General features: G+C 46.4%; 1 protein-coding gene across 2 annotated transcripts; it reads left to right on the top strand.

Annotated features, from left to right (window-relative positions):
- The first annotated feature begins 51,496 nt into the window (after nt 1–51,496).
- On the top strand, nt 51,497–133,086 carry LOC147669874 (tumor protein p53-inducible nuclear protein 2-like). Of its 2 annotated transcripts, none has more exons than XM_086948185.1 (4): nt 51,497–51,731; nt 86,553–86,900; nt 102,267–102,414; nt 130,046–133,086. In XM_086948185.1, the coding sequence occupies exons 2-4, from the start codon at nt 86,780–86,782 to the stop codon at nt 130,293–130,295; spliced, it is 519 nt and encodes a 172-aa protein (XP_086804311.1). In that variant the 5' UTR covers nt 51,497–51,731; nt 86,553–86,779; the 3' UTR covers nt 130,296–133,086. The 2 variants fall into 2 exon arrangements, with proteins under 2 accessions (XP_086804311.1, XP_086804310.1); XM_086948184.1 differs by having other exon boundaries at nt 51,538–51,731; nt 102,057–102,414; nt 130,046–130,445.
- The last annotated feature ends 11,093 nt before the right edge of the window (nt 133,087–144,179 follow it).

Below are 144,179 nucleotides of genomic sequence, written 5' to 3'. Positions count from 1 at the left end.
GGAAGAGATGTATATAGCTATAATGAAAATTACCCACTACTTACCTTGAATAATGTTCTGATGGCCTTCTGAAATCCGCCTCAGGACAAGAATCACCACCCATTGTTTTTGTATTTTTTTCAATAGTATACAAATTCAGATTGTACTTGAGCCGGACTCCTCTCTGAATCACAAGATTTGCTTATGCAGCGGCTAGGAGTAATATATATTATGCTGCTGGTACAATTTATCTTTATTAATCATTTAGTGATAGTCACATATTTAACTGCATTCAAATCCCTCTTTGTTCTACATCTTTTCCAACATTCTGAACTTATTTTGCCGAGGGATCACACTGCATGAGAAATAATAACCGCAAGCATGTTTCACTTTGATATTGAAAGCAAATTCCTAAAATGATCTCTCCTCACAGTTGTGCTTTAAATTATCTTTTTGTTGTGACATTGACATGTGTTCTTTTCTCCCATTTTAAACAGCAATGCTCTGTTTATTTTCAGTTTTACCAGGACCTTCAGGAAATATATACTGGAGAACTCGGTACAGGTGGGATCTTTCAAGGCTATGAGCACTCAGACAAAACCAGTATACGAACAAGAACTTGACTAGTTTGTCTCCGATGAGATACCTCAAAAAATGGATTGAGTTTACTTGCCTTGCAAACTTTAGCTTTTTCCCCTATATTTTATATAGATTTGGAAAAATTTATATTTTTTGTGTTGCAAGACATTTCACTGGTCAGTGTTGTAAAGGAATGTTACTGCTGTCACTTGTGTTTGGGTGCCACCCAAACTAAGATATCTCCTCTGCCTCCTTTTGTAGTCTATTTGAGGATGGGTAAGGTTAACCAATGTCAAATGGCTGCTGAGTGCACAACTTGATGAAGACTCCTACTAAGAACAGTGATTTGAACCGAAATATCCACACAATGTATTATGTACCGGTCATCTCTAACAAGAATTAAGAAATAAAACCAGCTGTGTGAAGGTCACTATGCACATGATATGTGCCCATCTACCCATATGCGTGTGAAGCCGACTGAAATATGTTGCCCCTACCTCTGGAATTTTCATAGAGCCCACTGAGTCTGTCATTTCTCCTTTTGTTGGCCAACTCACTGGACTGATATCTGTCATCTGTGCAATGTATGTTGATCAAGTCTTTAAATCTATTTTCTGAGGAAATAATTGTGTCTAAATTGTACCTATACAAGTGTTTTTGATATCAAGACACATTCTTTCCAGACAACACTAGTGCGTATCACCCCTTCACTCTCTAGAACTTTTAGAGATATAATTTTCTGAGGTCTCAAATAAGTAGCACGTTGCCTTCTGTGTTTTCTGTCTTATACCATAGCATTTAATTTTTGTTTTGTGGTCACTGTGACCACTCCATCTATGTTTTTGACTTTGGAGACAGGGGCAATATTTATCTTTATTGTTTCATGTCAGTTACAGGTAGCCCTATTTTTATACACACCTGGCTTCATGTTTTGCATTCCTGTGCTTTCAGGTAACAAATTATGGTGCATTCGTCCAGCTGGGCCAGTAGTACCAAATGAAGACCACCATTCCTACAATTTTATGGGCTGACAAATTAAGGTGTGATCCCACAATACTGACTTTGAAATGTCGACCTGCAACAACATCGACAGCAAGATATCAACTTAAACAATATTGTCAATGTAAGCATATGTTGAGTGACAATAGAGGATTTACACTCCACTTTGTATGCTTACCTCAATGATGTTATGCAAGTGCAAATGTTGAAGTCTGTTGTGATTCAGGGCAATCATTTTGTATTGGATGTTTTGACACACAAACAAATATAAGTTCACAACTAGAAACATGGGGGCATAACTACAGGCCCCTATCGCCACCACAGCGTCACTTTTCAGGACATAGTGGTGGCGATAGGGGCTTCACTTATTTACAAGGAAGGGGTAAGCCACTTAACACAGCTTAACGCTGCCTTCTATATAAGGCCCCCTTTCACGCTATGGTTAGCGTGAAAGGGGAGGGCAATGGGTGTTGCTGCTGGCATTCCCCCGCAACACCCATTGATTTTGACTCTGCCTCATATTTACAAGTGTGGAGTAAATATGGGGCAGCGCCAAAATTAAGACCAGGGAAAACCTAGTCTTACCCTGGTGACATGAGGAGAAATGTTGATTTTTTCTTTGTTTTTGCTGTTTCCATTTTTGCTGTGTTGTGCAGCACACATGGAAACAGCAAAACGGCAATGATTGTTCATGTGCAGGAAGGTGTCCCTTCCTGCACATAAACAATAATTTTTTTTTTAAATGAAATTTTGCAACTTTTTTGTGTGCTGCATTAAGCATTGAGCAGCAAACATAGAAGTTACAAAACGCCCTTAAAGATTGTTTATGTGCAGGAAGGTGTCCCTTCCTGTACATAAACAATCATGTTCAACAAATGACATTTTGCAACTTTTATGTGTGCTGCATTGAGCAACAAACATAGGAGTTACAAAACGCCATTTAAAGATTGTTTATGTGCAGGAAGGGGGGCCTTCCTGCACATTAACAATCTATAGCTACCTGCTTTGGCACCAGGCAGCTACATTTTTTAAATGAGGCTACTATGATCACTACTTTGTAGCTCTGTATTTTTAACAGACCGTCAAGTTTTATAGTATGTCCATATCAGATGTAAGCATGTTTGGTCAAGTACAGCATCATTTGTGAATAATTTAGGTCTTATAGGGAAAAAGCTCTCCGTCAGCGATGAGGACAACCCCCATGTCACATTTAGGCAGCCTGCTAATTGATGTGACCTTGACAAGCAAGTGGAAACACGGTGAGTATGTCCCTCGCATCAAATGTCTTTCTACATAAAACCTCTCTTGAGAGCGGACATTTTAAATGGATGAAGGAACTAGCGCCCGAGGGCCCCTACACGTGTGCAGTACAGGTGAAAGAGAGGAATGAAGCTGATCTACTCATTCCCACCCCACTCCCAAAGTGGTTTTGAGGAGCATTCTCCATTGCAGAGTTACTGACTGAAGATGCTCATTTTGGGTTCTGGGGTAGGGTGCCACTCGCAGAAAAGTGCTTCAATGCCTCGTCAGGGGTAGTAAGTGCTATAAAAATACAATTACAATAACAATTCGATGCTGCAGGAGAACAAGTGCAGTGTCTGAAATCCTTGGATGGGCATAACGTGACAGAAAATTGCCCAGAGGGTGGCAACGGGCCTATCAGCGAGGGTCACTGTTATGCCTGCTGCTCAGCCAGTGTGACTGTGGTGTTGGAAGCACCCCTGGGCCCCCTCAGTGACCACAAGACAGATCAGCCCCAACCTGGACGTGCCAGTTCCTGCTGGATTTTCCCTCTTACTGCCTGCTGTAACTTTTGGAGTGGTGTCCGTTTCAAATTACCTTGGGAAACTGCCTCCATCAACATGGAGTTCCCGTGGAGCAACAAGGAGAGTGGTTAGAGTGCTGCCACTTGAAAACATGCGCTTATTATGCAACAGTTATCTTGAGGAGTTTCACAGAGGATCAACTTGTGCAGGCTTTTCCTCAGCGTGCCCCTAACAGCCTTGAGGAACAAGCATTTGCAATGCAATAGGTCTCGCATTAGGAAAGTTTGAGCTATTGGTATTGTAAATGACAAATATTTTATTTATGTGTTGGTTTTGAAAATAGCAAAATTAATAGCTTTGTCATTTACAATGCCAATAGTTTTAACTTTTGCAAATGTGACACCTATAGCATTTGTATACCTACAATGTAAGTCATGCCACTTCTCCACACCCAACCCCCGCTCCTTAAAGCATCTCTCAGGTGCATGCAATCTCACCCCTCTCACCATTCTACAACTCAATGTGAGATCATTACGCAAGCATCATCAAGAGATCAACACTCTTCTACTTGATGAGAACCCCAATATCCTTTTTATCTGTGAAACCTGGCTACATGATGATATGACCAGTGTCATTAACCTTGCGCTGCCAGATAGCTATCAGATGAAGTCGATTAATAGAGACTCCAGAGGAGGTGGCATCGCCGTCATTTATAGAAATCAATTCCTATGTTCCTTCATTAAAGAACCTATTTCAAACTGTGAAAGTGCTCGCTTTAAGATCACAGTGGGCCCGCATTTCTCGTTGTCTGGCCTGTACATTTATCGGCCCCCCGGTCCCTCATCTAAATTCATAGAAGACCTCCTTGAAGCTGCAAGCTCCTTGGTGGTGAACACGGCTAACTTTACGATACTGGGAGACTTGAATCTCCATTTTGATAGGATCCAGGATGCCACTATTAAAAACCTCCTAGCCGACCTATCAGCCTTACAACTCTGCCCCCTAATCCAGGACGCCACCCATTCGGCTGGTCACATCCTAGACCCGGTTTTCTCCAACCTCCCGGAAACTATATTAGAGACACCCAAACCTATGGATTGGACGGATCACTACTTAGTCAAATTCACGACACTGATTAAGGAAGTATTTAACAAAGCCGAACCTACCCGCCAACTCAAAAGAGCTTGACACAAACTCTCAGCCAATGACCTTCATAACACCTTAGGAGAATTCCGCCAGGAAGCACAAACTAATATAAACTCTGTATATGCTGCTTTCTGTGATTGGATTAATCAGGGACTAGACACCCTCATACCTCTTAAATGGGCTAAAGGACGCTGCTCTCCCTCTAACCCGTGGTATAACAACACCTTAAAAGACATGCGCAAGGAATGTAAGGCAGCTGAAAGAGCATGGAGACGTGAATACAATGTCAAAGACAAATATGCCTACCGACTCAAACAAAAGCTCTATCACAAAGCTATCAGCTCCGCTAGAGCCACCTTCTATGCGGAAGAAATTAATTCCAGTGTTAATCCCTCCAAAGTTGTTTTTAAACTTGTGGATGAGTTGCAGAAAAATAAATCTTCCTCCTCCAACGCTATGTCAGCACAGCAATGTGAAGATCTTGCTCTCTTCTTTGTGAACAAAGTACAAAACATTTACAAATCTTTTCCTAACCACTCTGTTGTAGCTCCCAGCTCCTCTCCTCCCATTAATAAACTCACCACAATGGAGTCTATACCAGAGATTTCTCATGAAGAATTAGCTGGACTATGCAGGAAGGTTAAATCTGGTTCCCCAGTAGACCCAATGAGACCAATTCATTTTTAGAATCCTTGGATCTCTTTCTACCTTACTTAGCATCCATATTAAATCTGTCTTTTTCTTCGGCCAATGTTCCGACTGCTTGGAAGCAAGCACGTGTCTCTCCCATCATCAAAAAACCGACCCTCGATCCCACCAAACCAGAAAATTATAGACCCATTTCGCTGCTCCCCTGGATCTCCAAACTTGCAGAGGCTCACGTCAACACCATCCTGTCCAAGCATATGGATCTAAACAACATCTTAGATCCATCCCAGAACGGGTTCAGACCAGGCCATAGCACCGAATCTGCCCTCCTAGCCACATCAGAACATCTTCGGACGATACTTGATGCCGGTCAAAGTGCTGCGCTGATCCTATTAGATCTCAGCGCGGCCTTTGACACGGTATCGCATAACATCCTACTTCACCGACTGAACATGGCAGGTATTTCGGACCGTGTATTGGACTGGTTCCGATCCTTTTTGGAGGACAGGTCTTTTCAGGTCTCAGCCCCTCCCTTCCTCTCCCAGTCCCATCACATCGGACAGGGAGTACCCCAGGGCTCCGCACTCAGCCCATCCCTTTTCAACCTATATGTTCAGCCGCTTGCAGCAGTAGCCAGAGAATGGGGCCTCTCGCTGGTGTCATACGCTGATGACACACAGCTAGCTATCACTCTTACCGAAGGCCCCTCCATCTCTGCAGCGAGGTTTAGGGATGGGCTGGCTGCCGTAGCCCAATGGATGACGGATAATTGCCTGCAGCTTAATGCAGGCAAAACCGAGGTACTGCTCCTTGGAAAGAACACCAACCACTGGAACCAACACTGGTCGCCTCTGTCGTTAGGCACCATCCCTCCTCCCAAATCTCTGGTCAAAAACCTAGGTGTCTGGATGGATTCATCACTCAATTTCCAAACCCACACAAAAAGAGTAGCGGCCACCTGTGTGGGCTTGATGAGGAGCCTTAATCCGATACTTGGCTTCTTTGATTCCAAGGTCCGTCAAACAATTATACAAGCCACTATTCTGTCCCGCCTAGACTACGCTAACGTGTTACTCCTGGGCGCCAACAAAGCTGAGATTGCGCGCCTGCAGCGCATACAGATTACCGCTGCCAGAACGTTGGTTGGACTTCCCCGTAGGTGTTCGGCTAGAGCCACTATACGAAAATTGCATTGGCTGCCGATTGAGTCCCGCATCCAGTTTAAAGCTCTTGTTATGATCTTCAAAATTCTCAAAACTGGACGCCCTGAACTTCTCTGCCCTCTCCTCTCCCCTTATGTGCCACAGCGCAATTTGCGCTCTTTTGGCCAACATTTCTTGACAGTTCCCCGCACACAGTTAGCTCGCACAGGCGGACGCTCCTTTAGAGTTCTAGGAGCCAAACTCTGGAACAATCTGCCAGCAAACATTCGCTCTATGGAAAACCTGTTGGCCTTCTGGCGAGCTGTCAAAACCTTTCTGTTTCCCCCCCTTTAGGTCCACGATTTCTGGCTCCCTCCCCCCTGGTGACGATTCTGTGGTTCTTTAGCGCCGGGACGCCCCTTTGCTGGGGCAGCTGTTGCGCTCTACCAAATTTTAACTTAACTTAATTTTAACTTAATGCAATATGTGTTGTATTTACGTGACTTAGATGTATTGAGATTACAAATAACAATGGCTTGTAATTTTTTTTTAATAATGAATACTTAAATAAAAGTTATTGCAATTTATACTGGCAATAGCTTTAACTTTTGTAAATAACTTTTGTGAAGATTATGTTCAGTGTATTTTATTGTGACGAAAATCCAAGAACAGAAGTGAAATATTAACATCCTTTTGTGACATTTATAATAAAGCTTGAAACATTGAGAGAACATATTTGAACCAGTTGTTGTTGAATGGTTGAACAGATTGATGATGTGGTGGTGCTGAGTGATGTGGTGGCGACGAGTGATGCTGTGGCTTTCAGTAAGGCTGTGGTAGCGCACAGTGATGTTGTGGTGCTCCTGAGTGATTCTGTAGTGGTGCTGAGTGATGCTGTGGTGATGCAATAGATAGATAGAGTGAGGGCGATAGATAGATAGAGTGAGGGCAATAGATAGAGTGAGGGCAATAGATAGATAGAGTGAGGGCGATAAATAGATAGAGTGAGGGCGATAGATAGAGTGAGGGCGATAGATAGAGTGAGGGCGATAGATTAAGTGAGGGCGATAGATAGAGTGAGGACGATAGATAGATAGATAGATAGATAGATAGATAGATAGATAGATAGTTGTGTTTTTGTTGTTGTGTGTCGTTGTGTGTGTGGGGGGTTGTGTGTGTGGGGCTGTGTGGTTGTGTGTGTGGGGTTGTGTGTGTGGTTGTGTGTTGTGTTTGGGGTTGTGTGTGTGGTTGTGTGTGTTGTGTTTGGGGTTGTGTGTGTGGTTGTGGGGTTGTGTGTGTGTGTGTGGTTCTGTGTGTGTGTGGTTGTGGGTGTGGTTGTATGTGTGTGGTTTGTGTGTGTGTGGTTGTGTGTGTTGTGTTTGTGGCTGTGTGTGTTGTGTTTGGGGTTGTGTGTGTGTGGTTTTGGGGTTGTGTGTGTGTGGTTGTGGGGTTGTGTGTGTGGTTAAGTGGGATCGTGTGTGTGTGTGGTTGTGTGTGTGTGTGGTTGTGGGTGTGGTTGTGTGTGTGTGGTTGTGTGTGTGGGGGTTGTATGTGTGTGGGGTTGTGTGTGCGGGGGTTGTGTGTGTGGGGGGTTGTGTGTGTGGGGGGATGTGTGTGTGTGAGGATGTGTGTGTGGGGGAGGGGTTGTGTGTGTCTTTGGTTGTGTGTGTGCGTTGGCTCAGCGAGACCTAAAAAAGTAGACACTACATGTAAATCGTTTTTTCCATTTTTCAATCTGAGATAAAAAAAGTCCAAACTCCAATTCGTGGGGTAATGCTTGCTGGGTGAAAATAGAGTACCCCTTACTCCCTGAAAAAAATGACGAATAGTAGGATTCCATCGTTAAATACAGTAAAATAATCAGAGGAACAGGAAGGATTTCTTCCATAATAAAGTGAGAAGGGCAGACGGATTCAGTGTTGACATGAAAAGAAGGCCCTTGGCAGATGGTCAACGCCTTTTAAAAAAATCCAGGTCAGAGAACGAGATAGGCACTCACAATACGCAACTGGGTTGTACCTGAAGGGAGGCTCTCTTGGAGGGGGAGGGTAGGAGTAGAGAAGATGTGAGCAGTAAATCTCCATAATTGATACGTTTTATTCTGGCACTGCAATAGTGTGCACATTCTTTCAGAAAGACATGCTTCAATATAAATCAAACTAAACTCAAGCATTATCTAAACAAGAGAGGGGCATACAGCAGACCTGCCTAGTGCCATATATCCACTGATGGCCCTATAAAAATACAACTAACATCTGTATTAGGCATGCTCGTAAATTGTATAATTGCTCACAAAACAAAGGAGTGCTATGTGACACCTTCAGACTCATTCTAGCACTTTGTTGTTTTGTATTTGCCGTTGTAGGAATAGGCCTTTAAACACATGTTCTATTGGGTTAAAGAAAACAGGACTGTCTGCATGTGTCTCACCTGTCAGAGAGCACTTGACATCAATGCAATAAGAGGCATAAAGCAGCAGAAAGCAGGACTGCAAAAGAAGCTTGGAGAGCGGGGAAGAAAGCAATGCAAGAAAGTGAGAACAACAAAAGAAAGGAGACAGGGAGAAAGGGAAGAGAGAGAAAGAGGAATAGTGAAAGATAGGCAAAAAGAGAACTGGAGAGTGAGAATAAGGATCTAGGGACAGGTGCAAAGGAGAGAAGTAAAGAGAGGTACACGAGAGAGTGAAGACAGTGCGGACACTAGTGAAAGAGAAAGGAAAATAAAAATGGAACATAATGGGAAAACACAGAGTCAAAAAAATAAATGGGGGCACGGAAAAGGAGAAAAAAGCAGAGAGAGGCTAATGAGAAAAAAGCGAGAAGTTTAGGAGTGAGAAATAAACTAGCGTAGGAGCAAAAACAAATTACAACACAGGGTGGAAGAGAAACAACATACATAGAAAGTAGGACAAGCATGGCAAGGTGGTGGAAGCAAAATAAAGCAATTAGGACAATTGGGGAAAGAAAGAGCAGGAAGGACAAACATGTCCATTGATCCAAGGGGAAGAAAAATGGGATGAGGGAGAAGAAAGAGACTGAAGATGGTCCATGAGATGGGAAAAAAGAGGATTTAAGGAAGAGCTGTGGTGCAATAGGTAGAGGGGGACGAGAGCAAAATACAAAGTGGAAGATGGTGGAAACTGAAAGAGAATAGAGAAAGACAGACTCAAAATTGAAGAGAGTACGATCTCCAGAAAAGAGAAGAAAGGTACTTTTCAACGTTTTTGACTGCCTGCGGTCTTCTGTGCTGTGCCCTGTTGAATCTCACCCTGCAAGAAGAGCCAAGAGGGGGACATTTCATTTTACTCTAAAAGTTTCGGTCTGTCTTTTGTCACAAGGGCAAAGCTTATGTATTTTATTTTTTTGTTTTTTTTGCCAGTTGGTAAGTGCTGCCTAGAATGCCATGAGTTTATTTTTCTACAGAGGTGACCCGCAACTTTATTGAGGTGTTTGTTGAGGCCACATCGTATCAGCCCAATAAGACTGGTTTATTCTTTTGATGATTTAGGATGTTGTTTGGTTTAATAGCAATAATGCTCAAAACTCTACAGGGGTCTGGGGTGAGATGTCGCTCACCGGCGTATTCCACATGTCCTCCCTCAGTCTTGCCATATCTGCTGATTTTCAATGTCTTTTTTTCCCCTTTTCTAGTGTGATTTAACAGTCTCACTTTCACGAATTTTAAGGGGAACGTTTCTAAGACTTTCTCTGTCACAGTCTTTGTGGTTATGGACAGTGTGTGCGGATTGATTTCTTTGGTGTGGTACTTATTTCTTTTTCTTGTCCCTGAGATTTTAGTGTTTGTGTACCAAACACTTTCTTCACTGGCACACCTGTGTTTGTGTTGGGCGAGTGCCATGTTGTACAGTTCAGAGAGGAAATTTGTTTTTTTATGGTTCCATCCTACCTATCGGGTATGGGTGTAGGGCAGAGCGTAAGCCAGAATTTTGACGTATTAGGATTTACTACATGATTGGGTGTCGAGTTGTGTTGTGGTTGATTGGTGTGGAGTGTTTTTTCCACACTTACCACCCTTACTACTGGTTAGGTTGAAGGGCAGTTAGTAAGCCAGTTTTTTTAAGTGTGAGTCTTTTTTTCTCTAGTGATTGCTGTTTGAACATTTCTACGTCATTGGGTGTTGTTACATGATTGGTGTGGAGTGATTTTCTACACTTACCACCCTTACTAGGGATTCGGCTGAAGGGCTGTGTTTATGCTGTATGGGTGGTGTGGAGTGACTTTTCACACTTCTCACCCATGCTTTGGGCTGGGGTGAAGGACAGCGTTGATGTTGCTTGTTTGTGTGGGGCAGCGTTCCACACCTTCTTACTGAGTCTTTTTTAGTTGCTGTTTTTTGGATGGTTCACCCCTGCACCTTGTGGCTTGTACCTAACATACTTCTCTCATGTTTGCCTATCCAGGCAGCATGTTTTTGGTATTAGGGTCTGGTTTGTGGTTTTGTGGTGTGGTAGTGGGTGTGTTGTGTGTGTGGTTAGAAAGGGAGATGGTGTATGTGAGTGTATTCTTCTTACATTTCACTGTGTTTTCTTTGCTTGTTTCATTTTATATTTCTTGTGTGTGAAATGGTTCCATTTGTAGTTTGATGCTTTCACATTAGTCCTTTGCTACATTGCTTAGGTGCTTACAATTGTTCTAATGCATTTCTTTTGCATGCAATGTTTCTATTGTCATTCTTTTGCTTCCATTGGTTTTATTGTCATCCTTCTTAGAGTTCCATTCTGTTTTGTGTAAAGAAAGGAGATGTGTTATACCTGCTCCTCAGCCATGACTGTGGTGATGGAATGTTGGTGCATGAGGTGCCAGTGGAATGTTGGTGAGTCAGAGAGTCAGTTGCTGGATGGGCTGAGCAGCGGGAAGGCTGCTCCTGGTGGGGCTCTACATTGGAACATCTGTCATGAATAAATCAACCTGCTTAATATATATGGACTACGAGGCATCATTCTACAACAATCCCATCCGGTTCAGACAGAAGAGGATTAGACGCAGGAACTACTCATATGATACATGCACACTCTGTAAATCTGAGTACAACGTGAATAACAACATTACAATATGCAGCTAACTGGTGCAAATGTGGCTCTGGTATCACAAAGTTTAACTCACTGGGGAAAATGTAAACCTAACACTGATATGTGTCCCTACTTTGACCAATCTGTTGTTGGAATGGAAAAGTGAACCCAATGGGTCTTTTATCACGCCGGCATCAAACTGTATAGTTTGGCTGTGTCTGCAAAGTGGACACTTTGCCCAGAATCTTTCAGTGTAAACAATTTGACATGGTAAAAAGGGACGCATTCAAGAAACAAATTCTGCCTTGATATGGACTCCACGAAAGCACTCTCACAATTTGCTCACAGGGGTAGATGTGCAGGCACTACTTTGCAGTTGACCATTTTAAATAATTTGGCCACTTCCATCTACCCAAAGTAGGTTGTGAATCTTTTTGAAGCTGGATGGAGAAGCTGGTGACATAGGGGGATGCTTTGTGGAGCTCCACCTGGTGGAGCCTGTCACTTACATAAAGCTTTGAGATCCACAATGAACAATTTATGTGTCACAATGTCAGGCAAAACAACTTTATTTCGGTTACACATGTAACCATAAAAGTATATCAAAATCACATCAATAATATACACATATCAATTCATTGTACAAAATACAGCATTTAAAAACGGGAAACATCACTTACAACGCATTTATTACAACGCACTACCATTACAACGCAACCATTACAACGCAAACCATTACAACGCATTGCGCTGGGGGGCGCTCTAGGATAGGGAATATATTTAATTTACTATCCAACACCTTCCCTACTATCCACGGGGACTGGAGTTGGAATAGTAAATTAAATAAATCACTATCCAGCGCTTAAAAGCACTATGCGTTGTAGTGGTATGCGATGTAAAAACCGCGTTGTAACAGCAGGCGTTGTAATAGCCTGCGTTGTAATGACACCAATCCTTTAAAAACATATACAAATACCAGCAGGCGAGGATTTAAGACATAAGCTTTGTAGAGGTGTAATTATATGAGACCTCATGAGTCCGAAAGCATAGCAAGACCAAGCCAGGCCTAGTCGCGGCCTTCCTTCTGTCTACTGCAAGATAAAATAAAAGCAAATGAAGTACCTATAAAGAGTAGCGAAAGTTAACACATGATTCATAAAACAATTATAAATATGCACAAAGCAAAAACATAACAATTCATAAATCCTACATACAAATATTTTATAAAGAAAAAAAGCTTTCACAAGATTTTCCAAAAATGTCTGAAGTGCCAGTAATTAAAATAGCATAGATTTTAGTTTTTGAATATAGCATTTTAAGAAAAAACAAATATTAACACAGATAAGAGGAGAGCTTAGTTGTTGCAAGTAAACTAGGGCAGCTCTACATCCTCTAATTCCCCGCTCCTTAATAATTTGGAAATAAGAATCTTTTATTGATAACAGAATGAAATTGACACAAAACATTCAAATGTAACAAGCTCATCATGTTGTCGAAGGCGCAGAACAGGCCCATGAAGGCCAGGCAGATGGATCCCTGCTTTGCAATTGTGTATTTGCTAATTAGAAGATGCAAATTCAAGCATTGCTCCACCGTGCCAAGCCCCTTGCGGAAACTGTACTGTACCTCGACAGCGAGTCTGAATCCTTAATTCAGGTTAGAAGGCGAACTAGAACAACTCTCCCTGCGAGCTTCACTGCAAAGTCCAGCAGGGATTTTGAGCAATGACAGCCTGGTGATTAGGGGTTGCTCTTTTTGAAAATAAGTACAATTATGGCAGTGTGCCAAGATGCCGAGAGTCCCGGTTTAACAAGGGCAATGAAACAATTGCACAACAAGGAAGCTCAAAATTCCGGCAGAAATACATACAAATTCAGGGCAGTTCATCCAGCCATGGTGCCTTAGTAGATGGGCTCTCAATTATAGCCTCCAAAATTTCTTTGAGAGTAAATTACAAGACTAAAGGTAAAACCTCGTCCTCCTCGCCGAACTGGGGAGAGATATCAGAAACAAATAGTACTTATGGTGTATTTAACCCAATCCTCTGGGCTAATGGTGCTAATAGGAGAATACATTTTTAAATTTGCCCAGAAGGCCCTTGAGTCTACAGGCCATGACCAACTTCCCTCAGGATACATTTTACATCTCTTTACACCTAATCTGTTGGACAGTCTTATACTGCGGTCTGCACTGTTGGACTTGAACTTAAGTGCGTCATGCAGATTCGCTGAGGCCTTCCTATATGACTGATCATACCATTTGACCTCACAATTCCACAGTCTAAAAAGTTTCATACGAAAGCTGCTCCCTACATATCCCACTTAGACAAAATGATTGGCCACAATCCCATAGTCATCGGAAGTGGTAAGACAGTTAAATGCCCTACTACCATGGTTAGTGCACAGGTTTAACATAAGGGCTTCTAAGTCAGCGTTTCTCCATGCCAGGCGGAGACCTTGGGGCATATTATCAAGGGGATTTATCTCCGCTTTTTTGGCTTTAAAAGCCAAGAAAGCGGAGATAAATTATCTCCCCATTACCTAGCTGTCGCTAACACCAGTTAGAGACAGCTAGTAGGAGATAGCGACCATCTTGGGCCCCACTTTGCATGTCAGTGATATTTATCACTAATGACATGCAAAGTGGGCGTGCCAAGATGTTAGCGACTGAAACAGTCCCTAACATCGCTATCTCCTATTACCAACTTTTGGAGATATTCGCGCTAAGCGCGAATATCTCCAAAAGCTAACACCTGCCCTGAGCAGTTCTTAGCCATGTTATCCAATCGGAGGTGGATAACATGGCTAAGAGCATTAGCTCGGTAATGCATGAATATCGCTGACTTTTCAGCGATATTCATGCATTGCGGCGATTTTTATCGCATTTGCGATAAACCTTGGTAATACCAAGGTTTATTTGCGGTAAACATCGCCGCAGCTCAGCGGTAAATTTTTCACGCTAACCAAGCAATAGCGATAATTATCGCTATTGCTTTGTAATATACCCCCTTGAGTTTTAACAACTAAGGACACCAAATCCACACCTTTGGCACCTCTTCCTCTGTTAAAGAAGCATGAGCTGACACATAAAGGTTTATGGTCCCGAAATTAACTTTCAACAATTCCCCCCACCAGAAGCTCAACCCAGCAAATCTTGGTATATTAACAAATTGTCAATAATTGAGCAATACTCCCCCTTTCAAAGGTAGCTTTAGTAAGATACAGAGGATCTAACAATTCGCTAACATTAGTGACCTCAAACGATTTAATAAGATGAAAGAAAGCTTGCCCCTCTGGTTCCTATGCTGGCTTACGCAATCAGAACCAGTGTTGTCAAACGGGGTATATTGTTTTTCCTTCAGTGTAAGCCCATGTTTTGAATTAAAGTCCCTACTCAGGATAATCTGATACCCTTTGTGCAAAGAAGCAAATTTAAATTCAATGCCTAAAATAAGGTTTGATAACATCTTAAAATTTACATTAAATTCAGGCTTGGTATATCCGTCCTAGAAAATGATAAAAACAATGTTCAAGCCATTGGGCCAAGTAAATAAAAAGGCTTGGGTTTAAACGTTGTTAGTGCAGACTGGGCTAATTGACACTCTAGGTTAACTTTAAACCAGGCCGTTAATCCCACCCTTGCCCTACCGGATGAAGATGGAATCCGGGGGACCATGTGAGAACTATAACCGTCCAGGCTAATGACTTCAGCAGCACCAGGGCTCTTTGGAAAAGATGATACCATATTGGTGTCTAAAAGCTGCCCAATTCTCACTGCCTACTTTGCTAGCAAGGCCAGCAATATATCAGAAAAGTATGTTCACCTCTTGAGAAGTGGCAGCTGGTTTAACTGAATTCCCTCTGCCTATCACTAAAGTACGGGCCTTGGGGTCATTCGTAATGAAGCAACCACTGTTGGCCATACCAGGGGATGGGCTGGATCAGTTGCCTGACAAACACTAAGTTAATCATTATCAGACAGGTCACCCAGGGACACAAAGCGGTTCTGAACAGGAATGTTATAAAGAAGTGACTGGGCTAGCTTAAAGCACTGAGGGGCTTCCCGTGTTTGAGGATGGTTAACAAGGTCTCCATAAAAATAGCTCTGAATTACCTAGGTAGAAGGCCCTATAAAGATCACCTGAAGTCCAAGGGTTTCGAAAGGTGACAATTACGCGATATCCCACAAATCCTTTATGCATATTACCATCCCATTCCACTCTCCTTCCCATGAGAACTTCATTGAATATCTTACACGGGCAGCTGGAGTTCCCATGAATCCTGTGGATGTTTTTAATAATTGCTTCCACTGTGGTCTCAGTTGCTGCCGGGCGTAGGGTTGGGACATTGCCCATAACAATGACATAAAGACTAGCTCCCTGTGGAAGGTCACCCTAGAAGAAAAACCTAAACCCAGTCCCACCTTCTTAATGGATGTTTGGGAGTTTCCCTGGCCCCTAGAGTCCCTAGCTTGTGGTCCGCGGACCTCAGGATCGCTGGGGGCGCTAGATGTGACTATACTGACCATGCCGGGCTCCATCTGACATACAAGCAAGCAGATGACTTCTCTCCATCTCTGGAGGCCGTAGCTCTTGAATGGAGCTCGATGATATCTTTCCTGTTGTCAAAATGTCTTATCCTGCGGTACATTGAGCCAGCCTTAAGTCCAGTTCAACTAATTTCTTCTCAATACTCCCCAGATGGTCATGTAGTCCCTGTAGTTTAGAGCCCAAAAAGGCCATTTACTAAACTGGACAAACATATCCCCAATGACTTCTTTATTTGGGCAAAGAGTGTCAAGCAATTAACGCCCTGCAGGACTGGATTTACTTAAATTGCTGTATGTTTACTATTAGCCCCGAGTTTCTGTTTGGTGCTAGGCGATGTAACTGATTTAACAGCCTGCTCATTAGGGGAAGAAGAGCAATTGGCAGCAGTAGGCCCACCCCCAAAAACCTGGGTTGGGGTATGATGACGCAGCGTTCCCTCACCCAGGTCAGGCTTGTCAGCTATCTGGCTTCTTGGTGCAGATTGCAAAATGTGGGGTGCCCACTATCAATGGCTAAAACGACATTCGACAACTGACTTTCAGCGATGAGAATTTGTCTGTTAATTGTGCCCACTGCCCTTTCAATATACCCCACAGTGGTCACTAGCGAGTCCCCCATTGCAGGCAAGAGTTTAGCTATTTAAGTTCCCAACTGGCACGAAACCAAGGTTCCCCCTCCTGGGCTCAGGGAAGCTGGTGCAGGATGGGGCTTGCAGTTCTACCCCACAGTGGTTGCTAGCGGGTTTCGGCAACCTGGGCAAGAGTTCTGCTATTCTAGCCCCTGATTGCGAGAGTACAAGGCCCTGTCTCCTGGCCTCATGGAACCGGTGCAGGATGGAGCTTGAAGTCCTGCCCCCACAGTGGTCACTAATGCATCCCGAACCGCAGGCAAGTGTTCTGCTATTTAAGCGACTGATTGGCAAGATACCAGGTCCCCTCCTCCTACTCTCTGGGAAGCTGGCACAGGATAGGGCTTGCTGTTCTGCCCCCACTGTAGTCAATGGCAAATCCTGTGGCGTTGGCAAGAGTTCTGCGATTTAAGAGCTCGACTGGCAGAGAATACAAGACTCTGCCTCCTGGACCCAGGAATGCTGGTGCAGGATAGGGCTTGCAGTCCTGCACCCACAGTGGTTACTAACGTGTAAAGTCATTGACCACTGCATGTGCTCGACTTGACTTGCGCAAATGGAGATGATTGGTGGTGAACATCAATACACCACAATATCATTAATTGTGGGGCTGATAAGCTTCCTCCTCTTGATGCCTCTACTGGAGGGTCACATGAAAAGACTAAGGGTCTGATGACAAGGACAGCGGTCCATAGGGCCACCGTACTCCCGGTGGCAGTCCAACAACCACCACACTGCGGCACCGTGCTCCACATTGTGAATGTGGAGGTCGGACCACCACAGTACTGCCACCTTACTGGATCCTAGGGCTTGTTGGTGGCAGTCTGAGGCAGGAATATGCTGGTGGTGCCTCAGTGGCACCACAAAGCATATTCCGAGTGTCCAAACACCCACCCATTCCATGGCGGTGAGCCCACCATGAAAAGGATGGTGGTGAAGCAACTAAGGGGGTCCTATTAGGGTCCCCTGCTGCCTCTGGGCTCAGGGGGTGCATGTGGGGGGCACATGTAGTGCCGCCCCTGGCTTTGCACCCTCAGTTTGCAACCTGTCTATGATGACTGCCCACACTAGCTTGTTCACATCATCCACTTCTAGCACATGTGTAATGTAATGGATTGACAGCAAAGTACTCATGGTTCTTAATATGTAGTTATGTGTGACTTTATCTTTTTATTTCACTGGCCCCACAGAATGAACAACAGCAAGTGGTACTCATCTGGAACATTTTTGCTTTTGAGGACTGACGGAGTGCAAATTGAATTCGTTGGAGGTGAAGTTCAACTGTGGTGCATCAGCTCAGCGGCACCCACTTCCAAGCCAAATATCTTTCATGCTATATATATACCATGCAAAACCGAGCAAAGAATTGAACTTATAAGGAAATTAGCATCAAACTATTAGCAGCATAAAGTGTTCCCTTGTTTCCAGGAGCATTAATTAGGGAAATCACTTCCAGGCTTCAGATCAGTGTTTTCTCTTGGGGTATGGATTTCTTGTATTCTCCTGCTTTTCCTCAATAAATGATGCACCTCTTCCTTCTCTTCGAATTTTACACTCTCAGATCCTGTCCATTTCTTGATCCCCTCAATGAAGCATTCCACAGCAAGCATGCCACTGCAGGAGTCGATTGGGTCTTACTGCACAGTATGCCTTTGCAAAGTAATTATTGCTAAGTAATTCCATTTTCTAATTTCTGCAGATAGAATATGCATGGCTTCTTTGTTGAGCACTTTTCTCCTGGTTCATCCTGCAAATGGAATAGCCACATAGGCATTTCCCCATTTGATTCCTTTGTTGTGTCTGGGGTGACCCTTGCTTCTGCTGGCGATCATGTCCTCTACTCTCTCCCATGACTCGTCCTTGATGTTGTCAATGGTAAACATGGAATCCACCTGAGCTGACCTAAACCTTTACAGTTCAAGGAAACCCCCAAGCTCAAGAACAAAGGCAAGTGACATACTTGATTTCCTTAGGATTTTCAAGTGGAACATGGAGAATCAAAGCAAATTTATTGGAAGGTTCCCCTGGTTGTTATCACAGGGAGGGGGAGAGTAATGCAAAAAAAGGAGACCCTGTGGATTACTATTAATAAATGGAGTCCTAGGCACTAGCTAAGGTCCAGCAGTGTGGGGGCAGTCAGGTCTTAGGACAATAATAGTTTGTGTATTTTATAATAGCAAATGAACAGAACACTTTTCATATTATATAACAAAAACAATTTTTCACGATAAACAAATCCACCAAAGATAAAAGGAATATGTATCAAAAAATACAGTTTATTATAATACCTCCTCTAAGGGTTACAATCTAAATCATTAAAATACGTTAAAATCAATTTTCCACATAGTGAAAGAATATGCTAAAAAAGTCAAACGAAAGAGTCGACGCGGCATTTCGGTGTTCGTGTTACAATATCACACCTTCATCAGGACATTTTGACTGACAATCTAAAGATTTAAACAACAATATTTTAGGAATCTTGTGGTTTAGGCAGAAAAACAGAAAAGCATACATTGTGTTTCTTTTCCTATAAGTGTTCATATTACCCTCTAAGATCCTGGGACTGTTCCTCTGTGGGGGCCACCCTCAGCGCCTTTTTAATTTTATCTTAACCACTACCCCTGATGATGATTGAAATGAATCAAGGGGGGTACTTGGATTGGAGACTATGACTTAAAACTTAAAACGGGATGGGTTTATATTGAACAAATACCTGAATTTTTTGAAGCTTCTGTTTAAATTTAGAAGGCTTCTAAAACAACTGGAAAACTTGTATAATTCTGTTGCTTAGGGGTACCTTAATAAAGGAAGAAGAATATGCCACAGTTATTTCTCTAATCATGTCTAATATTGAATAATTTGTGCTATATATTTCATTTATAGTTGTTTACCTTTTATTCCAAGTGGTAATCACACAGAAAATGAGAGACACCAGATCCCAAGGATAATAGAAGGTATGTTGCCTGATCAAAGAACCCCAGGGGGCCCACACACTAACCTTCATTTACCATCAGAAGTGACCCCCTATACCGTAATATTAGCTAATGTTCCCCTATTGGTGCTCAGTGCTCCGGAGCACTGATCGTCGTTGAGGAAAAAGTCACTACATTTTCTGGGTGATAGGACGGGGGTTGATGACTTGTTGTTTGCGGAATTCAAAATGGCATGCCGAATTGGGTGGTTGGGGAAGTGCACCAAGAAATTTTCATGTGACTGCATAGTATTCACTTTTAGATCCCCAGGCCTAGTTAAGACAATCCTAGAAAGGACAAACACTTGGTCCGTGTGTTCAAGGGGGGTTCCTATTCTACCGCTGGGCATCTTTTGCCAGCCTTCCAGACCCCCGTGATTTGGTGCAGAAAGGGAGAGATCGAGACAAGACAACCAGCATTCCATGTACCCTCCTTGGTATCACCCAAACCGTTACGAGGCATTACGTGGTCTCTGTGACATAGATTGACTGGCCCCAAATTTGAGAGGTTGAGGGAAAATGGATATCCCAAATAATGAATCAGAGATAGTCCCCAATCTATAAAACGGTACGGTGGACTTTTCTCACTCATCTGATCTAGAGGACAGCCTAAAACACCCACTATGCTTGCACTTAGAATGTGAAGGGAGGGCTAATAGGGATACAAACATTTCGCCAGTAGTGCAGCCACTGTTTGCACTGGCAGGGTAGGGGTTGCTGCACAACATCAAAATGCTCACTTACTGAGATTGATTTCATGGAACATTGCGTGCATTAGATCTAAAATATCAGATGAGGCCTGGCTACAATATGTTGAGACATTTGATATCATTTGCACCCAGGAAAAATGGAGCAGGGATGATGTTGTAATTGACGGTTTCTGTTCATTTAACGTTCCGGCAATGCCATCCACTGCAGGGAGGGAAAAAGCAGGTTTAGTGACCCTGATCTCTGTTAAATATGGATCAATAAAGATCGAGAACTTAGTGGATTCCCCCTGGTACCAGATCATTCTGATCTCTAACTTGATTGATGTCTCAATACTGCTGATTAACTAGTGCTACACTATTTTTGATCAAAATGTTTGTGGGGTCATTAATACTCTCAAAAAGGAAATTGATAAGGCTGCGGGTAAATGTTTTCCTGTGTGTATAATCTGGGTGGGTGATTTTAATTGTACTTTATGTCAGTATAGCATGCATATGGTATGTGGGGTTCTAGACACTGAAAACCAACCACTTTCTCACTGTAAACATACTCCGCAGGGTGAAGCGTTAAATAACATCATTGTAGTTAACGACCTATGCATTGTTGATACTTTGGTCTGTACCACACCCATACAGTATCCAACATTCCTGGGTGGTGGCAGGGCAAGTACCATCGACCTTATGCTGATATCCAGAAAATTCTCCCACCTGGTAGACAGCTTCGTGGTAGAACCTAACCCCACTACTGAACACTATCCTCTTGTTGCTAGCTTGCACATAAAGGCATTAAAGGGTAACGGTGATGAATACCCATTGAAATATAATCCCAACCAGGGGATGAGACTAAAATGGTGCAAAATAAATGCTGTACAATTTGAGGGGAACATTGTGACATTTAATTTTGGTCAAGATATGACATGCTTGGGGGAGGAGCCAAGCGGGCATCCGAAATGGCCGCATAGTCGCTCGGCTCCGTGAAGCCCTTCGCCCCACACGTATATCCTGGCGTTTATCCTGAGCTACGGAGGCATACTTTAGCAGGAGAAGACTAAGGACCACTTACCGTCTGCTCCTGAGGCTCCTGCGTGCGGTAGGCCCTGAGAACTGTCCCCGACTGCTCTGCGGCCCACGTGGTGAAGAGACCGGGGCGTTGACCTGGACGTGCATCCGGCCGCGAATGCAGCAACAACGGCCGCGGGTGGCGGTGAAGAGCCGGCCGGAGGGTGCCGTTGACTTGAAGGGCCGCTGAAAGCGACGAAGGTCCGGTCCACTTGACGGTGACCCTTGAGGGGCAATGTGGCGAAGCAGGGTCAGAGGGGGCGCATGACTCCTGCCCCCTCCCCAAACTCTTTGCCCGGGGCATAGCCAAGGATTGCCCCCGGTATAGGTGGGCGACTCCCGGGGCGCGGCAGGGATGTTAGCCTTTTGGTGACTCTCCTTTCGGGAGCCTGCCTCACTGTTTTGAGCCCCGGTGGTCTGTCCCACGACGCCCCGCACTGGTGTCTGGTCCCTGAGTGCGGTGAAGAGGGACGGGGCCAAATTGACTGACATGGCGGCTGGTGCCCCCCTCTGCGGTCCATGTCCGTGTCGGACAGTTGTCTCATGGAGGGGGCCGGGATGCTTGCAACGAGTGCATGAGCCCACATCCAAGGACGTATTGGCTGCCCTAGCGGTTTTGCACGAGTCCCTGATTTGGCATGCTCAGGACCTGGGTAGCAGAATGGCCGCCATCGCTGTCTCGCCGTCCCTAACAGATACAGTACGATCCCATGGGACTGCAAACGAACCCGCAGCTATGTCTATGGAGGGAGTCCCGGTTCTGCCCGGGTACCGGGAGCCACTGGAAGACCCGGCCCCCGTGCCCGCTCGGGCCGACATGGATCTACAAGTGGATGTCTCCTCGGGACACGTGTTCAACTGGCGGCTGGAGATAACATGCTATTCTCCTTCTTGGACTGTCCCAGCTATGTTGTGGTGATTGCCAGACTGTGTGACTCTCCTTTCCTGGATGGTACTACTGTTTGTGAACTTTCGGAAGTTCCTGGGGACGACGTCGATACTACCGGATCTTCGCTGCCGATACTTGGATGGGTTTGGGATGCTGTACTTTTCTATGGCTATGCTCCGACCTGACCCGCCCAGATCGTTTGGATTTTCCGGGCTGTTCTGTGAACCGATTGACGAGTGGACTTATGGCGGTACCATTGCCAGACAGGGTCAGGGATGATGTGGTTCATAATCTATTGGCTTTATTGTTGACTGACGGTGTAGTGGGTATGTTTGACCGGGATTTCATCACTGTCGTGGCTGGGACTTGATGTTCCTTGTTATTGTATTACTTTGTTTCCGGGCTTTTCCTGGGCGTAGGGGCGAGGGGCGGGGTCGGGCGGCAAGATTGAGGGCCCTCCTCCGTTTATCTATTCCTTTTTCTTTCCTTTCTCTCTCTTACTATATTTCGGGTCTCTATTAGGGCGACAGGCACGCTGTGGGGGGGGAGGACATGGCCTTCTGCGGGTGTGCAGGGTTGGGGGTGGTCGTTTGTTCGGTATTTGTTTCTATGACCCTTTAGTCTCTCTTCTCTTTTTAGTGTCGTTGTCGCTTATGGTCTCTGCAATCTGTTTAGTTTAGAGGGGTGGGGTTTAGCCTCGCTATGTGCCGGGATTGTGTCTGCATTTCTCATGTTCTGAATATCCTAACCCCGATATTTCCTTTGTATCTGTACTGTTTGTAGATATCCTGATTCGTGGGCAGTATTGTAGGACTGAGTACGACAGTGAGACACCCTTCTTAGTTCCTTATTTTGAAAATTAACCTTTCAAATCCTGATTCAAGTTTGTGTACCGGATTACAAGATCTGCCCTGGTATTTTTAGTACCCCGGATTTCGAACTGCTATAACTTTCATATTGTTTGCTTTATTCTTGCTCTGTTTAGCGGCCGGCCGGGTTGGTTGTAGGCCCATACTTATAAATGCTTGTACTACTAATAAAGGTTCACAAAAAAAAAAGATATGACATGCTTATCCGATGACTCTACCCCGGAGGCGGTCATACAGTGTTTTGAAGAAATCTGTAAAGATATGGCCAATAATTTGACAAGATCAGTAAGAAGAATTGAACCACAGGAAACAAGATGGTTTGATGCTGAATGCTCCAGGCCTCAAAAATATCTTTAAAAAGCCTTGCACATGGTCCCCCGTGATAAGGATTTAATTAGGATTGTGAGACAAACTTATAAACAAGCAATTGGGCACAGGAAGGACGAATTAAGAAGACTTGCCTGGGAAGATCTGGAGAAAGCTAAAGCTCTCAAGGATTCTAAGGGCTTCTGGGAAGTCATAAATCGTCCCCTTTTCACAAATGATGTAAAGAACATGGACTCGACAATAACAGGGGAAGCTTGGGTAGCTAAATTTTCGAATGTATTCAACCCAAAAGGTGTATCACCGCAAGATCAAAGAGATAAAACAGATATTAATTCGGAAACTGTGAACCAACTCAGTTTATCTATCTCCCTTGGTGAGGTTGAAGACGCATTGACAAGGGGTATTCCTGCAAAAGCCCCAGGGCCAGATGGGGTGCCGCTGGATATGTTCAAAGGCAACCCCCAATTATGGGCACCATTGATGGTAAATGTTTTAAAGCAATAATAGTGGGCCACATCACCAGTTCATGGAACGAGTCAGTGGTGGTCCAGATATATAAGAAAGGTAACAGGAATGATCCTGTATGCTACAGGCCTTTTTTCCTAATTGATGCTATGTGCAAACTCCTTGGGAGGGTAATTCTTGCTCGCCTGAAATCGTGGGCCAATGACTCTGGTCTTATATTCCACACACAATACGTTTTCAGGAGGGGAATGGGAACGAACATACGATGTCTTAATCTGTCCCTAGTCATGGGTAAGTACATGAAAGCCAAGGGTGGATTAATCCACCTGGCCTTCATGGACTTTTTCAGTGCTTTCGACACAGTAAACGGGGGGAAGCTGTGGACCCTTATGGAAAAAATGGGCTTTGTGGGAGCCCTTATTACCCTGTTACGTAGGTTGCATGCGTCAACTACTATCTCTATACGTTATGGATCAGGAGGAGAGAAGACCAGGCCTATTGCGTCTACAGAGGGCGTACGACAGGGATGTATTTCGGCCCCTTTTTTATTTTTTTTTATAAACAAATGGGATGGATACATTTTTACTAGAACAGCAGTTGGATTATCCGAACATAGGAGGTAAGCCGGTTCCCTTATTGTCATATGCTGATGACACGATTTTGATGGCTCTAATAGCCAATAGCCTTCAAAAAGCTTTGATAACTTTTACTGATTTTATGATGCCACTATACCTAAAAGTAAATTTTAGTAAGTCTTTTATCATGGTTTGTGGCCCAAAACAGACTGAAATTTGAAATGTTTTGGTAAAAGAAAAGATTATTGATAAGGTACCCAATTTCACATTTCTGGGGAATGTTTTTAACAACAAACTGAATTGGGACCATTTGATTGCAGCCAGGGTTCAACACACCAGTAAAATCATAGAGGGTCTGTTCCACTTTGCGTACAAGCTGGGACATAAGCCGGCGGCAGAAATGCTAACTCTATATAAATCAAAATGCCTGTTAGTAGCAACCTATGGGGCAGGAGAATGGGGCAATCAAAAAAGCAGCCAGATACAAATTCTGGAAAATAAATTCTTAAAAAGATTGCAGATGGTTCCCATTAGTTCTCCCACAAAATTCTGTCACTCTGAAGTGGTATTGGACTATGTTAAGGATAGAGTAAACTTTGCCCCACTGATTCTATGGGGGAAAGTGTGGACTTCGGAGGAGTTATCATTCACCAGGGTGATTATAAGAGACTGTATTACTCTGGAAAAGGCCCTGTCTATTCCCTGGCTCTGTTATGTCAAAGATACATTTAATAAGTTTGCGCTTGGGAAACGACTATAATAACCCTGATGGCATACAATCTAACATGAAATTAACTATAAAAAATGCATATTATAATGAATTAATAATGTCCAATCGGGCCGATGAGATACTAACTTACGAGCCGTCATGCTATCAGCAATTTTATTTGTCTTTTACTGTTCATACACATTCAAGTTTTCTCTTGACCAGGTTTCGTCTTTGCACATTGCACTTTCTTGTGGCTTTTCATAAACAGGCAAGTTGGTGTGAGAGACTGACTTCCTGTCCCTGCAATAATTCAGCCCAACAAAGCACAATGCATTTTATAGTGTTTTGCAGGCTATATAAAGACATAAGGGCACGCTTTATTAAGCCTATATTGAAGGAAATTCGCCCTTGTTCTTATCAAGAAGGTTTTAATTATTTACGATCTTTATCCACTGCTGCTATTTGCAGCACTGTGCTCAACTTCATTAGAACTGCTTTATTAATTAGGAAACAATATGAATTGTGATAGGGAAACTGGACCTCGAGTGATTTTAGGTTTTAAATTTGTTTTGTAAACCTGTGATAGATTGAGAAAATTTTGAATACTATAAAAATCTGTCTTAGCATTTTAAACTGCAAATTAATATATGTACTCATCCCAATTGCTGTACTGAAAGTTTTAAGTCTTGTTTAATTATTTTATGTATGAATGACTTACTTTTATGATTCACATGAATCGAATATAGTTATTTGAACTTGAACAGAGGGAGAGCTTTGGACGAAGGCCCACAGGATTTCATCTGTGCTGCTGCAGGTGCACCCTGTGCAATAACTGCCTGATAACTCTTTTTACCAATTCAGATGGGCCTGGTAACTCTCTTTACTAGGCCCTTCGGAAGTCCGAATTTTTATTTTTACATGAATGCTCAAAGTAGCTGCGATATCTGTGAAATACTGGTACAGAGCACTCAGAAATTGGTTCCCAGTAATCCCCCCCCCCCCCGAGATACTGCAAGCGACTGTTATAGTCATTTTTGGGTAGGCCCTGAAAGGGAAATAACAGGAATTATTCTGGGGAATTCGTAATTGAGGACTTAATAGAGAAAGTTTCTCTAGAGACTCCAATCTCTACATTGCCAGCTAGATGTGACAGCCCCACTGGTAAGGGTCTCTAGAGAAACTTTCTCAAATTTCTGAGTGTTCTATACTAGTTTTTCACATAGCGATCTCCAGGCTTGGCTCCTCCATTAGGGCGGAGGGGTGTGGCCCCACTGCTTTCTTGCAGTGCGAGAAACAGAAATATAAAATGTTAAAACTACCATTTTATGTTTTCGCTTCTCGCACTGCGAGAAAGCGCAAGTGCCTGCTTGGGGGCGGGCGAGTGAGCGGTCCTGCTCGAGGGCGGGGGTGAGTGGCTTGCCTACTGTTGTGGGCTCTGACTATTTGGTCGGCCCTCTGGAGCCGACCAAAGCAGCCATGTGCACTCTCCCTTTTTAGGTCTCGCCTGAGCCAATGCGCTTGCGCATTGCTCCGGCGAGACTTATGTAGGGGCTCCAGGAAATGCTGCTAGAGGGCTTTGGAATACGGATTATGGCCAGTGCATGTGCGCAGGGCGCGCGCTCACAATTTGCTCCCCCACCCCCGCTTCACACTTGAAAGGAATGCCATTTGTCTGAGCCTTGGAATCAGACTTCAAAGGCATGCGCTCCCGCCCCGCCCCCGCCACAGCAATGCCAAGAGCTTGGTTTTTTTGCATCCATTTCGCGGGGAAGCTGTGTTTTGTTCGGCGTTCTCTGCACCTTTCTCGTTTTTTTCTGGACGAAAATGAAAGCCTACCGTGCTTGTTTACAGTAACCTTGCTCCTCAAATGCTGTTGCTGTGTTGCCATCTCTCTAGGGACACAGCTTGAAAACACTCACCTTGTTAGCTGCAAATCTACATCCGCTATGCTTTGCCTCTAGACACGTTGATCCCTCGCAGACTGTGCTGACTCTGCCCCTCCTGATTCTGAAACTGACCAACGCAGTCACCACGCACTCTCTTCTCTGTCTTATGATGTCTGCCCTGCCACAATTTACTTTGGGCCCTCACCCTCACACCTCCTCACCCTCACACACCCTCACACCCTCTTACCCTCACACACCCTCACTCACCCTCTCACCCTCACCCACCCTCACCCTCATAACCCTTTCAACCTCACTCACCCCCACCCCCTAACACCCCCACACCCCCTCACCCTCACACCCCCTCACCCTCACCCCCGCACCCCCTCACCCTCACACACCTCCTCACCCTCACACACCCTCACTCTCACACCCCCTCACCATCCCAGCCCTTTATCCTCACCCTCACACACCATCTCACCCTCACACACCCTCACACCCTCGCCCTCCCTCACTCACCCTCATACCTCACCCTCACAACCCTCTCACCCTCACCCCCTCACACCCCCACACACCCTCACCCTCAAACACCCTCACCCTCACACCCTCACACACCTCCTCACCCTCACACCCCCTCAGTCTCACACATCCTCATCCTCACACACCCTCACTCACTCTCTCACCCTCACACACCCTCTCACCCTCACACACCCGCTCACCTTCACACACCCTATCACCCTCACACCCCCCTCACCCTCACATCCCCTCACCCTCCCTCACCCTCACACCCCCTCACCCTCACACAAACCCTCACCCTCACACACACCCTCTCACCCACCCTCACTCCCCTCTCACCCTCACACCCCCTCACCCTCACCCCCTCACACACCCTCACACCCCCACACCCTCACACCCCCCTCCCCCTCACACCCCCTCACCCTCACACCCCCTCATCCTCACCCTCACAACCCCTCACCCTCACACACCCACACCCTCACCCTCACTCACCCTCTCACCTCACTCACCCTCACACACCCTCTCACCCTCACACATCCTCTCACCCTCACACACCCTCTCACCTCACTCACCCTCACACACCCTCTCACCCTCACACACCCTCTCATCCTCACACCCTCACTCACCCTCTCACCCCCCTCACCCTCACACACCCTCACCCTCACACACCCTCACCCCATCACCCTCACCCTATGTCACCCTCACCCTCCCTCACCCTCACACCCCCTCACCCTCACACCCTCTCACCCTCACACCCTCACACTCTCTCACCCTCACCCTCACACCCCCTCACAACCCCACATCCTCACACACCCTCACACCCCCATACCCTCGCACCCATCACCCTCACACACACCCACACCCCCTCACCCTCACTCCCCCTCACCCTCACACCCCTCACCATCACACCCCTCACCCTCACACCCCCTCACCATCACACCCCCTCACACCCCCTCACCCTCACACCCTCACACAACCTCACACCCCCTCAACCTCACACCCCCTTGCCCTCACACACCCTCACTCACCCTCACACACCCTCACTCACCCTCACCCCCTTCACCCTCTCACCCCCTTCACCCTCTCACCCTCACACACCCTCACTCATCCTCCCACCCCCTCACCCTCACACCCCCTCACCCTGACAAACCCTCACACCCCTCTCACCCTCACTCACCTTCACACCATCACCCTCACACCCCCTCACCCTCACACCTCCTTACCCTCACACCCCCTCACCCTCACACCCTCACTCACACCCTCACCCTCCCACACCCTCACTCACACCCTCTCACCGTCACACACCCTCCCCCTCACACACCCTCACACACCCTCCCCCTCACTCTCACACCCCCTCACCCCCTCACTCACACACACTCACACACCCTCGCCAGCATAGCATAACAAAACACAGCATAGCTTAACAAAAAAAGCATAGGATAGCAAAACATAGCATAGCATAACAAAACAAAGCATAGGATAGCAAAACATAGCATACCAAAACAAAACATAGCATAGCATAACAAAACACAACAAAACATAGCATAGCACAACAAAACATAGCATAACAAAACAAAGCATAGCATAACATAACAAAGCATAGCAAAACAAAACATAGCATAGTATAACAAAACACAACAAAACATAGCAGAACAAAACAAAGCAGAACATAACAAAACGTAGCATAACTTAACATAAAACAAAGCCAAGCATGGGGGAGGAGCCTGGCCAGCGACCATGATGGCCGCCTGACTCCTCGGCTCCGCTTGCCTTTGAACTGCTCTCCCGGTTTCCGCGACATCCTGCACGCAATTCCTGGTATACTCGGCGCTGGCGGAACCGGGAGGGCAGCCTGATCCTGCCGCTGTGTCTTGAGGTCGGATCCCGGCAGTAGAAGCGCTGCAACGCCCTCACCTCCCCCGGCCTTGGCGAGGCAGGCTCGGGGTCTTTGTTCTTGAGGTGTGCCTGACCCGAGTGCGACGACCATCGCTGTGGGCTGCGGGACGGGGCTGGCTGCCGTGTCTCGCAGTGGCTTCGAGATTCGGGAGCCCTGCCTGCCGCTTTCTCCTACCTGCGCACGGACGCCCCAGGAGCAACATTGTAGCGTTCCTTGAGACCGGCATTGCTTCCGCCGCTACTTTGTTTCGCTGCAGGGCTGGGACGAGCGCCATCTTGCAGCCTGGTTTCATTCACCGGAGGTAAACACCCGGGTCTGGGTCTGTTTCAGCTTTGCTGCGGGGTGAATATTATTATTGCCCTGCGCCCCCCCCCCCGTCCGGGCTCCCTTTACCATGGACCTGCTGAAGCTACTAGGGAATGCTGGCAAGGAGAGTTACCGACCGATGGCGCGACAATGCGCGCATTTATACCGTCTGGAGGACAATGCTGTGCCCTTTCTACCCTCGGCGCCATTGCGGCTCTGCGATATCCTGAGCGCCCTGTCCGCCTTGAGGGCCGACCTATGCACCGTAGCTGGGGAACTGGGGGGTCGGATGGACGCGATATTGTCCGCGGCCCCCCTGCCTGTTTGTGCAGATTCGCAGCATCTGGCCGCTACGCCACACCCGGAGAAACATCCTTGTGGCCCCTCTGCCCCGGTCTCTGCTGACATGGAGACGGCGCGGAACTCTGATCCTGCTAGCGTGCTGGAGGAAGCACTCCGAAGTAGCCCTGGAATGTTTGCGGCTGTTTTCCGGATGGTGAGATGGTATCGGGCGCCATTTTCTGAAGATCCCTCAATGGTGGCTAGCGAAATGCAATTCTCTTCCCTGGACTGGTGGCGCATGTTGGGACTGGCTGTACGGGGTGACCCCGCACCCTGCAACGCTTCGTGTGACATTATCGTTTTCTCGGCAACGGGCTGGATGTTTGTTTGGGACCATTCCTCTATCCTGACAGGGCCCCTTCATCTCCTTCTTTCACCTGGGTCGTCTTCGATCCAGTTGGACTGCGTCGTTGCATCCTATCGTACGGGGCAAGGTTGAGGATATCCTCTCTCCCTTCGGAACTGTCTTCCTTGTGCTGCTGGGACACTGATGGACTGCTGGCGGATCTCATATGTTGGTACTGTATTGGTGGTGGAGTCGGGGCAGGGGTGGCCGGAATGATGTACTTTAACAGTTTTGGACATGTTCTTATGGCCCTCCCCCGAGCTTCACCGGGAGGTATAGATCAGGTTCTTCTGTTCTTTCTCCCTAAATCTTTTCCCTTATGTGGGTATTCTTGGGGCGACAGGCACGTTTTTGGGGGGGGGGGGGCGTAGCCTCTTCGACGTGCAGGGTGGGGGGGTTCGGGCTTAATCTCTTTTCCTTTTTTTTGTTTCTATGGCCTTTTCTTCTTGATCTTTCTCTTATTTCCCTTTCTTTCTCTTCTTCATATCTTGGGTCAGACGGGAGGTGGGGTTTGGGTTTTTTATTTTTTCCGGGATGTTCTCTGCGCTCTGTGCCTATGTCTTTACCACATGTTCTGTTGACAGTATGACCAAGACGACGATTTTAATACATAGCTACTGAATGATTGCATATCCTGCTTTTCCTTCCCTCTTCTGCTACCAATTGAGGGCGCATATCCTATCACGCATTTTCCTGTGTAATGAATGCCTCTCTCCATACGTCGTCGGATCCTCCTATTGGTTGTGTGTAGTGCTCCCTCTTATATCCTATTATATCGTAGTCGAGCTAGGTTGCAATTCCTGATGTGATATGTTGATTGGGCGGGCGCCAATTAGGGCGATATGTACCTTTGTGCTTAGTTATCCTTGTCGTAATGACCCACTTTTAACTTATGGTTATCCTTTTATAAAGTTCGCCCACTCTGCTACCCTGTCTGACTTTAGGACGATTCGTCAAAATTACAAAACGAAACCCTCTTTATCCTTTTCCGATGATTCCTTGCCAGTCTATTGTAATGCTGCTTATTTTTTGCCAACTGCTGTAGCAAGGTACTTTGGAAGATTGTATATTGTCATAGCGGCCGGCCAGCATTGGTTGTAGGCTGACGCTGTGTAATATGTTTGAGATAAATAAAGGTTTTCAAAAAAAAAAAAAAAAAAAAAAAAAAACAAAGCCAAGCATAACAAAACATAGTATAACAAAACATAGCAAAACATAACAAAACATAGCATAGCATAACAAAACACAACAAAACATAGCATACATAACAAAACATAGCATTGCAAAGCATAGCAAAACATAGCATAACAAAACACAACAAAACATAGCATAGCATAACAAACACAACATAGCATAGCATAAAAAAGCAAAGCTTAGCATAGCATAACAAAACATAGCATAACAAAGCATAGCATAGCATAACAAAACATAGCATAACAAAACATAGCATAACAAAACATAGCATAGCAAAACAAAGCATGGCATAATAAAACACAACAAGACATAGCATAGCATAACAAAACAAAGCATAACAAAACTAAGCATAGGATAGAAAAACTAAGCATAGCATAACAAAACATAGCATAACAAAACACAAAAACACATAGCATAATAAAACATAGCAAAGCTTAACAAAACACAACAAAACATAGCAAAACAAAACATATAATAGCATAGCAAAACATAGCATAGCAGATACAACAAAACATAGCATAGCATAACAAAACATAGCATAGCATAACAAAACATAGCATAGCAAAACAAAGCATAGCATAATAAAACACAACAAAACATAGTATAGCATAACAAACCATAGCATAACAAAGCATAGCATAACATAACAAAGCATAGCATAACAAAACATAGCATAGCATAGCATAACAAAATACAGCATAGCATAGCATAACAAATTAAAGCATAGGATAGCAAAACATAGCATAACAAAACAAAACAGGATAGCAAAACAAAACATAGCATAGCATACAGCATCACTCCGCACCACCAAGGCATCACTCAGGGGCACCACAACATCACTATGTGCTACCACAGCATCACTCGTTCGCCATCACAACATCACTAAGCGCCACCACAGCATCAATCTGTGCAACCATTCAACAACACCTGGTTCAAATATGTTCTCTCAATGTTTCAAGCTTTATTACAAATGTATCTAAAAGATGTTAATATTTCACTTCTGTTCTTGGATTTCGTCACAATAAAATACACTGAACATACTCTTCACAAAAGTTATTTGCAAAACTTTAAGCTATTGCCATTATAAATTACTTTTATTTAAGTATTTATTATTGAAAAAAAATAAAAGCCATTGTTATTTGTAATATCAATACATCTAAGTCACGTAAATACAACACATATTGCATTACAAACACTATAGGTGTCACATTTGCGAAAGTTATAACTACTGGCTTTGTAAATGACAAAGCTATTAATTTCGCTATTTTCAAAAACAAAACATAAATAAAAAAATTGTCATTTACAATACCAATAGCTCAAACTTTCCTAATGCGAGACCTATTGCATTGCAAATGCTTGTTCTCTATGAAGGCTGCATGCAGCCTTAATTGAGAAAATGCCTCCCTAAAGGCCCGTGGCTGGGAGCTGTCTGCACCAATCACAACGCTGCCATTCCAGCGTTGTGCTTGGCCTAGGGGAGGGGAGGGAGACTGCCTGTGGAAAACGCAGACCCGGCCTAGAGCTGAGGCGGCGAGGCATGACATAGGGTAAAGTACGTTTATTTTTTTATTGGAATTACCATCCCACTTCCCCTCGGAACAGGCACAACCCCACCCCCACCCGCCCGTCATACCGGCAGCAACTGGACATTGGTTCTGCAAACAAGAGGTTACTGGGACCCACACCTACAGGCGAGGATAGACTGAAAGAGCCACAAATGACTTTAAGTCACTTTACAGCTGTTAAGATTTTACAGCACAAACAACAAATGAATATTGACATTGGCCTCTCATTCTAAGCATGAAATCGAAACTTAGGGCTCAGTGTCTCCTGAGCCAGTTGCACATCTCAAAGCTCGGCATAAGTGACGTTCGCTTCTGGGGTGCCTCAGTCACAGGGCAAGCGAGGATTTGCTGATCTGACAGGAAGAGGAGTGTGTATACTTGGAGGGTTAGTCGTCGATGGCTTCCGCAGTCCCTCAGGCCTGTGCTCCGCAGGCGCAAGCACTGCTTCTGGAAACATACAGACGTACCTGAGTCCGCCCTCAATACTGGTTATTGCTGGCATGATGGCTTGTAATTCGATGCCGTAATGGGTCTGATATTCTCTTAGTGTCGGTCTCTCGGGCGTGTAGTTTCCTGCTAATAGGACAGTGTTTGGTTCAGACACTCTCCCTCAGTTGGTCCCCTGCGGGGATCTGTCAGACAGTTCCTGTTCTCTGCTGAGGGAGCAGCCAGACAGAGTGTGTAGGACCCTCCAGCCGTCTCATGGACATCAGGAAGCTCCCAGGGAAGAGGCGCCCTGACCCCTCCTGTCAACACCCGGACACCAACCTAGCTCACGGGGTTCAGAGTGAGTGTGACCCAACCAGTCATCACACCAACATCGGGGGGCCCCAGGGAACGGGTGGTGTGACTCCTCTTGTCAAACCCCAGCTTACGGGGTTCAGAGCAAGTGTGACCCCTTCAATCAATCAATCATCGCATTTATATAGCGCACTACTTACCCAGAGGGTCTCAAGGCGCTGGGGGAGGAGGATCTGCTACTGCTCAAACATCCAGGTCTTGAGTTGCTTCCTGAAGGCGAGGTGGTCCTGGGTCAGGCGGAGGTGGGTGGGGAGGGAGTTCCATTTCTTGGCGGCGAGGTAGGAGAAGGACCGTCCCCCTGTGGTGGCTCTTCGGATGCGGGGGACGGCGGCGAGGGCGTGGCTGGTCGATCGAAGCTGGCGTTTGGGAGCGTAGAAGTTGAGGCGGCTGTTGAGGTATCCTGGGCCTTGGCTGTGTAGGGCTTTGTGTGCGTGGGTGAGGAGACGGAAGGTGATTCTCTTGTTGACCGGGAGCCAGTGCAGGTCTCTCAGGTGTCCGGGGATGTGGCTGCGACGGGGGATGTCCAGGATGAGTCGTGCTGAGTCGTTCTGGATCCGCTGGAGTCTCTTCTGGAGTTTGGCGGTGGTTCCGGCGTAGAGGGTGTTGCCGTAGTCCATACGGCTGGTGACGAGGGCCTGGGTGACCGTCTTCCTGGTCTCGGTGGGGATCCACCGGAAGATCTTACGTAGCATGCGCAGGATGTCGAAGCACGACGAGGAGACGGTGTTGACTTGTCTGGTCATGGAGAGGGAGGAGTCCAGGATGAAGCCCAGGTTGCGTGCGTGGTCTGTTGGTTTGGGTGCGCTGCCTAGGGCGGGGGGCCACCAGGAGTCGTCCCAAGCGGCGGGTGAGGATCCCAGGATGAGGACTTCCGTCTTATCTGAGTTCAGTTTCAAGCGGCTGTTCTTCATCCATTCGGCTACCTCTTTCATCCCTTCGTGAAGGTTGGCTCTGGCGGTGGCGGGGTCGTTGGTAAGGGAGAGGATCAGCTGGGTGTCGTCGGCGTAGGACTTGATCTACCATTAGACCAGAACATCAGGAGTGCACAAGGAAGAGAGTGGCATGACCCCTCCAAGTAACACACGGACACCCAGCGACACACAGGGTGATGTGATAATGCTGTGCCCCCTCCAGCCACCACCCAACAGGCACAGTAGGGTGTCACCCCAATCAATCAATCATTGCATTTGTGAAGCGCACTACATACTCGTGAGGGTCTCAAGGTGCTGGGGGAGGGGAATGCTGCTACTGCTCGAATAGCCAGGTCTTGAGAAGTCTTCTGCAGGTCAGCAGGTCTTGGGTCTGCCGTATGTGGATGGGGAGGGAGTCCCAGGTCTTTGCGGCGAGGTGGAAGAACGCCCAGCCGCCGGAGCTTACTCTTTGGATACGGGGTATTGTGGCGAGGTCAGCAGAGCGTAGCTGGCGGGTGGGGGTGTGGAAGCTGAGTCGTCCGTTGAGGTACGCTGGTACGGTGTTGTGGTGTGCCCACTCCTCCCAGCACCCGGACATTAGACAGTTCACCAGATACAGGGACCCCAGCAGTCAGCAGAGTGTCATGTGGCCCTTTCCTGCTAACACCTGGACTCCCAGCACTGCCCAGTGCACGGGGTGGCGTGACCCCTCCAGGGACCACTTGGACACACAGCACCCTTCCGAGCTATCAGCTTTTGTGACCCATCCTCCTCTCATGGGGTGCACTTTTGTGTGACCCCCTCCAGCACCACCCGGAAAGCCTGAAGTTCACACTGTAGCACGTGGGTGGGTTACCTTCTGCCAGTACCGTAGCACGGGGCAGCTCACACTGTACCGGGTGCGCTCGCTCGCTCGCCCCTCTGGCCCTTCACTTTCACAGTACTATGAAGGTACACCGCCGCAGGGACAGATATGGTGCAGGCAAGACTGAACCTACAAGTCCGAGGTAAGCAAGATAGTAATGTGGCAATTTCTAATTAATGATGCGATTCATTCTGTACAAAGGAAGCTGATCGCACGTGACTGCTCTTGAACTTGTTGTAAGTTGTACAATGTAAGTTGTTGGCATCCTGGCTCCGAGTACAAGACACGCATTTTGTAATCAAGTTTATTTGGAGATGTAATATTTATGTAAGCTTAAAAAATGGGCCTCCAGCGGAGTGTCCTCAAGGGGTATTCTAGCTCTCCTCCTGGGTGCACAGAACATTTTGCCACTTCTCCTGGGTGTTATTGGTATGCCTAAGGAAGCAGTTCCTTCTTCTCCATGATGTCAGTGAATTTGATACAAGATAAATCTATCATTTTAACAGGGTCTCAGCGTGCAAAACAGCGATATTTTTCATCTAAGGTGGCAATGTATGTGCAAAAGGGAGCTCTTTATCCCCTGTAAGGACTGAGTGTGTACTATAGACAAAGAAGCGGTGCCTATCCCAAAGTTCTCTCTCTGCTCCAGACTCCACTGTGCATAAAGGAGCAATGCCACCTTCAAGTGGAAAGTGTAACCATGTGCAAAAGGTGCCCATCCTCCCTCCAGAGCATCACTGTGCGTGCACTGGGAAGGAAGCTCTGTTTCCTCCTGTGTTCGCCAGATTTACAAAGATTGTCCTCTATAGCTCATAAAATTGGCAATTTCTTAAATGATAGATAATTCAATCGTATTGCTTTATTAACCTTCCTGCTTCCTCAAATTTGCTTGAAAATGCACCATTTGTCCACTCTTATAAAAAAAAAAACACGTAGGTTGTTCGAGCTCGCTCGCCGCAGTACGACAATTATTTTACACCCTACCACTTTCAAATGTCACCAGCTGCCACTGGAGATATCAGCTAATTTCGGAATCCATGCATAAATAAAAACTTGGAATGTATAAGGCCCAGTAAAGTGAGTCAGGCCCTCAGAATTTATGGACTACTCATAACGAGGGCCTAGGTGATCGATTGAAATTTTCAGAATGAATGCTATTCACTGCTGTATTTAATTCTAAAATCCGTTGTTTTCAATTAACAGGGTTAGAAACTCTGTACTAAAAAATTTTGACCAAAGAGGTGGCTGTAGTGGTATTTTTTTTATCTGAAACAAAATCCCTATTTGTTTCATTCACATCACTTTTTTGGTCCAAAAAATATGAAGAAGAATGCTAACCATAAACCGAAAGACCTTTGGCATCTCTTCAGCAAAATGAAGTACTGTATAAATGCATTTGCAAAAGTGCAAAAAACTTCAAGACTTTCCTGTTTATCATGTTTTAGGTCATCTCTCCTCCGATACTCAAGTCAGTTCCTCCTTCTGTCTCAACATTTTACACCGCCCTCTACTCACCCCAACACCTTAGTACAATCCCTGTCAAGACTTTTCTACCTCTATCTCTACTTATAGCCTGGAACCACTAACCTACCAATCCTATCCCCTATACCGAAACCCTAGTGCCTCTCACTCTGTCTTCACCCTACTACTTCCAACCTTACTTCAGAAATCTGACTTTTTTGTATGAGCTCCCTAAGTCTTTTTTTAGTTTGTGAAGGGATTTATGAGCATAATTTGATTTATTACACTGTGGGACTGCTCAGACCCTGAAACATGGTAAGTAAATTGGCTACTCCCAATTGGCTCCTTTGACCGTTGAGTAAACTCACAGTAAAATAGCATAAATACAGTACAAATAACATAAAAGTTAAATGCCACAAATGTACACCAGTATGCTTTGCGCTGCCCATCAACGAACAACGAAACTTTAAAACATGGAATCAGGGCGGCCCCCTTTGCCCTTTACAGCTGTAGACCAAACTGTAGCAAGCAGGTGTCAGAAAAAATATCTTTCATGTGTTTAAAAACCTAGTTCTGCCAATAACTAAGTCATAAAAGAAATTTACTTTGATGCTGTTAGACGGGGAACCTGAGGGTCGGCCGAGCAAGGGGGAGAGGCCTCCTGGCGAGGGTCCTCTCCTCGGATCGTACGGACGAGCAACCACCCCCCCACAGATGGACGCCACACAAAGATAGGTTCTTAACGCTTTTATAGGTATTTTTAGGCAGGTTACTCTTAACGATACAGAAGGGAACAGGATATTGGGATCCCTTCAATTCTAGTCTCTGTGGGAAGGGGGTAGCGGGACAGTCTCGGTACCGGTCTGGTACGGGGATATCTGGCGTACAGCTCTCCATCCTTGAGCTGGAGGGTTCTCTGGTAGGGGCCGCGGCAGCGCCAGCAGGCCTTCACGGATGGTTCACGAAGATGAGCCGCGCCAGCAGGCCTACAAGGATGGTTCACGAAGATGAGCCATGGCAGCGCCAGCAGGCCTTCAAGGATGGTTCCCGAAGATGAGCCACGGCAGCGCCAGCAGGCCTTCAAGGATGGTTCACGAAGATGAGCCGCGGCAGCGCCAGCAGGACTCCAGAGGATGTTTCACAAAGACGGGCCGCGGCAGCGCCAGCAGGCCTTCAAGGATGGTTCACGCAGATGAGCCGCGGCAGCGCCAGCAGGCCGTCAAGGATAGTTCACAAAGAGGGGCTGCGGCAGCGCCAGCAGGCCTCCAAAGATGAGTTTGTCTCGGTGTCTCTCGACTCCAGGATACAACTGACTTCCTGCTCTGGAGCTGCCCCAGTTATAGGTCTGGCGTACCCTCGCACTTGGAGGTCGGGGGGTCCGGGATGAGGGAGTCCAGACACCCAGCGGGGGGGTGGAGCCAGCGCCCAGGGAGGCCGGGGGCGATCGAAACCAGGCGGATGGGGGGCCCATCGAAACTCTTCCTCCCATTGACTCGCCAAGTGGTCTCTTTATCCCCTGGGTGGATGGTGGTGCCTCGATGTCGGGGCTTGACTGGGCCTGAGGCTGAGGTCGACCCAAGGCCACGAGGCCTGGTCGTGGAGGGTCCAAGATGGTGGCTGGGCCGGAGACGGTGGTTCGGAAAAGGGCCCGGGCCAGCCGAGAAGGTTGCGGATATGAGTCTGAGTTCCGTCGGGGAAGAGCCGGGGGGTGGCCCGGAGGGGCGGAAGGTGTGACTCTGGTCCGGGGAACAGGGGTAGCGGTAGTCCGGGACCCGCCATGCGGGAGGGGTCGGACCACGCCACGAGGCCGGGTACAACAGATGCTCAAAAGGCCTAGATGAATAGTTTGCAGAAATGAGGCTTGCCAAATATGTGGGCGACAAGAATTAAACAGTGGTACTTCCTGCACAGGCTGAAGCGGCTGTTCCATTTGAAATTCAAGGGGATAAAAGGTATCTTGGACATAATAGCAATTTCCCTCAAAGAGGATACAAGAGGGATTTGACTGGTTTGAGGTTTTCCACTGGTGAAAGTGCAGGCTCAATGTCAACTTACCAACTTCAGAAAGGAAACCTGGTGCAGTGTAACCAATAAGTCACATGTCCTTCACGTGAGGATGGTGCATTCTGGAAAACAATTAGTCCTGTGAGACTCACAGGACGATTTGTTTTTAGTGGGTTACAAATCTCTTTTTATCATGAATACTTACTAGGAATATATTTTTGGATGTTATTAAAATCATTGTCCTATTCTAGCACAATAATGTGTATCGTAACTACAAAGGTAAACAATACAGCGCAAGGAAAGTGATTAATAAACAACATATTAAAATGAATTGCAACATTGTTACAGTGTTTCAGAATTTTTATGCATGGACAGAGGGAACCAGTTTCTGTTTTTCAATTCCTCCCTTCTTCCCACTAGCTATGCGGTCTTTTCACCAAAAGCATCTGTACGATTTCTAAGGTGGCCTCTCACCCACATACCTTAGCAGAACAACAGGTGTCTTTGTTCTGTATTGAGAAGGTTGTTCTCTGTCCCTGTGTTTAGCATGGTATGGAGTACCAAGCACGCCAAAGGCCAATATGTTAATACATATATATAAATAGTTGATGCATCAAACCATCATACAGTAAATATTACACGTCATACATGCGCCAACAGTGGCATGCATTTATAAATAAAAAACATGCCCTCAAATAAATGAATATATGAAAGATATAAAATGCAATGGGTGCACATAAACAGAAAATGACAAGATTATGTAAGCGTGTTCATTACAAATTCAGATCTCCTAATATCCTTTCCCAATTGTTTACCTTTTGATCTTGTTTTAATCATTATATATATTTTTTGTATGCTAAATTGACATGTAAATGTAATTTCTCTGACTGGTGTGCTCAATTTTGGATTTTTTCAAAATGAGGCACAGTCAGTGAGACAATATGGAGTGAATGGCAGGAGTGCGTTGTACGATGTCACAAGCAAATACCTTGATGCAGTGGTGCCTGCCACGAATGTATGACGGAATTCCGCACGTGTTTTTTACGCATGCCTTAGGAACTTTGTAATTTGAATGAATGGGTCCTTAACACGCATTTGTTCTGCATGCAAGTTGTTATAACGACTTGCCTTAGGGGGCGCTGGATACTGGAATAGTTTAATTTACTGTTCCAACTCCAGTCTGCGTAACAGTAGGGAAAATGTTGGACTTTAATTCCAATATCACGCCACCATTGCCCTCAACAAAAGCAAGTCGTTGTAAAGACTTGCGTGCAGAACGATTGCCTTCTAAAGACGCATTTGTTCTGTTGCCGGAGCTGTAAAGGCACCGCGTGATTCCGGCTTTGTCCCAAAGGACGTTTCCTGTCTGTCACATGTCACATAACCGGACCCACCTGGTTGGGTTTATGACTCTCTGGAAAATGACAGCAGAGCAGATAAGAAGTCATGCAATGCTACAGCAATGAGGTATACTCACACGTTTAGTCAACTCTGGACTGTCTGGGACAAGCACAGTTTGGTCTGTTATTGCTCATATGTTAGAGTTCCCATCTCTGGCATGCAATGTCACTGTTAGCAGGGGAAGCTTTCACTTGAATGGCCCACAGTAGACCTGCAAACATTGGAAACATTTCTTCCATGTAATCCTATCAGATTTCTGGGGCACAGCAGTGTACTGCAAGTGATGGAACATTGTACAGTATGGTGGGGCATAGGAATGAAAGCAGTGCATGAGACAATACCCTGAGGAGAAAGATGGTTATTTGGTGTTAACAGAGGGAAATCACTGATACGGAGTGGCAGTCAGCTAAGCACTACTCCTCACTGAAATGACCCACCACTGGGATTACTGCATGTGTTGAAATAGATGCATCATTCCTTCCCTGAGCCTAGGCATTTATTAAGCCATTGAGCTGTTCATGAACTGCCTAAAACACTTTCCATTTGGATAAGGCTCTCATGTCCTGGGCAGGAGGGAACATTCGGAACATATTCAGTCAGCGCTAACCGTAGTCTAACAAATCTAGAAAGAAACACTCCATAGGACAGGGTTCTTCAAACTGTGGGGCGCGCCCTCCTGGGGGGCGCGGCACCATCCCAGGGGGGGGCGCGCGCTCCACTCTGATCTTCCCTTTGTGCCCGTTCCTTTGTCTGGGTTATTCTCCCAGGAGGGGGCCAATTCATGGAGTCACAGCTTCGGCTGCAGTGCAGGCAAAGAGTCTCCTCTGCTAAAAACGAAAGCAAACAAACAGACACGCTTTCAGCTTTAGTAGAGGAGACCCCTTTCCTCCCACTGCAGCTGAAGCTGTGGACTCCGTGAATTGGTCCCCTCCTGGGAGAGTTAGCTCTGCCCAGGAAGGGAGAGAAGGTTTCCGGAGAGGGTTTGAGGCACGGGCGAGGTGGGCTCTGGCCCAGGGCCCCAGCCTTTCAAGGAGGGTGGGAGTGAGGGAGAGGGGGGGGAGTCCTTCAGTTATTTTGGGAAGGGAGGGAGAGGTTGCAATCCGGGTTTGGGCCATGAATCGGGACGGTGGGCTCTGGTCTGCGGTCATCAACTCATGAGGATCTTTGTGTGAGGCACCGAAGTAGAGAGGATGGATGCATGAGTGGAGGGATGGATGGGAGTGGATGGATGTGTGTATGGTTGGAAGGGTAGATGGATGGGTGGAGGGATGGATGGATGGATCAGTGAAATGGTGGATGGATCGATGGGGGGTGGATGGTGGACGAGTCGGTGGGTGGATGGATGAGAGGTGATGGATGTATTGATATATTGATGGGTGAAGAGGTGAATTAATTAATGGATGGATGGATGAGTGAAGGGGTGGATGTGGGGATGGATGGGTGATTGAGGAGGGTGGATGGACGGGGGGATGGATGGAGGAGTGAAGGGGTGGGTGAGAGGTCAATGGATGGATTCATGAGTGGGTGGATGGGTGAAGGGTGGATGGGGGGATGGGTGGCTGGGTGAGAGGGGAATGGAGAGAGAGAGGGGGAGGATGGATGGATGAGTGAGGACATGTATGAATGATTGTTAGAGTGGATGGGCAGGTGTGTGCATGGATGGGTGAGGAGAGGAGCATGGAGATGGATGGGTCAGAGAGTGCATGCATGAGTGGGGGGAGGGTGGAGAGCGGTAGGGATGGATGGATGGGTGGATGGATGAGGGGGGTTGAGTGGGTGGACGGATAAGTGACTGGGTGGATGGATGAGTGGGTGGGGGGATGGCTGGATGGGTGAGAGGGTGGGTGGTTGGATGGATGAGTGGGTGGATGGATAGGTGGAAGAGTGGATAGATTGGTGAGGGGATGGGTTGGGTGAAGGGATGGATGGATGATGGATGGATGGGTGAGGGGTGGATGGAGGGATGGATGGGTGGAGGAGTGGATGGATGGGTGGAAGAGTGGATGGGTGAATGGAGGAATGGATGGATGAATGGAGGAGTGGATGGATGAATGGAGGAGTGGATGGATGAGTGGGAGGATAGCTTGGGTGAAGGGGTGAGTGGTTGGATGGATGAGTGGGTGGATGGATGGGTGGAAGAGTGGATGGATTGGTGAGGGGATGGATTGGGTGAAGGGATGGATGGATGGATGGATGGATGATGGATGGATGGGTGAGGGGGTGGATGGAGGGATGGATGGGTGAGATGATGGATCGAGGGATGGATGGTGGATGGGTTTGCAAGTGGTTGAAGGGGTTTGGATGTGGACGGGGCACAGAGGGAGGGACGGAATGAATGGTGGGGGAGTTGGTGGATGACAAGGTGTACATGATGGATGGGGAGGGTTGTGATGACTTCCTTTGCCTTGGAGGATTGTGTTTTGAGCTGTGTGGTACCCCTCTGTCATTTCGCCAAACCCACTCACAGGCCTGCAGTTTGCTAGGCACTCTTGTTGTGTTGAGCATTGTTTGCCGGATATGGCCCGTGGTGTGCGCGTTGCAGTCGATCATGTGGTGTCCCGGATTCCCGAGGTTTCAGTCGGGTGGTGGGGGGGCCCAACATCTGGGGAATTCAGCTGGGGGCTCAACCTGGAAAAGTTTGAATACCTCTGCCATAGGAGGTTTTCAGCTTATCTTCGCCTCCGCCGCACCCTTGCAGAAAGTTTACCGTCGTCCAATTGGCCTATTATATTAGGGAAGCCGACAATCAGGATTGGACAATTTTTGGGACGAGAGGGGTTTGCTCTGTGACTCTCACCCAGCTGCTACAGAAAGCTAAGTGTTCTACTTTTTGCTCCCTGCCACAATACCCTTGGAGGACAGCATGGAGCAGTGGCTTACAAGACTCTGCCGGCCTCACAGGCGTCTTGGACCCTATAAGAAAGTGAGTAGCTGACACTTCTTGGACCCTATAAGACAGTGAGTAGCTGACATGTAAAACAAGGGAGTTATAACCATCCTGCCACTGTAGCGTGGAGGAGTGATGTGGCCTTCTACCTGCTGCTTACCCACCACACTGTTTCTGCATCATGCCTGCCACAAGAAAGAGGACCACCCACTGCTGCCCTGAAGAGAGAAGCCTCTCACCGTCTACTAGCCTGATTTGGGCTGTCCAGCCCCTGTCAATGACGTATTATAAACCTACCAGCAATAATTTAGATAGTCAACAAAGGAGGTTGGAGCACATCGCTAGACACGTCACAGCTGAATTACCTCTTTGCATCATGGTTGATGTGGTTCAGTGTTAGTCGCTCAATACACAGTTCTCGTAGTTCATTGGCCAGTGCTAGTATTCTCCTCAAGCGTATCCCTAGACACGTGTTTCTAGATTCCTCTTTCATCAGTAGGGAAAGTATTCATAGGTCGCTAGACGTGCTGCCGGAGTTTTCTCAGGAATAGTGCCACTCTCAGGGGGGCGCTAGAGGGCGCACTGCAGAATGGCCGCACTGACGTGAGGCTCCTGCTGCCCGGAGCTATTATCCGCCTAGGGATCCTTATTACCACCGCTGCGCCCTGATCTGACCCTATAGATCTACTGGGATACCGACTGGCCACCCACGGTCCAACTCCTGGTCCATTCGGAGGTTGCTGACTGAAGTTACGAGGGCTCCAAGTTACACCGGCTTGCGCCTTGGAGGTCTGGTGTTCCGCAATCCGGCGTCACCACTCACGCTGGCCCGCGGCTCTGCACGTGGGGTGTAGGCCCTACTCTGCCTCTCCCCACCGGGCCTGCTTGCTGGCCGGGCATGTTGCGGATTGCTCCCCTGTCCTTGAACTGATTTCTCGGCTCTCACATCTGCCTGCCCAGGACCTAGTGCTTACAGAGACACAGTGTAACATCGGCTGGTCGCCTGGAGGACGACCCTCTTGGCCTGGGAGCGGAGACGGCCATTTTTCTTCGCCGGGAGTGGCGTGGCGTACATGCCTGCTCGTGCCCCCGCGTTTCGACGGTTGGCCGAGATCTTGGGCCGGCCTGCAGCCTAACTCTTTTTTGACCTGTGTGCCCCGCTGCGCTGCTAGCGCTTTATTATGGGGAAGCCGGACACTAAACAATCTAAACTGTCCTTTGACTCTGGGGCGGCTAGGAGGGGAACGCGTCTGCTCCAGGACGCTGGGACATCGCAGTCTCCCCCCCCGCCTGTCGCGGATACTGTGCCGCAACCGCCGACTCCGGACTTTCACCAGATGATGCAGGAGATGAGGCAGGGGTTTGCCACGATAGTGGACAAGGTGGACAAGATATCGTTGCGCATGGATGCGGTGGTCCAGAAGCTAGACGTGCACGAGGAACGCCTGACAACGGCGGAACAGCGCATCTCGGACCACGACGACACGGCGGCCACTCACACCACCCAGTTGGCGCGCATGGATAATATATTGCGGGTAATTGCCGCTAAGAATGAGGAGTTGGAGGCGAGGAGTAGGCGCAACAACGTACGTATTGTAGGTGTGCCGGAATCAACGAATGTTGGCAAGATGGAGACTTATGTGGAGAGACTTCTGGTGGGCGCCATTGGAGCAAATGTTTTCTCGTCCCAGTTCATTGTCGAGAGAGCGCATCGGTCACTGGGGCCTAGGCCGGCCTCTGGGGCTGCACCGCGCCCCATCATTGCGCGTCTTTTAAACTATCGTGACCGGGACGCTGCCCTCCAGGCTGCCCGCACCAATCGGGCCCTTTCCTTTGATGGGGTGTCTTTCACCATGTACCCCGACTTCACGCCTATGGTGCAGGACCAACGTCGCAAGTTCCTGGGGGTGAAAAAGAAACTGCGGGAACTGCAAGTTGACTACGCGTTGCTTTACCCTGCCAAGCTTAGAGTGACGCACCAGGCTAAGCAACACTTTTTCACTAACCCACAGCATGCTGAGGATTTTGCAAAGCGCCTCAAGCGTGATCGAGCAGCTGCAGATCGAGGGGGCGATCGAGACCCTGAGGGTCACCATTCGGCGGCTGAGGAGGAGGTCGCCTGATGGGGGTGACTTTGTCCCTTTTTTTGTTGTATTGAGACATTATGACGTATGTTTGTTGCATTGACTTCCTTACCAGCACTTGAGGCCTAACTGCCATCCGCTCTCTTGAGGCGGGGGCCTTATCTCGCCCTTACTTGCGTGTATGAGTGTCGTGTCTTGGGGTCGGTATGGGATCGCAGGATGGTGCTACATGGGTTCGCGCTCTGGGCGCCCACCCCCTCCGCGCTGCGCCTGGGCCATTTGGGACTCGTTGGCTCGGTCACTGGCGTGGTGTGTGGGAGTGGTGTTGTGCACCTCTAGAGGGTTCCCCAGAGGGTGTACCCCACTTGTACCTTTGGTTTGGATTCTAGTCCTTTGTTGGTTGACTGGATGTGTGTTGGGGAACAGGGGGGGGGTGGGGTGTATGGCCTGATAGTTGGGGTGTCATCAGGTGGGTGGGTGGGGTGGGGATGCTTCTGACGACACGTGCCTGCCCGGGACTCATGGGTATTTGTGTAGAATGTTGTTGCTGTCTGTGTGTGCAGGCGCGGCTCCGGTCCCGCTGCTTCGGCTGGTCCGTGTTTATTCTGGGCGGCAGTGGCCCTGGGGCCCTTGCCTTCGGCCGGTGTGGGCCTGCGAGGACTGGCCGCCATTTTTGGCGACCGCGTGGTGGTGAGCGCGCTGCACGAGGGTTGCGTGTGCGTGTTGTGGGCCGAATGCACTGGGTTTGCTGCGTGCTGCGCGATGTGTTTCCTGGGTGCCTGTTGTACGTATGGAGCAGTTGGGGAAGAGTTGTTGTGGTTTTGGTTGCTTGGTTTGGAGATGGCGGGGATTTGTGTGGAGTGTGTGTGGTGGGACGGCTGCGTCCTGGGTTGGTGTCCTGCTGCTGGCTGCTGCTGGGAGTTGGACGTTCCGCCCTTGTTCATTGGGTCCTGTGGGGCCCTGAAAATGGCTAATGTCGACTGTCATTATAAACCAGATATCAATTTTGTCCTGGAATGTACGGGGTCTTAATGATGCCAGGAAATGTCGCAATGTGATCCAATATTTGGACAGGCATGCTATTCATGTTGCCCTCCTCCAGGAGACGCACCTGCGGCCCGGACCTTCCCCCAGTTTTGGTGGGAGGTGGGCTGCGGCCAGGATGTTTGCTTCATACTCCTCCTATGCTCGCGGGGTTGTTATCCTAGTTAAAAGAACGCTCGCATTTCAGGAACTGGGCTCTTTGGGGGACCCTGAGGGGCGCTATGTGCTACTGTGGGGGCGGCTGGGGCAGATCACTGTGCTGTTTGTTAATTGCTATGCTCCCAATGTTGATACGCCAACCTTTTTTGTTACATTGTGGGGTCATGTGCTTGCTGTTGATGCCACTTACATTGTGTGGGGGGGGGGATTTCAATTTTGCATTTCATGCTCAATTGGACAGGTCGGACGGGAGTCCTCAGTATAATGTGCACGCTAGGGAAGTACTGCGGGGGATTGTAGAGGAGGCTGGTTTGATTGACAGCTGGAGGTACTCTCACCCTACCACTAAGGAGGGCACTCATTACACTACACATGCGCGCTCATGGGCGAGGCTGGACTATGTGTTTCTATCTAGGGGATTGGTGGCTGGCCTGCGGGAGGCCGTGCATCTTGCTCGTACGTATTCTGATCACTGCCCGGTGAAGGTTGTTTTATCTGTCCCCGGTCTGCACAGGCCGCGCCCGCCCTGGCGCCTTTTCCCGACTGCCTTGCTTGACCCTGTGTTCAGGGAGGAGCTTGGCGAGGAGGTGGATGCATTTTCCCCCAGAAACAAGGGTTCTGTCGACAGTGTCGAGGTTATATGGGAGGCGTTCAAGGTTACGATCCGGGGAGTCACTATTTCTAAAAGTTGTGGAATGCTTAAACTGATTGTTCGGACCCTAGAAGGCTTGGAGGGTGACTTGCGTGACTTAGAACGCAGAATGCAGGCTGACTCGGATCCCGATCTTTCGAGCCAGTTCCGTACCAAGCTCTCCGAGTACGAAGAAGAAGCCGCCAGGGAGGCTAAACATAGAGGAAAGTATTGGACAGCGAGGAGGTACTGTGAGGGGGAGCGGCCCGGTAGGGTCCTTGCTGCCCTTACTAGACGCCCACGGCATGGGTCAGACGTGCTGGAATTGGTTCTTCCGGATGGTACTCGCTGTCGGGACACTGCGGAGATTCAGCGTACCTTTATTGACCATTACGCACACCTTTACACGACGCAACATACTGACGAGACACGATATGGCGGTTTTCTTGATGAGTTGGCACTTTGTTGGTTGTCGGATGATCATCGGGCGTTCTTGGGTAGGCCCCTGGAGGTGGAGGAGGTCAGGAATGCCATCATGTCTTTGAATAATGGGAAGGCCACCGGTCTGGATGGCCTTCCTGCTGAATTCTACAAGTGTTATGTAGACATTATGGCCCCCGTTTTACGCAAGGTTTTTGAGGAGTCGCTGGAGGAGGGGCGACTGCCGTGCTCCATGCGGGAGGTCGCTATTACGTCGCTGCTCAAGCCGGGAAAAGATCCATTGGATGTGGGTTCCTATAGGCCCCTCTCATTGCTCAATTGCGATGTAAAAATACTTGCCAAGGTCCTGGCGGTGAGACTCGCTGAACTCATGCCTGTTATTGTTCTGCCCGATCAGTCGGGGTTTGTGCCTGGTCGCGCTACCTCCCACAATCTCCGCACCTTGTTTTCCCTTATTTCAACCATCGCTCCGGATGTCCCGGTTGCCGCCATCTTCCTTGATGCCACTAAGGCGTTCGATTCCGTTGAGTGGGGCTATCTTATTGATGTACTTTGTCGGATGGGCTTTCCCCGGATCTTTATTTCGTGGGTTAAGCTGTTATATACTGATCCGATGGCGAGGGTGGTGGTGAATGGGGTGCTGTCCCCCCCGTTCCCTCTCACAAGGGGGACTCGTCAGGGGTGCCCCCTCTCGCCCCTTCTATTTGCCATTGCCATTGAACCTCTGGCCTGCAGGATTCGTCAGCTACACCAGCAGAGCGCCTTTAAGTGTCTTCAGCGTCAGGTCGGGATCTCTCTGTATGCTGACGATGTCACGCTTTATGTGAAAGATCCTGTGAACAACCTTAATGCGCTCTTGCGAGAGCTTGTTGCTTTTGGAGGTGTTTCCGGGGTCCATATCAACTGGCGGAAATCCCAACTCTTCCCCCTTACTGCGGCTGTGACTAGGTTTCCTCTTGATTACCCTTTGGAATGGTGCGATTCGGAGCTGCGGTATCTCGGCATTGTTGTGTCATTGGATAGAGAAGAAACGATCAGGCTTAATTATGGTGTGGCTATCACCAAATTGGTGGACGACGTCACTAGATGGATGTCCCTGCCTCTCTCCATGGCCGGTCGAGCGTCACTTATCAAGATGGTAGTTTTGCCCCGTTTTTTGTACCTCTTTCAAAACCTTCCATACTATCCTGGTGCTTATTTTTTTCGCAGGCTTCGCTCTGAGCTCATACGATTGTTCTGGGGGGGCAAACAGCCGCGGGTGGCTTGGTCTACCCTTACACTGCCCTATTCTGATGGGGGATTCGACGTCCCTGAATTTGAGCTTTATTATCTCAGCGCTCAGACGCATTACGCTTATCACTGGATGCGCCCCACGCCGTTTATGCCCCAAATAGCGGCTGAACATTGGGTTGCCCATCCGCTCCCATTGGAGGGGTTAGTCTTAGGCAATGTGTCAGATGTGGATACGCCTCGAACGATGGTGACATGCACGGTGGATGCTTGGAAACGGGTAGCACGACTGCTGGGCGTCTCCTTTCTTTACTCGCTGGCCCTGCCTCTGTCCTATCAGAGTTGTCTCTGTTGTTGGAAACGGGGTTTCAACGAATGTGTAGGCGGCTCGGTATTCTCACGTGGGGTGACGTGTTTCACGAAGGTGCCTTCCGTACCCAGGCTCATTTCTTTGGAGTTACTGCCTGCTCCCCTTTGGAGCTGTTTTATTATGTTCGTCTGCGGCAGGGCATGCGCGCATTGTTGCCGGATTTCCCTTCGGAGCCGGAGGTCACCCTCCCCCTCCATGTGCTTTTGGTTTCAGATGGGCGTCACCTGGTGTCGAAGTTATACAGTGCTATTCGCCGGCAGCGCTCTGTCCCGTCCAATCGGGTGCGTGAGCAGTGGGTTGCTGAGCTGGGAGCCCCTATTACTGACGAGCAATGGAAGTATTGCTGCGAACTCACGGCCAAAGTTTCTTCCAGCTGTCGCTTGAAAATCGCTTGAAAATCATTCATTATAAATTTGTCCAGAGGTACTATTACACCCCGGCGAGGAAACTTCGGTTTCATCTAGCGGAGGATGACAGATGCGCTAGGTGTAGAGCGGAAGGTGCTGACTTTCTGCATTTGGCTTGGAATTGTGCGGGGGTACTGGAATACTGGTCTCAGGTCCATGTGGCCCTGCAGGTTATGGCGGAAGATGGGGTACCGTTTGATCCCGTAGTGATGGTGCTGGGTTATTCTAAGGACGTTCCTGCCTCTCATCGTAGATTTGTCGACGTGGCCCTACTTCTGGCTAAGCGTAGGGTTGCTTGCTGCTGGGGTCGTGGCAGGGTGCCGCACTTCCAGGATTGGTTGAATGACCTCATATACTGTCAGGACCAACAAAATGTATATTCTGAATTGATGCCTGTGAGCTGCAAACCCAGGGACTTTTGGAGCCCGCTTCAGGTGTACCTCCTAACTAGAGCTGTGCAGGACTCTGATTCTGAACACGAGGACCGAGTAGGGGTTGGCTGACGGCAACACGGTGTGCTGGTATTTCATTTTAAATCTGCTGGTCCTTGGGTATTGGGGGGGAGGGCTGCATTGCATCCTCTTTCTGCGAACCTAGGGGGGATATACCTCTTTGTGTGTCATTCGGATGGTGGCAATAGAGATCGGGCCCCAGTCAGGCCTTGGCCCTTATTTCTGTTCTTCCTTTGTTTCTTTTTTCGCCAACAGAACATGCCCACACTGTATCGTCTCATCACTCTGACTGTGCGACCTGGATCATCATTCCCCTACATACTATGTGAATGTAAATGTTGCTATGTGTATTGTTTGCTTTGTCACTCTGTACACGGGACTTTTATTGAATATGTCGTACCACTGTGATGGCCATTTATGACTGTATGTATCGTGTATGCACTTCCTTTTTCCTTGCTTATTTCCAAATAAAGGTTTAAAAAAAAAAAAAAAAAATAGTGCCACTCTCAGCAAGCAAGTGCCCCTGAGATCGTCAGCTCGAGGCTCACGAGAGCCATTTTAAACAGTCAACAAAGTGGGTTGGAGCATCAAATCAAATAAAGATATACTACTACTACTGCCCATGGCAGTATAAAACTAACCCAATGGCAACGCTATGATTCTTATTTAATTGGAGGTATTTCTGGACGGGAGAAATGTAAAAATAAAGCCGTTTCAGATTTAGAAATTAGAGCGTTCGTTAGGAGTGCCGGCGCGCGGGCAGACATCCTAAACATTGCCTTTCAAAGGAAAGTGCAAAGTGGGCGGACCCTGGCTCATACAGATCAAACATGACTTCAGGAGCTAGTAAAACGTAGGACCTAAACATGATGTGATAATCCCAATACGTCTGTCATCAATCTTCAATATTTTGTATTTGCACGAATATAGTACAGAACGGGAGTTGCAAATGTATTTTCAAACGGGACGGTTTAATTTCAAATCCAATATGGCGGCACGGATATTACAGTATGTAAACACCAAAGCCATATCAGGTTTCAGCATTTTTCAAGGAAAGTTTGTTTTTCAATCGTCCTTTTACTGTTTCTCGCAATTCCTCGCACGCTCCGCCTAACCCTCTGCGTCCCTCATAATACTATACCCCTTAGGCCGGGGGCTGTCCAAAGCTGAAAGGGGCGGAGCCATCTGCACCGGTGTCCCTATCCTATTGGGTAAGTGATTATTGCGACTCCGCAAAGGGAGGGATCTGGTAGCTGTCACGTCACAATCAGCTGTTTTTGAAGCGGTTCTAATTTCTGAGCCGAGAACAGAACGGGGTGAAGCCGCAATAAACAAAGAACAGCAGAGCCAGCTCCTTGAAGCCAAGACCTAGGCACCCCTGCATCCCGGCGAAGCACCCCAACACCTGCCAACTACCTCAGCCAAGACCTGCCTAAAGCTCTGCTGCAAGGACCGGGGGGGCCTTCTGTTTACAAGATAACTTATTACCCAGGGGCAGGTAAGAAAGGGCAACGGCAGTACTTGTTTATTTGCTCCTATATATGTCTAATATATTTGGGGATACACGTATTGTCATATTTCTGTCAGGTTAGACTTTCATATGCTTATTGTATTCGAATTTTGTAGGCCTATTTTATCAGGTTTGCATTTTATTATAATTTTTTTACCCATATTACTCTTGGTATAGATTGTATTTTTTACTGAAATGTTGTATACAGATAGTATTGCTGTCTACTTTCTTCTGGAACGTTAATACATGTTTTGTTAAAAGTCCTATAGATTTGCTCACAGAACTATTCCTATTACACGCGTATTCCTGGTTATTTTATGTTAGTATTTCAATCATAGTAATACTTTAATAATATGGTATATTTAAAACAGGGTGCCAATGTTCCTGTTCAATGTATTATGCCTGTTTTCAAGAGTAGGCCTTTTACATGTCCTGGATTAATGATAACCAGATGTTACAGTTAATCTCATTTGTTTCTACGTATTATTAGAAACGATAAAGCAAATGTTGAGGCAAAATCGTCATATTTCTTCACGATTTTATCAAGAATCTAAAAACTAGATAGGTGGTATCTTTAACACTGGGGTATCCTTTATTCGGGGTAGGGGGGCAATAAAAGCATTGGACCGAGCTGCAGGAACAGTCGTTATTGTAACAAAAAAAGCATCGGTGAACAATATGGGTACGTTGCAGTGCATTAGATGCAACCTCTGCACTGAGAACCTTGTAATAATTCCGTACATCCATTGGATTAAAATAAAGGAGGTTGCATGAAAGTGGGCCAATGCAAAAGGGAAGGGGGAGGTAAAATGGCTGCAGATAATATTCATCTATATTTGCATTCTGCTTTGCAGGTGCCCCCCTACTCGAGCCCGCGATTTCCATAATGCAAATATTGATTTGTAGCCCCTCCCCCACCCTACACCCCCGTCGAAAATATGATCCGATCCTTTTATGTTCCCCTGTGGCAATGACAGGCTCTGCGACCCACAGTGACGAATTGAAGAAAGGATGTCTTCGAAGGCAGCCTCCTCTTCAATATTTATTGGGTGACCTGCCCCAGAGAAAAATATGACCCCCCGGGGGATGTGTTGCGCCTATAGTAGCAGCAGGCAGAGTTTAGTGCTCTCATTCAAACCGTATTTGTAACAAAGAGCAGGCCTTCGCTGCTGTATGATGGCTCCGGTGATGTTTTCGAGCACCCCTGTCCCTGCTGACCTCTGCTCGACAGGCCTGGACCCTCCTATCTTTAGGAAAGGGAGAGGGGAGGGAGGGTCTGGGGATAGAATTATATGGAGGCGCGTCTGCGCGCTGCCTGTCTCACGCAGGGATGGAGGACAGGCAGAGGACGCTTCATAAAACGGACTCGGGCATATATTGTTATGAAATAGCTAATGAAAGCCCACTTGTGTACCAAGATTAGCCTGAAATAGGGAATTTGGTTGCAAGTGAAGAAGGCCAAGGCCTTCAAAGCTGCCCATTTTAAGTCTCTGCATTTACCCTTGTATTTTTAGTTGGGATGTTCCATGTATACGAATTGTTCCTTTTCGGTGTTAGTGTCAGTTAGATTCCACATAGGCACTTGTACATGTTTAATAAATTATACTCCTCAAAAATGCTTCCTTCCCCATTTATAGGGGGTCATTTTACCATTTTTTTGCACACATGTTTCAGGTTGAATCTTTGTTAGCAGTTGAAGAGGCCTAGAAGTTCTCGAAAGAACAGGTGACCGCTGTGATTGGTTTACCAGTGCTTCCTTATAGGTGTTGAACCTGTGCCCTCAGTGGCTGTTTATTTCCTACAGTTGTTCATCGACTAGGTTCTCCAGACAACCACCCACCACTAACTCGGCAGTTGGTAATGCAACCACTGTAGGGGCCGTGTTTGACCTCATGGTCACAGGTTCGACTCCTGGTGGGTCCATTCAGCCTTTCATCCTTCTGAAGTCGATAACATTAGTACCTTTGGGTTGAGTAACAAGAAACTCCTGTTATTCGGTCCAAGATGCTCTTCTGGGTGAACATGCGCTTTACAAATACACATGTTATGTTATTTGGATCTTTTTTCCTAAAAGGAATATATATATGAGTAAAATGGCATATGAAGAGTTAAATGGCATATGAAGTGTACATATGGCAAAGAGCAATTAGCCGTCTGTGGCTAAGACCAGGCTGAACAACAAGAACTAAGTTTGCAACAACAAGAACCTTGTGGTTGTTCACATGTTGAAGTCAGTACTCCTACTGCTGGCCCTTCTCGATCAGCCTGGCCAAGAATCTTCCAGTGACCTCGGTTGCACATCTCATATGATGTGTGCTTTGCAAGCTAGCTCATCAGAATCCGCCTTGTTGGGAGTTGACTGAGTTTTGATCACACAGCCCAGTCATCGCTTCACCCACAGGCCCGCCTCACCACATCACTAGCCCAAGGACTCTTTTGTCACAGACCAAAACATGACCTCCTTGAAGCATATCGTACAACGTTCTATTGTATTAACGTACAAGGTCTTTCAGGCCCATTGTACAGCTGTCAGTGTGTGTATCTAATTTCTGTGGATAAAAAACTGGGAGGGCGGGGAATGGGGTGGAGAGACTTGAAGGAGAGACGGGATGTTTAAGGCAATAAATAACCACAGACCCATGATTGTATGCGTATTTGGACAGATTCCTGTCTTTGCTTGCTGGATGTGGCTTGCCGAGGCCGCCCTCCCTTGGAAATGGGACTTTTCTGCCAAGTGTCTCCTGCGATGTTGTACATGGACTGAAGCCAGTTTGTGAAAGTAACGGCTAATCCCCTTTTCTTCTTCTCCGCGTCCATTAGTGTGGATTTAACCTCCCTGATTCGTGTTTCAGTGTGCTGCATGGGTGACTAGCCATGCCATGCAGTCGCCCCTTTTCTATGTTGGCCTCCTTTCTGCCTCAAAACAGCCCTTCCCCCAAAATGCTCTACAATCATCTGCCTGAATATTTATTCCATCCTCACAGCCGATTTAGATTAAATTCGGAGCTCGGTTTCTTTTGACTACGTCTGATTGGGTGAATGGCTGTGACATGAACCTTTCATTTGACTATGACCTGGGTGTGTCACTGTGTAAAGCCGTTTTCTACAAGGCCTTTGAGTTCTCTTTTGACCTGTGAGGGTAAGATTTAATGTGCTTATTGTTATATTTTGCACTGGTGAGATCCTTATTACAAATGGGGTGTGCAAGTGTCTCTCTCCCCACTTCTGTTATGCCAAAGTGCTGAGGGTAGCATACAACTTGTGTGCATGCCTGTTGCATAAAGTGGTCAGAAAGGAAAACTCAACGTAAAGTGAATCTTATGTTTGATGGTGTCAGGCCTTTTGAACCAACACGTTTGCAGCATATGCTTCTCAGACATTTATTTTCAAACTTTAATGACCTGGTTCAAGCCATTGAGCAAGGTTTGTAGTGTTCTGCACTAGTTGGACATATGAAGAAGCAGGCACAACTGATTTTAGACTTATCCTTCCACGCAATTCGTGCATCAGCATAATTGGTTACATGGCCATGCATAGCCACCAGGCGACATCCATTTAAGGGACTGGGGAATAGATGTATCCCTATCAGGCACTACAGTCATATTCTTCTGGTTTTCAGTTCTCATAAGGCAGAGCCTGTTCTCAGTTCTGCATGTTCAGGCTGAAAACTGCACCAAGAGTCTTTCACTAAGTCCTGACTCCAGTGGTAGCGTATTTGCACTGCCAGTATTTGACAATCTTCCTTCAAGCAGACACCAATGGCTGGTGAAGGTGTAAAAAATGGCAGAGAACATGGAGCTCTCCAGAATCATGGATCCTCTTCAGTTGGAAGAAATTTCACCATGATCTTCTGCAAGATATTACCTTTTTCGTGACTATTCTTGGGTAAATACGCCCCCAAAGCATCTGATAAACATGTATTAGGAAAAACATGGGGCAAGGGAATAAAAATTGTCGAGGTTCCAGATAAAAGTGTGCATGAGTGTTTGTGGTCCTACGGTCCAGGTTATCCCTGTGTCCATCTCAACTGTCACTGGTCCCCATCACTAGTGTGCTTCAAGGACTTGACCCCAGTATCAAAGGTGACTCAATCCAGCCTACTAAATGGAGTACCCTTTTGACCCACCACCATAAAGTAATCCTCCCCACAGTGTCCAGTAGAGAACGTTGTGAAGCTACAGAGGGGGCTAGATAGGTGCTTTGTCCTTCTCTGAGAAAAGGTCCTTAAACTGGGAAGGAGCTAAAAGAAGTATCCATGTGATTAAAGATTATTACAATAGCAGCACTAGTACCAAAACTGGACTACACACCACAATAGGTAATTTTGATAATGAGGGAGCACTCAAAGTATTTTTTATACAATCTAAATCTCAAAGTACAGATTAGTTCACAAAATAATCACACACATTCTTCTTCTTTCAATCCATATAAGAGGTGGGAGCCAAAAAAATAATATTCCACGGATAATGTTATTCAAAAAGAGATATATGGATATGAAATAAACTTCAGAAGCTGCTTCTAACCCGTATAATTAGGACATTTATCAAGTATTCTCTCCCAAGTGGGATCAGCAAAGAGGTGTAGCATTTTGTGTGTGCACTCTGTTGCCGGATAGCAGCGTGGAATATTATATTCTTTCAGATTACAAAGAAATCATATACAATGGCTCTAACCCTGATGAAGTCCTTTACAGGATGAAACGCGTTGGCTGGGCTGAAGTACTGAATATTGATGAAATACTAATAAAGACGTTATTGCTGGGAAATCGTTTGGCTACCTCCTCTTTTATAGATTGAAAGAAGAAGAATTTGTGTGATTATTTGGTGAACTAATCTGTACTTTGAGATTCAGATTGTAGAACGAATACTTCAAGTGCTCCCTCTTTTCTCAAAATGTCCTGTATATGTGTTGTGGTGTCCGGGCAGTGAAACCACAAGGGGTTGAGCACTATCAATTGACTGATTAAACACTACCTTCAGTGTGGCTGGTCTGGGGCCAACACTGCTCTACTCTTTTTTGCTTAAATCACCATAGGTGTACATTTGATAAACCATAATTGCACTACAAAATGGATTATGTTAACTTGCCCTCTTGCAGTATATGACTATCACTACAGAATAGAAAGCTGTGGATTGTTGCAATAAATAACATTATACCTCTTTTAATATTGAAATGTCTGTATCAATTTCCTCCCTTAAATGGTTTATTTTTCATTTCTGTTCTAGTTTTACTGATTCCTATTTTAAGGATTCGTAGGTGAAGTGCGTAACTTTCTTTTGCTAAACCATGCACAATTGGTTGAGGAAAATAATAAATGTTTTATAAGCTCTAGTTTATAAAGTAAAAAAAACAACGACCCAAGGGAGGTGTGTCAGTTTCTTGATGTTCATCACGGAGAGACAAGTACATGTTCTCTGGTAAGGAGGAACAATATTGAAGCACTTGGGGTTACAGGAGTTTTCTCTGAGAACCTAGGCAGAGTATACGCTGAACACTTATGTTTATTTTCTGCAGAGGACATCAGAAGGGCGGCAGACTGAGACTTTCCAGCATTTACAGAACAATCCTCCTGTCTGAAAGCGATCTTTGGACTGTGCAGTGCATACGGGATGCTTCTGCAGGACTTATTTGCATCCCACACAGTGCACTATGGCCTCAAGTTTGGATGTGGTTTCTCGAAAACAAGGTGTAAATGCTTGCTTAGTCAGTGGCTGGTTTCTGTGTTGTATGCCTTCCACCCCTCCGTCCAATTCCTATAAGGCAGATAATATAAAAAAAAATTAGCCCTAGTAGTGTTGGCAAAACCGTTATGGTATGTCTTCTTTCTCAGATTGCAGCCAGTCCTCCTTAGAGATTGAGATCCCTTGCACCTCCAGTGCTAGGGGACAATCATTGGGAATTTCCCATTTAGAATTTGACTGTTATGGTGTGAAGATTAAGTAAGTGGAATTACGGCACAGGGGCATGCCAGATTCTCTCGATCTTCCTTTCCTCTTTTTCTGCATTGTGTGGGCATCCACACAACATTAGTCATTCACCTCGCGTGACCAGGTCATGGAAAGAAAGCATCCACTACCACATTCCGTCAGTGTATTGATTAAATTAACGATTCCTGAAGTTTAGTCTTTAGCTCAGGATCTCTGACCTCAGCTTGCAGGGAAGGGATGGCAATCCAGACTTGATGGAAGAGTGCATCGGTCCTTAGTGCAGTGATTTGCAAATTCCTTTGATCTGTAGTCAGTAAATTCACACGAGGTGTTTGCATTGTTTATTGGCTGTTTGATTTGCTTTTTTTTGGAGCAGGTGAGTCTGAAGCTATGCTGCTTTCCTGCTTCTCATAAGTAAGGACCGGTGTAACAAAGAGCGACCTGTAGCTAATGTGCAGATACTTATTAGAAATCTCCATCAGTTTACAGACCCTCACACACCCCAAAAGCCTATAGTCTCATTAGGTTTGTTGGTGTCTTGTGTGGCGATTGTAATACCTTTGGAAATGTATCCCTTGAACTACACATTACAGATTAAAGTCTGAAATGACCTTACGTTGCATTTCATTGAGGATTGTTAGTATTATCCATGCAGACCTTCTTAGCATTTGATTTAATCAAATAACCAATTAAACATTGTCTCCTTCAGTGCACAGTTTCCTCTTATCTTCTCATTCTGATCTCCTAATCAACACTGTCCCTCCACAACATTATTCATTCTCCTTCTATTTGACCTACACTATGGATATGGATAAAAGGGGGTGGTTCAAAGCCCTTGAAGGTGGATAGCATGCATTATTCAAGTGGAAGGTTAAGAAGCCAGTAGCATCACAAGGAGCATCTTCTGTTGGTAATTGAGGGAAGACGTTGAAAAGGCTCCATCATGAGTATAAGTAGCCCCCCCCCCCACACACCTGTACGTTATGTCATGCCTCAAACTCCTCAAGCTGTAGGGAGTTAGGTCACTAAGAGGAAGCACCAAATGAAATGTTAGATCTTTTTTAGGCATTTGCATGCAATCTCATTGTTCAGTTTACCACAACGTGCATTAGAAACAATTTTCCTACAATTTGTAGCAGCAAAATGAATTTTTCCATGATGATCAACTTACTATGCAACCATCACCAGAGAGCCCTGTAACCAGGAATGTTGTTGTCACAGAATCAAGTCTGGAATATCCCAAAAGCCCCTTAGTATAAATAGGATTTGGTTAGATTCTGTGAAGCTAAAATGTCAGAATAGAGCTTGCTTCTAAATCCTATGCCACCTTAAAGATGTATTTCAAGCAGTTATACCTCTCAAACACGACCAACAATGGCAGTTGTGTTTTGGTCTTTTTATCAGGCAGTGTGGTGTAGGTGACAATCTATGCCATTATGGTAGATGGCACCAATATATGTTAGAGAAACCCTACACTAAAGAGCAGCTAACAATACTTTTACCGTCGGATGGTGTATGGCCACAAAACCGATTAATCATACATTTAGCGTATTTGTTGTTTCCTGGCAGCTGCCTTAAAGTAATACGTTGGCAAATACATAACACACATGCATTTTTGTGATTTGGGGATCACCACTGTTGCGTGTCAGCAGTAAAGTAGCAACATTTGAAGAACTTAACTCGAGAATATGCCACCTCATCAAGAGTGGAGGCTGGCAAAAAAAAAATCCCCAGTAACATATTATCAATGTCATAACCTTCTTTTTTTTATTCACCGCAAAAAGATTTGAGCAGGGCAGGCTGGTAGGAGCCCAAGATGGTGCTCCTTGTTAAACACCTGGTCCTTTGCCCGCTCTGGTCCACCCATGTTGCTGTGAGCCTGTTGGAGTGGAGGTGGTAGGCTGCAGGAACATGATGCCTCAAGTGTATTTATTTGGATCTTGCTCTGACATCAGTTATGATAGAGACGTAACTGTCCACCCCCTGAGGCCTAACGGAGGTGGAATGTAAGAGCACCATAGAGAGCAGCGGCACTGGCCGGTGGTGCAACCACAGGACAAATGGTGACTATGGCGTGAGCCTGGCACTGCCTGGGGAGCACAGTCTTGCACAGGCGATGCCTCAAGATAAACAGGATAGAGGCCCTGACACCACTGCTTAACCATGCCACAGGGAATAGAAGATGGCACCCGATGTGGCAGAATGACCTAGCCAGAGGTGAACAGTATTTTGACTTCTGAAAGTCATCTATCAACCAGGAACCTTGAAGTGCTGCAAAGTAAGCTGCACTTCAGGAATCTCTGTAGGCATACACAAGCGTGGACTCACTGATTACTGGGCCTTGAATAGAAGCACCTTACCTGTGGCTTATCTATAGCTCTCTAATTATTATTTTTTATAAGGGCTTTCTGCCAGCCCTCTTCATTCATTGGTCTGTTGTTGTGTCATCCACATTTTCCTTCTACCCACTACCCATTTATATGAAAACATGGAGCTGCTGCTCGGTATTTTCACAGTAGAGGCGGCACCAGCCTGCACTTTCAAAGGGGTTTAGAGATCCCCTTGCAGTTGGGTGCAGTCAGTGACTGCACCCACCTGCAAGGGGATGTCTGGGGGGGTCCATGGGGCCCCGGTTATGCCCTGCAGAGGGCTGCTGTCAGGAGTCGCATTGACAGTGCGCCACCTTTTAAATGGCGCACTGTCAGTATGCCTCCTGAGGGCAGCTTTGACTCAGCCCTCACGTCTGTAGTATGGCGCGGGCGCAGAGTCAAAAGAATTCCCTCGTTTGCATAGGGCACGCCCTATGCAAATGAGAGAACGCCCTCTGTTGATAGCGCTGGCGTTTTAAGTGCACCAGTGCTATCGGTATTATAGAAGGGGACACACAAGTGTCTGCGCCCCCTTCTTTAATACCAGTGTCCCGGGGGAGTGCATAGCGGGCGCAAACGACTGTTGCGCCCCCGGGGCACTTATTGTAATGCTGCCCCCGGTGATGACACAATGTAGTGCTTTGAAGTGCTCTTTGGAGGTTGTTCTCAAGGTCGTTTTTGGGGGGATTGGGTAGATGAGGGGAATCCTCTTTTCAGTGGGGCTAATTTACGAGAACTGGAAAAAGCTCCTGTGTTAACTCCAAAGTGGATGTATTGTATAGTTCGTGCTGCAATTCCACAAAAACCGATGTCATCCTGAATGACTTAAAGTATCCACCTGCAGTGCATGTGCAGCCTGGCTGTCAGAGGCGGCTTTATCTTGAAGGATTCCGGGAAGGTCCGTCTTTCTGAACATCTGCTTCTTTCTCCCGTGGATTAAGGAGCTGGTCGAAGCGGGTACTCATCGGATTACCAGCGTTAGGTCTTTTGTTATTGTAATCATTGCCATGGAGTTGCAGCATGGATGAGCCGGTCTTGCCGTGCGTAGGTTATGGCGGGTGCAACAGTCAGTGGCCAGAGGAGCATCAGATTCATTCATTCATTAATTCAACAGCTGCTGGCACAGGCTAAAGGTGGGGACGATACAGGGGTACTGCTCCCATCTTTATCCTTGATGGAGGCTCTACTCTTTGCATGATGTGCAGGTGTTTTTATTATGTTCCCTGAGAACTCTCTCCGTGTTCTCAGACCCCACAACTGAGGACAGCGGCACAGTAATAGTTTCCTGTAGGGATAAGGGTGCCCCAGTCTAGGCGCACTCAGGTGATGTCTGGACAGGTGGACCCCAGTCTAGGCACGCTCAGGTGAGGTCTGTAGGGATAGGTGGACCCCAGTCTAGGCACGCTCAGGTGAGGTCTGTAGGGAAAGGTGGACCCCAGTCTAGGCGCACTCAGGTGAGGTCTGTAGGGACAGGTGGACCCCAGTCTAGGCACGCTCAGGTGAGGTCTGTAGGGACAGGTGGACCACAGTCTAGGCGCACTCAGGTGATGTCTGGACAGGTGGACCCCAGTCTAGGCACGCTCAGGTGAGGTCTGTAGGGACAGGTGGACCCCAGTCTAGGCGCACTCAGGTGAGGTCTGTAGGGACAGGTGGACCCCAGTCTAGGCACGCTCAGGTGAGGTCTGTAGGGACAGGTGGACCCCAGTCTCGGCGCACTCAGGTGAGGTCTGTAGGGACAGGTGGACCCCAGCCTAGGCACGCTCTGGTGAGGTCTGTAGGGACAGGTGGACCCCAGTCTAGGCGCACTCAGGTGAGGTCTGGACAGGTGGACCCCAGTCTAGGCACGCTCAGGTGAGGTCTGCAGGGACAGGTGGACCCCAGTCTAGGCGCACTCAGGTGAGGTCTGTAGGGAGAGGTGGAGCCCAGTCTAGGCGCACACAGGTGGACCCCAGTCTAGGCGCACTCCGGTGAGGTCTGTAGGGAGAGGTGGACCCCAGTCTAGGCGCACTCAGGTGATGTCTGGACAGGTGGACCCCAGTCTAGGCACGCTCAGGTGAGGTCTGTAGGGACAGGTGGACCCCAGTCTAGGCGCACTCAGGTGAGGTCTGTAGGGACAGGTGGACCCCAGTCTAGGCACGCTCAGGTGAGGTCTGTAGGGACAGGTGGACCCCAGTCTCGGCGCACTCAGGTGAGGTCTGTAGGGACAGGTGGACCCCAGCCTAGGCACGCTCTGGTGAGGTCTGTAGGGACAGGTGGACCCCAGTCTAGGCGCACTCAGGTGAGGTCTGGACAGGTGGACCCCAGTCTAGGCACGCTCAGGTGAGGTCTGCAGGGACAGGTGGACCCCAGTCTAGGCGCACTCAGGTGAGGTCTGTAGGGAGAGGTGGAGCCCAGTCTAGGCGCACACAGGTGGACCCCAGTCTAGGCGCACTCCGGTGAGGTCTGTAGGGAGAGGTGGACCCCAGTCTAGGCGCACTCAGGTGAGGTCTGTAGGGACAGGTGGACCCCAGTCTAGGCGCACTCAGATGAGGTGTGTCCAGGCACATAAATCGAGGGTGAGATTGCCAGGGTTTCTATATAAAAGTTTTCTTTTTGTAAAAGGCTGATTTATCTAAGACTGGTAGGGAGTCAGTCACACCTGGACCCATGTCAACGACTGTCTCAATGCAAACTTGCGCTTCAAAGGCACCACTTGCATTCCCCTTCTTTGAGAATGATTCAGAAATGCAGTGTATCCTTTTAGCAGCAGAGTGCAGCAATATAGATTTACTCACTTCAGCACCTTATTTCTTCATGGCAGTGAAGTAATTTAGGCGTTCAGGCCATAGACCACAGCAGGGCTCCAGTGACAGCAGTGCTTCCTCCTCTGGCTGAAATGGCAGGGTGCCAGCTACGGATGATGCAGAGAAGCTTGAAGATGGGGAGGAACACACGGCGGTTCCTTCTTGCGCATGAGCACGTCTGCACACTGCTAGAGTGAACGAGCTCTCCTCGCCAGCTGTTGTCATTTGAGCAGGATTACGCTGTCTAGTGACGTGGTGCGTCTGAGTTCATACTGTACTGTGGATTAGCAAAGCGCAGCCAGATTCATTACCTTGGAGACTTGCCAGTGACTTTCCAGGGTGTATTGATCGTCATGAAGCTACTGGAGATGTTGTGTTTGTATTTGGAATTCGTAGAGCACCTTATACCGGAGGGTGTCAAAGCGCTAGCCGTAATGAAAAAAGCAAAAAACACGTAGGAGACTTCCACCAGTCATCATGGAAAGGACAAGAGCCACGTTTTGATTTTCTTGCGGAATACTGTGTGCGAGGTGATCCACCAATGTTGGGACGTAGCGCATTCCACAACCTAGCTGCAGCCTCCAAAAAGGTACATTCTCCCCCATCTGGCTTTCTGGAACCTTGGGAGTATTCACCTCCCTAAGAGAAGACAATCTCAACAGTCTGTTCGGAATATACCATTGGAAAGGTTATATTAAGGCAAGCGGGCCCTGCAAGTGCAAGGCAGTGTGAACCAGACACAAAGCTTTAAATGTCACACACTTCCTGATCGGCAGCCAATGAAGAGACCGAATGCACTCCCTAACCGAAGAACGTTTAAAGTCATCCAGAATCAAGCGTTCAGCCCCTAAGCTAACTAAAGTCTGTTATGAGTAGATTTATTAATATTTAAATACAGCGAGTTACAGAAGTCCGATGAGTGGTAATCAAGGCGATGGCCACTGCAACCCTAGGCGTGGCAGGACTAAAAGGAAAGACCTTTTTCAGGATTCTGTTGATAAAAAAAACAGGCGCTTCCTGTCTTCTTAGCCTGAGATGTTGAAACCTTTTTCTTGCGGTGGATACAGTGGTGAGGTCTAGAGATTAAGACATTTTATGCAACGTGTACCCAGGAGCCAAAGCATAGTGTGAAGATGGCATTAGGCGTCCCTGATGATGCCTGCATGTGCTCTGAGGGCATTGATAGCAAATGATGGGAGCACACGAGCTCAACTGTTCTTGTATTACTGACCTTATATGGAGCAAAGGGCTACCAAGATTCACACCAGCGACCTTCAGAATACTCGAAGAAATCTGATCCTGACAAAATATGCATGGCCACCACTCATCTCTGGTAGTCATTGCTGTGGAGTGTGTGCGCCTCTCCAGCCTCAGTACGGTGAGAGTTCTAGACAACAGGAAAGGTAAACTGACCCCAACCTGTAATGGTATATCAGCTGGCACAGTCTGAGGGGGGGGGGGTGGGCTGGGTCTCTTACTTTGTCGTGATTGTACTTGGAAAAGCAACTAACTTTCCTCAACTCCTCTGCGGCTGTTAAACCTACTCGTGGGAGTGGGAGAGGTCTGGCTCTTGCCTTTTTTGTGAACACACAGACACACACACACACACACCCACCCACCATGTTATGTGGCACAGCTTCTCACTCTCTGCCTTTTTCTTTCTTGTTTTGTCTCCCCGCTGCTTACTAGAGAGGACATTAACCTTAGAGCCACAGGTCTGTCAACACAGGCGAGTACAGTCCTGTTTGTCTTGTAAAGGTGACTCAGGCTCCTGGTAGCAATTCACAGAATAATAGTGTTGATTTAATTAGAGTTCTTCCGTTTGAGCATATAGTAACGGCCGAGAATAAACCTAACAACCAAAGGCAAATAGGGTCACGTGCACAGCAACCAGAAAAGCATTCCTTCAAAACCGGCCACTAAAGAAGCACGCTATTATTTTAAGAATAAAACATTGGCACCTCCACCCACCCCCAAAGACCAGTGGAGTCGAAGACAATGGTGTAGTAAGCCATATCCACCGCCGCGCAGAAGTGAACGAGTACCACTGTACATCTGCTTATTAACAGCAAATTGCAAGACACCTTCCTTTCGGCACACCTCAACAGAATTTGAATGCTGAGTTTATTAGTTAACTAGTATTACCATGCATTAACAAGCACTGTCAAAGTCAATAGTTCTAAGTTGCCTTACTGACCTATTAGCTTTGCCAATGTTATACAGCATTAGCTAAAAAAGTGCAGGGAGAACATACTAACATAATAATAATACCTAAGCTTATACAGCGCCTGGTTACACTAGCCAGTGTGTCCCCGCTTATTTTTTTACTATTGCTCCCCTGAGGGAGCACGGCGTAAGGGAGGGTGCGAGTCAACACGAAAGACAAGGGCATGGGTGGGGAAGGAATATGAAAAAAGGTTATATAGACCCTTGTACATTCGTTGATGTTATTGATGACTAGATGCACACATGGGAAGTCTTTTTATGGGAAAGAATTGTTATTGTTTTATCAAACTTAATTTGTAGTAACCAACTCCAAACCTTTGCTCCTTATCACTGCCATACTTATTTCCATACTACATAAAGAAAGAATGCTGCATCCATCAACAGGATACCAATAACTAATGCTGTATATTAGTAAAACTAAAGTAAGTAAGTTGTCTATGACTACCGTTTCCAACGCATGGTGAAGTCTTTTCCAAAGATACTTGCCTTTTAAGCACGGACTAGTCCTTTGCTAACAAAAATTGTTTTCATTCTTACACCCCAATTCATTTTGGGCATAAAGTTTGTGTTTGTAATGAGCCCAGATTTAATGCAGCTTTCTCCCTGATCCATGGCCCAAATGAGTGTGGACAGAAGCCACATGTTCATAATGTGGATGGAGTGTCCCTTCCTCGTGTATTTATATAGTTCCACGCCGTTCCTTGTGGGGACTTGAGAGCATTTTGCATCAGTAAAATGAAATCCTAAATGGAGTTAGACAGGTTTTGTAGTATAAATAAAGCACGTGTAGCCTGAGTTGAGAGACTTGAGTGTACTTCTTAATCCGTGAAGTCACCAGGGAGCATAAAGTCACTGTTTTATGGTGATGAATTTTAAGGAAGGCATTTTCATCCAAACAAACACAGAGTTAAGGGTTTTTTGGTTGAGTTTGGTGGGGGACTGAAGTAAGTCTCCAAAGCCGAGTGTATATAAGCCGGGCCTGGTTTGCTCTTTTATCAAAGGCTTTCCAGATTAATAGTTTGAGTGTTTCTGAGACACTAACCAGCATACAGTTGGTTTTGGTTTTTTTTATTTTGTGATCTGTGCTATTCTGGAGTCAACAAGGGGAATTGATGGGTCTGGATATGATCAAATGCCTGAAGGTTGATGGCTCCGGTCTGCGAGGGTCTACGCCTTTAGGTTGTGTGCCACTGAATATTTGGTGGCCATGTTGGCAAGGTCAGGCCAGACGGGCCTGCGTGGTTTAAGACTCTAACACAGAATTGTTTGTTACAGTGATGTCATCTTCCTGCTGCGTTGTATGTGGCCTTATGGTTTCTGACAGAAACGAGCACATCCTCTCGCCCTCCACCCTGGTCAGCACTTTCAGGACGCCAATGTCGCTACTTTATTGCTAGTTTCTGGAAGAAAATGGCTAGTACCAATCAAAATCAACGTCTAGTCCAATAAAAACGCAAGTTGTACTGCTATGCGACACGAGACAGGTTGGATTGTAGAATCTGGGGGAAAGTTCAGAAGCAGTCAGTGCTTCTCAAAGCTTTTCCTACACCGTGATTATCTGGTCTTCTGTCAATCGGCCTCTTAAGTAGCAACGATGTGTCGGGACATTGTGGAATTTCACTATAATTAAGTCTGCGGCAATGTCTTTGCATCTCCATTTGCATATTTCCCAGTTGTTTTGTTTTTGCTTCAAATGTTGTCCGGTAGTGCAATCTCTTGTTCTCACTGTAAGTGGAGTCAAGTCAAGTCAAGTCAAGAAGATTTATATAGCGCGCTACATACCCATAGGGTCTCAAGGCGCTTGAGGAAGGGTGGGGAGTTACTTGTCAAATAACCACGTTTTGAGTTGCTTTCTGAATGCTAGGTGGTTCTGAGTAAGGCGAAGGTGAGTGGGAAGTGAGTTCCAGGTTTTAGCTGCCAGGTAGGAGAAGGATCTACCTCCCATGGTGGTTTTGTTGATGCGAGGTACAGTGGCAAGGGCTTGGTTGGAGGATCGTAGCTGGCGGGAGGGGGTGTAGAGGGAAAGTCGTGTGTTGAGGCATTCGGGTCCGATTTCGTAGAGTGCTTTGTGTGCGTGGGTTAGGAGCCGGAAAGTAATCCTCTTATTGATGGGGAGCCAGTGGAGGTTTTTCAGGTGACCAGAGATGTGTTCTTTACGCGGGATGTCTAATATGAGCCTGGCTGAAGCGTTCTGGATGCGTTGGAGTTTATTCTGGAGTTTTGCGGTGGTACCGGCGTAGAGGGTGTTTCCGTAGTCCAGTCGGCTCGTGACCAAAGCGTGGGTGACTGTTTTTCTAGTTTCGGTGGGGATCCAGCGAAATGTTTTTTTGAGCATGCGAAGGATGTTGAAGCAAGATGAAGAAACGGTGTTGACTTGTCTGTTCATCGAGAGTGAGGAATCCAGGATGACGCCCAGGTTCCGTGCGTGGTCCGTCGGAATGGGTGCTTTTCCGAGGGCCTCTGGCCACCAAGAGTCATCCCAGGCGGAGGGGGAGGTGCCTAGGATGAGGACTTCTGTTTTGTCTGAGTTCAGTTTCAGACGGCTGTGCTTCATCCATTCGGCTACCTCTTTCATTCCTTCATGCAGGTTGGTTTTGGCAGTGTTAGGGTCTCTGGTGAGTGATAGGATCAGTTGAGTGTCGTCGGCGTAGGAGATGATGTTGAGGTTGTGTTGGCGTGCGATGACAGCGAGGGGGCTCATGTATACGTTGAAGAGGGTGGGGCTGAGTGAAGATCCTTGTGGTACGCCGCAGATGACTTCAGTGGCTTCTGACTTGAATGGTGGAAGGCGGACTCTCTGGGTTCTTCCGGTGAGGAACGAGGTGATCCATTCCAGTGCTTTTCCTTGGATTCCGACGTTTCTGAGGCGTTGTAAAAGGGTGCTATGACAGACCGTGTCGAAGGCTGCGGAGAGGTCGAGGAGGATGAGGGCGACTGTGTCTCCATTGTCCAGTAGAGTTCGAATGTCGTCTGTTGCTGCGATGAGGGCGGTTTCAGTGCTGTGCTTGGCTCGGAAGCCGGATTGTGAGGAGTCGAGGGATTTGTTGGTTTCGAGGAATGCGGCGAGCTGGTTGTTGATCGCTTTCTCGATTACTTTGGCCGGGAATGGAAGGAGTGAGATAGGGCGGTAGTTTTTGAGTTCGGTGGGGTCAGCTGTGGGTTTCTTCAGGAGGGCGCTGAGTTCGGCATGTTTCCAGCTTTCCGGGAAGATTGCGGAGTTGAGGGAACAGTTGATGACGTCTCGGAGGTGCGGTGCAATAATGGAGTCTGCTTTGTTAAAGATGTGGTGAGGGCATGGGTCTGTGGGGGATCCTGAGTGGATAGAGTTCATCAGACGGATGGTGTCCTCAGTGGAGATTGGCTTCCAGTCATTGAGGATGTTCAGGGGGGGTGGGGGTCCTGCAGGGGGTTGGGAGGGTTGGTCTTCGGGTCGGTTGTCGAAGCTGTTGTGGATGTCTGCAATTTTGTTGTGGAAGAATGAGGCTAGGGAGTCGCAGAGGGCTTGAGAGGGGGTGATGTCGTTGGAGTTGGCTGAAGGGTTGGTAAATTCCTTGACGATGTTGAATAATTCCTTGCTGTTGTGGGCGTTGTTATCCAGTCTGTCCTTGAAAGCGGCTTTCTTGGCATTCCGAATTAGTTGGTGGTGTATGCGGGTGGCGTTTTTGAAGGCGTCCTTGGTGCTGGTGGTTGGGACTTTTTTCCAGGCCTTCTCAAGGGAGCGACAGAGTTTCTTGGATTTCTTAAGATCATCGTTGAACCAGGAGGCCTTCTTGCTGCTTACTTTGATTTGTCGTTTTTTCAGTGGTGCTAGGATGTCGGCGCTGTTGGATAGCCATTGGGTGAAGTTGGTGGCTGCTTGGTCTGGGTTTGAGGAGTGGGCTGGGGGGTTTTGAAGAAGCGATGAGGAGATATGGTCGATGGTGATTTTGTTCCAGTTTCTTTGCAGAGTAGGTTGAGGATGGTTGTTGGATGTGGGCTTGTTGTAGGTAAAGTGAACACAGCTGTGGTCAGTCCAAAGGAGAGCTGTGGTGTGGCTGAAGGAGACATGTTTGCTGGAGGTGAAGATAGGGTCGAGTGTGTGACCTGCGATGTGGGTGGGGGTAGTGACAAGCTGTTTAAGTCCGAGGTTGGCGAGGTTGTCCAAAAGGGTGGTGGTGTTGCGGTCGTTGTTCTTTTCAAGGTGAAAGTTGAGGTCTCCCAAAAGAATGTAGTCCTTGGAGGGGAGCGCGTGTGGAGTGATGAAGTCCGTGATGTCTTCACTAAATTGTGCGCGGGGTCCTGGTGGCCTGTAGAGGAGGGTGCCTCTGAGTGTGGTCTTGGGGTCGATGTGGATTTGGAAGTGAAGGTGTTCAGAATTGGCGAGATTGATGTCTGAGCTGGTTGAGATACGGAGGGATTTCTTATGGACGATAGCGATGCCTCCTCCTGTGTGGCCTGTACGGTCCTTGCGAATGATCTTATATCCTTCCGGGATGGCAATGGTGATGTCTGGGGCTGATGCGGCGTTCATCCATGTTTCTGTTAGGAAGGCGACGTCCGGAGAGATGGTGTCTAGTAGATTCCAGAGGTCAATGGCGTGCCTGTGGACCGAGCGGGTGTTGAGCAGGATGCATTGTAGGTTGTTGGGGTCGGCTATCTGTTGTGTGTTCGTAGAAGAGGAGTTGTTCTTGGTGCTGTTGAACTTGCAGGAGTTACAGGAAAAGGGTCCATGGGTGTGTCCAGGGGCGGCTTGGACGCAGTTGGGGGAACGGCTGGGGTTGAGGGCTAGGAGGGTGGTGGCATCGTAAGTAATGCGGGGGGGGTGGATAATACGAGGACCAGGGGCTCTGGCGCTGGGCGCGGGCCAGGCGCGGACGGGCGTAGACGGGCTTACCTTTGGCGCGAACGCTGCGCGCAAATGCAACGGTCATATATGGATGGTGAAGGGGGGAGGGGCGAGGGCGGCTCAGCTGGGAGGCGGGGCGGGCTCAAGGGAACGGAGCACAACAACAACAAAAACAAAATGGAGGGGAGAGCAGAGCAGGGCGCCGGGGGATATCGCTGAAATAATGTGCAGGTCAATTTCAGAGCAAGCCAGCAAAGCAGCGACCAAGCAATCTAAACGCAAGTAAATTCCAGGCGCTATTAAAACAAACTTTGTCACAATGCAGCGTAACGATACCACGTCTCAGCACAGAGACAGGGGAGCGACCACTCAGGGCAGGAGCGAAGAATGGATCACAGCGCTACGAGGTCAGGGGACGCTGTATATTGATAGTGGGAGGGCGGCTCAGCTGGGAGGCGGGGCGGGCTCAAGGGAACGGAGCACAACAACAACAAAAACAAAATGGAGGGGAGAGCAGAGCAGGGCGCCGGGGGATATCGCTGAAATAATGTGCAGGTCAATTTCAGAGCAAGCCAGCAAAGCAGCGACCAAGCAATCTAAACGCAAGTAAATTCCAGGCGCTATTAAAACAAACTTTGTCACAATGCAGCGTAACGATACCACGTCTCAGCACAGAGACAGGGGAGCGACCACTCAGGGCAGGAGCGAAGAATGGATCACAGCGCTACGAGGTCAGGGGACGCTGTATATTGATAGTGGGAGGGCGGCTCAGCTGGGAGGCGGGGCGGGCTCAAGGGAACGGAGCACAACAACAACAAAAACAAAATGGAGGGGAGAGCAGAGCTGGGCGCCGGGGGATATCGCTGAAATAATGTGCAGGTCAATTTCAGAGCAAGCCAGCAAAGCAGCGACCAAGCAATCTAAACGCAAGTAAATTCCAGGCGCTATTAAAACAAACTTTGTCACAATGCAGCGTAACGATACCACGTCTCAGCACAGAGACAGGGGAGCGACCACTCAGGGCAGGAGCGAAGAATGGATCACAGCGCTACGAGGTCAGGGGACGCTGTATATTGATAGTGGGAGGGCGGCTCAGCTGGGAGGCGGGGCGGGCTCAAGGGAACGGAGCACAACAACAACAAAAACAAAATGGAGGGGAGAGCAGAGCAGGGCGCCGGGGGATATCGCTGAAATAATGTGCAGGTCAATTTCAGAGCAAGCCAGCAAAGCAGCGACCAAGCAATCTAAACGCAAGTAAATTCCAGGCGCTATTAAAACAAACTTTGTCACAATGCATCGTAACGATACCACGTCTCAGCACAGAGACAGGGGAGCGACCACTCGGGGCAGGAGCGAAGAATGGATCACAGCGCTACGAGGTCAGGGGACGCTGTATATTGATAGTGGGAGGGCGGCTCAGCTGGGAGGCGGGGCGGGCTCAAGGGAACGGAGCACAACAACAACAAAAACAAAATGGAGGGGAGAGCAGAGCAGGGCGCCGGGGGGATATCGCTGAAATAATGTGCAGGTCAATTTCAGAGCAAGCCAGCAAAGCAGCGACCAAGCAATCTAAACGCAAGTAAATTCCAGGCGCTATTAAAACAAACTTTGTCACAATGCAGCGTAACGATACCACGTCTCAGCACAGAGACAGGGGAGCGACCACTCAGGGCAGGAGCGAAGAATGGATCACAGCGCTACGAGGTCAGGGGACGCTGTATATTGATAGTGGGAGGGCGGCTCAGCTGGGAGGCGGGGCGGTCTCAAGGGAACGGAGCACAACAACAACAAAAACAAAATGGAGGGGAGAGCAGAGCAGGGCGCCGGGGGATATTGCTGAAATAATGTGCAGGTCAATTTCAGAGCAAGCCAGCAAAGCAGCGACCAAGCAATCTAAACGCAAGTAAATTCCAGGCGCTATTAAAACAACCTTTGTCACAATGAGTATTTCAAGACCAGGAAAGACAAAAACATCTGATTGAAAATCGGAGGCTGCGTCCAGAGCAGGAAGATGTCTGTCCACAGTGACGCGCGGGTTGGTGGGTGTGCCGGTCCAAGGCGTCTGCTCCAGCCTCATATTTGTGTTGCTCCTCATCTGCCAGGCTAGTTATGTCTGTTCTGCCACATTCCTGTCTAACGCATCAGTATTATGTTCTATTCACCCCGAGTGCTCCGTGATATTGCTTGCTTTCTGTAGGCGGATGAATTCTTTACATCTGTCATTTCAAAACAATGCATTATGGCAGCAGATAGCCCTGTGGGAGATGTACATATTTCTGCAAGCACTCACCGCATATGTCTGTGATGTAAATACATTCTGGGTTTCACAGCAGTGAGGGTGCTGAATATTCATTCTTTTCTTGCATTGTCACCTCACCACCTGTGGTCTGGGTGTGCCGGCGGTCTTAAGAAGTATGACCAAGGAAATTTGGCAGTGTTACCAACTTCGAGCTGGGTGTACTAGCATCACTGAGTAGTCTGGAATAGAATTATTGGTAGTAGCGTACCATAGTACAAACGAGTCCCTAATGATTCTGAAGGAATATAGGGGTTGTCTGCATTTCCTTGGGTGTGTAACACACACAGTCAATCGCGGTAGTATTCCTTATTTTGTGTCGGCCTGTCCTACAAGCACTAGGAGTGTGGCATAGAATGTGGCATAGAATTCATGGGTACTTTTTGGCACAGTCAGCTGTGGTTCGGGTCTTGCTGTTGTTGCCCATATATGACATACAGGGAGAGCCTGCTGGAAATATCATTTAATCAGCTCTTTTTGACACAAGCGGAGGTCATTGTGTTATCTGAACTTCTAAAAGTGTGAGGACACCTATGATTTAAACATTTCCCAGACGATTAAAAGTGAAAATTGCGAATTGTTAGGATCCTAAGAGTTGGAGCTGTGGACATGGGGGAATAAGCATGATTACTGCTGCAGGGCGACCCTTGCAAGCTTCCTGGTGGTGGTACCAAAGCCCCGAAGAAGCCCAGCATCCAGTGTCATCCCCCGTGGTGTACTAGCTGAGTTACTCCCAACTTCCACGCATTTTGAAGACTCACCTTAAAAGAGAATCACATGGGATCTGTCAATTAAGATTGAATGGTCAGTCACTTGGAAGAAAAGAGGAAGGTGTCACTATGATTCCATTTCCGGGGAGTGGAGATGGCAGAGCTACAGGTACGAGGTCTGTACAACTCTATGGTTGGGCACCAAGTTCTAGAACTTTTCACCTTGAGAACATTCCAGACCTGCCTGGTGATTTCTTTGCTAAACCATCCGAATTAAGAAGATGGTTTTCACTTATTTGGCCGTCGGAATCCCTTCACAATAGCACATTTGAGACCACTTGCAGCGAAGAGGCCAATAATTGAACGAGCTTGGAGCCAGAACTACTTGCAGCCCCACTTGCTGGGAAAGTACAGGGTGCTATGGGTGGCCCGTTTCTGTGATGGTGCTCTCAGTCCAAAGCCTTTTATGAGCTTTGACTCCACCTAAGCGCCGCGAGACAGTTTAGTTCAGGGTGTGTGCTATATACAACAAGCACTGGCCAAGCCTAAAGGCCTGTCTCAGTGAGTCCCGAGTACTCAAAAAAAGGTTGCTGCACTGTAAGAACAAAACAAAAATGAATTCCTGTATACAATGAGTCTACGAGATAAAGAACTTAATAAGTGATGGTTCAAATTACTTTTGGGATGTAAAATAGTCCACAATACACTTCAGTGTAAGCATTTAAAATGAGGCAGAATGATACATCAATCAGTCATTAGGATATGTGCCATGTTTGCAGTCTTTGAGCAGGACCACTGAAATTATACGATTTTGCAGCCACACTTTTTCCTGCATAATTATGGATTTGCTGCAGCTGCCACCGAATCCATCATCTGCTTCATTTCCTACAGATGTTAATAAAAAAGGTTTCTAGCTGAAACGGATCAAACGTTACTAAAAGCATAGCAACATGTGTTGCTGCGCAATGGAAGGCCCTTTGGAAAGGTTGACTCATCATTCTGTTGTTTCTTGCTGGCTTTGGGTGTCAGACTGGAACTCATGAGCTGTACCCTCTGCCTAGATAATGATAAAAAGTAAAACAACAACATTAAAGAGTTGATATTGAAGTATCAAAAAATGTGCCACATTATGCCGCATAATATGTCTTTTCTTGCCGCACGGTTTAATAAACGCTGCCACAAAATGTGGCCTCCCCTGCCTGCATAATTCCAGTGACCCTGCCCTTTGAGTACAAGATTAAGCGAGGTTAGGGGAAATATCAGGGACATTTCATTAGTTATTTAATAATTAGTATTTAATGAAGGAGATTTTTCGCAGGGAAAAAATACACAATTGGCAAATAAAACGTAAATAAAAAGTATATTCCAACAAGACATCCGAGCCGAAATCCCAGAGCAGGTCATTTCAGAGTCTGAAAATGCTGGAGTTTTGTGTTTCAACACTTTCTCAAGGTTTACCATGTTTACTCACACATATAAATATACATTAAAGTTACACAGAGGCGACATCTGAAAGGGAGGGGCAGTGGCCTTCCAACATCCATCGACACTGCTGAGCACTGTCCTAGGTATAACTATGAATTCCTGTTCGAAAATGTGTTTACAGTCTAACTTCCCCCGAGTGAATTTCCGCGTGGTCGCATGATCACGTGGACACTTCTTCGGGAAGTAACAATGGCTGCCTTTTTATCTTCTATTATCATATGGAATGTGAATGTCCACTATACCCCGCCAGTCTGTGCGGACTGCCAGTCAAACGAAACCAGTCAATCATATGCACCAAGCCTGTTGATGATCAGTTCACGGTCACTCCTCTGCAATCGCATATTATGCGTTGACCACAATGCTTCCGTTGTCGGTCACCGAGATACAGCATTGTCTGTTTCCTACTTAGAAGGTAATAAGAGAAAAGAAGGCCGATATGCCGTTATTACTGAAGCTGATTGTCGAATTCAATATATCCTTTACATGTATACATTGTAAAATAAGGCATATCTGTGTTATTATCCTGTTTTATTAAGTTAATTTTAGAAATGCTGATTTAAAATTCTAGGGCATAGCCAGTATGTCAGTTTAGACCGGTGCTGTATCTTTGGAAGGCAAACAATATTTACCTTGAAAGAGTGTTAAACAGTTTGAAAAGAAAGTTTAAATAATCGGTAGATGACGCTTAACTTAAATGTATTAAAAGTACATTGCAGTAAACCCTCCATGTGTGCACTTGTCGCATGGTATCACTAGAATGGTTCTGCCCCTTACACCCCTCCCTTTCGAAGCAGGAAGTGGTGTCATATTTTGTTATGTGATTCCGTCTTAATATAACAGAATGACCACTGTTTCTGACGGTTCGTTGGCTCCAGCTTAATATTCGAAGCCTGGTGAAGAGTGGACCCAGAATGCCGGGTGTTTCGACATGGGATAAATTGGCGCGACCCTCGGCCTAAAGCTGCGTCTCTGTTCCTAATCCTTATTGAGCGCTGGTGCCCTGCATGACCTTCCTGTACAACCAGCTTACTGTTGTGAGGTATCAACATGGAAAGCTCTACACAGCGCTGATACCCGCGAGTGCCAGTGACTGTCTCTCTGTGCGCGCGCATCTGAGTTCTGCTAGTGTATGGGTGCATATGTGTGCACTAAGGGTTTCACCTTCTCACGCTGGCGCACCAGTACCTTCACATGTTCACAGTGGTGTTGTTAGATTGAATGCAGGTTGTTAGACTTGCCATCTTTTGGCGTGTTTGCCCTGAGATTTTGCTTTCTGACCTCCCGGTGTTAACTCTGTTTTTGCTGGCGTAGTGTTTCTGTGCACTTTTCTCACTGCTAATCAATGGTAAAGTGCAAGTGCTCCTGTGTTAAATTGTGTTATGGATTTGTGTTTCCATGATTGGATATTTGATTTACTTGTTAGTCCCTAGTAAAGTGCACTGAGTGTGCCAGGGCCTGTGAATCAAATGCTACTAGTGGGCCTGCAGCACTGATTGTGCCACCCACATGAGTAGCCCTGAAAAGGCAACTCAGACCCGCCATGTGGGAGTCTGGCATAGTTTGTAACTGCCATGTCGACTTGGCCAATTTGATAGCGAATTATGGCCAATTTTGTCTTTCGCTATTGCAAGGCTACCGGTTCCCCATATGACAGAATGGGGAGTTTTTTTTATAACATCTTGGGCCCGATGTAGGTCACCAAATACCGGTTGGTAACGGCCGAATTCGTCCGTTACCGACCAGTATTTGGTGATTGAGATGTAGGGGCCATTATTTTACAGAATCTGTAAATTTACCGAATCGGTAAATTTAACGATTCTGTAAAATACCGAATCGGTAATTTAACCGATTCGGTAAATCCCAGATGTAGGTAGCACTGTTTACAGTGCTACAGGCCTTCAGAATTCTGTATTTTATCACCCAATACAATTGGGTGGTAAAATACCTAATTCAGGTGTACATGCACATCTGTGCATGTACACCTGTGCCATGTGACACACAGACATGCCCTTAGGGCACGTATGTGTGCCACATGGCACACAAGCCTGGAATTGGGGTGCTACAGGCTGTCAAAGTGACACCCCGTTCACCCGTGCAGGATTCGGTATTTACCGATTCGGTAAATACCGAATCGGTATTTCCCATTGCTTCCTATGGGCTTCAAGGCCCACAGGGATCAATAGGAAATACCGATTCGGTATTTACAGAATCGGTAAATACCGAATTTTACAGATTCAGTCATTCTAAAATAAGAATTACCTACATCTGCCCCCTTCCTATTTACCTACTCTTAAATATCGAATCGGTATGATTCGGTATTTAAGAGTAGGTAAATAGGAATTACCTACATCGGGCCCCTTATATACATAACTGGCCCGGGTAATTAGGTAGGAAAATAAAGTTTAGTATTGCTGAACTCCGAATCTAGAGATGCATCTCTTAGTGAAGGTGATTTTTAAATTCTGTGTTTGAAAATACTACTTTTAGAAAGTAGGTATTTTCTTGCTCAGTCATCCTGTGTGCCTCTGCTGGAATGTGGATTGTCTGTCTGGATTTTGGATGATAGAAGGCTGGGGATCAGGAGTGGCTACAGATAGTCTAGATTGACCAGGAAAGGGCTGAATAGACCTAGGCTGCAATTGGGGAAGGGGGAGGAGATTTCCTTGCACCTCAAAGGGCCTGGTCTGCCTCTGACCATGCCGCCTCCACCTCCTGCCAGGAAGTCACACCAGAGAAGGCAGAACTGGTTCTGGCTGGGCACAGACACTCTCTGCCTAGGAGATCAAAGGATTTTGGGATATAAATATTGGGGCCCAGACCCCTGAACTTTAGAACACTTTTGGACCAAGAAGACTGCCAAGAAGAAGAGCCGGAGAAGCTGTGAGGAGGAACTACCACTTTGCTGCGTGCTTTGCTGTGTTGGCCTGCCGTGGCTGCTTCTGTCTTGGGCAGTGAAAGGACTGCACTGAACTTTCTGCAATCTACTTTGTGAGTTTCTCCAAGGGCTTGAGGTAGAGCCTGCCCCCTGTTCAAGAAGTCTCAGGAATCGCAAAGACTTCAAGCTCTTCTGGCCTCAGCACTGGGGACTGTGTTTTGTGCTGCAAGAAAAGCAACCCGACAACGTCTATGATGCCGCTGCCTACTCTGTGTCCTGAAGGCACCGCAGAGGGCACTGCCACAACCCCGCACTGCGACCCTGGTCTCACCGACAACGCCTGCTGACACCGCCACCGAGCCACTGCTTGCACCCTGACCTGTGAGCACCGCACTCTGCACTACCTCGCTTCACAAAGACGCCTTGGTATCCCAGACGAAGCCGCTCCAATCCGAAATCTACGCCACTGCTTGCGCCGTGGTTTGAGAGCAGCGCACGTAAGGTTACAGGACGCATCGCCCTCATCCCGCACCGCAGCCTTGGCCTACCAGCACCATCGACTCTAGTTTGGTAGCCGACGATAGCACTTCAGCAATAACGACGACGCTGCTTGCACCACGACCTGCCAGCACTGCGACGAGCACTGCATTCACCTCGCACCGCTACCCTGGTCTCACCGACAATGCCATCTGATGCTGCCACCGAGCCATTGCTCACATAGCGACCTGAGGGCACCGCACGTCGCACCACTGCCCTTCGTACCGGAGCCCCGACATCTGCCGACACCATCGCTCCTGACTCCAACAGAGAGGATATCGATCTGCAAGCCGTGTGACTTCGAGGGCCCGACGACTCCAGCAGCGACCTCCGGGACCAACGCCTGCGGATGCCGGGCTTTCGGAAGCTCAACGAGAGGTCGCCGACGCCGTGTATTTCTAACAGGTATCCTTTACGGGTCTTCCCGACACCGTTACTGGCCCGCGATACCGCGGTCAGACAGAACTGTTTGGAGCTGTTTGTTCACTATGCCGTGATGGCCCCGAACTGAGCTGTGGACATCAGGGAACTGTTTTTCAAGCATATTTTGATAACCAAGATATTTAAGTACTGTGGATTTTTTTTATCGTTTTTGGTCTTGTCTTAAGTATATAAAAATATTGGATATTTTTCTAAACTGGTGTTGTGTCCTTTTGTAGTGCCTACACTGTATTGCTGCTGGTTAGGTGCAAATGCTTTACACACTGCCTCTAAGATAAGCCTAACTGCTCGTGCCAAGCTACCACGGGGGTGAGCAGGGGTTATTTTAGGAGTGTAACTGCCTTATCCTGACTAGAGTGGTGGTTTCTGCCTGGCTTTGGCACATGTCCTAGCCTACCAAAAATCCAATTTCTAACACAGGTCTTTAAACAGACATTGCATGAAGTACTTTAATTAAAATGCCACTAATACTGTGTGGTCTAGGTATTTCCTGCATGTTCACGATTCACAGGGAAACATGTTAACCATGTAGTGATACCGCAGAAGTGAGCCTAGGTACTGTATAAAAAAGGCCAGCCCGAGAATTGTATGCCACACAGGCTGCTCGTAGTGCCAAGCTTCACCTCTGCCTTTCTCTACTGTTGGTCCCTTGTTTAATGTTTAACACTTTTTGAAGTACTTTACTTAGCTCCTTTTTTTTCTGCCACTCCTTCTAGGAGGCTGTTTATAATTTTACCACCCATTCCATGAAAAAAAGTTTTGGTGGTACTCATTATCTTTGTAATGGTGTGCTGTCGGTGCTCTGTTACATTTATTCACATTGTGACTCTCGGCGTCGAGAGGAGAGGCGGAGTTGAATGACTTTTCATCCTTCACTGACCCATGGTCCTGTGAGCAAAGGGGTTTGAGGAGGTAGGCACACTCCTACACTTTGGTGCTCCGGAAGAGATTGCTGGGGTGGGATTGCAGCCTTCTATTCTAACCTGTCTGAAGTGGTACTCTGCAGTGAATCTCTGCTCTGGGAGTCTCGGCCAATCCTTGTGCTTCTTATGATGTTGCAGTGACCTATGTGGGTAAGTGCTCGAGTAGTTACAGTGTTTTCATGACTGGACTGATTCTTTGTGGGGGGATGGTGCGTGTCTTTGGTGGGGTGATGTTTCCTGAGCTTGGCCCTCAGAGAGCCGATGTTCTCCTACTTACTTGTTAATGTGTGGAAATGGCATCACCTAGTGTATTGATTTGTTTTGATTGTATCAAAATTTTAGTTAAAACCACATTTCAGAATTACAAAAAAAAGTGCTTCATTATTGCTTCCACAATTTTGATAAAATTTGAAATATTTGCTCAGTTCAGTGACAAACATTTCAAAGTAGTTGTATGCTAGAAAAAATAACATTGACAGCCTACCTCCAGCACACCCCAAGTACACAGCGTGATAGTCCCAAAAAAGCTCTCACTTTGAAGTCCTAAAAAAAAGTTAAAACCAAGATCCCTCTGAAGACAGAGCCTAACATTTGACCTTTTTCTTTGAGTACACAGCAAATGTGACACAATAAAAATGAACTTGAAAAGCCTGTACATAGAAAGCGAGCACTTCTGGAACAATACTGTAAACAGGCGATGCTCCACAGGAGGGATAAAGACCTAGTGAACAATCTAAAACAAATTTAGCCAGCAAATAGAAATCAAGCAACAGTGAGCTACAAAACACAAAGTCAAACGGGACACCCTCCCCAAAGGGGCTAACAGACAGTCTAATGCACACGATGATCCCAGGGCAGCTCCACCCTAAGTTCTTGGGGGTTAGGCCTAACTGCAGGATACTGGGGTGTTGCGATGAAGGAACTCAATCCGCTCCAGTCTGACCAGACTTGTGGGTCATGTGGTAAGTGTGTTGGAAACACAGTGGGGGGCTAAGTGGAGCTTTGTGGGAGCGGAGACCTCCGCCTACTTAATTCCAGAATATTAGAAGGTGCTTACAGCAAGCTGCCAAGGACTGGTGCCCTTCCCGCCACCTCCCACCACAACCTGGCTACAGGGCATTTATCCAGTGAGAAAGTACTGAAGTCCCAGAGCATGATGATAATAATATCCACCGTAACTCCTTTATATATAGAAGTTTATACCATCCATCTTCTGTTTCTATAGCTAACACACAAGCCCTCCTTTCAAGATATGATAGGGCTCACTATGATCAGTTAGAAAAACTACTAGAACATCTACCTGACCAATATAAGGCGCAGGCAAACAACCTTATACAAGAAGGCAAGCTAATTTCCAATGCCTTCATCAAGTGTGCACTTGATGTGGCAGACACTGCATCTAGAGCTGTAAACACTAGTGTCCTACTTAGAAGACATGCGTGGCTACGCATTTCAGGATTTAAACAGGAAGTGCAAACTACCATTTTAAATCAACCATTTAACCAAAATCAATTGTTTGGACCAGAGGTAGACACAGCACTTGAAAAGATGAAGAAGGATACAGATACTGCCAAATCTATGGGAGCTTTACAGTCCACACAAGCTAAAAGATCATTTTGTCGCTCCTTCTACAGAGGAGGCTCCAAACAGACTGGAGCAGACAATACAACATCCTTCAAATCTAACACACAAACATCCTCTAACAAGGGATATTTTAGAGGAGGATGTAGAGGGAACAACAACAAAGGAAGAGGTTGGGGTAACAACAATAATCAAACCTCTTCCACCACAAAACAGTGACTTTCCTCTGCTCCCCAACAGCATTCCACTCCTGTGGGGGGCAGATTAACACAGTTCCTACCTGTCTGGAATTCCATCACAACAGACAAGTGGGTAAGACAAATTATCCAGCATGGCTACTGCCTGGAACTTACAGCAACCCCTCCACACATACCACCCAGGCAGCGTCCAATGTCTGCAGAACACCTTACTCTGCTCAAACAAGAAGTCCTGTCACTTCTTCAAAAGGATGCAATCAAATTTAGTTCCTTTTCAACACCAAGGAACAGGGGTTTACTCGCTGTATTTTCTAATACCCAAGGACGGGACGCTAAGACCAATTCTCGACCTCAGGCCCCTCTATCATTACATACAATCAGATCATTTTCATATGATCACTTTACAACAAGTTCCCCCACTGCAACAACAAGGCGATTTCCTTACAACACTAGATCTAAAGGACGCCTACTTTCACATTCCTATGCATCATGCTCACAGGAAGTATCTAAGGTTTGTACTGGAAGGACAACATTATCAATTCAAAGTCCTTCCATTCAGAGTTACAACAGCACCAAGAGTATTCACAAAGTGCCTAGCAGTAGTAGCAGCACATCTCAGGAGACAACAAATACATGTCTTCCCTTATCTAGACAATTAGCTCATAAAAGCCAAGTCATTCAATCAGTGTGTTCAACACAAACATCAGACAATTCAAACATTGCACGACTTAGGGTTCACAATAAACTACACCAAGTGGCACCTGCAACCCTCTCATATACATCAATATCTAGGGGCTACAATGAACACGTCTACAGCTCTAGCGTATCCCAGTCCAGCAAGGATACAGAGCTTTCAAGCCTTAGTCACAGTCTTCCAACATCAACAATCTCTGCAAGCTAGAGTGTTCATGAGACTAATAGGCATGATGGCATCTTGCATCTTCATAGTACAATATGCAAGATGGCAGATGCGTCCGTTACAGGAATGTCTTGCACAACAGTGGAACCAGGCTCAAGGGCAACTAACAGACCTGGTGTTGGTAGACAGCCGCACACATCGCTCTCTGCAGTGGTGGAACACCTTGACAAAGGGGCGGCCGTTCCTCGGACCTGTTACACAAATAGTTCTCACAGCAGACGCATCTCTCACAGGATGGGGATCCCATCTCATACATCATACAACTCAAGGCCAATGGACCACTCAACAAAGACTGTTCCATATCAACCATCTAGAGCTGCTAGCAATATTCTTAGCACTCAAAACATTTCAAGTACAAGACAAAGCTGTCTTAATCCGGACGGACAACATGACAGCTATGTATTATATACAAAAACAGGGGGGGACACACTCTCTACAACTGTCCGTGCTCGCACAGAACATTTGGAGATGGGCCATTCCACAAAACATATATCTGTTAGCAGAGCACCTTCCAGGGGGTTCACAATCAGATAGCAGATCTGTTGAATGGGAATGGGAACTACATCTGCAAGTTCTTCAACCATTCTTTCACAAGTGGGGGCATCCAGACATAGATCTGTTCGCCACACACGAAAACACAAAAAGCCCAACCTTCGCCGCCAGGTTTCCACACCCGCTGTCCAAGGGCAATGCGATATGGATGAACTGGTCAGGCAGATTTGTGTATGCTTTTCCGCCACTACCACTAGTAGTACGCAAGCTCAGACAACAGTCTCTCAAATTATTCCTGGTAGCTCCCACATGGGCACGCCAACCGTGGTTCACCACACTGCTAGAACTCTCTCTAGTTCCACATCAAAAGTTACGCCTGACACCATCCCTGCTAACGCAGAACCATGGAGACATCAGACATCCAGACCCAAATAAACTGAATCTGGCGATCTGGCTCCTGAAGTCTTAGAGTTTGGTTATCTTAACCTACCTCCAGACTGTATGAACATCATTAAAGAGGCCAGGAGACCTACTACCAGAGCTTGTTATGCTGCTAAATGGAAGAGATTTGCCATTTATTGCAACAATAACCAAATTGATCCCCTGGATGCTTCAATCCAGAATATCATTTGCTACCTTTTACATTTACAAAGATACGCCTGCACCTTGCAGCAATTGCAGCATATTTACAACATGTGTCTCTTTTTAGAGTACCTGCTATTAAAGCATTTATGGAAGGATTAAAAAGAATTAATTCCCCCAGGTTACCACCTTCTCCAGTGTGGAACCTAAATGTTGTTCTTACAAGACTCATGGGACCACCTTTTGAACCTTTACACGAATGTGTACTGCAATTCCTCACATAGGAAACAGCTTCCGTATCATCTGTCCATGGAGGATTGAGACATGCAAGTAAACTCTTGTGTATACCTGGGAAGGACTTCAACTTCCGGTCAATCTTATGATATAATTTAAGGATTTCAGTGAATAACTCATGCAGAGAGATGGCTGTCTGGGCCGTTGCATCACATCCATTGATTCCGTGCAAATGACCCCACCCCTCTTTTCTTCCAGCAGTTGGGTACTCCATATTTTTAGGTCCAGCCTGGGCAGTGGAGGCGTTGCTATGCGCAGGAAGCTGTATTCGAGTATGGACTTGAAGCCCCGCTTACTCGCCGCCCATATTTGTAATTGGCTTGAGTCATTGTCCTTTGTAAACGCTAGCTTCTGATTCGTTAATAGGCTTGTTAGTCCCCCCTTAGTACCGCCTTGACTTCATTTGTAACCTCCCATGAGTACTGGCCCTTTTACTTTGGTTGTTACACGGGTACGTGTTATTTAGTCTTAAGCACTATTTTCTTTAATGAGTTTCTCCTACTGCAGGCACGACATGCTTTCCTGCTACATTCAGCACGCCATGCGCGCTTTCACTTTCCAAGCAGCACAGGAAAATGTCGGCCACTTCTTTGAAATGTAATAGGTCTCGCATTTACAAGAGTTTGAGCTATTGGCATTGTAAATGACAATGCCTTTTATTTATGTGTTAATTATTAAAACAGGTAAATAAAAGGCAGTGTCATTTACAATGCCAATAGCTTAAACTCTCACAAATTCGAGACCTATTGCATTGCATATGCTTGTTTGCCCTTTTGTGTGACACAATCAAAATAAACCTAGTCTTGGCTGGTCAGTAGTTGCTAAAGGATTGAGGTATGATGGGATCATATTTATTGGTGAGGCGCGACCTTGTATGTGCATTTGACCTTGAAGCTTGAGCGAGTGGTACATTCCCTGCACAGTGCGTGGGGCGTTCCTGACCCCATGTGATTTGAATGAAGATTAGGGAGTAAATGCAAAAGTTTCAGAAAAGGGGAACCTTTTTTGATTTCATGGTATCTGGACCTTGTAAGACATTATGCAGTTTATGACCCAGTGGGAGCCAAAAAACATAGTTGTATGGTCGAGGCAGATTGGAACAGTGCTAATGCCACAGGTCTGCAAGACATTTGTTTAACATGGTGCTTGTTGGTGTAGGCCTTCGTGAGCAGTTGTCTGTTTGCCAGATCTCTTATCCTGTGACAAACCATTGCTTTATTTAATGGTCTGCGCTGCACAAATCCCTTGAGACCCTGTAGCTACTCTGGGACTGTGGCATTAGGACATGGTGTTCCATAGTACATCTCTGACATAGTGTTCTGATGTGTGCGAGGGAAGTCAGGGGGACTCTGTAACTTCACTTGATAAAGTGTGCCAGGGATCTTTTTGATAACCGTTCCTGGTATGTAATACAGTGATCTCTGACCTTGCGTTGTGATGTGTGCCAGAGGGGGCTCTGTGGTATCGCTCCACAGTTTGTGCCAGGAGTGTTCCTGTGATATCCGGCCCTGGCATGTACCACAAGGATCTCTTACATCATGTCCCAGTGTGTGCCAGGGATGGGATGTCTCTGTAGCATCACTCCACGGTAAATCCCCGGGGTACTCTATTTCGTTGCTTAATGGTATGTGACCAGGGATATGTCTGTGACATCACCTGATAATGTGTGGCAAAAGATGACTGACATCTGATGGTATTGGGTGGCGGGCCGTCTTTTGTATCCATGTGCTGTTGCTGCATGGCTGAACAGTTGGGATCGGATTGTTTGTTTATTTGCACTTAATACTCGTTTTGTGGGTTTGATTTTGGCACGTTCTCTTTTGCAGCAAGATTGCGTTTGTGTCCTTGGCCCTAATGCTGTCTGTTTCGAGAGCGTTACATCATGCGTAGGCAGATGTCTGGAGCACCCTGGGTAACGTGTTTGTTTGTCAGAAAGCCTAACGACACAGGAGATCAGTTTCGCAGGATTATTTGAACTACCCTCATGAAGTTCTTAAGCCTTTCATTTCATGTATCCAAGCATGAAAATGCTATTTGCAGGTGCATTTTGTCTCATTCTGACCAAATGAAGAAAATAGAACCACAGTCACTGATTTCCCATGTACAAGCCCGAGCAGCCGGACTGCTACAGGCAGGTGGGAAATGTGTGCAGAAATACAGAGGCTTCTTGGTAGGGTGGGGTGTCTGAATTGGCAGTAGGGCTGGACAGGGTACCTCTTCAACCGCCCTTCCTGACCACTTTTCAGAGACCGCAGCCTTTGTGATTGAGACTGCCCCCTGCTGTCTGGATCCGATTCTGGGCTGTCAGGAAGACTTGCCTGGTAGAAACATATTCCGACTGGCCAGATCTCCACGGTGAGTTCTGAAATGCCATGATTGGAAATGGAGCTTTACAATCTATTGTTCTGGAAAATAATGCTAATTAGTCAATTTTGTACCTCAGAGGGCAGCAGTCTGGGCTCAGAACCTATTCAATTGGATAGATGCAACAGAAGGTCATAGCTTTAAAACGAGTTCATTGGTCTGAGAATAGCCAATCGGATACAAGAGTTTAGATTATAGTTTGCACTAATCCCAGCAAAGGCACGAGTTCTGCAGGCAGTGATTCATCTATACCTGGAATCTGTATATACACAACACAAGCAGTCTCCTTTCCACGTTTGGCAAAGATTAGCCAAAAATTAACTCATCAGGGATTGAGACCCCTCGTCAGAGATTGAGACCCATCTAAATAAACTCTGACAAAGGGTATATACCATGAGATGAAGATGTCTCATTACTTTCATATTGCAAATAAGCAAGGGGTCTTAAATTGATACATTCGTATTTGCTGTTTCGTGTGTATCAGCTCCCTGCAGAACAACGTGGTGTCGACAGTGTATAAACCACTGTCAGACTATTGAACTTGTAGGCTTGAGGTTGCTCTGCATGCCGAAAGATGTCAGTGCATCACTCCATCATTGGTGGATAATGTGCACATACTGATTTGCTTGATTTATAACCAGAAAAGAGCTCTTTAAAGTATTTTGGCAAAATATTTGCCATTTGCTACTGGAATTGATAAGCTAGCGTACTTTTATTTGAAATGAGTCTGATTACGTTTTTATCTTGAAGATTTTTTTGAGTGTGTTTAATCCAAAATTATGGAAATTGAATTATATTCGATATATTTCTAGCTTTTTTATTTCCAACAGTATTTTTTAATTTTCAAACTTCTTTTTCAAATTGAAATGTATTTTAATTTTATATAGATACCATTAAAGGACAATAGTTTTTCACATTATGCAGAAACATCCAAATAAATATAATCCTTTACAGTGCTGACTGGCTTTATTTTTCATTTGCAGGCCTTTGCACTGAAGCCAGCAAGAGAAACCCGGGAGAACCACCTTCATGTTTGCACTAAACGGACACTGTCTTTGCTGAGACCATTCTGAACGAAGGGTGATTCTGTTCTGCATTGGACAGGGTGGATAAAGTCCTACTCAAACTAACCACGTCTGTCCAATCCTGAGGCCGGCCTCAGTCCATTTCCTGTGTTTTTGTACCAGGTTCGCTTGAGACCACTCCTGCCATGTTTCAGGCAATAACTAGCCTCTTCTTCAGCGAGAGCTCCTCCGATGGACTGGAGGAGGAGCCCAAGGCCTTCGTCCTAGAGGAGGAGGATGACGGCTGGCTGATCATCGACCTTCCAGGTGAGCTGACATGTTCCAGTGTAATTCAATCAGTCAATCATGAGATTCTTGTAGAGCGCAACAAATCACCCCGGGCGGTTTCCAGGCACTGAGTTCTCTCGTCCTGGGCCGAAGAGCCATTTTTGGATTCTAAATGCTAAATGCTTGAAAGCAGGTGGGTGATGGAGAAGAGTGAAATGTCCTACTGCTCAGGGAGAGTTAGAATCATTAGTAAACTGGGGCGGGTTAGACTTCCCACTGAAATGTATCACTGATGAGGCATCCTCTGGAACATTAACTTTACTTCTGAAGTCGAGGTCTGGAATACGGTCTCATATTCTCAAAGCCACATCAGTGGCACTGTCAAGTTCTCGAAGCCACAATATCTGTAGTCCTGAAAAATAGTTGTTATTGTCTCTAGTTATGTAGGCTACATTTGGGGTATTGCACCCAAACCTAAAGGCCACACTTGTAATATTGCGTAGAGTTCTCTATTATTCATCTCTAGAATGACAAAGCCAGGTTAGAGAGAGCCCAGAAGCTGAAGTCTGAAATGGTGACTGATTTAAGTTGTGTGTAATTTATGATGGAAACATACCCTCTCAGAGAGTTTCTTTTTCAGAGGAAAGGTTCTCCTACACCTAGATCCTAATCTGTCAAACTGAAGAGGGGTGGACAACCTTAATGAGTCATGTTAGAAATGTTCACATATGGAAAAGATAAAGAGAATGCGGGACAGCTTCTTAAGAAAACCTGGATCAATCAAATGAGGGCTTTGATGAGGCGGAGACAAGTGCAACAATGCAAACCCGAAAAGTCCTTGTATTATAAGGCGGATACAGAAAAATGGCACAAAATTACAAATTTCTCATACATAGGCAATAAAACCCAGATAGACTGAATTATGTTTCACACAAAGGGCTCTTGGTTGGCCATCCAACTAGCAGGAACTGCTACCTCCTTTTTAAACTGGAAAAAACATTCTCTGTGGCCATGAAGAGGGCTCCAAGACCCAAACCATGTGTTAACCCTAGCTATAATGGAGGTACTTTTTTCCAGGTCTTCTGGGGCAGGAGCAGACACACAGATGTGGCAATGACCTCTCAGGAGATCATGAAAATGTACTTGTACTCCCACATTTAGAAACAGCATAGCATTGGAACAAGCTAAACTTTTTTAATGAAGCTATAATGCATTGAGTGGCTCTGAGTGTGGCATATAGAATGAGAGACTCATGGATTTCTTTATGTATGGGAAGAACTGGGAGGCGGGTATCCAGAGCTTTGAAGGCTCTACCTATCCATAAGATTTTATTTATTTATTTAGTCACATGGTATCTCATGCAAATCACTCCCAAAGAAGCATTTCGGTGCTGCGTTGAATGAGAGAAGGAGAACATCTAAAATAGCCAAGTCTTAAGCCCCTTCTTGAAAGAAGGGCAGTCCAGGCAGGATCGAAGGCCAAAAGGAAGTTTGTTCTAATGGTAGGGGGCCATGTAAAAAAACGATATTTCCCATATCTTGAGGTGCAGATGTGAGGAATCCCCAAAAACACCTTGCTGACAATCTCAGGCATCTAAAAGGAAGATAAGGATTTAGCAGAGATGACCGATAAGCTGGCTGGGATTTAAAGAGAGCTTTGTGTTTCAAACAGCAAAGTTTAAAGATGGCACGCTTCCTAATAGGCAACCAATGAAGCTTTCTAAGGATCAGAGAAGAAGGCGAGCGCGATAGAAGGTTACAGATTAGTTGCGCTACAGTATTCTGGACCACCTGCAGTTTTGACAGCAGGGTATCCTTTACCGAGGTCAGCAAGGCGTTCGTTCCCATAGCCCAGGTGACAAGAGCCTGGACAAGAGTTTTGCTAGCGTTATCAGGGAGCCAGGGCAGAGCTTTTTTTAACAGCCTCAAAGGTAGCAAATCATGTGCCGCAGGTGAAGCTGACTTAATCTTTCAGGGAGAGTGATTGATCCAACCTTGTGCCAAGATTTTTTACTACCTGCTTAGGTGTATGCGTAGGCTGACCATATCTCAGTGTCCTTACTAAAAAGCATGATCTCTCGCTTGTCGCTGTTTAAATGGAGACAGTTGTTACTCATCTATACAGCGACTTCCATCATGCAGTTTGTGAATTTACTCTTCACCTTGTCAGAATCAGGACCAAAGGAAAACAGTAGTTGCGTGTCATCTGCCTTTGACACGATCTCTACACCACAGGCTCTAACGATTCGAGTCAGTGGCGCCATATAGATGTTAAACAAAGTGAGGCTCAGGCACGATCGATGGGGAACCCCCTTGTCCATATGCATCTGTCGCGACTTGAAAGAATCCAAGGGGACTTGTTGTGTTTAATCAGCAAGGAAGTCTCTGAGCCATGTAGCGCCGTGCCATATAGCCCTGCCTCGTGGAGCCTTCGAGTAAGACTGGAGTGGGAGGCCATGCCAAATGCTGCTGATAATCCAACAGTACCAACCTGACTGGAGTTCCCATGTCGAGGAATGGCCTGATATTATCTGACACAGCCAATAGCGCTTTCTCAATGCCGTGAAGCTGCCTAAAATCCGATTGTGCGATATCCAGGATGCAGTTAGCTGCAAGAAAGGCATAACGTTGATTATTAATAAACCTTTCTAACGTTTTCGCAAGTACAGGTCATAATGAAATAGGTCCTTAGTTGGATCAGCAGTTGACTTTTTCAGCAGCAGAGACACAGAAGCACCCTTCCAGTACCCGGGCACTTTAGCAGTAGTCAGGGAAAGATTGAGTAAATCTGTAACCAGGGGAGTCAGGCATACCACTAGGCTAGAAATTGTCTTGGGCGGGTAAAGGTCCTGCGGAGAACTAGACCTGGCGTGGAGGCCAGAAGTCCCAAACTGGCGTAAGGTTGGGGGTGTTTGGGTCCTCCTGTGCCAGGTCACCCTCACCGGCCCTCAATGACTTGTCCATTAAAGTATTGCAGGCAGTACTGGAGTAAGAAGAGAAAACTATACACAACAATACAATACCTTCCATCGCCACAAAACTTACATACTGCTACACCACCACCGATCCCCTCTGACCATGCCTCGATTTTACCCCCTCCCGTCCTGAATTACCTATCTCCTATTTACTGTCATCATTTGAGTCTGGAGGAGCTACATCCAATCTCAAATGCAAATTATTGTCAGGCATCACAAGGTATCGGGTTTAACTGCCAACCTTCCAACCCCAAGTGATCCACAAGAACCTCTCCAGGCGTGCCATTGCCTCCCTGTTGGCTGTGGGATCCAGAGACGATGCAGACAACACTAAACTACATTTGCATTTTTCACTAATGAGACAAATGCAGTTATCCTCCCACCTCTGGTAAACACCTTTTTGTTATCCATTGGTGGATCAGCGCGATACAGAAAAAACGAGCTCCAAAGGCCACTGATTACCAACCGATGAACTAAGAAGCCTATGATTACCTGTTATTTTAATGACGTTTTTGCCTAAACCAGGGTGTTGCACTTAATAACTTCAAATATTTATTTCAGTATCATTGCTTTTGTGAAATGTAAACATGGCAAACTGTAACCACAAAAGCAGTTGCTTGATAAGGGTCGTGTAAATATTCCACTGCCCCTCAACCATAAATGCGCCACTGTGTAGCCAGGAGCTTAACCTATTCCTGGCGAGTTTGTCCTGTTCCATGATGCCAAAAGTCCCAAAGTGGGATATCGAGCAGCAGAGGAGAAGCACAAAGCCGATTGGACAGCTGTCACTGGGATCCACACTGATGGCTGGATGTTCAGAGAAACTTCCAGCACCAGCTAACAAGATACCTTGGGCGAATCAAACACTAACTCCAAGGGCAAAATTTGTGCCTTAGCCCGATTATGGGTGTTAAGTTAAAAATGTTATACAACTAGTGAGAACATTGGTAAATATTGGTATGGAAACTTTCTCTAGGGTTGTTTTCTATATTAGCTTTTTGTACGTTGCAGAAATCGTAGGTATCCTGAGAAATATGTGCACAGAAAGGGAGGAAAGTTTTTTTGTGTCTTTTTCTACACATTTGTGACCAGGATCGCTGGGCAAGAAGCTAAGAGGCTTTCCATACCCCATCCAAACATGAGCAGCCCAAAAGACAGGATGTTGTAGGAAGTGGGGCTAAAGTTATAACCGGCATTTCCCTATTCTAAAGGGCGCAGTTATGTCCCCAACTACCTGTACACTTAGGTTAAGGAAAGAGATTCCATTTAAGTGGTGTTTTCTGGATTCTGGATTTTATGTGCAGGGTCAATAGAGTAATCCCACGAGGGGCATAAGGACTAGCTCAAGAAACCACAAGGACTAGCCCAAGAAACCACAAAGCACCTCCTCCAACCATACAACCTCTCACAGCATGATGGAGAGAAAGTACTCCCTCAAGGAAGACAGAGAACTCCTTTGGGATCCCCTTCTCGTAGTGTAGCTTAGGATGTATGATACTTGGTAAATCATTCTATCTTATGTGCCTTACTTTCTTTACCTGCCAAAATTCTGAATTTGTAGTAACAGGCTTAACATTCAATATTAAGTGGGAGTGACTTTGCAGCCTGAGAACGATCAGTTGTCCACTCAGTTAATGGGCATAGGCGATGACCTTAATATTAAATAAGGCTAGAAAGTCTAAAAGGAGCAAGAGGAAGTCTTAACTGCGCTATAGCAGAAGCTCTTGCTTCTTCCTGGGACAAAATCTTTGACAGGAAATCTCACTGCATGATAGATTTGTACAGGCAGGGCTTTAAGTGGGCCGGTGCTCAACAGCAGCAGTACTAAAAAGCACTGTCTTCGCAAAGGGTTTTTAGTCAGGGAAGAGAAAGGGCGCTCTGCTGAATGTGGACACAAATGGTTTAGAATCTAAAAAGTTAGGGTGTAGTGCAAATGGTTGAGGGGATACGCCCTATAACCCCTAATTGTGTGATGGAAGCAACCAACACACTACAAAATTGCAACTAGATACCCATGCACACAACAATAGAGTTTAACCCCTTCGCTGCGGCGGCTATTCCGCCGCAGCGCTAAAGGGGCGGGGCGGCCGCGCGGCGGCCGCATGCTGGTGACAGAACCGCTCCGTCACCAGCCGCGGTTGAGCTATGCTGGTGACGGAGCGGTTCCGTCATGACCCGCCCCGCTCTTTAGAACGCCCGCGCAGGCGCGAAATCAGCGCCGCGCAGGCGCGGCGGCTGGGCCATGACGGAACCGCTCCGTCATCAGCACAGCTCAACTGTAGCTGATGACGGAGCGGTTCCGTCATCAGCAGGGGAGGGGTTAAAAGGGTGTGTAGGTGTAGACACATATACACATTTCAAAACAAAGCCTAAGGAAAAAACAAGGGGTTTCTTGTGTATTGGTCAGTTGACTTGTTTTTTTAAATGTTTTTTCAAGCAATCCAGCCGACACGTGTTTCGTCACATGTGGGAAAGTAATCCCACGACTCCTCAGGGCTAAAAGGGATAGACGTATCTTGGGTAGTCCCTCCGCCGGTGATAATTCCGGCAGGGCCCAAGGCTCTAGTAATAGTGTTACAATCAGGTAAGAAGAATATCAGATAATAGGGTTCATAAGTGTAAGTCCCACTTTCTATAGGGCTCGTGTAGCCAGAAATGGTGTCGCAATCGATGCTCAAGTGGTGGTTCATAAACAATGCAGTATAAAAAATCCTAGGAAATGTGTAGTTCCACCGGAAAAGGTAAAAGAAACAACTGGGAAGCGGATCACTCCTCCTGTTGGCACGATTTTCATTGTCAGTCGAGTACGCGTTCCGATCCCGATGATTCACCGCGTTGTCGGCTGGATTGCTTGAAAAAACATTAAAAAAAAAAAGTCAACCGACCAATACACAAGAAACCCCTTGTTTTTTCCTTAGGCTTTGTTTTAAAATGTGTATATGTGTCTACACCGACACACCTTTTTAAACTCTATTGTTGTGTGCATGGGTATCTAGTTGCAGTTCTAAAAAGCAGTTGCTGAGACTAGTCGCTATTGAACTCTCCATTTTTGCCCTTCGGATGAAACAAAAAAAACTTCACTCTAGCAGTACCATCCTTCACTGCATTTGATATAACTTCAAAGAGACTCATAATAATTCTTTCACAGTTTCATAATTCAGAACTGAAGCATTTTCAATATTCTATACAATGAAGCCATAATTGTTGCTTATTTAGCTTATGCAACAAACAACCATTAGCAAATCCAATAGGCCTGGCTTGTTGCAGGTGTAATGTTACCTGTTGTATGATATATCGCTTGTCATAAGATCTATCTTGATGCAATTGCAGAAGCAGCAAATTACCAGTCAGGCGGCACACTATGATAAACACAGATTTTTAGCTTACGTATTTTAAACCACGCCCTCATTACATCAGCAACATTCCTTTGAGAGACCCTCCAATTTTTTCATCCCACTTAAAGCCCAGTGTACAGGCGCAATCCTGCCGACAGTGGTAGATTTGTATAGGCGCAATCCTGCCAGCGGCAGTCTCTGTAGCAAAAAGAAAAAGTGCCTTATTGTCATTTAGTAGCAGCGAGCATACGAAAAAAGGATTAGAGCTGATTGGGCCTCTCCTGCTCGACTCACTTACAGAAAATATTTTTGCTTTTCCCCAGTCTCCAGCTTATGTTTTTTTTCCCGAAGAAATATCCTACAATTAACAAATCCTAGGCATCATAAATGCTACTACGGCCCATGGGAGCACAGAATGACATGGCTAATGGGCATCAGCGTGACCTATATAGCTCTAAACAAAAATCTTAAGAGGCAGGTGATGTATTGCCCTCACCCACCACCCCCCTTTTGTGAGCCTGGAGATCATCTGAGGGATTGTAGAGCCCTCTACTAAACATGCGGAGGCAGAGCCACTGTTGATATGTTCCTTCTCTATAGCAGGCGAAGATTTGTGGACCTCACACCCAGAAACGTACACAAATTCACAATGGTTAGACCCATGATCCAAAGTGTCACATCAATGTCTTCTATTTTGTTATGGTGGGTCACATTAATTCATCTGGCCCTACCCACCTATTCATCAAAGGCGTAGTAGGAGCAGATGCATCTTCTCTGAAGAAGAAGGTGGACTGGTAGACAGGTGCTCCGATGTGTCAGAAGGTGAATTCTCCAAAGCATTTCAATAGAGCTTTTTTTTCCTTCTTCCGCTCCAGTCTTCATTTTTTTCAACAGTGCCTTGAAACTATCGCTTCCCCAGCCAAGTGCCAAGGCTTGAACCTATATAATAATAATTTGAGCTCTTCTGCAGTCTCTAAGTGCTTTAAATAACAGGGCAGTAGATACTCTTAGTCAATTTAATGGAGCCCAATTTACCGATCTCGCAAGGCCGAGTGCAACTCATGGCCTGCAAGTCACAGAAGATGTGAATGTTAAGGTGCTGAACCATCTTTGCCAGCCTGTCTACGGATTCCGCGGCTGCATGATGCTGTGCAGAAAAATGTTGTTGGATATGAGAAAAATAGATTTGTCCCAAAGTTGGACCCCAAACCACATACTTGGCGCCAGATCATGGGATAAGACAAGAGACCTGCTCCACGCGTGCTGTTTACAGTGTGGCAATTCCATGTGCCTTGCTCGTTCATCCGGGGAGTGAAGCTAAATATCGGAGCTCCTTAATCCGGGCTAATGATCCTGGCCGATGTGCACTCAGTTTCCAGACAGCCGTTAAAGCGGGAGCTTTTTATAACCATGGAAAAAACGATCTAAATAAAGTCCAATCCTCAGAGCTGCTCGAAGAAATGATACCTTGCACATAGGTTGCCGCCATCTTGTACCTTCAGTCCTATTTCTGTCAGGATGGGAGAGGTTCCTGCCCTCAGTGCGAATTCCGAATTTCGATAACCGGACCAAAAAAGCCCACGGTTGTGCCAGCGCTCAGATTGTAGAATACGTGTTATTATTGACGTCATTGTTTATATTTGTATTATCATTTTTAGCATTGCCTGTGTATGTGTGGCCCTAGTTTTCAACCTTTATTTTCCTGGTTGACCAAGTACATCCTTCCTGAAGATGCACAGAGGAGGAGTGTGGAGCAGACAGAGACTTACCCATAAGGCAGCGCGGCTCCCAGTGGACCAAAGCCCCTCTCTAGCAGGGAAGTGAAAGCCTTGGACAGGCAGGAGCAGAGGCCATCTGGAAACCGCCGAGGGTTGGGGGAAGGGAGAGAGAGGGATACATCAGCACCAAAAACACAAAGGCGAGGGAGGCCTGTGCTGGGAATGGGAACTGATCGCCCCACAAACACATGGCGCTGGCAGCCTCCCCAGGGACCAGGAAAGCATCTCCTAATTAGATCCGTAAATGAGGGAAACCTTTCTCATTACCTGCGTTTGCAGCTGCGGGCCACGAAGATCTTTTCCGGCAGAGCAGGCCCGTGTGTCACAAAGCAAGTGTCTCGGGGTACGATTGGGGGGAGGGAGTGGCGGGCTGCAGCAGTCGAGGGGAGCGTGGGGGGAGGAGATACCCAGTGACGCCATGGACCCCTCCGTCCCTTCATACCATTGGGCTTCATGAACTGACAGGTGCTGCGATAAAAACGCCGACCTCCTTCCACCGGGGTAAGCTGCGTTCTAATGAGTGCAGCTACATTTTTAATAATGCGTAGTGCTGGCGTTTCGTGCATTTTGAGTGCTCACAATTTGGGCAGATAAGGAGACAGACGGGCGGGGCATAGGAGTGATTTGACAGCGAGGCCCTGAGAAGGACTTGGGCCTCCTCGCGCCACACTCAGACAAAAACGTACTCTCCAGTCAGCGGTTAGCTCGACACGGCGCTAATAACGGCTGTTTGGCTTCACCTAATACCAAGCAACATAACATTTGGCAGTTTTGGTACTAGACCACAACTTATCTATTGTTTGAAGAGGTTGAGTTCCGGGGAGTGTGGGGGAGATAACTGTAAAGAGACTTCCTTTGTAACACCCCCTCAGCCAGTCATGGCTTTTTAGCAACAGCACCTTTTTGTGGTGCTGTCGAATTTATTTATTATTATTGTTATTGCGTCAGGGCGAGGGACTCTGCTTCATGAAAGGTGATAATCATATGTTGGGCTACATGCAGGCGCCCTCGACATTTCCAAGGGCACAAACAGTTTCAGACTGTGTGCTAAACATAGCAGCCTCAGAGCGGTATTGCTGTGGGCGTGGGGGTCGGTAGGTATCTGAATATTATTAGCTAGAACAGCAGGCCGAAGGGAAGTGACTGTTGATGTAATGAAATAAACTGGCGTTGGTGGTTTACAATTTTCTTTCCTACCAAAACAAGGTAGCAGGTAGGGTTTGCCTTTAAGGAACAGAGTGACGTATAAGGAAAGAGGTGAATGAGACGGAGACTCTGACATTTCACTTCTACCCCCTTAATTTGTGTCGACTAAAGAATGGCATAAGGGAGGGTGATCCTTTTTACCCCTCTCCAATGCTTCCATTCCTCTGCTTTGTGCTTGCCATACTCGACCCAGAATCTGAGCCCAAAATGCCTTAGAGGCCAGGAGAAGCTCAAAGAGGAAGTACCAGCGAGCGAGAGGAGGATGAGAAAGGGGGCACACACTGGAAAAAATTGTCAAGAGATGGGTAGTATGCGGACATGGACTGTCAGCAAATGTAGATGGCAGGACAGGAGGAACAGCACAGCGTGCCAGCAGTGACGGCTGGTGAGATTTGAAAGTGGTGTGGCGTAAACTTTTAACCTTTTCGGTGTTCATGATGAGCTCAGCTTGTCATGAGGCACAGTGGAGCAGTGCTCATGACGAGCTGAGCTCGTCATAACCGACATGGAACGCCCAGGCGGGGATGATTCCCCTCTTGTGCGGGGTGTTCCATTGAGTGGGCGGAGTTGTGACGAGCACAGCTCGTCATGAGCACAGCTCCGCTATGCAGCATGACGAGCTGAGCTCGTCACAAGCGCCGCGCGCTGCCCTCCTCCCTCCCGCACCGCAGGAAAATTAGCCCAGCTGCGAAGGGGTTAAAACAGTAACACACAGAAAACCGCGTCTTCCACCCGGTTGGTTGTTGGGAGAATACATGTCACAACACGCATCACACAATACTATCCACAGCTGACTGCTTGAATGATTCTCGTCAGTCACGTTTTGAAGACTAAAGACCCAGAGGTTTTGAAGTGCAATGCCCCTGGGACTTTGCAGGAAGGCTCCTGACTATGACTTCAGCGAGAAACAACATACAGTCAATCACATTGACTTCTCTCTCCTGACCTTAAGGTCGGGATTACGGGGCCAGTCTGTATCAAGTAAGGTCAAATAGACAGGAACACTGTTCCTAGGGAGGGGTGCGGTGTGTCACTCACTCCCCTTAGCCTTAGAAGAAAGAGAAGGAAAAGAAAAGACAGGGATCCTAGGCCTAGAACCCACTAGTGAGAGGGAAGAACAAGTCTTGACCCTTGTTGCCCTCACACATCCCAAAAGATGTCATGCTTCATCATCTGGCAGTTGCTCCTCGACGGGCTGGCGCTGCAATGCCCTTCAGGTTCCCCGAAGGGTCACTTTGTCGGAGATCTTCTGCGAACTGCTGTATGGTGCATCCATGTGTGCGGGGTGAGTCCTAAGTAAGAGGTGTACAAGTCCGTGCAGTGATTTAAAACTGAGTAAGAGTTACCAGCAGAATGTGTTTTAATATGACGGTACCCTTGTCAAAGTAAAAAACCCATAGGTTGAGTGTTACCCCACAAAGCGTAATGTACCCGGGTAACCCAAAAGGTCGACATGTTTCGCGCCTGTAAGGTCCTGTGGGATCCCTGGCGGTTCTTCAGGACCAAGTGAACGTGGTGTGGTGTCTAGTGAACATGGTAGAAAATAAATAATAAACAAGCAAACAAAGCGGGTCAGTCACCCTCTGGGGGATCAGGGCAGGCCCAAAAAGTGGACTCCTACAGATGGGCTACAACTGAATAGTTGAGACTGTTCCTGATCGTCGCCTAATAAACAACGGAGAAGTACTCCAAGGGCTAGAAACGTGGGGTGCCAGCACCTTACCGGAAGTTTAGCTCAGGTGCCCGCTCATTAGCACCTACCCGTCCTCATTTCTGCCCGAAAGGCAGTCTGTTTCACCCATACCACTTTGTGCCAGTAGAAAAGTCGAGAACTCTGTTAATCAGGTGTGGCATTATGTAGACAAATGATAGCCTATTTTGCATTTTTGAGGCAATAGGACACATTTGAGGGAGAAATAAGCTCACATATCAGACTGACCCTTTGCTGCCTTGTCTTTGCACTTTGTAGTGTTACAGAGCATGGCCCAGCAATAAATGACACATTTAACCATACGTGGTTTGCGCTGGCAAGTCCAAACAATATTTGTTTTACTGGTGCAAACGCACCAGTAATCAGCAGCAATTAAGAAGCCAGCAGTGAACACTGCAGGCGTATTTCCATATTCAGTAACCTCAGGACACAAGTTATGCAGTGTGAAATAATACGCACAAGTTATTAGAATCCTGAGAAGGGCCTGGTTTAACCTGGCAGTGACGAATAGCTGTAGAAAGTGTACATTTTTTGATGAAATACGGAAAATGAACACCCCCACTGTTCAAGCCATGAGTTAATGTACCATTAAATGCAGCAGCACGGAGGACGCTGAAACTCGAGGATCCTGTGGGCTGTTGATGAGCACGTTGTTTTTGCTCTCCAGGTTATGGTAACCTCCCTGCATGAGAGAGGGGCTCAGGCATGTGCTGGCGTGACTCCTATCACTCGAGCTGCACCATGCTCCGAGCTGCTTCACAAATAATGGGCTCTCAGTCTCCACCCCCCTACTCGCGCCAGAGCCAGAGCTTCCTCTGCAATGGGAAACACCCATATCACTGCAGTTAGGCCTGTACGCGACCATTCGATCCAACCACCACTATAAAAGCAACAATATAAAATCAGATGTGAGTAAAAAGCACAGCATAGTGTCCTTACCTCCAGGCTTCAAATTGAAATTCTGCTCCTCGGTACACACAGCCTTCTCCCAACCCTGCGCTGTGTTGACATGTGACATGCTGCTAGAGGCCCCTGCGTCTCTCAGCCAATCCAGACACTGCTGCTGCCGTTACCGGAGTGCCTGGATTGGCTGGGGCAGGCAACCTCACTGCTCCTTACTGAGCCCGGGGGCTGCGGCTTATAGTCAGCCACGGTTCCAGTATCAGCTACTGGAGGGGCTCTGAGCGGCCTCAAGTGCACATGTCGGGTTAGCCCTACAGCGCTGAAGCCGTCCGCCCCGACAAGCGCACTTGGGCACCAGGTGCGCTGCTGGCTAACTCTGATGACAGTGTCAGTCTGTCTGTGAAGCCACACCCACTCCTCAGGCCCCTCCTCGGCTCTAAATACATCAACCGGGACGACTACGGATGAGATCAATCCTCCAAAATAAATATATGAACCGGGGAGCGAACAGGGCCAAAATGTAAGTGGGTCAGTGCCCTAATAGAGATCCGCCCCTGCATGCCAGTATTTTAAGATGGCTTTCTGAAATACACAAAATGTATTGTGAGGCATTTTCATACAATAAATGTCTTTTATATTTTTAACATTTATTTCAGAAGTGCCACCCTGCATTTAGAGCTGCTTAGAAGCAGCAAAATCTGCAAAGTCCTGGAGAAATGAGGACTTTCACTTCAACAAGTGGTTCTCAGGAGCCTAATGTAAGATGATCTACTGTAACAAAAAAGTTTGGGGACATCCGATGAGTTGTACCCCTCCCAGTGCTTGCTTGGGCCACTTCAAGGCCTTTTGCATCAATACTCCGCGGCGACATACATGTCAGCTCTACCAGCAGCCAGTATAGATGTACGTAATTATACTGATATATGAAATAAAGTGTTTCCTTGTTTTATGCTACCTAGAGCTTGCATCATTGAAACCCCATCCTCTAGGGGCAGACATTCCACTTGTTGCTGGCTGTAGGCACATTTCACTAGCTAAGCTTAAGAGCCAATCCAGGTAGAGAAGGTTATCTCTCTAATAAAGGCACGACGTTGGGTTGTGAAAATTTGCTTTGTGTTTGAGTCCAAGCTGGAGCACTGACGAGTAGCCAGTGTCACATCACTAATTGTTGCCACTTGTTGAAAGACTTCTATCCAGTTCAAAGTATGTTGGATAGTACACACTGGTCCTGGCATTCAACGGAATATCCTTGATGGATATGTCAAGTTCACTCCGTGCATGACGCAGGAGTGCTATAAACAGCTCTGTTGCTTGGCGCAGTGACAAATGTTTGTCCTGAACGCATGTACAATGCTGTAGCAGATCAAGCCCTTGCAATCATGACGCAGCCCAGGGCCTAATACGAATAAAATTATTTGATAGAATTAATAAATCAACACATCCGTGTGCCTTCATCTCTTTCTGCCTATGTCTCTTTATCCCAGTACCAAAAAAGGTCTCTCCTTACCCTAGTTTCCATATCTGCGTTTCCCTTTTGTGTTGTCCATGTATGCCTCTCAACGCCCATTCCAGTGGCTGGATCTTCCTGGCCTGATGTCTGGTAGCCCACTACTGTTGTTTTCTCCCTGCAAAGAACTCGTTGGGGAGCATTTGGGAAGTTAGAGACAGTGGAGATTTTTCAGTAAACTACTGCCCACTTATGAGGAGGTAGCAGGGCTTTAAGTGGAATTTTGCTGCTTCTGTCATTGCATACATATATTTAATACAAGTAACATTACACCAACAGCAAGCCTGGGCTGCTGGCTTTCCCACTGTTTGTTAGTGGTGTAAGATAAATAAGCAACAACTATGGCTTTGTTGTATAGAATATTGAAAATGCTTCAGTTATGAAATAACGAGACTGTGAAAGAACTATACAGAGTCTCTTTGCAGTTACCTGAAAGGCAGCGAAGGGTGGTACTGCTGCAGAGATAAGATTGCTTTTTTTCACCATGAGCTGAGGGCAAAAATTGAGAGCCTGATAGAGACCTGTCTCAGCACCTGCTTTGTAGAACTGCTGGTGCTGAGCACCGGCGAGACCCAGTCCACTTAAATCCCTGGGATGGAGCACCCTATTCCTGTGTCACTCTGACCCAGTGCCCTTTGTAACAGTGCCTGTTTCTCCTTGTGCATCAATGTGGACTTGCTTGTCTTAAATGCCTGAGGTCACCATGACAGTGTCTGTCAGTCCGATTGTCTAAAGTGTCTATTTTCCCTTGCGTTTGGGTCTCCATGCTCCAGTTTCCATTTCTTCCTGTATGAGTGAGTCCCTATTTGCGAGTTTTTCGTTAATAAGCCCTGTAGTTGTCATGTGAGTAAGTGGCAGGAGGCAGGCGGGTTCACTAAATGACATATTAAGTAAGAAAACACATAGATTAAAGTACATAAGACTTGACCCCACCAGGAGCTAGATGAACATACTCTGTCCCGAGGTAGCATTCAGCGGATCTCAACTGTTGCATGTAGATTCCCAAGAATACAACCCGATGACCTCATAAGCCGTGCAGGAGGAGGGAAAGAAATGACTGTGTAAAGACACCACTAGGCAGACTGGGTCAAAGCGTAGCTGCAACCCCAATGGACTAGAATAACGTTGTAAGTGCTGTGTTACTTCCTTTGTGAGTTGTTAAACCATATATATGTTACTTAAGATTTGTATGGTGCTTAGCTGGCCCTTCAAACTTTGTTCAGGGTCCTGTGGTTCTCAGTCGCCTAATAATCCTTTAAAGAGTTCTGTTTTACTTTGAAGGATAGGTGAGCGTTTCAGTAGTATTTGTGTGAGCTAACCAGCATTACTTGGTGTTTCTGCGTTACTTTCCGATCTTACCAAACATTACTCAGGTTTTTCAGTTATACCAGAGTATCTTAATGAAGCTTGCTCCAGGTACCCTAGTTAAGCTTGGCCAGGGTTTTAGTCATACTTGGGTGTACTATTGTTCCTGCTGGTATTTATTTAATGTTACCTTGCTGAAGTTCTGCATGCTATTGTTGTTTGACTTCAGTAAGCTAAAAATATACCACTTGGGGTGTCCTTATACTAATAATGCCCCTTTTCCCCTCCCTCTTCCTATTTTTCCTGCCCCATCTACCCCCCTCCCCTCTCTCCTGTACCTGCCACATTGTATACTGTATGTATGCGGGTGTGTGATTTCCTCTGCATAATGTTTGTTCTCCACTCCCCGCATGGCTTAAATCTGTTGTTTTTCGTGGAGATTCTCTTACCATGTGAATGATGACATTCCTTTCCAGTTAGTTATGCTTCAACATTAGTCGAAGAACAGAGGGTGGGAGGGAGGGCGTCCGCATGCACGTCTCTTCCTCCACACGAGTCCCCTCCACCTCCCGCTTCTTTGCCCCACTCGCCCTATGACTGTGGTGCTAGATCCATGCCCTCTCAGCCCGACCCCTGCTCGATGGACGAGAGTTGGTTTGTTACCCCTCCCCCCTGTTTTACTGCAGAAGGACCCGGCCCAGTGAACGTGGAGAGCAGCCCACTGGAGGACCTTCTGATCGAGCACCCAAGTATGTCCGTCTACGTCACCAGCAACAGCCTCGTGGTGGAAAGCGCAGTGGAGACCGAGAACTCGGAGGAGCACGACAGTGAGAGGTAAGATGCACTCTAGTACGCATGCTTGCAATTCTCAACACAGTGTTGGCATTCATTATAAAAGAAGAGAGCTTAGCCTTTCTATATACAGATGTAACACACCAGAAGGGGTGAAGCTTAGCAGCCTTTGGTGTCAGCCCAAGAATGCTACTAGCAATCAGCCTCTGGCCACACTCCACCTCACACCACCCCCACATAATTGATGGAGATAAAATAAAAAAATAAAAAAAAGCATGGACAGAAATCTTGGATCAGTACTAGCGGCACAGTTGACGGAGACTGGGCAAATTGGGAACAGCCTGACAGTCTGTGTCTTCCACCAGATACTATGTTCTGTGTTTCTTAGTATCGTGATCCATTTCAGGTTGAGCAAGTACCCATACTTCTGTTATGAAGAACACCTGTAATTATCCTATAAAATGTAAACTTCATATATTTAGGGGCACTTTTATCAAAGTTTTGCCTCCTTTGCCCCGCGCAATGTAGCGCAAAGGCGACGCAAAAACTAGAATCATATTTTCCAAGCCGCGCTAGGCCACTTGGCATGGCCCTGCGTGGCTTGGTAAATTTGGAGTAACGCAAAGCAGCGCAAGTCACTGGCTTGTATTACTTTGCCCCAAGGAGGTGTTCCATAGGTGAAGTATGGGTTTTCCGACGCATCCGTCCATGAATGTTTGTGCATTCCCAGATTTACCGAGACTGGTAAACCTGGGAACGCATCAAAAGGCTGCACCTTCCCTAGGGAGGCGTAACGAGGAGACGTATCTTTATTTCCCCTTGTTTGTTTTTTTTCTTTGTATGTGTGCTTTCCGCACGTATGCTGTGTTTCTGCAGCACACAAGGAAAAAGCAAAAAGCCTCAGAGAATTGTTTTTGTGAAGGAAAATGTCCCTTCCTGCACAAAGACAATCCTGTCTGCAACGCAGGCCTTCTTGCACCATGGTGCAAGGGTGTCTGCATTTGCGCCAGACAGAAGTTTGTGCGTCAGCGCAGGCAGAGAGAAGGAATGCTACATGTCTTGATTAATATGGCACATTCCTGCTCTCTCCCTTTTCTGCAGCACAGCAAGGTGTTTTGCTGCATTGCATTGCATGCAATAATAATAGATATGACTCTTAGTGTCTTTAATGTGGGGGTTCCCATCATATGTAGTTGATCAATATGTGGTCTTATGGCTCCCTTCTCGGTGGCAAAGTGAATAGAGTCCATTCTTTGTAAACCTAGCCAGCACATTTGCATTTAATACCATAGGCGTTATTACACAGTTGCTTTGTCCAGCAGACGTCTCCTATTGGTGTTTCACTTTGTTTTGAGCCAAAAGCAATCATACCATGTTATATTTTTTGGGCATAGAAGAGAGGCGCATGCTTTATCGACAGGAGAGGTTTTGGTAGCATACATAGCTCAAGGAAATAAGCATGAAATGAGGAAGTATGTAAATGCTACAATAAAATATACAATTCACAACACTCATAATACAGCCTGCTGCTCCGTGTTCTCGCCTTCCCGTGGATTAAATACTTCTTTCCTCCCATCGGTTTTGAGCTATGTTTATCACTGTTGATGATTTGTCTCACCTTTGTTAGTTTTTGAAGTGTGTCAGCCCTCTTCTCTTCATCCGATTGACATGTGCACACAGTGGATTTCAAGCAGCCTCTTTTACCAAGACTTTCAAGTGTGATTTGGTGGGAGCTTGTGTATCTTACTCTTAACAATGTTCACTCCCTCTCCTCAAAGGTTCTTTGAGGATGGGGCGTTTGCAGCTTTGAGTGCCAGTATCCTGAAATATGATTTTGTTTGACAAAGGCACCATCTCTCATGAAAATTGCATCTTTTGTGTTTTGTTTTAAAAAAAAGAACTAATTTTGTACAGATGAGACTACATTCTGTAGTAGGGGATCTCTGTGTATAGTCATAATCCAGTGAATAGTCCCGCCCATTTGCATGGACCCCGGAGCAATCAAAAATAATCTCCTAAGCTGTCTTCTTTGCAGTCCTGCATAGACACTTAAGAGAAAATCAAGACAAATAATGCAGCCTAACACTTACAAGGCTACAATGGCCACCACTTCATCTAAACAGTGATTAGGATAGCCAACAATGTCAAATTTTACACAATTTACCAAGTTTCCCTCATAGAGAAAAACTCCGCTTCACCAAAATCCTTGAAATGATAGAGAGGAAGGGTTGGACAGACAAGCCCTCATAGGCTGCCATTATGTGTCTGGAAAAGGGATACCGTGCCTTTAAGGAACCCTCCAGAGTCCCGCGGTATCCCAGGATGCACAGCCAAAGTCATTTTACTTTCAGTTCTATTTTCCGGCTCCTGCTCGCAGGAACCTGGAGCATTGAGCTCTCCCTTTTTAAGTATTTCTTCAATTTTTGAGTGTTTCACTCAACGTCTGGGGTCTTCCTCTTCCTTTTGCTGTGTTTTTTTAGCAAGTTTTGCCCACTCTTTCTTTCGAATATGCCAGCTTTATTCGACCAGTGCCCTGAGTGTGCCAGGAAAAAGGCTAAACCTGACCGCCACAGAGTTTGCATACTCTGTCTCTCTTCCTCCCACGTCCCTGAAGCCTGTGAGATTTGTCAATCTTTCTCCAGGAGGACCCTGCGTGCCAGGGAGAAGATTCGTCTCCAAGGCCTGGAGCAGAGGAGACATCAAGAACCAGGTGGGTCTGGGCATGAAGGGACTCAGTCATCGCCCTCAGCCCGTGCTTCGGACTCTGGGGGGCTCCCCAGTCAAGAAAAGGCCCAGAAAAGGCACCGGTTCTGGTCGACGTCGATAGCTTCGATGTCGGCGTCGAGAGGCATGATCACTATCTGCTCCCCATCGACCCAGGGCTCTGGGTCGAAGCGACGTCGACGTTCGACGTCGAGACCTCGGACGAGGTCGGCGTCGAGGACTTCACCGGCGTCAACATATCATCGACGTTGAGATGAGTCCAGGAGGCACCGGCACTCGCTGTCGAGGCGACACCGCCGTTCGCCGTCGAGGTCAACTCGACGTTCGACGTCAAGGAAAGACCAGTCGATGAGAAGAGGGTCGACGTCGGAGTTCGTCGACGTCTAGACGATTGACGTTGAGAAGTAGAAAGGCGAAAAGGTCGAGGAAGGAAAAGTCGACGTTGAGTAGGCGTTCAAGGGCCAGGATGGTGTCCTCTGCCTCAGTAGTCAGCCTATCTTCTTTATCTACGAGCCCCGGTCGCAGCGGCGCCGGCACTCGGCTGAAAAGAGGTCTGCCTCCAGAGCATCCTCGTCAAGACCGGCAAAAAAGAAGAGGAGAGTGGTTAGGTCTTCAGAATCCGAATATTCTCGAACCTATTCGCCTTCTATGCCCAGGACGCCTACTCCTCCGCCATTGCCTCTAAAGAAGCCTCCTCCGCTACCTCCCCTGCCTCCTCCTGCGACTTCTCCGCCTCCTCCTCCACCTCCGCAACTACCTCCTCCGTCTCTGCCGGACCTTCCGTCACCGCCTACGAGGCCTCCACAGCTTAGGACTCCGGTTCTGCCTCCGCAGCTCCCGCCTCCTGTACGGCCAGTGGATTGGATCGCCCGAGGCCTAGGAGGTCTAGATCCCTGTCCAGAGGACATCGATCAAGGAGTGACCGTCGGTCTTCGACAGGGTCCCATCCGTCACCGGAGGGATAGGTCACGGTCCCGTCATACGGACTCGTCAAGTGGCCGGATATACTCTCCCACCTTGTCGGATTCCCCCATTCGAGGGTGTCACCGGTGGATGACATCGTAACATTTCAGGAGGTGCTATTGAGAGGGGCAGCGAAGTTGGGGATCACTTTAACGGTACCCACAGCTTCTACATCAGTGATATTTGAAACCTTGCACAAGCGGCATTTGTCTCGCCCCTTGTTGCCCTTGGTGGCAGGACTGGAGGAACCGGCTATGGAGCTTTTTCTGACTCCGGCCTCAGTAAAGTCAGCTCCGTCCCGGCTGCAGAAGAAGTACAGGCCCCCGGATTCCGATCCGGCGTTCCTGAGATCAGATCCGGTACCGGATTCAGTTATTTTAACTGTGGCCAAGAAGCAGCATGCGACTGCCCCGTATTCTATGGTGCCTCCGGATAAAGAAAGCCGTCAGATGGACTCAGCTGGACGAAAAGTCTGCGGGACGGCGGCCACCTCAATGAAAGCGGCGAGTGTCTCGGCGCTCTTGGGTCGCTACGACCGCTCCTTGTGGGAGTCCCTGCAGCAATTCCTGGAACTGCTTCCGAGGGATAGGAGGGAAGATTTTCAGGAGATTTTGAATGAGGGCATGATGGTCTCTAATCAGGTCATAAGCTCTGCGGCGGATGTCTCTCTCCTGGCGGCTCATGGTTACTGCCATGGCATCAATCTACGACGCCATTCCTGGTTGCGCCTTACATCTCTCAAACCGGAGGTGCAACAGAGAGTCGCTAATTTACCATTTTCTGGATCGACTCTCTTTGGGTCACATGCGGACAAGGTGATGGCTCGCATGAAGGCAGAGGTAGAGACACTGAAAGCCGTTGGTTTGGAGAAACCAAAAGAGCAGAGGAAGTCCTTCCGTCCATTCCAGAGGCGGTATGGTTCTCAAAGACGAGGGCAGGGTTATTAAGCTGGTCAACAGCAACAACCGCAGCAGTACCAGCGGCAGCCATTCCAGAAGCGGCAGAGGGGCAGAGGTGGACAGCAGTCCTCCTCGGCGAACAGGGGCCCGGCCAGGTAGAAGCCCTGAGGTGCTACTTCCCCCTCTTCCGTTACCCGTTCCGGTGGGGGGAAGCATACAGAATTACTTGGCAGAGTGGAGAACAATTACTCAGGACAAGTGGGTTCTGAATATTGTTTGCAGTGGATACAATTCAATTCAAAAGGTGCTTTATTCGAGTATTACTCATAAAAGCAAGACAAACAAACATATAATTAAAAAACCAATTAAATTTACATACTCAATCAAACAAGCACATGCACATTTTAACAATTTAAAAACAATGCACATTTTTTAAAAAATTAAAAACAATGACACGTCATATGTACTGGTGCAAAAATCATTACCGTCAGAAAAAAGAGACCAGAGGGGTGATATTCATAATCACATTGTAAATATCCCCAGAAAATCATTACATTAAAAGAGAATTCATTACATTAAAAATCAACGTTCAAGCCAATGACACATTGTATAAACAGAGAATAGACAAAAGTCTAGCAGTCTCTGGTCAACTAAAAAATTTACAGAGAATAAACATTAGTTTAGCAGTCTCTGGCTATTTACTAAGCAGTTACAGAGAATAGACAAATGTCTAGCAGTCTCTGATCGACTTGATGGCAGTATTTAACTTACCAACAGTCTCTGCCTTAAAACCCACGCCCATCCCAGGTACTTTGCAATTGCAATATTGATCCATTCTTCAGTAGTAGATTTTACTATGCGCAGTGCCACCATACTACTTTTTGTACCTAAATTCCTACACATAGGAGCCAACCAGGCTTGCCTTGGGGCAGAATATACTGGGCAACAAAACAGGAAATGACCTAGGGTTTCTTTTCCTACCCCACAGGCTGGACATAGTACTACCCCCCCTGATTTCCATTTAGCTGTTAAGTTACGGAGGGGGAGCGAACCTACCCTCATTTGAAATAACAATTTCCTGTCCAGGGGGTTCATTATGTAGTCCCAATACTTTTCATAAATGGGGAACATTTTAGCTTCTAGGTAGCCAGTGGTCATGGTCCCGCTGTTGGTATTAAGCAAGCTCCTATTAGCAACGTGTTCCCAGAATATGTCTTTTAAAACAGTCTTAGAGGGAAATAGAGCCCCAGCAGGATCTGTCCATAAGGCATGTAGTCCTAAATTAAATAGTTATGTTATGTTATGTTATGTTATTTATGTTTTTAATATAGCGCAACGGCTACTCAAAAAGAGTGTCCCGGCGCTTTGGGTAAGGGGAACAGATTCAGAATAACATAACGCAATTAAAAAGAACACAAAAAGACACCACACACACAAAACAAGAAAGCGCAGCTAGTGAGGCCTACTGGGTGAACAGCCAGGTTTTAAGACCTCTCCTAAAGTCTAAAAGACTAGTCGCTCCCCGAAGTGAGAGTGGCAGCACGTTCCACATCTGTGGGGCTAGCAGACTGAAAGAGCGGCCGCCCAAGCGAGCTCTCTTAATACGCGGAACGGCCGCCAAAAACAGCGATTCAGACCGCAGAGAGCGGCCCGGATGGTAAAAGACCACTCTCTTTTGGAGATGTTTAGCTCCTACTGCATGAAGTGCCTTATAGGCCAATATCATGGCCTTAAAAACGATCCGTTTACGGATCGGTAGCCAATGTAAAGTCCTAATTAACCCAGAGGCACTGGCGCGTCTGTTTAGACCAAAAATGGCCCTGGCCGCCGCATTCTGCGCGACCTGAAGCCGCTGCAGCAGGTACTCAGGTAGGCCCAGGTAAAGAATGTTGGCATAATCCAACCTGGAGCCTATCAGGGCCTGCACTGTCAGCCTCCTATGCTCCTCCGACAAAAGAGGCAGGAACCTCCGCAGCATTTTTAATAGGCCGAAGCAGGTGCCGGTCACCCCAAAAATCTGGGCCTTCATTGACAGTCCCCCATCCATCTTAACCCCCAAGTTCTTAGCCACTGGGGAAGAACCGGACGGAGGGAACATGTCCATGGGCCACCAGGCCTGCCAGCTAGGCTCCGCATCGCACCCGAAAAAGAGTACCTCGGACTTATCGGAGTTGCACTTGAGGCTGTGCAGTTGGAACCATGAAAACACAGCCCCAAGGCAACTCCGGATACTCTCCCCGTCAAAGTCAGCCCCTCTCTCGCAAGAGAAGAGGAGCTGGGTGTCGTCGGCATATGACACGATCCGGACACCGAAAGACTCCACGACCGCCGCCAAGGGGGACAGAAAGATATTGAAAAGGGTCGGGCTCAAAATAGAGCCCGGAGGGACCCCGACTCCCAATGGCGGCATCACAGCGGTGTCAGGCGGCGTCCAGATCGTTTGCCGGCGGTCGGCCAGAAAGGATGAAAACCATTTGAGCACCGTCCCCCGCAGGCCAATCTCATAGAGTCTTGCGAGAAGGCCATCATGGGGGACGGTGTCAAAAGCCGCCGACAAGTCCAACAACACCAGCATGACTTTGCCCCCGGTATCCAGCACTCCCTTGATGGTTTCAGAAACCTCAAGGAGCGCGGTTTCGGTACTACGATTAGTGCGGAAGCCAGACTGGGAGTCGTGCAAGATCTCATGAGACTCCAGGAAATTGGAGAGCACCGACTGGACGTGCTTCTCCAGGATTTTAACGAGGGCCGGCAACAGCGAAATCGGTCTATGATTGGCTGGGACCTTCGGGTCGAGCCCCGGTTTTTTTAGCAGCGGGATGACCATCGCCTGCTTCCATCCTGGCGGAACCACTCCCTGACTCAACGAGAGATTGAGAAGAGGGTTCGCCAGTGGGTTAACCACCGCCGCCAACTTACCCAAGAGCTTAGCTGGGCATGGGTCAAGTGGCGACCCCGATTTTAAATTGCCCATGAGTGCTAAGGAGGCAGAGGCCGGCAGAGATGGAAACTCGGCCAAGACGGCGCCCTGCCAAGCGGAAGAAGGAAGGCCAGCCGCAGAAATAGACAATGTTTCCTAGATAGTGCAATCTTTAGTGTTTTAAACCATCTGATTTTATTGTAATGGTCAGCTTTGATGACATCAGAGAACCCTTCCGCGTAATGAGAGAGCTCTGGTGTTGTCCAAAGTCTACGCCAGAATAATATCGGGCGCAGTTTGGCCTTTTCCGTAAGTTCTCTTCTACCTAACTCGTAACGCAGGGGCAATAATGGGCTACTCTGTGGGGTACCCGTCAACGACCTCAGAAATTTATTTTCAGATAGTTGGAGTTTGTGGAGGTTTTCGTACCCCCATAACTCCGCACCATACAAAGCAGACCCAATTGCTTTTGCCTCATATATTATCAGGGGCGGTTTAATAGGTTTTGTCATTGACTTCCTATGCTCCTTAATTATAGTGCCGGATAGCTGCTTGTGCCTTAATGTAGCAATATTAAGGTGTTGCTGCCACTTATTGTCATTGGAGATCAGGATCCCCAAATAGGTGAAGGATTTTACAACTTCAAGAATGCGGCCACTCATGGTAATATTTGATTTAAAATTTCTATGAGGGTTAAAAGCCATGAGTTTTGTCTTGGACGCATTCACCTCAAGACCGTGGTCGATACAGAACTCATCAAATATTGCCAATGCTTTTTGTAAACCACTGGGGGTTTTGATAAAATTAAAGTGTCATCGGCGAACATTAAAATGGGGACTTTCTCCCCAGCGAGAGAAGGGGCATCCACGGCCCGAGATTGCATGCGGGAAACGATCCCATTAATAAAAAGGGTAAACAAGGTGGGGGCCATTGAACATCCTTGCCGAACCCCGCGCTCAACAGGAAATTCGGCAGTGTCGTTCCCATATCCTCCCCATCGTATTTTGGCATAGTTGCCCTCATGCAGTCGCATAATTAAAATCAACAGATCCCCAGGGACCCCTAGTGTCTCAAGCACTTCCCACAGTTTCGCCCTCGGTACCAGGTCGAAGGCAGCCCGCAGATCAACAAATGCTGCATACAGGCTGCCTCCGCCTAGCACCACGGTCTTCCACTGTATCAGTTGGAAACGGAAGACTTGATCCACAGTGCTGGTTGCCCTGCGAAATCCGGCCTGAAAGGGGGATAAAATGTTGTGTTCATCAACCCAATCGAGCAACCTATTAACAATTACTCGCCCCACTATTTTCTGGATGGTGTCTATTAAACTAATGGGGCGATAGTTACCGGGCTGTGCCCGATCTCCTTTCTTGTATATAGGGATGATTACAGCACCCCTCCAGGTCACTGGAATATCAGCCCCCCTGGTAATCAAATTTATCAACAGATAGATATATTTGCACCATCTATCAGTGTCATTCAGGAAAACGTCTGCCGGCACCCCGTCAATACCAGGAGCCCGCCCACTTCGAACAGTTTTTAAGGCAGTGACTATTTCATTCTGAGTGAAGAGGTCATCCTCAGTTGGTAAACAGTGCATGCACCTTCTATCCACTGCCTGATCTCTAGAAGCATACTGTTCACTAAAAAACTTAACCCAAGCATCCTGGGGGACATTATTAGTGCTTGCTTCTTCTATCCTGTCGTGTCCCCATTTGACTATATGCCAAAATAACCTGGAGTCCTTACGATCACTTGCATTTTTTAGATTGTTCCAGTGTGCCTCATCCCAATCTTTTTTCGCTGTTGCTATACACTGTTTGTAATGCTTCCTGACAGATCTAAGTGCCTCTAAATTCTTGTTTTTAATAGCATCACCCAAGGAGGTTCTTGCCATCCTACATTCATGATTGTACCATCGTGCTGGTCTGTGGGCATGGATCTTTTTATTTGCCGGTTTCAGAAAATGGCCTTTGATTTCATTAAAGAGAACTTCATGGACCTTGGTGACAGTAGTTTTACTAGGAAGAAGCCCAGTTTCACCCTCAAGGGCCATGATAGCCTTATCCGTTGCCATGCTTATTTTTTCCAGAACCAGCTGATCTGTTTTAACACTAGTCCACCTCAGCCTGCGTAAATCATTTGTAGGTACAATCAGCGGGGGTAAGGGGTCAATAGAAGTACTAGGGGCAATTACATCAGACAGCCACCATTTATGGAGAACGCAAAGAGGATTGTGGTCACTCTCAAGCCTTTCCTTAACCTCCATATCAATAATGGATGACCATAGGGTCATACTGCATATAACATAGTCGATACGACTCTTAGATCTTCCATTATCAAAAGTCATGGCTGATACTCTGTCTGACTTAGTACGACCATTCAGGGCCCTTAACCCGTATTCAAGGCACATAGCATTCAGGCTTAGGATATCCTCGGTCCAGCGAGTTATTGGGGTTAAGTCAAGTGCAGGGATTTCCCAAATCTTGTCTTCCTCCGCACCTAAAAAAGCCTCACCGGTATCAAGAGGTTCAAAAGTACGGTTTAGGTCTCCTGCCAATATGATGTTATTCCCAGAAGAGTGAATATCTAGGTAACTGTACAGAGACGATAAAACCGCTGATTTACCAGCATTTCCCCCTCTAGCATATAAATTATAGATGTCAATGGAGGTGGAAGAGTCCCTCTCGAGTCTAATGAGCTGGATATCTTTGTGATTTAGCTCTAGATTTTTTACTAAGATCTTCAGGGACTGACGGACCCATATAGTGAGACCTCCCATTGGTCTCCCTTTGGGACCTTTGATAGCCGGTACATAATAATTCAAATACCCCAAAGCAAAAACAGGATCACAGGCCCATGTTTCTTGAAAAATGCAGACGTCATACTTGCTAACGAATTCAAACCATTCTCCACAGTCCATCTTGGAACATAGCCCTGCTACATTCCAAGATAGAAGGTTCCCAAAGGCATGCTCCACACATATTTCAGAACTGTGATCAGGCCCATTCAAATTTACATCCACATTAACATTGTCTTCTACTATTGTATATGTTAATCCTACTGAAACATCTGGATTACATAACTCGTTTAGTGAGCCCATAACTCGATTGTGCCCCCCTGTTGCACACATGGCTGGGGGTATTTGCAGCTGAGGCATACAATTAGTTATTTGTCAATCGCAAGCATCTAGATTGGAAAGAGCAGAAAATCTGTTTTCCAAACCTAGACTCCACTCAACGGAACCAAAATTCTTACTACCCCTTTTGGTTACAACGTTCCATTTTGTTCTTAAGGTACTTGGATTGGGGCCTCTGCCTTTCCGAGGGTAAAAGAAGTCAAGAGTCAATGGTACAATAGAAGTAGATCGTCTCTGTGGTGGAAAAATGTTAGGCAGTATGTTTGGTAATACATCAGGGTCAGAGAGATTAAGCACAACGCAATCACCCTTGAACTTTTTTTCCCTGTTCCCAATCCACTCCACTCTTCTTGCATTTACCAGTTCCTCGGCCAGTTGCTGTTTCCCCCATGGAGATATGGCCATGTTGTTGGTTAACCAAGATAGAGATTTGTTTAGAAGCGATGTTGTTGTTTCAACTTCACCGGAAGCCAGAGGGGGCACGTTTACTAGTACAAGAACTAATGGCGAGGCTTCCACCACCAGCTCAAATGACCCTTTCGAGGTATTAGGTTCACCAATAAAATGGGCGGAGGGTGCAACACCAGAGCTATTTTCCGGTAGGTTTATCAGAGGAGCCACTGGGGGGTTTGGGGCAACAGTGGGTGGCAATTTAATTGCTAGAATGTCATTAACCAAAGGTTGTACATTGGACGTGATGACTTCAGGGAGTTTCCCCACTTCACCCAGAGTTTTACCAAGGAGACCTTCCAATTTAGTCACCTCAGCGGATAACTTATCAATTTTGCTTATCAAAGGTTTAACTATCCCTTTGATTTTTATGTCCATCAGAGTGCAAAATTTCTGAAATTGAATATTAGAGAAGGTCACATATGTTTCCCCCAAAGAATCATCCTCCTCATCAGAGATTTTCCTTGGTGGTGTTGCAGTTTTATTTTTAGCTGACCTTAACCCCGGCCGTTTTTGTATAGCTTTTCTTTTAGCCCCTGTAACCCTCGGTGCTGGAATTGGAACAGTGGAATGGGTAATGGGCTCACAGATCATAGGGCTCAAAGTCACTACATCATTATCGCTATTGTCTTCAGTGCTGGCCACTGTGCCACTGGGTTGAATGATAACAGTGTCCTGTGCGGAAGCATGTGCCGCTCCAGAGAGGCTGGTGTTTATCAGGTCAAAAGAGTCCTCTGTCTCTTTGTCTACTAATGGAGATTGTGTAGATGAGTCCAAACCCAATGAGGACCTTCTATCGCTATTGATTTTCGCCACTACCTGGACTAAGTAGTTCTCCATGGTATTGGTTGCAGGTGTTAACTTTTTACCAGGCATACCAGGCATGTGTGCAGATGGCTTTGATTCAATAACAAGACGTAAAGCTTGAATGATTAAATAACGTTTTACCTGGCAGTCGATGGCTTAGCAGGTCAATGATCGTCTGTTGGCCTGTGGGTGTTTGGGCAGAGTTCCTGGCCCAACCCAACCTTGTCCGACCTCGGACGGCCTCAGACGGCCCGCCCTTTGCCCGGGCTTCGCCCCGGGCGTCCCGCGTAGCTGGCCCTTCGGCGCTTTTGTGCGCCTCCCCTGGCGCCCTCGCGGTGTCACTACGCGCGCCGCCGCGTAGGCTGCCGGGAATCGTAGTCCCGGAGCGGCGGCGCGACCAGACTGCAGAGAAAGTGACTCTCGGCGGTGGCGGCGTGGGCTGAGTGTCCTGGCGAGCTGCGGCGTGATGCAGGTAAGGTTTTCGGTTTCCCAAGGCTCCGCCGGCCCTTCGGTGCTTTTGTGCGCCTCCCCTGGCGCCCTCGCGGTGTCACTACGCGCGCCGCCGCGTAGGCTGCCGGGAATCGTAGTCCCGGAGCGGCGGCGCGACCAGACTGCAGAGAAAGTGACTCTCGGCGGTGGCGGCGTGGGCTGAGTGTCCTGGCGAGCTGCGGCGTGATGCAGGTAAGGTTTTCGTTTCGTCAGACCTCCTCCGGCGATTCCACCTGTTTGCTCGCAGTTCCAGCTGCTCGAGCTCCAAGCGGAGGCCGATACCCTGTTAAGAAAAAGGGCGATAGAAGACGTCCCTTTGTCTCAAAGGGGAAAGGGTCTTTACTCACTGTTCTTCCTGGTGCGCAAGAAGGACAAGGACAAGTTCAGGCCCATTCTGGATTTGCGACAAGCAAGCAAATGGATTCGCAGGGAGAAGTTTTGCATGCTGTCTCTGCACCAGATTTACCCTCAGCTGCAGAGAGGAGACTGGCTTTGCTCAATAGATCTGCAAGATGCGTACTTCCATGTGCCCATTGCACGGAAACATCGGAAGTTCCTGCGATTTCTGGTTGGCACAAATCACTATCAGTACACCGTACTACCGTTTGGACTGAAGTCTGCACCCAGGACCTTTTCAAATTGCATGGCAGTGGTGGCATCGCACCTGAGAAAGAACAAGGTGTTGTCTACCCGTACCTGGACGACTGGTTGATCAAAGCCTCCACCTTCCAGGAAGCGCAAATGCACTTCAACAGGACGGCCGTTCTGTTGACCCAGCTGGGGTTGAATATCAATATGTCCAAGTCTGTCCCGACTCCTGTCCAGTGCCTACAATACTTGGGAACCTCCATCGATACTCTTTCAGCAAGCAAGCGTGTCTCCTTCGGAAGAGCGACGCTTATCGATCCTTCGGAAGGCTCAGGCTCTCATAGCTGTTCCATCTACGACAGTGAGGACGGTGTCTTCTCTACTGGGGTCAATGGCCTCTTGCATCTTCCTCACGCCACACGCACGCCTTCATATGAGGCCGCTGCAGGAATGTCTGGAGGATCAGTGGGACCAGAAGTGGGGGAGCTGGGACGACAGGATCCGGCTGTCCCTTCACGCTCAACAGTCCCTGAGATGGTGGCGCTCAGCAGAGAATCTCCTCAAAGGGGTCCCATTTCACAAGGACATTCCTATTCAGACTGTCGTCACGGATGCCTCTCTCCATGGCTGGGAGCGCATTCTGATCATCGACAGATCCAGGGAACGTGGTCCCCGGCGGAATCTACGTATCACATCAATTTCCTGGAACTCAGAGCTGTTCACTTGGCACTGAAGGCCTTTCATCCGTTCTTCCAGACCAGCTCCTTCCTTGTGCGGACGGACAATACGACCACAATGTATTACCTCAACAAGCAGGGGGGCTCGAGATCACGCACACTGTCACAGGAAGCGCAGGCGATCTGGCACTGGCTGCTAGCCAGATGACTGATGATAACGGCTACCCATCTGCCAGGTGTGCAGAACGCTCAGGCGGACACACTCAGCAGGTTGGTGCAAGAAAACCACAAGTGAGTTCTAAACGACGAGGTGCTAAGAGACATCTTCGACAGGTGGGGCACTCCAGACGTAGATCTGTTCGCCACCGCCGAAAACAGAAAATGCAGAGACTTCGCCTCCAGGTATTACCAACTGGGGACTCTGGTGAACACACTATGGATCAGCTGGTCGAACAGCTTTCTGTACGCTTTTCCACCCATTCCCCTGATTCCGGTGGTGCTCATCAAGCTATCTCAGTCCAAAGCACGGATGATCCTCGTTGCTCCGGAATGGCCCCGACAGTGGTGGTTCACGGACCTGCTTCACAGGTCTCTCCTACCCCACCTGCGGCTGCCGTGTCGGCCGGACCTTCTCACGAAGTTCGGGGGGCAGATGGTGCATCCCAACTTCTCCTCGTTGAGTTTAGCGGCATGGCTCCTGAGATAGTGCAGTATGGACACCTGAATCTGCCTGTCGATTGCATGGACATACTAAGGGAGGCTAAGCGCCCTTCCACTAGGACTTCCTATGCCTACAAGTGGAAGAGGTTCTGCATCTGGTGCACCTCCAAGAATTATGATCCGACGACCTGCAAGGAAGATGTCATCCTTCCATACCTCTTGCATTTGGATCAATCTGGCCTTAATTTTCATTCTATTAAGGTTCACCTCGCAGCGTTGACTGCGTATAGGAAATGCCCTTCACAAACATCCTCCTTCCAGATTCCTGTGATAAAAGATTTTTTGGAAGGATTGAAGAAAGTGTTTCCTCCTGTTCGGCGTACTTCGCCTTCATGGGAGCTGAATGTGGTGCTGTCCAGGTTGATGAAGGAGCCTTTTGAACCTATCCATAAGGCTTCTCTGCAGCACTTGTCATGGAAGGCGGCCTTCCTTGTGGCCATTACATCTGCCCGCAGGGTGAGTGAAATTCAGGCATTGTGTTGCCAGGAACCTTATACTGTATTTCATGCTGCTAAGGTTTTGATGCGTACTCACCCTAAGTTCCTTCCTAAGGTGATTTCTGATTTTCATGTTAATCAGACTATAACTTTGCCTACATTTTTTCAAAACCCTTCCACTCCAGCTGAGAGGTCTCTTCATTCCCTGGATGTCAGAAGAGTGTTGAAATTTTGCTTGGATAAGACCAAGGACATTCGTAGGTCAGACCAATTGTTTGTCAATTATGGGTCGGTCAGGACTGGTCTTGCCACATCGAAACAGTCCATTTCTAGATGAATTGTGTCCTGTATCCAGTTGTGTTATCAGAAAGCTAACAAAACCTTAAGGGGTAAGCCTAAGGCTCATTCTACCAGAGGCAAAGCAGCTACAACAGCTTTGCTTCGTAATGTTCCCATTGCAGAGATCTGCAGAGCTGCCACTTGGAAGTCGGTCCATACCTTTGCTAAGCATTACAGTCTGGACTCTTATGCCAGGGCAGATGCTCAGGTTGGGCAGGCTTCGTTGAGAAATCTGTTTGCACAGTAGAGGTATTGTCTGTTTTTTCTCCACCACCGGGTTGGTTTGTTGGGATGGGCTTGCCATTCTATTCACTGGATTTTGACTATACACAGAGATCCCCTACTACAGAAGGAGTAGTTTCTTACCTGTAACTCCATTTCTGAAGGAGGGGTTTCTCTGTTATAGTCATAAGCGCCCGCCCTCCTCTCTGGTGAAGAAAATGGTACTGTAATGTATGCTACAGGCTTTGCTTTATACACCTTCAAAAAGAACTGAAAGTAAAAGGACTTTGGCTGTGCATCCTGGGATACCGAGGGTCTCTGGAGAGTTCCTTAAAGGCACGGTATCCCTTTTCCAGACACATAATGGCAGCCTATGAGGGCTTGTCTGTCCAACCCTTCCTCTCTATCATTTCAAGGATTTTGTTGAAGGGGAGTTTTTCTCTATGAGGGAAACTTGGTAAATTGTGTAAAATTTGACATTTGTGGCTATCCTTTTCACTGTTTAGGTGAAGTAGTGGCCATTGTAGCCTTGTAAGTGTTAGGCTGCATTATTTGTCTTGATTTTCTCTTAAGTGTCTATGCAGGACTGCAAAGAAGACAGCTTAAGAGATTATTTTTGATTGCTCCGGGGTCCACGCACATAGGCGGGGACTATTCACTGGATTATGACCATAACAGAGATACCCCTACTACAGAACTGGAGTTACAGGTAAGAAACGACTCCTTCCTGCTATTATTGAGAAAAATCACGAAGGAAATGTTCTTTTTTTTTTTAATTTCACCATCGTAGGGTACATTTATAAAAAAGTATCCATAAATAGATAAATACAAAAAAAGAAGCGTTCTTAACACCTTGGCTGCTAAGGGTTTTCCCCCCCGGCGCTGCTTCTCAGGATTACCATTGTTTGTGACAAGGTCAACTCGTCATAAGCACAGGGCAGGTAAAGCCCATGACGAGTTGACCTTGTCACTAGCATGGAAGTGGTTAAACAGAAACAATAATTGACAGATAAGTACAGAACAGTATGGATAGCTTATATAGTATAACAGGACATAATGAAAAAAGAAGAAAACATTTTTTTTACCTCAAAGGCCTTTGATCATTACGTTGTGCCTAGAGTGAGTTTGATTCTAGTTTTCCAATCGATTATGAGCCCAAATAAGATTTCCTAGTTTCCAAGCCTTCCACCCTTTCCTCTCATATAGACCCTTTTCCAGATTATACATAGCTAAGAGTCGTGTAGGCCATTGTTGAAATGTGGGGGGTTTAGGATCCACCCAAGCGGTTGCTATAAAATTATAACCACAGCCATGGGTAGAAATACAAATTCACGCTAAACCAACGGTGTTCCATTCCGAGCCACACCTAATACCATCAACTTAGCTGCAAGCTTTACTTGGATCATGAAAGTTTGCCCCTGAAATTCCTCTGTGGGTCCAACATCGGACAGAAGGCAAACATGAACTATATCTGCATCATCACCCTTACAGCGGGGCAACGAATACCATCCGTCCCTCCCCATTGAGCAATCTAAGCTGGAGAATAATAGAGTGAGAAGATTGTTTTAAAGTGTTGTGCTTGAAGGTTAGCCACCCTCAAAACAATGTAACCGAGCTTGAGTGACAGTATAAATTCATCCCCTTCAATATTCAGTTTCCGCTGCCATTTCTCACAATGCTTGTCTAGGTGGTTACCCAATAGTTGGCTCAGTCCGGCATAAATCTGGGTGATAGTACACCCATCAGGGTTCCTAACAGCTTCCATAACTGGATCTTTAGAAAAGCTTTCCCTCCCCCTTTCTTCTCTGTGATGGAGGATCGAATCTGGAGGTATTTGAAAAATTCCCTGCGATCTAGATTGAAGAGGATTTGAGTTTTCTCAAATGAGATAATACCATCTTCTTTATCCCCAGAGCGTCCCAGCCCAGCATAACCCCATCATGAAATACCCCGGGGAGCGACGGATTTCCGAATAAAGCAGTGTAGAAATTCATTCTCCCTAGCCCCAATTTATTACTAACACCAGTCCAAACAGCCGCTGCTGCTGCACCAAGGGTTTTAAATTTCACTCTTTTGTAGTAGCTAGCTTCGATAAATCTCAGAAGCCATTTGGGAGCCTCTATCTCTAGCAATAGTTCATATACATCTGGAGGAGCATAATTCCTCCACTGATCCATAACCTTCCTGCCCAATAACCCTCGGAAGTATTGAATTGCCATGGCCCAATAATACATTTTTAAATCCGGGAGCGCCCAACCTCCCCTTTCCCTAGGCAGGGACATATATCTAAAAGCTCTTCTGGTCTTACCCTGTGCCCATACAAATCGAGTAATCAACCTCTCCCATTCCTTATACCAATGGTTCTAACATTTTAAGGGTATTGTCCTGAATAAATTCAGTATTTTTGGAAGAAATATAATTTTACTGATATTACATCGTCCAACAATTGAAAGATGCAGATTTTCAAATCTGTCAAAATCTCTTTTGGACTTTTGGATCACAGGGACAAGATTTTTTTCTACTACTTTACCTAGATCTGAGGTTATGATGATCCCAAGGTATGTGGCGGACTCCGTCACCAGTGGATCCGACAGAGACAACCTACTATTAACTACTATTTGCGTTTTTTCTCGGGTAATCCTATACCCTGAGATACCCTCAAAGCGTTCAGCCTCATGCTCCAGTTCCATTAAGGCCACCCTTGGATTTGCAGCAGTTACTGCTAAATCGCCTGCGTATCCTAAAATTTTAGTTTCAAATCCATTTAATCATATGGGAAGGATTCCCTTATTTGCTTAAATTTTCCCAATTAAAGGATCCATATAGAATGCAAATAGGAGGGGAGTGCATGGGCACCCCGTCTCGTCCCACTGTGAATGAAATCGGATCGCTCTTCCCACCCATTAGCCAGAGTCGAATTTTAGGGGTTCTATATAACGTCTGTATGGTTTTAATACACCCTTTTCCAACCCCCACATTCTCCAGTACAGCCAGAGATACCCCCACGAAACCCTATCGAACACCTTCTCTGCATCTAGTAGGATAAGCGCCATAGGATCCCGTGAGGCAGAGATGCCATCAAACATAGTGATAACTCTGCGAATATGTTCGGTTGCACCTCTACCTGGATGAATCCGTGCTAACGGGGTGAAATCACCTTCCCTATCATGGATTGGATTTTTGAAAAATGTTTTACATCACTATTCATTAGACTAAGTGGTCTATAAGATCCGGGCTCATTAGGGGGCTTTCCCTTCTTTAGAAAGATAACCATATTAGCTTCTGCCCATGACTCTGGAGGTGCTTCACCTCTCTGTGCTTGATGCATTACAAATCCTAAATCATCCCCCAAAATTGGAAAAAACACTTTATAAAATTCTAACGGGATTTGGTCAGGGCCTACAGCTTTGCCAGATGGGAGTTCACTGATGGCTTTTTGAATTTCCTCATCTGATAATATGCCCTCCAGAACTTATGAATTTTCATGTGAGAATGCCTCAGCAGCGATTGATGCTAAATATTCCTTTATGTTCTTCATCTCCGTATGCCTATTCTTCCCCGTATGGATTCTCGTAGTACCTTTGAAATGCCACTCGTATTTCCCTAGGTGCTGCAGCTACTTCCCCCATTTGATTTTAAATCTCCAAAATATCTCCCCAGTAGTGTTCTATCTTGTTCTAGTTGCAAGCATGTGCCCCATTTGTTCACTATATTCATAACAAGATTGTCTCCAGGCCAGAAATATTTCCACTGCTCTTGCTGCCATGATTTCTCCTTATGCCGCCTTTGCTTTTGCCAATTTCTGGAGCATCTCTTCTTTGTTCAAGCCATTGGCAACGGCTCTAACCAATTCTTCTTCTATATCTGACATTGTACTATACAACTTCTTTAGATCTTGCTTGATTTTTTTTATTCCGGTTCAGAGAGTAACTCAGGGTTTCCCCTCTGATCCCGACCTTAAGGGAATCCCATACTATCCCATATCTAGCACTACCCCTGTTGTCCTCTAGGAAACCCCAAGCCACTTATTCATATGTTGAACATAATTCGGATCTTGCAGCAAGGCCCGCCCAAATGCACACAGATTCCCCTCCCCCCCACACACACACACAAAGTTTTGAACCTCCAGAACCAAGGGACTGTGGACGGACATGGCCCGGGGAGATTTCTGAATCAAACAGGATGAGACCAGGAAGTAATCTAATCGTGCTACAGCCCTGTACGGTTCCGAATAATATGTACTACCCCCATCCTGTGGTTTAAGTTGCTCCCAGGCATCAATAAGCCCATTATCTTCGATCATTTGAATGAGGGCCTTATGTACTTTTTTTTCTGACCGTTATAATTACGGGGGTTCCCCTTCCATAGCCAGCCATGCCATTTATATTAAGATCGCCACAAACAATGATTGGTAGAGGCCACTTGGTCAATTCAGAATTTAAGGTACTCCTATACTTCGGGATCATCCCCTGTCGACCCATATATTGAGCATAATGTAAAATTAAATCCCTGCACTTGGCCTTCAACAATTGCCCATCGACCTAGTTTATCAGTTGAACAAGCTTTAAACACAATCCTCCCCTTCTGTACCAATATCGCCACCCCTCGCGTTCTGGTCCTTAGTATATGCAATCAGTTGAAATTCCAGCTGCTCTAGGATGTTTTTCCGTGTCCCCTCTATGTGTGTTTCCTGCAAACAAATTATATCTGCATGCAACATCTTAAGTTGTTCCTTAACTGTCCTTTGTTTTACAGCATTATTCAACCCACAAATATTTATCATTGCTACCCACATATAAAGTATATATTGCCATCCTGTTCCCACATTACTCCTTTTTATTTTTTTTTGACACCTCTCCCTGATTTCGTTACCCAATGGTGCTCTTAATTTTTATACCCCAGCCTCACCCCCCTGGTGAATTTCCCCCTGCCACCTCCTGCCCCTTCCTGCCCTCGAGGCCCACCCCTTCCCCCCACCCTCCACCTACATGGTGAGACAAGCAGACCAATGGTCTCTGTAATGTAGTCTGAGAATCACCCCCTTCCTGCCAGCCCGCAAACTTCCGCCTTTGTTTTTCCCCCGCTTAGATGCTATTTTAACCCCTAAAAGTGCTATCCCTGGTTAGACTCTACCAACAATATAATGCATCACAAAGTTCCTTCCACATCAGCCACCATTTGAAACAGAGAAAAAAAGAAAGCCCCCAAAAAGAAGAACTAAGAAAAAGATGAGTAAAAAAACGAAATCTTAGTTACTTCAACCTATCTGGACAAATCAATGAAAATCGGTCCTTGCCATTAAGATTTTAGTTTTTCAATATACTCTTGAGCTTGGATTACTGAAGTGAAGACTCTTGTAGTGTTCTTGTGTATAATCTTCAATCGAGCTGGGGGTCAAAAAAGCTTGTGCCCCTAAGGCTTGACAAGGCTGAATCAATTGTCTTAACTTCCATTGCCATTCTAATGTAACGTGGCAAAAATGTGGTTTTGCAAAGAAGGACTGATTTTTTAAAGTCCATCTGGCATTCTGGCGGGCCTTTGCATACACTTCCTCCCGAAGCAGCAAATTCCCGAAGTAGATTAATATTGCCCTTGGCGTTGCATTACCTTCTCTACTAGGCTACATTGGTCTCTATAAAATCAAAGGGAAGCGATTAACCTGCTGTAACACTACCTCCCAGTTCCAGTGCTGGAGTTCCAAGAAGGCGCCCTTCATTAGCTTCAGTACATAGGCCCATATATTGTTTCCATCTATTCCTTCTTCTATGCCAAGTAACCATGTTATTCCGCCTTTGCTAGTTCTCAAAATCTTCCATCTTCCATTGAAGGTCTGAAAACTGGGCTGCCTGTGATTCAGTCTGTGCCTGAGTTCTAGTCAAGCCATCCTCTAGTGTACTGGTTCGCTCTTCCACCAGTGTCAGTCTCGAGTTTATATCCGTACAGGCTTTAGCCATTTTTCTAGTGGCACCCTGAATTTTTTTTTTTGCTAATCGATTCTTCTTCCCATCCATTTGAGTCTTCTCTTGCAGTTGCTTGATAGATTCATAGATCATTTTCAAGGAGGGCTTTTCAATTTGTGTCATTCTTGTATTAGTGCAAAAACAACAACTGATGGACAGAATGTTGCACAATGGCAAAACATTCACCGCCAATCACAGATCTGGGTTTAATCCATCGTTATTTTGTTCACCACACCACCCCAGTTCAGACATGGGTATATGCAAATCAGTCTTGACCCTGTGCCTCATGGGAACAGTCCAGCCCGAACTGCCAAGCCATGTCTTCCTTGGACCAGAATCAAGCATCCTAGGACAGGTTTCTAGCTATCAGCCGTCATCAGCCAGGGTAGCTTGATTCCAGTGGCATGGAGAGCACGGGACTCACGTCTGAGCATACCCGTCCCACTCGGGGTGACAAATGCAAAAACAACAATTGATGGACGGAATGTTGCACAATGGCAAAACATTCACCCCAGTCACAGATCTGGGTTTAATACATCGTTATTTTGCTCACCACACCACCCCAGTTCAGACATGGCCATATGCAAATCAGTCTTGACCCTGTGCCTCATGGGAACAGTCCAGCCCTAAATCACCAACACTGAACTAAGAAGCCAGAAGGTGCAAGACAAACTCACTTCTCAAAGTACTTCCAAAGAAAGTCACAAGGGAGACTTCTCTATTTTGTGTTTATCCATAGAGGAGAAGTCTCCCTTGTGACTTTCTTTGGAAGTAATTTGAGAAGTGAGTTTGTCTTGCACCTTCTGGCTTATCAGTTCAGTGTTGTTGATTTAGATTTTAGTATCGCACAGACGTTGCACATATGTGTGGTGGCATGTTTTTTAGTCTTTTAGTGTTTGGGCTGACACCATGGGTGTGGATCACTATTGTTGCTTTATGTGTTGAGCAGACGATACCTCTTGTAAATACAGGGATGAGAAGTACATATTTTTATTGTATTAGATTTAGATGTGCAACAATACCGTCCTGACGATGGTCCCGAGGATCTTTTAGACCAACGGGGAAGCGAAACGTCAACGCTTAACACCGTTTTGCTTATATGTTGATTGTACAGTACGCAAATTGTATGAAATGTTTTGTTTAATTTCTACTAATATGGTGTTTTGATTTTCCATATGTACTCTGAGCAAAAGGTGTTTTGTATACTACGGATAATTGACTAGAGAATTCCAGTAGTATGTCCGTTGCCAGGCTATAATTTACACCGAAAAGCTGTGTTGAATACAATAACCTTTTATATAAACTGTGGTATTTTTGAAGGAACTCCCTGTATGAACATATTAATGATCACTATTGTGACGTCAATTTAAATAACAATTGTTGTGAAATGTTTCCTCTAGGGACAATATGATTTTGTGATTGATTATACCCAGTCCCGAGGGGATTATTGGGTGGCTCTATTGTATTTAGCACATGCTATTTGCTGCTTACTCGCCCTGCCCATAACGGACGTTGCACTCTGGAAGTCATAGGGGTATTTCAGACTTATATTGCATAACTAGTACGATATGCAGTAATATTGCCAGTACTATATCAACTTCGCCACTACATAGGATACCCCAATATCACCATAGCAGGATAGGGTCAGTTAAATGTAGGTTAATATGTAGTTATGATACTAGAACTGGGCCAATAAATATATTCATACAGAAATAGGAGAGCAAGGGTATTTAACAAATTGTAAAGTAAAATATGTAATAACAAATTTCCTATAATTTAAAGTAGAGGGCATATAAACTTACAGGGATATGTTTTATAAATATATAATAATAGGTTACCCAAGAAAATAATGATATTAAAAGTATTATAAATAAGATGAAAGATTATGAAGTAAAAGCTACCTTAGGGGTCAATTCCGATTCTGGTAAGAAAACCGTCCTACGATTCGTATTTGTAGCCGTTTCCGTACGAATCGTACAAAGCCATCCGAATTGCGTAGTACGATCCGTTTCCAAACAATGCGTCCGAATGTTTACGAACCTTACGAAAAAACAAGCGAAGCTCCATACGATACGTACTCGGGGTGTGAACCGTACGATTTGTAAACATGCCGTACAACCCGCCAAATACGATCCGGACCAGGCATCGAGTACGCGATTCGTACGGAAAGCAGCAAATGAGCAATTCGTACGGAGAACCACACATACACATACGCACCGTACCCCTGCGATCATGGGGGTACACACCGTACCCCTATGCTCTGCACCCCTACGCACCGTACACCTACACACCGTACACCTACACTACGTACACCCATGTACCGTACCCCGATGTGACCTACCCCGATGTACCGTACCCCGATTGTACCGTACCTCGACGCACCGTACCAGTTTGCACAGTACCCTGTGATCATGGGGTGCACTCGCGTACCCCGGGGAGTCCGTTCCACACGTTAGAGTGGAAATGTGCTTTTACGGATGTTTTAATGTCCTGTAGAGAAAGAGTCGTACGGAGTGTCGTACTGACGAATCGTACTTGCTGGTTTGTAAAAAGCTGCCTCGATCCATACGAACATTGCGTACTGCGTGCTCAGAGTGCGATCCGTACGGTTTCTTGAATCGTACGGTCTTTTGTACGATTCATACGGAGAACTGCATTGAGTACACTTCGTACTACATTGTACGTACGGGTACTCTTCTGGGTACGAATTGTATGGAAAAAACACCCTTTCGGACTCGATTTTACCGAATCGGAATCGGCCCCTTAATGTAAGAGAAAGGAATGATATGAAGGATAATAATATAATGGTAGAATAACGTACCTGTACAATATAGTGGTAATCTAAATAAATGGGTCGATGTTATGAAGGTTAATTTACACCCTTACAAACCGTAAGAAAAATAGATTCGGAAATATCAAAAACATATTATAGTACCTGCATACACCTAAAAATGCATACTTCTCTGACAAAGTGCAGTTAGGAGATTGCATTATGAAAGCAAAGGACAGGCATTTTCAGTGTAGCTAGCCTTCATTTTCTTACGTAAGTACCACAATATTTCCTGAATCGTAGTAAATAAACGGCGATACTTAAAGGGATTTTCGGGATTTGTGTCTATCAATTAGGGGCGAATGGTACCCAGTAAAAGATCCACAGGATATTATCAATTTTCTTTATAGTAACAATTCAGTTTCTGGCCACTTGGTGGCGGGATATGCAAGCATATGAAGCTATGAATGCTCCCAAGCAGCAGAACTCATGTTAAAGGAAAGCAGCTCATTCACGACAGCCCTAATGTCCCTGTACCAGTGCTTAATACGTGCAAGCAAATAAATAAAGAATGCCAGTGCCCAAAACTTATTTTAGGAGGCGGACGTCTGCTATCACCACTGGTGAGGATTACTTTAAACGCTGTGGTAGCCAGCACTTACTTTGTTGTATTTTAAACTAACAAAAAAAGTGGTGTATCATCATATGCAGCCACCGTTTTTACTCTGACAACCAGGTTGTGTCAGCAGTCGCTTTGCTGTGGTGTCACTCACTCTACTCTACTCTGCTGTGAGAGCACTCACTGCGCTCTTCTGTCACAGTGAGTGCTGGAAGGGAACACATTGATTGACCATGCACAAGCCAGCGCAGTTAGCTCCAGGATTTCCCTGTCGCCTCGTGATGTTCCTCCTTTGGGACCGGCAGTGGTAGTCTAGCTGTAGGATAGATGGTTTTCTCGCCTTCAGACAAATGACTGACATTGGCAGATGCGGGGACAAGACAGTTCACGCAGAAGGTGGGGGTCACACCAGTGTGGTCTGAGACGTAGAATACAGATAGGACAGAGATCGGTTGGGGACAGAGCAGAGACACCTCAGGTGGGCAGAACAGAGATGCATCGTATGGGTAGAGCAGAGCTACACGATTTGGGCCACTCCTGGGCTAGACACTCATTGCTTGCAACATTGACGCTTCCATGGCTGTATTGGTGTGCAGTAATTAGTGGTGTACAATAAGCATCTTAAAGTGCCCAATGAACAATGCACAGAAAGTGGTTAGGGTGCAAAGTGAGAAGTTAGTAATATGCAGTAAACAGTGCACAGTGATCACTGAGCATGTGGTGGTGTGAGTTTACACTACGCAACTTATAATGTACATTGAGCATGCTGCTCCAGTGGGTGCTTTCAAAGTAATGTACACTGATCAATGAGTGATGCATGAGGCTCACCCAGCAGAATGTGTTGCACAATGACTTATAAGCAGTGTGTACTGGGTGGTGAGCAATGTGCAGTGACTACTGAGCAGACTGCAGAGCCTCGGAGTGGGCAACCCAACAAATGCACTGGGAGAGCCAGAGGCGAGCCAAGGGTTTAGATTGACTCGAAGAGCCAGCGCACAAGCCACATCCTGAAAACAGTTGCCATAGAAATCATGCAACTAACACATTTGAGAAAAATCTCTTTAAAATGAAAAAAAAACGTATTTGTTTAACATGCAGAGGCTTAATGCCATTAGTGAACTAGGAGGTAAGTCAGCTGTCTATGTACTGCATATGTGGACTAGACTAATTATACATGGAGTAGCATTCTGTTTTTTTAAACCCAACACGTGGAATTTTGTACATTGCACATCGTCAACTCCATTATTTGAAGCTGCTTGCAGTGTGATAATGAATAAAAAGGCGGCTCAGTGAAATAAAGCATGTGCCTGTTCGGGGTTGTCTGTACACTGTACACAACATGCATTGTCACAGTCTCCCCCTACAACGGTAGAGATCACTTCAGCTTCTGTGGCGCTTTTTTGGCTACCACTGATCTGAGGGTGACTGGATGTTTTTGTGCTGCTTTTGTGTTTTAAAGAAACTGGTATAATAAAGAGCTGTGCAGCATTTGGGGGCAGGCAGCCATAGTCCACGTCAAGCAGGTATTCAAAGGAAGGTGGTGAAGACACCTCCTTTTTAGGTCGAGCCTGCTAGACAGCGCATGCACTGTCTGCTGCAAGGCTTATTGTGTCTTACCAAGAACATAGCGGGGCTTGGAGCCCACCCATTGCTTACCATTGGTTGGATTGCCTTGTCACTCTCACTTGCCTGCTTCTTATTCTTGTGCCAGCTTGTCAATCTTGTGTTTGTCCCTACCATGGTACATCGCCTCTTTACAGTCTCTTTGATTGACTTTCATTGCTGTTTCCACTGCTTACTTTAGCAAGCACTATTTTGTGTACGTGAAGCACTCTACTAGAGCGCATTTTTATGTGCCATCTCCCTTGTGTACATCTCTCTCCCCGCATTCCATGTTGCTCTCATTTGCCTGACTAGTTCTCCCTGCGGTCTTCCATCTTGCACTCACCCGTGTGCTTCTCCCCATTGCTACCTGCCATTCATGCCTTCAGTGTTTATTTCTCCAAATTCCCTTGTTGCTTTCATGTCCCTTCTAGCCCTCCTCCCTCCCCCCACCAGTTGTTTTGCTGTTGGGCCCCCACCCTTTCTGTGCTTATTCCACTCCCCCCTACCTCCCTGCGTTGCTTTGCTGTTCACTCTCACCCTCCTCCATGTTGCTTTTCTGAGCACTCCACCACCCCTGTGTTGTTTCCCCTCTCCACGCTGACTTAAAAAAAAACGTTTCCACTGTTTATTTCCTTTTTAGATGCCAATCCAAATCAGATCTGCAACTAAAAGGGGTGGGGTGGACGCACATGTGTCATTATGCAGGCACAGGCATGTGTGGTGTGCACGCCTACAAAATGAAACAGGTGCAGCGGCAAAGGCTTTTGTGTGTGTTTTTCTTTTAAACATTAATGGCTGCACAGCATTGCGGATACTGGGCATCGTGGCTAAAAAAACTTTTGGCAACCCCAATAGATCACACAGGCGAGACCTATTGGCGTTGCCAATGCTTGTTTGCATGAAGACTCCCTGGTGCCTCGTTGGTAGATAGTTAATCTCAAAACAAATAGTTTGACATGCCTATGAGTGCAGCAGACAGCACAGTAGGCTGGCCTATGAATCTAGTTGGAGCAGCATGAAGACGTGATGAGTTTCATGAATGCCTAGGCTCAGAGAGACAGGCAGTCTTCAGAATTTTAAATGAGGCTGCCTGCAGTTTGAGGGACCACAATAATCTAGATCATATCCCCTTAAATAAGTGCCAGTGTTTCCCACCTGTACAATTTAAGTATTGCCCTCCTCATCTGCTAACCGAAGTACAGTCTGACCACGCTGCATGCATAGTACATATTCCCCCCCCCCCCCCCCCCCCCGTGAAGTCACGGTCCAAGTCTTATTCTCTTAGCCTCCTTATATTATAGCCTTAACTGACTAGTTGTCTTGTTTTGCTTTGTGATTTTTCCAGGCCTGCCTCCAGGAGCAGGGTGGAGCGCCGTGCTACCCACCACCCCACATCTATTGCCACCAAAGCTGCCATCCTTGAGAAGGTGAGCCAGGTCTGTCGGATCCAGAGGGCGAAGGAACGAGTGGAACGACACAAGCTGTCACGCAAGGCCATGCAGCGACAGAATCTCACCAGGGAAGTGCATTCGCGGCGGGCTAAGCACTTCAGCAACTTTGTCTACCAGCCCAGCCAGCGCGTCTACAACTACTAGCCCTGCTTCAGGGAGTTTACAAAAGGGGCATTAACCGCATTTGGAGCACCACTACCCGCCCCTCTTTGGGGTAGTGGTTCTTTAGTCTTTCCCCCTCCCACTAGTCATTTCCCTTTCTGAGAACACCCCTTTTTTGTTTTGATGTATTTGTAAAAAACAGCTGTGCTGGGCCGCAGAAAATGGTGCTTTTCTGGTCTCAGATGGCGGCCCATCAACACTATGCCTCCCTGTTTTAACTCTTTCTAACTTTTCACTTTTGTTTGTAACACCCTGGCTCAGGTTTGCAGTCGGAGTTCATTGGTAAATGTAGAAACTGAACTTGCAACCTGCTGTATGATGTGCTTTGTTCGGAACTCCAAAACAGATTACCCCCCAGCTGCAGTGCGGAATGTAGTGTGTTCACCATCTCAGTCTACTACTAGTTCCTAAAATCCACCTTCCCGTCCATTCTGTTAACTGTTGTTCTAATTTCAAGCCCCATGATCCATTTGGGTGGATTTGATCACCAGAAGTGGCTTGTAGTGTGGCATGCTGAGCAGTATGGCGAGATGGCCGACTTTGTGGCAAGATCTGCTCACAAAACAACACCTCATTGGTTATCTTCCATATAAGCTAGCATTGAAAGTGAGAGCAGTTTGCTACTCGGAACTGCGTTATGGAACATCATGGGAAGTACATCTGTGATGCCACAGTAACACTACAGAGAGGTTCGGTCTCTGGTGAAGAAACACTTATTTAGATCAGAGATCCCCCCCAGAGTGACTCTTTAAATACTAATAATAGTGGTGAATCTTTTAATGAACAATCCCTTCTAAGATGTCTGATTTATATACGACGTTTATAACCGAATTATTATTCACTTCCAGTTCTCATTTTATCAACCTCAGAAGGATGAAATGTTGAGTCAGGCCTAATGAGATTCTGACCTTTGGTCAACAGGTCACACACAGAGTTTCCAACAGGTCCATTAACAAATTAAGCTATCCAACAGGTAGGACCATAAGTCCTGTCCAACCCTGAACTCAAAATAGGATATTCCATCTGGTCATTCTACAGTTAGAAAAACAAGGTGTGGGTCTTTGCTTTTACCCAGTTTCTTTCAGGCACATGGATAGCCAACACCTGTCCTGTTGAAAGACTTGTAGAATGAGGTGGCTAGTTCATGCTGCCCATTTTATGCCCTAAACTGGTGTCTTGACAAAATTTGAGAGTGTCTTCTAGCATAGGCAGATAACTTGCTTTATATAAATCTTCAGTTATGTAGTGGTGGGAGGTTTATCTTGGTGTATTATATGAGCAGTAGATATCCATCCATACATAGTTGGAGGGTGGCAACATCTGGCTGCAGATAGGGAGGCTTCCAGGGAAGCAGCAGTACTCACTGGAACTGTTGAAAGGGCACAGTGATTCCCAGTATGAGCTGTCCATCCAGATGTTATTTTGTATTTTTATAGTTAGAATATTTCTTACCCACACTATAAATGCTGAATACGATTACCAGAATCCAGGACTGTTCACACCTTATGTAGCACCCTGTGATACCTCTGACCGACTTTCCCTATTTTTAGTGTCTGGTATCCCCCCTGGCTTTCTTGGCTTCAGGGCCTGAACTAGTTGTTCCTTTTTAGGTCGAGCCGGGGCAGCTCATGCGCTGCTCTGTGAGGCATTCTGTATTGAGGTAGGGACTTTAAGCTCCGCCACATTTTTCATTGGTTTGTGTCATTGCCCACTTTAAACTGTGGCTGTTCATTGATCAATAGGCTTAGTAGTCCCTCCTTAGTACCGCCTTGTCTAATTTTGTAACCTCTCATAATGACACCCCCTGTTGCGTGGGTTGTTGCTCGGTAGGCTTTAATTACAGTCTCCAAGCACTATTTTCTCAAGTAGCTTTGTCCTGCCTGTTGTGTAGGAAGGACACGCTCTCTCCTAACACTTTTTTTATTTTTATAGCACGCATTTGCAATGCAATAGGTCTCGCATTTGTGAGAGTTTAAGCTATTGGCATTGTAAATGACAATGCCGCTAATTTATTTGTTTTAAACACAACACATTAATAAAAGGCATTGTCATTTACAATGCCAATAGCTCAAACTCTCATAAATGCGAGACCTATTGCATTGCAAATGCTTGTTTGATGTGGTTCAAGGAATAACTACAAGCAGTCTTCAGTCAAACTCCTGATTAGTTGTTATGTCCTCCTCCGAGGCCAGCCCTTAGTAGTCTACAAATAGCGGTCACCCTTCCTACTGAAGGAGAAAGCTAAGCCCTGCGTAGTATCCAGCAGTCGGTAGGCAGGATAAGTAGGGCCTTCTAGATGCATACTTGCTTCACATCTGGAGTTAAAGAGGTAACTGTAGAAAAATCAATGGGGTGCCTGTTTCACATTTGGTTGGGAGGGGGGCTCCTTTCTGAAGTGGGTAGGACTGCTGCAGCAAGAACAGGCTAATTGCGTAATTCTTTTCAGAAGTCCCATAGAGGGCATACACCCACACACTCACTACCCACTCGTACAGTGAGAGTACCACGTTAATTTCCGAGTTGAAGAAATCCCGTGGAGACGTCGCCGCCAAGTAACAAAGAGCGCCTGTCACTTGGCAGTCAAGCCAAATCCTGGCCCGAGTACCCTACCACCGCCACCCCCACAGGCACACGTACGCGCTCTTGCCTCTGTTGTGATCTCCCACACCAACATTATCAGCTTGGTTCATTTAATTTATTTTCTAGAGATTAATCAACCTCAGCTGTTTTTATTTATTTATATGTAATAAAGTATATTTATTGCCAAAAATAATTTACGTGACGTACGGGTTAAATGTCGGAAAGCAGTAATGTGAGGGAAAGGGTTGTGAGTGGAGGCTGGCTGACCAAGAAGTAACAAGCACTTGCCTAGCATTTCAAAGCTACCCAAAATGAATATTCAGTAGCGAGGGTGACTACCTGCAAGGCAGAGTGCATGATGGGAGTGTGTATCATCATACAGGCGTTGCTGGAAGTGACTGAAAGAGCGCACAGAGCCTAGTTGGTCTAAAATAAATTACCTGTCCTATCCCACAAGTACAGGTGGCCCGTAGGATCGAGTTACGTGTTGGCCCTTTGCCAGATATGATATAATTATCTTGACCTACGGCCCCAGACTGACACCATTCAATTACAATAATTGGGAATAGGTAGCTATAGCTGCTCTGGGGTCGTTTTTCACACTCGATTCTCACAGGGTCCTTCAGGCTGAGGATAGTCTCTCTTCTGACTCTTCATGGCAGTCTTTGTTTCTTTCCTTCATTTCTTCTGCTGCATCCATCCCACTTGAAGACTGAAATCCGTCTCCTCATCAACGCCACAGTTTTCACTCTTGCAACCCAATCCATCTGTGTTGTTTAATTGGGCAGTATTTTTAGTTTGATATTGCTGAGCTTTAATTGTCCCAGGAAGTTATTTTCCTCAGCTTTTGACTTAAGTGCAGTGTTAGGGGACCATTAAAACGTCCCAACGTGCTTTGAAGGAGGAGTGCTGATACAGCAGAAGGCATATGTATGTGGTAGATGGTGGGAGACGAATGTGTAGAAGGTGGAACGATGTTGGAGGAAAGGTGGGAACCAAAGATGGCTGAAAAGGAAGAGTATTCAAAACACAATGTGCACAAGGAGGTGTTACAGACAGGAAATTGCGCGGCACTTGCACTTACCCTGGAAAGCTCTGGCCTGCATTAGAAGTTAACAGTAATTGTTCACACTCTCTGTAGCCTTTTGCCCATCTCCAAAGACATCCCCTTCAACATTCTTGAAACAAAACATTCAAAAACATAGGGATCTTTCTTCTAGTGCTAATAACCCATGATAGGTCCCACATTTTGTGTGTCTTGTAGATTACTAAACGGTCTTTGATATTTTCGGAGTGGACAATGCTCTTGTTGGTCTTGCAGCACTCAAAGGTATGGCCCCGGAGCATCACATGTAATTCAGAACAAACCCGAAAAGCAGAGGCATGCAAGCAATACCATTTGAGAAGTAAGCAGAGGCCTTACAGAGTTTGAGGTGTTACAGAAAGGAGTGGTGACAGGTGAGATGAGCCAAACGACCATCAAGAACCATGATATTACGAACCCAACACACATTTGTGGCTCCCTCAGCTGATAGTCCCTCTGAGACAAACTTCCTATATTTCTTTTTCTCAAGGCACAACATTGCAAACTCAACAAACTTCCAGATGATCTGGTTGTTGTTTAGTGTACGTTCGTGTGATAGGTGAGACAGTTCTGCCATCTTTAAAGGTTGTCTACTGGTTACTGGGTAGCATGGATTCATCAAACGACAACCAGTTCCTACTGGATTTGAATAAATGTGTGGAGCGGAATGTTCCCCAAACACAGACATGCTTATGAGTACCCATTATTATTGAGTTCTAAATATTGCTGTATAAAATTGGTTAATCATTTTGTAGTACTATGGGTGGATCAGCCCTGATTGTCATTGACTTTCATTAACACCTGCCCGCCGATGTAACCGGGCAAAATATGTCCATCCTCTTCTGGTATTCTGATTGCGTCACCCTTGGTGGCAGGGATTAGGTATTGAGGTTTAGTAGGCCATTAACTGTTATCACACATTTCTGTAAGTTTAAAAGATTGCCAGGCCTGTTCGTGGTAATAGTTCAGTAGATACCAAGCATAGCACCACCTCTGTCTGTCCTGTCGAGGTAGAGATAACGATCTTGGAGGCTGGCACGAAGCACTGCCGTCACTACAAGAAGTGAATCTAGAAATGGGTGTGTATTTTAAAAGTGGTTGTTATGTGGGTAATCATCCATTTCACTGTCTCCCACAAAGGACCGTTCCCTCCCTTCAAACTGAGGTGGGGCTCCACCAAAGACCTGAAGATACAGCCCTTGTCAGAGTGACCTCTTTTTAATTTTGAATTCACTTCTTGAACACGAAGCTGATCAGATTACCGTTCCGTTTGACGAACCTTAAACTAACAACATGGTTTCCTGATGACTAGAGGTGTCCTGGTGACACAGGCCTTTGTTACACTGCACACATGAATGAGGAGGTAGGATATTCTTCGGAAATCTCATCGTTCCAGCCTGCCCTCTTCATGTGTGGTTGTTATTTGTCCTGAGATGCATAACTTTTTTTTGCAATAATGCCTGGCGGGTTAGGGCATTTTCTGGTCAAGTAATGACCAGGTGCCCAAAATATTTGACAAAGGGGGGCTCTTAAACGTCCTAAGAATTGTAGGGCCCAACCAATTGCAGCAAAATAAATGTTTGCCATTATGAACCTTGGGCACGATTCAAAAATACAAAAAGGTGGTTTCACTGGGGGTTACCAGATGAAGAGTCCTTTCCTTGCCATTAGGTCCACGCAGGACAAGGCGACTAATGGGTTTCAGAGACTTTAGCATGAGTTACCATCCTATTGTCTCAGCCTTGATTATAGTTTTCATTAAATTGAAATTCTATCTCGCAGTACTCCTGGTGAAAACCTGTGGAGTATGGTTGCTCGACTCCCTTAACTAAACCCGTTTTGCACGTGAAAGTTACCAGAAGATCTGAAGCATTTTTCTGCCCCCCTGTGGTGCAATCTAAAGGCGCTTTAGGTTGCACCGGTCTCCAACGATGAGGCATGCAGAAGCGAGATTTTTTGCAGTACTGACGGAGACAGCAAGCTTTGGAAGCATCTCTCTGCAATCATTTTGGAAGGGCAGTGGAGGCGATGGACTGGTCGGTCAGAGTTGCTCTCAACAGGAAATTGGATAAGAATAGATTTCTCTGTATCCGACCCAGAAATCGATTAGAATAGAAAGAGCATAACCTGGCCCTTCTAGTAAAAAGTTATTATTGAATAGTTTAATTGATTAATTCACGCTGTATTTTTCTGTGTCGGATAGATTGTTATGTCTATGCAGATTCTTTTGTAGATATATTTATTTGTGGAGCAGTATCTACCCCATGGCCAGTTAGATCATGCCAAAGAACACCCGTTTTGTGGATTTTTCTTGCATTGCAGGAGCCTGACCTCTGCTATTGCCTAAGCAGTCCTATGTTTGGACTCATGTCGCCAATCAGGAAAATTTAGGTTCTGTTTCACGCTTATTTCAGGACTTCAGTGTTGGTGTTTGTACTGCTAAACCTGAATGTGTGCTTTTGAATAGGTTGACGGAAGCCTCCAAACCACAGACTCCAAGGAGAGATACACTTCGAATTTAGACACCCTGGTAACCCCAAAGGGTTTATTGAATACTTACTTGTGATTTTCACTCAAACAATTCCTTTACACACCTAAGCTCCTTACAAAAGGGACTCGGAGATCAGTAGAACATTAGTCTATTCCCCATGTTTTGAGTACTCCCCATTAGTGCTCAAAACATGGGGAATAGACTAATGTTCTACTGATCTCCGAGTACTCTATATTGTCCTAGGCTCTGATTAATCTTTACAACCCTAAATTCAAGAAAAAATTAAATCAAACAGTATACCCGTAAGGCGGGACAGTGCAACATGTCTGACATAAAATGAGCAGATAACAGCAGCAGACGTCCTAGCACAATTTTCGCCAGAACAGTACAACCACAACCCAGGTTGCACCCGACCCTAAAACTCTAAAATCACACCCAAGCAAAGGTGCTCAAACAACAAAAATGTGTAAATATTTTAGGAGTGGATGTGAGTTTGCATTCTGTTTTAACGACGTAATTTGGTGTGTGATGTGTTTGTGACGAACAGTGTCAAAAAACTGAAAGACAAAGTCTTTAGGAATATTTTGATGGCATCTTTTGCTATAGTTATTAGTTTGGGATTATCTCACGACCCCACCTGATAGGAGAAACAACCGCATGGACTCAGGGACGTAAAGTGTTTCTGTATTGTAGGATAGGGTGCACATATCAGGATTGCCTGGGATTCTGAGACTCTGTATGACGCTTAGGATACTAGAGTGCATATTCTAAATTACAAGTGTGACCTTGTAAACATTTTGTGTGCTCGATATTTTTTATAGCATGAACAGAAATAGCTTGCCACTGTTTACATGTTACTACTGCCTTTCAAGGAAACACAACTGTGAGACTTCCTTGCTCCACAAGAGAAAATGGGAAACACAGGAAGTCATGTCATAAATATTCTTAGCATGTGATGTGGGATGTGATGAAACATGGGTGATGAAGTTGTGCAGCTTGAATGATAATATTTATAATTCCAGTCCACTCCTGTTTCCAGAGAAGTCCTAGTTTTCCTGAGACATCGTTAATAACGCTAGGATTGTCTCATCTTGTGTTCACTAGACCTAGTTCTCTGAGTACACTGACACGAGTGAGCAGTTGGCTCTTACGAAAAGAGTGTTACGTTTCAAATAGTAATTATTCAGGGTTCCTCAGTACATTGAAGCTTCAAAAACAGTGAAAAACATATTGTATGTCTAAAATGTAAGATATCTTGGTTGTCCCGCAACACCAGTGTGGTCAGCACTGGGTATTAGTATGCCACCCAGTTTGAGCTTGGTTTGGTTCTATGACGTACTCTGGATGGGAAGGACATGGCGGGGTCAACTGGGGGAGGCTCTCTGTCCTGTCTGGGAAATGATATGACTATTCATGTAACATATTAGTATACTTCTGACATTTTTGTTAAATTCCTTCTCTGTGACCAGTTTCTGCATGTGCAGAGCATGATAATTAAAAATATATTCAATCATATTTAGATCTGTGTAAAAGACAACCAACACATCTCAAAAGGGGTTCTTCCTGCACTTGCCCATATCCCTTAGTACCCAGTCTTTCAAGCTTCGCTCAGATTTGGCCAAATTCTTGACCTTGACTGTAGAGTCTTTCTGTTACCCCTTCGTCCTACTGAATATTGTACCAGACCTGTATCCATCAAATACCAGATCAAGGATGCAGTTCTTTCACAGAGTTTCTAGGACTCTGTGATAGACCTACAATCCACTTGCCAGAAGTTTGCTGTCTGCCAAGAGGGATGGCTGATGACTTCCCCATCTCCGTGTTTCCCTGTGGCATGTTTACTGAGGACGGGGAGGGCGGGGAATCCCACTCCTACCTAGCAACTACTCTTGTAATCACTTCAGTCTATGAGATTCATCTCCAGCTAGTGACTCATGCAGAACACAGTCAAGACAAATCAGCTGATGCTTACCATGCTGGCCTCAACACTTAGTAGTCAATGTTGGCAAACCCCTAGGTATGAGATCTGACAGTGTATGACAGATATCTGCATTGGCAAAAGGGAACTGCGTGACCAAATGTAAAGAAAACATTTTTAAGCTGAAAATAATAGCTGAAACGAGCTGAAAAGGGGCAATAATCAGATGTACACACAGTTGACGTAGCATTGTACCCAGCAGAGAGTGTCTACTACTGTCCCACTACCTTGAAGTACTCTACTTTAGAGCTCAATTTTCTTAGGCCTGCCCTGCATTATCAACAGTTAGTATTCTTGAAGTGCAAAGATAAATCCTGTTTTAGATTGATACCTTAGGGTGCCACAGAGCTGTACTTGCTGACCTGCTTGCCAAGCCATTCCTGAATAATCAAAACACAGAAATGCAATTATGTCATTCAATTCGAGGTTTTGCTTCCTTTGGTTTCAAATTTCTAATGCCTCGCACCATCACAACCAAACTCCAACTGATGCCTCAGCTGAAGGTTGTAGCATTAGAGTGAAAGCAATATATTTCTTTTGAAACTAAGAAGGATTGAAATCAAGGCTATGGCTGGGCACGTCGACCCACAGCATAGAAAAACCGAGTCGGTTTTAAGAATGACCAGTAAAATGTATTCTATACAAACATATCCCATGCTATCCAAACTCATCAACAACAGATCATTTTGCAAGTTTGCCCCGAGATAGAGCTGGTGTCTTGCAGGACCTGCACAGCAAAGAAGACGGTCGGTGCTATGCTTGGCTTCATCAGTGAAGTAGAATCGACTTATGGGGCTATCAAGTAAATTTACAGTATAACGCTTAAAAGTGGGCGGAGGCAAGGCCTCATTTGGTATGCGTTACAATGAGGAATCAATATGAGGAGGTAATCCCCGATTCCATAAAAGACACATACTCCTAACCTACTGCAGAAATGGCAGAAGTGCCCTATAGGGATGCCAGTAACAAAATATTATACATATTCATTGCAGATATCTGGAAAACACGGCTACTATTCCTATTCAGTGGGTCGACTGTCCCAACCCTAATCTAAACCTCTTGTAGCTAGTCCCAGCTACGTACAAATACCTTTTCATACTGTATTCACTGTGTATGTGCCTTTCACTGCTTGCTTTGTGAATCTTGTAACATCTGAGGAACTTGAATATGTTAAGAAACACTTGGGGAAGTCCTATGCAAAATCTGAATGAGCGTTTGGAGGAAGGGATGGAATGGGGTACATTTCTGTTCCATTTGAAAAGCTGCAACATTAACTACTGCCAGTTTATGAAAGACGACCACTGGTTGTACGAATGACACCAGCACTTTGCCAAAACCTGTGTTAAGACATCTGTCTGTGCAAGTGTGCAAGGAATGCATGGTAATGGGGCACAAACCTTTGCCCCCACTTGTGAGTTTTACTCTGAAGCTGCAGTTCCCTAAAGGGTGGATTCCATTTCTTAGTGGCTTTCTGCAATTCATTAGGAATTTAAATACACATTTTTTATTTGGAGGTTACCCCAGTTAGAAATTAAGCAGTATCAAGTATCGTGTTATTAGTCACTTTGTGTGTTTCCAGATAGTGTGAAGAAGGGAGGACTTATTTGTCAGATTAGTCAAGTGCGAAAGGACTCTGGTATGGTGCTTTTACACTTAGCAACTTCTCTCTTGCCCGCATTTGCTATGTCTACTTTGGGTTTCCACCACAATTTTCATTCAGTTGACTAAGGTAGAAATCAGGTGTTGGGATGAGGCAATTCATCTCTCGCAGGCGGGTGTATGCCGTGGAGCATGTTAAAGGATCTGAAATGAGCTCCATAACCTGAAGTAACTGAGTCGGTCAGCTAAATAGTGTACAGCACAGCCTTCTGAAGAAATGTACTTTTAACAACAGAAAAGGAAACAAATCACAAGGCATTTTTATGTATGGTCACACAAGACTAACCAACCATATGACTTCTTTTCAACATGATGGTATAGAAATAAAACAGGTTTATTTGGCATGTGTTCCGTTGTGTTGCCCATACCCATAGAGAAGGAAATTGGTACCTTGATGAATAAGCATATTTGCTAGACTTAGTCGTCCTGTTAGTGCGAGAGACGTGAAAGTAGTGTGCTCAGGGGCTTAGGGAGGAAACAAACATAGGGCAGTGTCCATTTGATTTCTAGTTTCAATCGGAGGTGAAAACCATTTCTGCACATGTAGGGATCATGGTTTCCATATTGTAGTACACCCTCTTGTCAATGGTTTTCAGGGCTGAGGAGTTTCCAATCAGACGCTAGGCAAGAACCAGTGCAAGTCTGAAGTAGACTTGGAAAGTCAGATTGATTGTTCTCTTGTAGGATGAGACATTGGCATAGAAGGGTGCTAATTGAGATGTCATTCAAGTGTGACTGGTCAATAATTACTCTAATTGGCCCTTTTCCTTATTAAATGCCCTCACCTTGATACAAGGAGAAAAGGTTTTATAAACGCAGGGGAGATTAATTCCAAACCTTAACTAATGCAAGAAAAAAGCCTCTGCCCAGACAGTGCAAATGGCACACTTTGGACAGGCAGACTTTTTTGTTTGGAACTGCAGCTTCATACCTCACAATGAGCTCAGCTGGAGAATCGGGCTATTTTACCCTGACAGGCCGATAAGAGTGGGGCAAATTCAGTTTGTGCCCTAGTGCTACAGGTCTTTCAGAGGTACTCTACTGTTCTCTATCGAGGCCACCTCTGAGGCTAGCACCTACCCTTCACTAGATCCCTTTTGCTTACAATGTCATCAAATGTCCCTATCCTATTTGAGTGACTGCTACCACCTGCCTAGGAGGGAAAGAAAATATGCTACTTGTAAGTGTGTGTGAGCGTGTACGATATCACTATTTGAAGTATGGTGTAAAATATTCAGAACAATAAAGCAAAACCAAGTTCAGTATTTATTTATTATCTTCACTGAGTGGTGACTTTGGGGCCTTTGAAACTAAGCCTTCAGTGGCCATACATCTTATAATAGCAATGCTAAGGGTTCGGAAGCCTACAGAAATCTTTCCGACTTCACCTACACACTGTAGAACTGAAAATCTGCTCAGTGGTGTTATGTTTTTTTTACCTTGACTTAAAACAAAGAGATGTCTAAAATGTTCTTGAGTGTTGTAGAGTGTTAAAGCAATGTCTGCTGGAATGGGAGGAACACTACTTGTGAGACACGGTTAAACTTGCAATGGATAGATTGGTGTGACAGACACAATATGCCTCGAAAAAATGTTATGTAGTGTGCCTGTGTGTATGTAACATGAGATTTTTTTCGATTGTTAGACTGTAATGTTGTCCTTGACTGAAAAAAAAGTATATAATATAATGGAAAAACACATGAAATAAAAAAATATATTTAAAGCATAAATTTTTGTTGTATATTGATTTTCAGGAACTCCTACCTTCTTTTCACAAGCAAGCTGTAGATGTAAGATAGCCAGCGTAGATGATGAAACAAAATGAAGGTTTATTACTCAGTTTCAAGTAGAAGTCATAGGTTACAGGAAATGTAAGTTATAAGGTAGTAGCCCCACCGTTAGCAGCATTCCATGACATCACACACACACACACACACACCGGCTGAGCTGTAGGACAAAGAATACAAAGGAGGAAATACATAGCAATGAGAGCAGGATACCACACACCTCCCTCCGTTAAGGAGACAATAACAAACACTTCAAATAAGATGGAGACACTCATCTTCATGAGAGCAGCCATATAAAGAAAGGAAATGCAGAGAGAAATCACACACACTCTATCCTTCAGCAAGTGGGCGGGTTACATGTACCCCAACGGGTGCAACACATATGCCCTATGAATAGGTGGAGCAATGTAAATGCCCCAGCACCTGGGATCGTAGGGGGCGAACCAGGGTGCAAGACATGCACCCCATACAATTTAACTGTATTATGATTTGGACACTAAGGCCCAAGACCAGTAAACGTAAGCAGTACTTGAGGTTGTATCCAATATACCCCAACACATGTAATACTGAAGAATGCTGAAGTAAACTGTAAATGCTAGAAAGGTTTGAGATTAATGCAGATGCCCAACACCAGTAAAACGCAGGCACTGTGTGGAGTCAAAACTAATATGTCCCATCACATGTAATATAAATGTTTAAGCATAAGACAAATGCCCATCACCAGTTAAAGTCACAACTGATATTGTTAGACCTGGCACCTTGGCGTGAGTCTCCCTTCCACTTTTTTGCTGATGTTCCTCAGATGTTTTTGCTGGTGTTCGATGCTCAGGGCACTGTGCCACGTCCAACCCGTGCCGCAGTGCAATTGCTCCCTATATAAAGTGTATCCGTAATCGATTTCCATGATTGGCTTATTTGGTTTACTGTCAGTCCCCAGTAACGTGCACCAGGAGTACCAGGGCTTGTAGATACAAATGCTGCTAGTGGGCCTGCAGAGCAACCCACCGAAGCGGCCTCGTAAAAGATGTCTCGGGTCCGCCATTGCAGACCCTGCACACAGGCTGGTACTGTCACACTGACCGTGCAAGTGGCCACACTTGCCAGTCCCTAAACCTTCCCTAACCTTCATATCAGTCACCCCTATGATAGGCCCAAGGGCCGGGTGCATTGTAAGCATATGGTAGGACAAGCCCTGATGTGTGTGGCATGTCCTAGTAGTGAATTACGGCCCTTTTTCGTTCTTCACTATTGAAGGGTTGCCTGTTCTCTTAGGCCAAGGTGAGCGGCTGGAACTATTACACACTATAGTCCCGGCCGGCTCAAGGAACACGGTGGCATGTCGAGTTTGGTATGCCTGAACTCAGAATAATAAAATACTTCCTTTAGCAAGGTTTATTTTAATATCCTGTGTTTGCAACTGCTACTTTTAGAAAGTTAGCATTTGCTCGCCTGACTTTTTCAGCCCGCCTCTGCCAGGATGTGTATCTGCTGTCTGGGTGTGTGTGAGTGACAGGGCTGGGAAATTCCCGGGGACAGTCAGGGTTACGAGGCGGTGAATAGAATGCTTACACCAGGATGGGTGGGCGGAGTAGTCCTTGACTTTGAATAGGGTTGTGCTCCACCACCACAATGCTGGCTCCACCTCCTGCAGAGTGTCTGATGTCCCTGCCCTGCACCCTGAAAGAAGACGGCAGCGTCCTGTCAACAGAGTACTCCAAAACCGGGTTGAACCAGGCTCAGGCCCCCTGCCTGCCAAGACAAAAGAAACCGAGTATAAAGGTAGGAGCCCTGCTCCTAAGAAATTAGATCCAGTTTTGACCACGACGAACCTCTGCCCAACTAGAAGGACCAAGAGAAGCTGAGGAGAAGGAATCCTGCAGTGGTGCCTTGCTGAGGACGGAGAAGAAACAACCAGATAGGACTTTGAAGACTTGTGCCTGAAACTATCTCCAAGGGCTTGATCACGAGCTTGCCCCCTGAACAAAACCCCAGGACCATTGGGTTCTATTCTGCCTGTGCCCGTTTGCTGTTGGGCCTTCAGTTCTTATTCCCTTGCCAGAGTTGTGACTCGGGTGCCTTCGCCCTCCAAGGTCGTGACAGCTCGGAGCCTGGTCGCCCCGCCGCAGAGAGCCCCACACAAGCTTGAGTCGCTCTCCGCTTCAGTGCCGGGCCGCCCGCTCTCCTGTCACCTCGCCTGCTATGGAGCACGCTGTGCGCCTCTCATCTTCTCTCGCCGGAATCTGCATGGAGCGCATCTGGTAGCCTCGGACGGTCCGTACGTCGTAAC

Source organism: Lissotriton vulgaris, unplaced genomic scaffold (assembly GCF_964263255.1).
Source record: "Lissotriton vulgaris unplaced genomic scaffold, aLisVul1.2 SCAFFOLD_898, whole genome shotgun sequence".
NCBI lineage: Eukaryota > Metazoa > Chordata > Amphibia > Caudata > Salamandridae > Lissotriton > Lissotriton vulgaris.
The sequence above is the reverse complement of the archived record's forward strand: the minus strand, read 5'-3'. Positions and strand labels throughout refer to the sequence as shown.

Excerpts from the sequence above, each read along its gene's own strand:
- LOC147669874 (XM_086948184.1), top strand. The coding sequence starts at position 86,780 with ATGTTTCAGGCAATAACTAGCCTCTTCTTCAGCGAGAGCTCCTCCGAT. Across the intron at positions 86,901-102,056 it reads GCTGATCATCGACCTTCCAG|TTAGTTATGCTTCAACATTA; the intron begins GTGAGCTGACAT and ends ATTCCTTTCCAG. Across the intron at positions 102,415-130,045 it reads GAGGAGCACGACAGTGAGAG|GCCTGCCTCCAGGAGCAGGG; the intron begins GTAAGATGCACT and ends TGATTTTTCCAG.